The 142,471-nt window shown below is 44.7% G+C and overlaps 6 protein-coding genes across 8 annotated transcripts in view; 2 read left to right on the top strand and 4 right to left on the bottom strand.

Moving 5' to 3' along the window:
• Window positions 1–9,677, bottom strand: part of LOC309589790 (C-C chemokine receptor type 2-like) — a 9,779-nt gene extending 102 nt beyond the window's left edge. The window contains exons 1-3 of the mRNA XM_082310318.1: window positions 9,624–9,677; window positions 3,389–3,548; window positions 1–3,062 (exon numbers count right to left, since the gene is read on the bottom strand). The exon at window positions 1–3,062 is cut by the window's left edge and continues 102 nt beyond it. Coding sequence (XP_082166444.1) covers window positions 1,981–3,051 — 1,071 coding nt within the window. The 5' untranslated portion in view covers window positions 3,052–3,062; window positions 3,389–3,548; window positions 9,624–9,677 and the 3' untranslated portion in view covers window positions 1–1,980. The remainder of the gene's footprint in view (window positions 3,063–3,388; window positions 3,549–9,623) is intronic.
• Window positions 9,678–24,693: 15,016 nt separating this feature from the next.
• LOC309592242 (C-C chemokine receptor type 8-like) lies at window positions 24,694–29,111 on the bottom strand. The gene is made up of 3 exons (XM_082315449.1): window positions 29,077–29,111; window positions 28,842–28,998; window positions 24,694–26,433 (listed from the first exon to the last, which is right to left on the bottom strand). The coding sequence occupies exon 3, from the start codon at window positions 26,422–26,424 to the stop codon at window positions 25,369–25,371; it is 1,056 nt and encodes a 351-aa protein (XP_082171575.1). The 5' UTR covers window positions 26,425–26,433; window positions 28,842–28,998; window positions 29,077–29,111; the 3' UTR covers window positions 24,694–25,368.
• A 31,109-nt stretch (window positions 29,112–60,220) lies between these two features.
• On the top strand, window positions 60,221–61,237 carry XCR1 (X-C motif chemokine receptor 1; the record flags this gene model as incomplete). Its single annotated transcript, XM_082311453.1, has 1 exon — window positions 60,221–61,237. The coding sequence occupies one exon, from the start codon at window positions 60,221–60,223 to the stop codon at window positions 61,235–61,237; it is 1,017 nt and encodes a 338-aa protein (XP_082167579.1).
• A 10,538-nt stretch (window positions 61,238–71,775) lies between these two features.
• Window positions 71,776–125,000, top strand: FYCO1 (FYVE and coiled-coil domain autophagy adaptor 1). 3 transcript variants are annotated; one of them, XM_082318911.1, is made up of 18 exons: window positions 71,776–71,867; window positions 81,361–81,542; window positions 83,067–83,173; window positions 84,297–84,422; window positions 88,123–88,229; window positions 89,112–89,255; window positions 90,038–90,131; window positions 90,537–91,430; window positions 94,231–94,323; window positions 95,364–95,482; window positions 96,888–97,055; window positions 97,487–97,636; window positions 99,060–99,265; window positions 99,610–99,754; window positions 117,042–117,137; window positions 119,058–119,268; window positions 120,571–120,680; window positions 121,120–125,000. In XM_082318911.1, the coding sequence occupies exons 2-18, from the start codon at window positions 81,488–81,490 to the stop codon at window positions 121,193–121,195; spliced, it is 2,901 nt and encodes a 966-aa protein (XP_082175037.1). In that variant the 5' UTR covers window positions 71,776–71,867; window positions 81,361–81,487; the 3' UTR covers window positions 121,196–125,000. The 3 variants fall into 3 exon arrangements, with proteins under 3 accessions (XP_082175037.1, XP_082175035.1, XP_082175036.1); XM_082318909.1 differs by having other exon boundaries at window positions 90,537–93,167; XM_082318910.1 differs by lacking the exon at window positions 117,042–117,137 and having other exon boundaries at window positions 90,537–93,167.
• Window positions 104,879–106,120, bottom strand: CXCR6 (C-X-C motif chemokine receptor 6). The gene has a single exon (XM_082318930.1). It carries the CDS (start codon window positions 106,104–106,106, stop codon window positions 105,069–105,071), a length of 1,038 nt encoding a protein of 345 aa, XP_082175056.1. The 5' UTR covers window positions 106,107–106,120; the 3' UTR covers window positions 104,879–105,068.
• Window positions 125,001–129,749: 4,749 nt separating the features above from the next.
• Window positions 129,750–131,437, bottom strand: CCR9 (C-C motif chemokine receptor 9; the record flags this gene model as incomplete). The annotated part of the gene is made up of 2 exons (XM_082333846.1): window positions 131,411–131,437; window positions 129,750–130,913 (listed from the first exon to the last, which is right to left on the bottom strand). The coding sequence occupies exons 1-2, from the start codon at window positions 131,426–131,428 to the stop codon at window positions 129,750–129,752; spliced, it is 1,182 nt and encodes a 393-aa protein (XP_082189972.1). The 5' UTR covers window positions 131,429–131,437.
• Window positions 131,438–142,471: the final 11,034 nt, after the last annotated feature.

The raw sequence follows: 142,471 nt of genomic DNA, 5'->3' as shown, positions 1-142,471 counted from the left end.
AAAGCTAACAGCTAATAGAAGCAGTGCCTTGATGTTATAAGGCTAGAGAGGGAAGAGTATTTGCACCACCTAGATTAAGGCATCACATACCTAAATTAAGAGGCTAGCATTTCCAGGCTCCTTCTGTAGTTGGACAGGTAATCTTCCCCAGAGGCCATTTAAATCATATGTCTGCTTCTGACTCAGGCATCCCTTTTCCTGTGCTGCCCACTGTGGGACCTTGAAGAGATTTGCTGTTAATTTAGGCATGTGAGTCACATGCCTAATGTTAAATAGCATGGAATCCTCTCTTGTGTCCTTATGTTTCCTGGAGGCTAGTTGAACCTGCCCCTCCAGATTTCCATGAGGAAGGCTTTACATGCATGGGTGGTGTCCATTGAAGTAAATGGGAAAAAAAGCAGAAGGACAGTTCACTTGCATAAGGAGTGCTCACCTGCACTTCTTTACAGTTTGAAGCAAGAAGTTCTCCACTGTTCCCCTCCCTCCTCTTCATTGCTAACATCATGTCCCTAGAATACCACTTTCTTTTACAGGGAAACTCCTAATAATGGCATAAATGTATGGCCATGGGACACCAGTAGACTAATGGTCTCGAGTCTTCAATTAGCATGCAGTTCTAACTGAGACACCCATTGGCGATGGGCACTCTTCTCCTGGGAAGGCAAAGTGGGTATGTCTCCTCTGCAGTTGGCTGCTTTTGCAGTTCCAAGGCTACTGTCTGCCTAGAAGTGTATCCCAAACATCAGCCTTACTGTATATTTGAAGAGCATGTTTTTCTCATGCAGGAGCCTAGCCTGACACACTTACTGCATCTGCATGTAAAGTCTTCCTCTACACAGATGATTTACCTGTCCAGAACTAGGGAGGCCTCCACTCAATACTGTGCTCACAGTCTCCAAAATCCTTCAGAGGGTCCTATCATTTTTTTCATACAGAATCTGGCATACCAAATACCAAGGTAATTTTCATTCTGGCCTTGCAGATCGTTTTGCTGATATGCTTTTATTGGTTAAGTGTTGTTTTCCTTGGAAGGATATGATTTGTCAGAAGCAAGCTCATGTTTTTGGGGGTGCAACGTTGTCTTGTTGTGCACTCAGTAGACCTGGTGTGCACAGTTACTTGCAAAAGTACACCCACAAAAATCACAATGATGTTGCCCATTAAAATCCCACTTTAGAAAATGTTAGCAACCGAACAGTGATATGGCAGGCATAAAATTAAAGAACTAAAATCAAAATACTGTAACTTGGCCTATAGTCAAAAGGATTTTGTTTAAAAATGACTACTCTATTAGCTAACAGATAAATCCTTGGGTTAAATGGCTCCAGTAAGATACAGGTCAGTCAACTCTTCCATCAGAGGAGAGAGAATATCTTGATATATTCATCCTCAAATTCCTTTTTATGGAAACATCTTCTGTTCATGTAGGGAAAATAAGGGGTAGGGGGGAGAAATTAAGAAAACTAAAAGCCTCTCCCTGTCAAATACCTGACCATGTTACAGAAAGAATACAATCACTTCCAAAAAGTGTTCCATTAATGTTGAATACTAAACAGATACATCAATCCTCAAAGCTTCCTCCCAGCATTTATCTTAAAATGTTTACATAACAGTAAATGGCTCTTGCAAGAAGACATATTACTCCTTAGTCTCTTCAATATTGTATTCACGCCAGGTAAATCTCAATAGCATTTGTTCATTGGATAGAATTTGGTTAAGAAACAGAATCGTACTATTCTGGGCCGCATTCAAATCTTGATGTGATCCAGCTATGGTGTTAGCATTTCCTGGAGAACTCACTGATTCTCTTAGTTTAAGAATGGAAAATGCTGTAACCCCAGGGAACCGTTAATCACAAGAAGTGAGGCTCATACAGTTTTCAGTAGTGGCTGACATATAGATCTTAAATAATGATGTCAGGCAGTCTTTAAGGCAAAGCGAGCTATGCAACACTTACTAGATAATGTTTTGATGTATTTTTTACAGTCCAGTAGAGATGTCATGCTCTGCAGTGGATGGTGTGAATGTGGAACTAACTCTTTCTAATTTTTCACGATAAAGATTTGGACATCTTTTGCAGACGTGGGCTGCAACATGCTTTCGGAAAAAGGCATAAAGATATTTCCTAAATTTTTCTCCAACAAATGCATAGATCACAGGATTGATACAACAGTGGATCATTGAGATTGTTTCTGTCACTTGGACTGCTTTCTCCAGTTGACCTTTGATTTCACAATTTGGGTTGAAAAGTGAACCTTGAAATGTATGCAAAAAAGAAGAAATATGGAACGGTGTCCAGAAGATGAAGTAAAAAATCATGATCACAAAAATAAGTCTGACTGCCTTCTGTTTTTTCTCATTCTTGCATTTCAATAATGTTTTTAGAATTTGTGAGTAACTGAAAATCATAATGAGCATTGGAACAATAAGTCCCAGAATGTTCATCTTTAAAGTATAGGAGTACTTCCAATTTATTGTGGCATCAGTTGGATAATGAGCACTGCAAGTATAACGTGAATTTTCCTTCTGAGCTTTGTGAAATACCATCCCAGGAACAGAAGCCAAAATAGCAACAGCCCAAGTGAAAGCGCTGGTGAGGATGCCGTAGGTAACTGTCCTAGCTTTTAAAGCAAACACTGCATGCACTATGGCCAGATACCTGTCTAGGGTCAACAGGATTATGAAAAAGATCCCACTGTAGAAGCCAAGGAGGTAGACACCTGAGAGAATTCTACACAGTGCCTCCCCAAAAATCCAGTCATGAACAGCGTAATAAGCCCAAAAAGGGAGAGAAAATACAAACAGCAAATCAGAAATTGCCAAATTGAGCAGGTAGATGTCGGTCATACTCCTCAATCTCTTGTATTTTACCAGGATAAGGACAACGAGCATGTTGCCTGTGAGGCCAAATATCACCACCAAAGAATAAAGTGGTGGCAAAAGTTTTGCTGCAAAGTGCTTTTCCTCCGTTCCCATGCATGGCGCTGAATCGCCGTAGTCGAATTCTGTTGTCAGTGCCAAGTCGGCCAAGTCCATGGTGTAGTTTTCCATGGCGTGTTGGTCTGGAAAGGAAGAAAAGGATGTTAAACTAGAGGAAAGTCGAAGCTCAGCAGTGAGGGGAATGAAACACGCTGATGTCCCCATCTGGAGTGCTTTTTGCTGTTGAGCACACAGGCGTTGCTGCGGCAAGGTGCGGCAGAGAATGATGTTGCAGAGCTCCCAGGAGACCCATCCATATACCTGTGAAGTCACCTGCAAAAGCGCTGTCACACAGGTAAAACAAACTGACTGCTGCTTGTTCAGGTTGTTCGTGACTTCCTGGGAGCCTGTGGGAGTCAGGGCGCTGGAGGTGTGGAAATCACCTTTGCACAGTACTAAACATACTCACCTGGTGGTCCTGCTGTCCTGGGTGTTGCAGAGCAGCCAGTCGGCAGCGTTGGTTTGAGTTAAAATGGCAAACGTTGTGTCCTTTACAGAGTCTGAGTCAGGCGTAGGCCATGGAAGCGTGCTGGTTTTAGGTGGCTCTGGAGTGAAAACGGTGCACAGTCCTGTAGAAACAACAGATAGGCAAACGTCTTGGCAAAATGGCATAAAAGGTGACAGTTGCTATCAGTGTGGCCTGTAACACCTGTATCTCTTGTGGCATTTTCCTGTCAGTTGAAAGACATCCCCGGTGCTCAGGGATGAAAGAAAGAAGTTTTGATGCCTTGTTTCAGTAGCTGTTTAGCAGCCGTGATTCAGGAGCTCCAAAGTTTAGATTGGCTAAGTGTCTTGGAGGGGGCACAAAGGCGAAAGGCAGATATGGCCATTGCTATGAGTGTGCACTAACAGTTCTTCATGTGTAGCGATTGTTCGATATCGTCCTCCATCCTTTGTTAGTCAGTGTTCCCAGTGAGGTGACATAGTAATTGAGGAAGTGCAAGGGTTGCCCAAACTCTCTGTCCCTCCAGTTTTGGTTTGGGGACTGTTGGGGGACTGGGCTTCACTTGCAAGAAGGAGTCAGGGCCTGGGAGGTAAGTGTGCAGCAGAGCTGTGGAAGCCCTCAGGCAAGTTCTGTTACAGTGGCAGCAGGGAAAGGCTTGCAACTTTGCTGTCAGCCCTTCATGTCACCAAACCCTCCCCCCTTCCCAAGTCCCTGGTAGGACTGCGAGCCAGATGCAGAAGCACAGCTTTGTGTAATTTGGTCTCTGAAAAGCTGAGGAGCTGTCTTCTCACAGAGCCCCGGAGAAAATGGAAGAATTCCTGTGTGTCCTGTGAGAAGCCGGAAAGCGGAGTTTGTGAAGACGGGTGTCAGAGGGAAAAAATGTCCTTCCTGGTCACTTAGTGGGGAAGTGAAATCAATGTGTTTGGTACCACTCAAATAGAGCTATTTGCTGTCTGGTAAAAGGGCTGCTCCTTCTTCCTGTGTCACCATGACTGCTTTTATTAGGTACTTTGTGGCAGATTGGTGGCTGTTCATAGGAAGTTGATGGTTTAGAAATCTGCATTTTCCTGGCAATTTGATGCTTGTTCTCTTGACAAAGGCAACAGCCTGCTCCCAACGCAGAAGACTTCAGGTAGTGCATCTGCCCCAACTTGCTCTGTGAACCCTGACCACTCATGTAGTGCAGCGATATTTGCTCCTTTCCTGCTTACAGCCCTGCCATGCACTTTTTTCAGTGGTGAGGTCTACCCTGTGTGATTGTAGATCTCTTCTGCACAGCCGACATTCTCAAAACTACCACTTCATTCTCTCTGCACTTGAGTTCTGCAAGACTGAATTTAACTGAAAAAACTCAGCCCATGGCTGGAGTGACACAGGGGCAGGCTCCTGGTCTGCTTTTTGGTAGAAGCTCAATTTAATTACATAGTGGGCCATCCCAAGCTGTAGCATGTGAAATTTCTCAAGTGTCTTAAGCTCATGTCGGCCTACTCAGCTGCTTGAGAAAGGGATTATACAGACTATATAATTACAGACTATTTAGGATCCAGAGGACCTAGTTTTAATCTGTGTCTTTATCTCAGTGGATATATATAAAATACAAATAATCTTCATGAACGTTTTATTGATTACACAGTGTTAAAATAATTTTCTGTGTGTATATATGACAAGTATATATACATATATATATACACACATATATACACTCATACATATATAGAATTGTAGAATCGTGGAATCATAGAATTGTTTAGGTTGGAAAAGACCCTTAAGATCATCGAGTCCAACCGTTAACATAGCACTGCCAAGCCCACCACTAAACCATGTCCCTAAGCACCACATCTACACGTGTTTTAAATACCTGCAGGGATCATGACTCAACCACTTCCCTGGGTAGCCTGTTCCAGTGCTTGAAAACCCTTTCAGTGAAGAACTTTTTCCTAATATCCAACCTAAACCTCCCCTGGTGCACTTAGGCTTCGTGAATCTTTGTATATATACAAAGAAAGTAATAATTTTTTAATCTAGTTTGGAACTTATTTTGAGATTTAAAAACAACAGAAAAGAACTGTGGGAGTAACAGAACTAAAGGTAATTGATTCCCTACAGATTTGTCTCCTTTGCTGCCTAAGTCTCATCTCCTGTGATGGGCTGACCCCAGCCAGCAGCTAAGCCCCCGTCTAGTCACTCACTCAGTCCCTCCACAGCAGGAAGGGAGAGAGAATCAGAAGGGAAGAAGCGAGAAAAACTTGTGGGTTGAGATAAAGACAGTCGAATAAGCGAAGGAAACAGAAAAAAAACACGAGATGATACAAGGACCTGCGAAGCAGACGAACAGCCAGCCAGTCTCTGAGCAACGCCTACTTTGGAAAAACTTCCCCCCTCCCCCTCCCCAGCTTTATTGCTGAGCATGATGTTATATGGCACAGAAAACCTTTTTGGTCAGTTTGGGTCACCTGTCCCAGCTGTGGTCACAAATCTAAAAGACAGCACCATGAGGGCTGCTGTGAAGAAAATTAAGTCCACCCCAGCCAGACCCAGTATGCCTTCCCACTACCAAATTGAGCTCCTGCCCTGTACAATTCACATTGATGCTGCCTAGAAAGACGCATGCACTGTGGTTATTTTGTTTACTGTCTATGACCTGATGGGAAATCTCTGAGCATTTGCATGGGATAGAAGTCAGATCCTCCTCCTCACAACAAGCACAAAATATTAAAAATATTTTCTGAAATGCTTTGTAAAAAATTCCTGATCCTTTGCACACAAGCAATGTTAATCACAAAGAGCTGTAGAAAACTGATCTGTCTAACAAATTCTGTTGGAAACTACTGTTTGCATTTTATATTTTTTTTTCATTTATCTTTAACCATTTTTCCAATTTTCATTTTCATGCAGAAAGGAACATCTTCTGCAGAAGCTGTAGCCCTTGACAAGAATTCTGGTTTTGGCTCTAAAATGATCTAGGCATGAACCTTCAGAATGGGTGTGTTAGCAAAGGAATCTCCAAGTTTTTTTCTGCTCTTGTGCTGTAAGTATAAACGGGCTCTTCTGAGAGATTCTGATTTGGGAACTTGTGATTATTTGGCTTATTTCCCTCTTATTTTCTTTCCAAAATTAAAAATGAATATTCAGGAAGTCTTAATGATTTTCATTTGTGAGGCTTTCTCATTTACTTTATGGACTGCATGCGGCCATCAGTGCCCACTGTCCTGACCACACACCCACAATTTCTGCATGCACAGGGTAGTTTTGGTTGCTAACAGAAATTCTGGACAATTTCTGCAAAAGCGGGCAACTGAGTCAAACCTAAGGTAGAAATATAAGAGAAGGAGAATTTTCTCTTTGGTGCCCTCCTTCCCTTCTATTTTATCCTGTGTGCTTATTATGCAAAAGCATCTAAATATATGAGCAGTCCAATAAGAGGCTACTCTCGTTTCCCCTCAGAGGACTGGTTATGTTCTGAGTCTCCAAGAAGCTGGGTACAGTAAAGTGTGACCAAGCCCCGGGCCAAATACCTGCACCCTGGAAAAGAGTTCTTGCAGAGAAAATGGGGTTACAGCTCGGATGGGAGAAAATTTTATTTTCTTAATAATTGTAATGTTGTGAGCCAAAATAAATGTAATTTCATGTCTTTAAGTTTTAACAAAGCTGCACTAGGTGCAACATCAGAGATTCTTGTAATGAGGATGTAGCTCTGAATCATGTCTTCTCAGATTTCTGTATTTCAGCTGCTTTGAGAGAAGCCTTGCTAGCTCTTGAGTATTAGCTGTTATCTATAGTGTGTCACCTTTAGCTATAGAAGTGTCTAGGTGCTGGTATGACTATCAGACATTTCCATGTTAGAGTAATTCAAGCAGAAAGGCTCCTGAGTTGCTACACTGACTTATTTAGGGATGGCAGTTGTCACAGCTCAATGAGTCTGCTGTGTCCTAAAGGGGATTTGGATAAAGTTTCCTCACAGAAATCAGAATATTTGATAACTACAAGTTAGAAGAGCATCCATGCATTAATGGAGCCACTTATCTCAAAACTGAATGACCCCCCAAAGTTCCCTTTCCCTTTTTACAGTCTAAGACAAGGTTTTTCTTTTGAAATTTATGAATGGGTATCAGCGCTACTCCCCCTGCCCTCACTCTCCTCCTTTTCACAAATGGCAGTGTTTGTCATACCAAAAAAGAAATTGCTTGATGACTTGTAGTCAGCTTAAAAGTATGTGCCAGCAGCATCTAGGGCACTTTACGAAGAGGGAGAAGTTCAATGTAGCACAGAATAAAACTGAAACTTAAATGAATAAAAATAATACCCCGTATCCTGATAGCAGGTGTTGCAAGAGAGGTGCCCAATGTTTCCTGCTAAGAGCTCTGTCTCTTTAACTTTGCCTTTGACTTTGCAGAAGGATTCTGTGGACAGACAATACTACAGAGAAGACTGCATACAGACACCAAAGACATCTTGGGGAGCAAGCATAAAAGTACGTACTTTTCTTGAGTTACAAAGAAAGCTGAAGGAAAAGATGGAAGTGTAATCTAAATCCTGTATGTAAGACTCTGAGCTGATAGTTTCCCTCAAACACATCTTTTCATGTGGTAGTGACCACAGGATTTCTTTCCAGGATACGACTGGGGAAAGACAGTCCTTTCCAAAATTAAATCTCGCTTTGGAAACCTTTTCCTCTGTTATAACAGCTGAGCATTAGAAACATCTCTTCAGAATGGCTTGCCTCCTACCTGATGAGTTTTTTTCATCCCTGCAGAACTTTCAAGGAAAAATATGTTCTGGGCTGGAAAAAACAGGCTTAATTCTCTGCAAACCCTCAGGATCCAATTGTTTCCATTCCCCACCAAAACCAGAAAGACAGTCTTGCAAAAATTCCGAGCTTTTCTGCAGTTAAATAGAGTCAGTCTATGCGGTTGCAAGATAAAAGAAATAGGAGGTGTTCTTACCTAAACAAATGTACAGTAAAAGAGTACCATAAGCACTGAAAATAAGCACTCTGAGAAAGAGAAACTTGAGACAGCTACTAAATGTCTTCCTCCAAATCATGACTATATGTGTAGGAGGGCTCTTTTGTGTAGGCAAAGTCCTGTGCTAGTATCTCTGTTCAGGGGTTTTCTTCAGTGTCTCTGCTTAAACTGGTTCAGATAAAACATTGAATTCAGAGTAATTCAAACAACAGTTGTAGTCACAACCATTCTGGGGATGAGCCTGAGTATAAAAAAGAAGAATAATAGTCCTTCTATAGGACTTCTATAGGAGATTGCCAACATATGTCATAGGATCGTGCCCCTGTCTTGTTATTGCTATAAGGGTCTCCACACAGGGAAGTTCAAGCCCACTGCTCTGGCGCTGTCAAGTGTTCCTGGCAAATGACAGTGCAATTCTTCCATGAAAGCAAATGCTCCTATAGCTGCATATTTGATAAACTACTGAAAAAAATATATATTCTATATAGGCTATTGTAGCTTTTTGGCTAATGCCCAAATGGCAAGTCTCATTTATCCAAGCAGAGGAGCTCACCTCTCCTTGTGTGTGAGAAAGGTACAATTCCAGTGTAGTAGTGATGAATTTTATTCATGTAAAATCTCATTAACAAAAATTGCAAGCGAGATCATGATTGATATATATGAGATGTGGAGTACAGGCTTTCTAATGCGATGGCTCAGAGACATTGCATTAAAAAGAGGAAGCAATCCCAAAGAACATATACCTTCATAACATGTTAATGGAACACCACCCTTAACAGATTAAATGCTTGAATAATACAAAAAAAATGTGATAGGATAGTGATGAAGAACATCTGCTATCTGTGTCTGATAGAGCAAGATGTGGCTTAGATTTGGAGAAATCAGATTAAGTGTGAAGGATTTCATGTCTGATCAGTTTATATCCTTAGCAGAATACATTTTCAAGCTACTGACATTCTGGAACAGCTTCGAAACCAAGACCCAGTAATTTTCTAGTACAAAAAAGATTATAATTTTCTACACCATTTGTCCAGTTCAATTCTCTACACTCACATTTCGCCTTATCCTGAGTTGTAAGCTAGTTCCAAGACCTAATTGTTCTTAAAGATAGCGTCTCTGCCTGAATGGTAGCTCTACTGCCACTCCCATTAGGCACATATACTTTCCCACTGAGTGAATCTGTATCTATATATACACATTTAGATGTAAAAAAAGGAAAAAAGATAACTACTTACTGATTTATCAGGCTTCTTTTGTCTGACCGTGTCGTTGTCTTCTTTGTGAACAAACATATAGTTAAACCCTATATCTGAAAATAGGAAACAGCACTTCCTGTGTGATCTATTGCAAAATATTACTACAAGAATCAAGGCTATGGTTCTTCTTTTCTGCAAATGCTCAGTTTCCAGGCTGAGTTCAGAACTGAGGGATGAAGACTTTACTTCACATACAGAATGTGTGCTGTTAAAATTAAATTCAGGTCTCCAAAATGACTGTTGAAACAACCCCACCAAGGTATTCTTCATAGAATCATAGACTCATTAAGGTTGGAAAAGACCTCTGAGATCATCAAGTCCAACCGTTAACCTAGCACTGCCAAGTCCACCACTAAACCATGTCCCTAAGCACCACATCCACACGTTTTTTGAACACTTCCAGGGACTGTGATTGCACTACTTCCCTGGGCAGTCTGTTCCAATGCCTAACCCCTCTCTCCGTGAAGAAATTTTTCCTAATATCTAATCTAAATCTCCCCTGGCACAACTTGAGGCCATTTCCTTTTGTTCTGTTGCTTGCTCTCTGGGAGAAGAGACCAACCCCCACCTCGCTACAACCTCCTTTCAGGTAGCTGTAGAGAGCAATAACGTCTCCCCTCAGCCTCTTCTCCAAACTAAACAATCTCAGCTCCCTCAGCTGATCCTCATAAGACTTCATCCCTAGACCCTTCACCAGCTTTGTTGCCCTTCTCTGGACACGCTCCAGCACCTCAGTGTCTTTCTTGCAGTGAGGCGCCCAAAGCTGGACACAGTATTTGAGGTGCGGCCTCACCAGTGCTGAGTACAGGGGCGCTATCACCTCCCTGGTCCTGCTGGCCACACTATTTCTGATACAAGCCAGGATGCCATTGGCCCCCTTGGCCACCTGGGCACACTGCTGGCTCCTGTTCAGGCGGTTATCAACCAGCACCCCCAGGTCCTTTTCTGCCAGGCAGCTCTCCAGCCACTCTTCCCCAGCCTGTAGCGTTGCATGGGGTTGTTGTGACCCAAGTGCAGGACCCAGCACTGAGCCTTGTTGAATCTCATACAATTGGCCTTGGCCCGTCGATCCAGCCTGTCCAGATCCCTCTGTAAGGCCTTCCTACCTTCAGGCAGATCAAGACTTCCACCCAACTTGGCATTGTCTGCAAACTTACTGAGGGTGCACTCAATCCCCTCATCAAGATTATTGATAAAGATATTAAACAGAACCGGCCCCAGTACTGAGCGCTGGGGAACACCACTTGTGACTGGTCACCAACTGGATTTGACTCCATTCACCACCACTCTCTGGGCTCGGCCATTCAGGTAGTTTTTTACCCAGCAAAGGGTGCAATTGTCCAAGCCATGAGCAGTCAGTTTCTCCAGGAGAATGCTGTGGCAGACAGTGTCAAAGGCCTTATTAAAGTCCAGGCAGACAACATCCACAGCCTTTCCCTCATCCACCAAGCAGGTCACCTTGTCATAGAAGGAGATCAGGTTGGTCAAGCAGGACCTGCCCTTCATGAACCCATGCTGGCTGCCCTGATTGTCCTGCACGTGCTGTGTGATGGCACACTCAAGATGATCTGCTCCATGACCTTCTGCGGCACCGAGGTCAGGCTGACAGGCCTGTATGTTCATTGTCACTGACTGACTTCTATGTAATTTCTACATGGTTCTCCCTTTCATCATCACTAGTGAAAAAGAATCTGTAAGCAAAATTAGGATATGTTTATACTATGCAAAGCAGTGTCATGTTAGACAGCATCACACTTGCCTTAGGTGAGCATTGTGAAGAGAGACAAGTCAAGGTCCAGACATTTCAGAGCTAATTAGGTCAGGCGGAGCACTGTGATGGTACAGCTACCTCCCTTCCAGTTATGTGACTAGTTCATGCAGTCTACACCATACTGCGCTGTGCGGTGTAGACCCCCTCCTTGAACATCTGTTGTAATTTTTGCAAAGCTATTTGTAATGATCTTGCATTTCTAAGAGGCTGTTTTATGAGGCAAGCTGGAACCTGCAGCTCATTCCCTTTTTGATGTGGTGGCATTGCAAGATTGAAAGCAATAGGAAGAAAGATTAGAACAACAGAAAGTGGTTAAAATATATTTTTGCTTCCAAGGCAGGAAGTATAGTTGAGTGTACTGGCTGGTATCATGCATTTATTTTTTTAAAACATTCACTTCACCAATGCCCTTGGCACTGCATCTGCAACAGCCTCCAGCTGTCGGAGTGATAACTGATGCCTATGTAAGTGATCATTATAAACCAGGACTGATGAATAATATGGCCACTTATCTGCTCCCTGAGGAGTCTTTTTACATTTTTATAGCAAGTTACAGCAAGGCTACATTTTTCAAATTGGCAGTTTTTTGGCAGCAGCTGTTGACCATTTTCTCTAAGACTGCCGGATGGTTTCTTGCAGTATTCCTGAAAAGCTGTAAGACTGGCTTGTGCTACAATTATAGCTGGATTTTGTAATTTCCTAGAAAATCTGTGTGGCGTTTTAATAAAACCAGTGATGCATAACCTGACCACGTGTGTTCCAGAGAGTATAAAAGAGACTCACAGAGCTTTTTCAGAAGGAGCGCCTAAGCAAGGCATTAGGAAGAGGGGTCTCTGTGATGGCTGAAAGAACATAAACATTTCCTGTTGATCTGGAAGGGGCTGTATAAATTGTGCTGTAAATACAGACTGCAAACCACTGAAAACCTTCAAGCCGGAGCAGAAAGGGCCTTCCTTACAGGGACACAGTGGGTACTAGGGAGACACAACCCACATTTTCTTTCTATACCGTCTCCCTCTGAGTTGCTGTCTGAATTTGAAAAGTTTTTTAGCACTCAGGACATCCCTTCCTACTCAATGTACAGGCTGCTAGTTCAGCAGTTTTGTTTGCAAGTTTCATCTTTTGTGAACTACTATGCCTGGTAAAGAAATGCTTGTCTTTCAGGGTCAAAAATACTGCCTAAGGCACTTCGTTTTCGCTGCCCCATGAGAAAGAGGGGCAGTCATGTGGAGAAGGGGCTTATCTGGGCTCTGGAGAGTAGGACTCCTTTGGAGTCCATTGCCTGGGGCTACGGGTGGGTGTAATTGTCTGGGGGTACCAGAAGTAATCCTTGCCCCATTCTTTCCCTGTCTTCTGACACTGGGGCTTCCTTCTGCCTTTTTCAGGGACTTCCTGGAGTCACCAAGCTCCTTCTTTTTGCATGCTCTATCAGTTTGCCCAAGCAAAAAGCAGTTACAGCTGAAACTAGCAGAGGCAACCTGTAAGTGATGGCAAAAGTTTTGGAAACATAGCAAATACAGCACTTTGGGATTGAATCCCTCTCATGCAGGAGAGGAAAAAATATATACAAACCTGCAAGCATCCATATATTGATAGAACTGCTAAAATTTGAAGTCTCAGGAATGGACAAATTCTTGTTTTAATTTTCTCTCTTACACAGACCAGTCCTAGGAAAGATCACAGAAGTCATCATCCTTGGAAGACCTACATGCTAGTTTCATAATCTGGGAGGTAAGCAGCGGTCTTGAGTTTGGTGTAATGGGTTTGATGGATCTTTGTGATGAGGAATGAGTGACTCATGACTCACTTCTAATTTGAGAAAGAAAGCACGGTTTTGCACACATCGTTTTGAAAAAGTTTTAATTCTTTGTGTCTCCAGTCTGGGTGCTTAGATTGAAGACAAGTGGACAGTGTTTTCAGGCTGCATGAGCTCTAATTGCTCTGACCTTTGAAAATCAGGGATGGTTTCTTTCTGAAATGGTAATGCAAATAATTGGAAGCTACTTCAGAAAGTTCGATTGAGATTAAAATGCAGGAAAAAAGAAAGATTCAAAAGAGAAGAAATGTCTCATATTGGACATTAATTTTAGGCACCTTGGACTACATTTTGAATTGTAGCTAAATTATTATTATATTATAGAGGATAGGGCCTGTTAGAAAGGACAGAGTCACCTGAAAATCCCTTTTTCAGGGGTGTTGGGACTCTGAAGAAATCCAGGGGAAAGGAATGAAGTGTTCATCGGTCTTGAAAGCATGGCCTGTGAGAAATGATTGGGAAAGGACTAGATGATCTCTGGAGATCTTTCTCAGACTTACTTTCTATGATTTTACTCTTAGCATCTTTCCTGTAAGGGTTTAGTGAGCTTTATAAACATGAACTAATCCGAAGAACTGCCTAGGAGATGGAAGCAGAGGAAGCAGTGGGAGAAAAACCTCCCAAAGTCAGAGACATTGCCAGGTGAAGATTGCTTGCCTTATAAAATTAGAGAACTGCTTAGGTTCTCCATCTATAAAATGAGAAAGAGCAAGAAGGGAAGAAAAGAGTGCATAAACTTCACCATGCTAATCAATTGAAATTCTATAAACAAGGAAGTACTTCTTGGTTGTACCAAAGAGAAGAATCAAAAAAGAATGAAAAATTTCTGCAACAAAACTGTCTTACTTCAGCTGGGGCTTTCTACAAGCTGTCACCACACTACCACTGACAGAATTGAAGCAAGGGAACCAAACCATGATGTGCTTCTATTACTGCATCAACCACTGAATGTAAGAGAGAACTAGCTTTTTCTGACAATAATACTGTTGCCTTAAATTTAGAATGTTATGTGGATACTCAAGTCAAGACATGGGGATACACTCAGGGCACTGACATGATTTTCCTAATTTCTTGAAGAAATCTCTTTTCTCTTCCTGTGGAGGGAAAGACAGAGCTGGAAACAGTTCACTGTTGGCAAAAATATTGGTAAAATTACCAAGCAGATTACCTAAATAGAAATGACTGGGCCTTAGCTGTATGCCACTAAGAGCATACCAAAGATTAAGTGATGGCCTTGCAGTTCATCTCATATTCTAGGCCTCCCATGTGGAAGGAGAAATGCTGAGTTCAGTCCCTGTGTTAAAGCATGTTTAAGAATTTCAGGCAAAGCAGGACAGCACGAGGAGAGAAGGTGCATACTGACGGAGTTGCTTTCACATTCCTCTGGTGTGCTTCAGCCTGCCTTTTTATGGTGAAATTGGATGAAGTAGATGTTTTGTGTTGAAAAATGAGTTCAATAAATGTATTACTGAGTCCTGTGCAGTAGCGTCCTCATCCATAGTAGCCCTCAGCAGACATTTTGCTGACTGTCCTCAAGCTTACAGGGATGGGCATGTGGCAACTTCAGTTGAGCACAAGGAGGAGCACACAGGAGGACTTTGCAAGGTCTGTTAGTAGGTAATTCATTCCAGACTCCTTCAAACTGAATGTTGTAGGCTGTAGGAATTGTCTCTCCCACCCTTAGCTGGTAATCAGCTAGCTAGTGTAAGGGCTCCCTTTATAGTCAAAGAATAGAGGTAGGTATTTGCAGAGGCTAACTGCCTCTGTCTTAAGCTCCTCCACCTTAGGCTAGAATGAATCGCCATATAGAGAGGGCTCTCTTTCTTCAGCGATAGAAAGAGCCTAGACAATGAGTTCAGACTAGACAGCTAACCTGTACGTTGATAAAACTGAGTTATAGCCCAATCAAATGTTTCAGATAACCTGAATGAAATCTTTAGGGCTTTTGTTGATGAGAAACCATTCTTTATTTTGGAAAAAGATCAAGCCAAATATTTTTGATTTGCTGTTCTTTGGGGCTGACGTGGTTTTTTTAGCAGGTAAGTCTGATAATGCTGTCTACATCCTTTGCTGATGATGACCTATGCTGTAGATCTAAAGACCAGTCCTGCTGATGACCCACCGAGAAGCAGGAACAGATTTATTGGGGCACTATGAAGACTGTACCCTGCTTATGCCCGTGAAAACTGTATGGGCTCCCCGTCATGACACAGAAGGCTGCAAAGGCCGTCCTCCTCTTCCCCTACATCCTCATACCCATGCAGATGTTCTAAAGGGGCACTGTATTTTAGAAGAGGTAAGAAGATACATAAAAGCAAAACACAGTTTCTGTTGGTGGCGTATGAAAATTGCGTCGTCAGCTACTCAGGTGTCATAGTACTTCCTTCCATATTCTTAAGATATTCTGAGTTGCTCACAGGAAGAGCTACACAAGGAAATATCAATGCAATCTCCCCTTCATGTTAACCTCTTGAGTACACACATCGTGGTGCTTCATTCAGTTTGCAGGAGCCATCCTCCCAGCTGAGGGACTGGTTATTCAGGGTTCTTTTTATTGCACTTCACTAGCGTATGGGACCAGGCCCTATTTAATGTACACTACTGAGACCCTTCTTGAACTGCAGAATTTTGCTTTTCCCTCATGATCATGTCTCTAGTTCTGTTAGGGTAATATCTGATTGCTTCACAGATATTACAGTATTTGTCTTCTCACCACACTTACGAGATGAATCAATACTATTATCTCCGTTTTGCAGTGAGGAAGCTGAAGTGCCAAGTTTATGAATAACACTATGACGCATCAATTAATTTGGGGAACCTGGTTTGTGAACTGTTTTTCTCCAAAGCAAAGTATTATGCTGGGGCACAGTTCCCGTCTGTTGTAGTTGCTGGTTCTTGGTCTTCACATTGGCCCCTGGAACATGAGGAACACAATCTCAGAGGCCATCTATGAAAATCTAAGTTTAAGTGGAAAAGGAAGGTGCTTAATTTATGTGCTAGAAGTAGACACTTAAGGGTAGGTAGGATAAATTCAGGCCTAAGTGCCTAAGTCCCTTGGTGGAACTTGTGCCTTCCCTGTGACAAGCTTGCAGATTCCAGTAGTATTTGTGGCACGGGACTGGGCATCTCTGAAACGTAAGTCTTCCCTGATTTTGTTTCCCAGGTATCTGTGGGACTGCTCAATGAAACCGAATCCGAAAGACACAATCAGTCCCAGACAGTCTTCAGTCTTCTCAGAGACTGGCCGCACACTCCTGTGTACCTGTCTGGTGGAGCCTGCTTTATTTCTGAGAAAACTCCCCATGGAGAGTCCAGCAGCCTGAAGCCAGCTTGGTAGCCACACTACGCCAATTTATAGACACACTCAATCTGACTCTAATCATCTTCAGACAGGTTTTATTTACAGGGTGGAGACACCATTTCCTTAGTAACTTCTGTAGAGAAAATATAAGAAAACACTGGGCTTTAGGTAAGTCAGCAATAACCTCCTTTCTCACAGTCCACAGCAAACTAACCACACCACAGAGTCTGTGATACCACAGATTGTGCATGCTGTTCTCCATCCCCAACAAATGAGGATCACTGTGGTATCTTCTGTACTATAGTGCAGTAAATTTTATTGCATTCTCTCTCCCTCGGTTTTTTAAAGGCAGTACTAATTGCTGTCTCATAATGGGAATGGAAGAGCTAGCTTACAGGTTTGTCCACAAGTGAGATATTCTACACCTGCTCCGTTAGTTGAACGGTTGTGGATAGGCTGTGCCACTGTGAAAAACAGTATCAGTGTTAGCAAGTGTGATATGAAGCCAAGTCCATCTGTATTTGTGACACTCTCAGCTCACGTTGCAATACTTCTTTTATGACAGTATATTTAGCACATGCAAACTAGTTTGCCGTTCTTCTTGGAAGAGATTGTGTAAGTGTTAAGATGAAAGCAAGCCACAAATACATGATAAAAATAACTTAAACTGAAAAGCCATCTGAGCAAGAGAATTCAAATGAAAGATTGTATTTCTGCCTAAGTTGTACTAAAGCATGCTGGGGTAAAGTCCTACATAAAGTTTTAAGTGAATCTTAGCAAAAAAAAAAATGTATTTGCATTGCCTGAAGTGCACTTGGTTTCACCTGAAATCTCAAAACCAAACTATCGCTGGCATGTTTCTCCAGGGAATTAAAATCATACACTGATGCTCCATTTTACAAGACTGTCAGGTAAGTCTAAGCCCCACAAGCCTGTGTATTTTTTCCCTGAAATCAGGTCTCTCCTGGGATATAGCCTAACATTTTCTCTGCCTGAGAAAACATCCCAGAAAAGTTAGGGCCAAAAGCTCTGGACATCAGCCACAACCTGGAAAAGCTGTATCAGAAAGCTGTGACAAGTGAAAACACAAGTTATCAGCTAGCTTGAGAATCAGTGTGAAGGAGGAGAAGAACAGGATGACCCATTAGGAGGGGAGACAGACTGACCAGCTGACACTGGAGTGCACTGGGATGGATGAGAGAGGACACCTCATTATCTTCTCCAGCTCAAGAGAAGGAAAAGAACTGCTGCCAGAGAGAGAGAGAGAGAGAGAGAGAGAAGTTGGGCATGGAAGTCATCGAAGGGCCACCAGAGATTCAGCAGAACTCCGAGATTTTCAGGTTCTTAAAGAAAGTTGAAGTCAAGGCAAGCTTCAGAACTCAGTGGTATTATGAGGTCATTTCAGCAGAAAATTGTAAACCACAGAAAGTTTTTTATCTCACTTCTGGGTTAATTTATTAATGCAGTTGGGGTTTGCATTGGATAATGTATTTGGGTTACAATGTATTTCTAATTAAGAAGAGCAAAACGCACACAAGGTATCAGAAAGCCTAGGTGCTGCCTAGTTGGCCTCGTGTGTGAGGCAAATGTAATGCTCACAATTCTGTTATGGGCAAAAAGGAAACACTATACAAAAACCCAAGAATCTATTGTTAGTTGTCGTGGTTTAACCCCAGCCAGCAACTCAGCACCACGCAGCCGCTCGCTCACTCCCCACCAGTGGGATGGGGGAGAGGATCAGAAGGGTAAAAGGGAGAAAACTCGTGGGTTGAGATAAGAACAGTTTAATAATTGAAGTAAAATAAATTAGAACAGTTAAATAGGCAAAGCAAAAACCGTGCACGCAAACAAAACAAAACAAGGAATTCATTCACTACTTCCCATCGGCAGGCAGGTGTTCAGCCATCTCCAGGAAAGCAGGGCTCCATCACGCGTAATGGTTACTTGGGAGGACAAACACCATCATACCCAATGTCCCCCCCTTCCTTCTTCTTCCCCCAGTTTATATACTGAGCATGACGTCATATGGTATGGAATAGCCCTTGGGCCAGTCTGGGTCACCTGTCCTGGCTGTGCCGCCCCCCCCAGCTTCTTGTGCACCCGGCAGAGCAGGGGCAGTTGAAAAGTCCTTTACCACTGTGAGCGCCACTTAGCAACTACTTAGCAAGAACAAAACGTCAGTGTATCCTCGACATTGTTCTCATCCTAAACCCAAAACACAGCCCCATACCAGCTACCAAGAAGAAAATTAACTCTATCCCAGCTGAAACCAGGACATTAGTGTAATTGAACTTTTAGCACTCAACAATCATTATTAGTTTAGATCTAATTATCTCAGAAAAAGAAAGCAAAGAGAAAAAAATAAAAAAAGACATGAATACTTCTGGGCAGAAACATCTTAATAACAAAAATAATAGTTCAATTTGTTGTATACACACTTCCTAGTTTATACCCCTTTTCTAAGTGTAGTGTTTTTACTCTTCCACTGCTCCTCTGAGTCCTAAGGTCAATGGCTTCAGCCTGTCGGTCCCCTGTGAAAGGGTCCCTCTACACCTCATCCTCTGTCCTTACTTCTCAAGGCCTCTGCTATCATATTAGGACTGTATTTCTCTGTGTTGCAGCATCATGTTAGAGTCATGTTAGAAAGAATAACTACTTTTTTCTATTATCTGTCTAAAAACTGGTTGTGCCACACAAAGATAAGCAAAGCTAGGACAAATTAAGTATAGATGCCTGCTCAGAAGAACTGCTGTTGCAGCTAAACAAAGCAAAAATAAAGCTTCAGGCAGGTCAAGATGAGTTCAGGCAAAGCCAGGCTGGCAAGCCTCAATCCCAAGGCCTTGCACACTGAGTACAAAGCCTGTGGCCTGGCAATAGCAATACCAATACCGTATTACTGGATGAAATACTGTATTACTGGGTGACAGGGCTACAGAAGACACTTGGGAAGCACAGTCTCTCTTTACAGGGTTACAGAAGTCTTCCCTTGTTACATCCCCCTGCAACAAGAGGCAATATTCAGTGAATATTTCACAAGACAATGCTAAGAAGATATAGTCATCTATTTCAGGAAATTTTTATATTTTTGAGCTGAAGATAGCGAGGCTAGAGGAATTCAACAACATCTCCTTCACTCATCAACCTTCCACACAGGGCGGCTTTGCTCAGCCCTGGCTTTTGAGAGCCAACAACCTGGCAGGTTGATATGGAGAAGCAAAGATGTGTGCTGTGAGGAAAAGATTGGGGACAAAGGCACAGACTCACCCTCTAGTATGTTCACAGCAGAAAATAAATCAAGAGACTCCTGAAACAGCAGAAGTAGTCCTTAGGAGTGGGAAGGCTGTACTAAGGGAAGTGCCCCAGAAGAAAGAAAAAGGGGCAAGGAAACTGAAAGCTGAAGAGTATATTGCAGTGGGTTGCAATTTCTGAGTAGGAGAGTGGCAAAAACAGCTCCTGGAATTAAAAGCAGTGCCAAGTCATAACTTCACATTTCCCCCTCCCACTGAAAGATGAGATGATCTTTCACTTTACAATTTTATCTTCTACCATACAACAACTGTTGTTGACCTTTTTTTTTTTCTATATTCTTTTTCGACAGCCTGTGCTAGGTTCCCAGCAGTTGGTGGCACTATTTGGTTTTATCACAAATCTCCCATCCCAGCCACAGACTCTGAGGCTTCTTCATGTCTCCCATGCCCCTACTGTCACAGACTACTGATGTCGATGTCCCTGAACTGCTGGAGAACCTGAGAGACTCTCCAAAAGCCAGTCCTGGGGACATTTTGGTGCACAGGCTGTAATAAGTGGAGAAATGTGTTTATATTGCATGGTTACAGGTACACCTGAGCTAGGTCCAGGACCAGCCATATGAGCTGTTAGTCATAGCTCTCAGCTGCTACTTAGCCTGAGCACAGCAGAACGCTTTTTTGACCTCACAGGTTCGTGCCTCTGAAGCAGTCTCTCTATGTGTTACCGTATGTACTGTGTTGGCACATTTCTTACTTTGAAAGTGACTTTGTTAATCTCTTCGTGACCCTGACCTGCCCATTGTAGAAGTTGCACTGGAAAAAAAAAAAGTTATTTCTAGCACCTAAAGCACACTTTTCCTAGGTCTTTGTCATCTAGTAGTGTGTGTGACTTGTGAGCTAACGTTGTTATTGTGAAATAATCTGCAATGTCTTTTGAATGTCAGACAACATTTACCAAATAGCCTAACCACTTGAGAGTGTGTGGTCCCAGGGCTGGAAAGCTGCTTGGGGCTGCCAGTGACAGGGGCCTGCCTGGAGACCACTGCCCTCAGCATCTAATGGGCAGCAAAGAACAACTGGTAGGAGCTCGAATAAATTTTTCAGCTCTTTGGAGGCTCATGGTTTCCCAAACTCACTGAGAAGATTAGCTTAAGTAATTTTGTATTATAAGATGAAGTTTAATGTGATTTTTTTTCCAAAGGGACCAGGGGTGGAGATTGTAATGGAAATACCTTTAAATTGTTGTAACACGGGATTTGAGTTGTGTGTTATGGTAATTACTATAGCAGGAACCACCCGAACCAATGGAGGAGAAGCCTTAGAAGAAGCAGTGCAAGTGCAGCAGTGACCCAACCTGAGCTGGCTTTGGTGCCCAGTAACCCCACGCAACACACCACCTCTCCTGTCCTGAGTGACCACCATCACAGATGGAGCCCAAAGTCATGGACTACATTAATTCAGTGGACATTTTGTGGACATTTCTGGACATTTTAAAGACATTTTACAGGCATGGTCCATAGACCAAGGAAACGATACCTGTGTATTGTACCAAAGGATGGGAAGAGGGGTGGTGGTTAATGAGGTTGTATTGGATAGTGTGGGACCTGAGCATGACGTAAACAGTATGGAATAAGGGGTGGGGAATGTGCTGCTTTTGGCTGGGATAGAGGGAATTTTTTCCATAGTACCCTGTATGGGGCTATGTTTTGGATTTGTGCTGAAAACAGTGTTGATAACACAGGGATGTTTTCATTACTGCTGAGCAGTGCTTACACAGAGTCAAGGCCTTTTCTGTTTCTCACCCCACCCCACCAGCGAGGAGGCTGGGGGTGCACAAGAAGCTGGGAGGGGACACAGCTGGGACAGCTGACCCAGACTGGCCCAAGGGCTATTCCATACCATATGATGTCATGCTCAGTGTATAAAGCTGGGGGAAGAAGAAGGAAGGGGGGGCACATTTGGAGTGATGGCGTTTGTCTTCCCAAGTAGCCCTTATGCGTGATGGAGCCCTGCTTTCCTGGAGATGGCTGAACACCTGCCTGCCGATGGGAAGTAGGGAATGAATTCCTTGTTTTGCTTTGCTTGCGCATGCAGCTTTTGCCTTACCTATTAAACTGCCTTTATCTCAACCCATGAGTTTTCTCACTTTTACTCTTCTGATTCTCTTCCCCATCCCACCGGGGGGGAGTGAGCGAGCGGCTGCGTGGTGCTTAGTTGCCGGCTGGGGTTAAACCACGACAGAGCTGGACAAAAAAATAATAGAAACCAAAGAGTTTGGCCCTTGTCTTGTAACCCAGAGAGAATCCTAGTCTACTGCTGAAAACACTGCTGCATTAATGATGCAAGAGTCTCCTTGGGACATTTTAGGTTCGCACTTGTGGAATTTCATGATGGCATTTGAAAGAATTGTGCATGTCTGGGGCATATCTGGTGCGTATCACTTTAAGTGACATAGCAACCTGAAAAGGGGCATGCTCTTTGAAAAATTACAGTGTTTCTGACCATCTTGTCTTTTTGAATTTTGAAATTCAGCAAGGCAAATAAACAATTACTGAAAAATAAGAATTTAGGGACCTTATCCCTTATTCCTTATTATTTCATCTGACTAACAAGATTGCAGATATGATCCAAATCTGCGTTTTAAAACTAGAGTCCTTGAATACCATCCTTACCTAAAAGCAGTCTTTGCTTGGTTTTGGTCTTCTTTACACAACTGTTGACAAAACAAAGTGACCAGGCAAGTTGTTTGCTGTTTCACACGTGCCCAATTTCAATCAGAAAAAAAGCTGCCAAAAAAAGCTGCCAGGTATGAAATGATCATTCCCTGAAATCGAGAGGCCTAAAAAAGTGCAGGGAACTCTCCACAGGTACTGTATGTGCTTGAAGGCAGCTCCTTGGTGCTGTAAGCCCCATGCAGTCTGGGCTGGACCATGGCCCCCTGTTTGATCAGTCAGTTGTGTCTCTGCCATGCAGCCAGGAGACTTGGCTCCTGACTGCCAAGTTTTGTGCTGTCCAAGCTGCAGGGATGCAGCTCATTGGGATGGTGTCGGTGTGTGAGGGCTGGCCAGGAAGCATTTCCATCTTCCCTTCTTCTCAAATTACCAATTAAAATATATATATATATATATGTATATATAGCTTCTGTTTCTTCTCCCTTCCATTTTCATCTGTAACATCAACAGGTAAGATGATGGTAAATGTCACTGAACATTTTAAACAGAAATAGCGTTATCCAAACTCCAAAATTCTGGCTACAGGGAGAAGATACCTGCCCTGAGATGTTGGCCCATGTTTCTTTTCAATCATCAAAGTGCCTGCACAGTACAAAAAAACAACAGAAATACATGACCAGAGGGCTTTGTTTCTAAATACCTAGAAGTCTTCTGAGAAGTAGAGAAGTGATATGATACTTCAGCTGCAGTGCATTTCTTATCCATTGAGGAATAAAACCTAGAAATGTTAATTACACTATCATAAAGGAAAGAAGTGTTTTCTATACTATGTAGCTAATGGCAAGAATATTTTGGCACTGAGGTTAGAAATGTATTTATTTGAAATATTTAGGAAACATAAAAAAATACAATTATATTTTCCAAAGGAAAGGTAGAACTAAGAAAACATATAATATTTTTTATTACCCTAGAAAATACAATCTTTGACAATATCCAGGCTGTGTTTTTCCTGGTTTCAGGTGCTCTCCTGTTTAACTTTTAAAATTTTGTTTACAATAATATTACCTCAACAAAAATGTTGTTTTTTCACTGTGAATTTTTATTGGGATTTTGAGAACAAATCTTTCTCAGCAGGAAAGTGGAAACAAGACTTATTTTGCTGAAGAGCTCCAGGGTGCCTCTCAATTCCATCAGATGTATTTTATGTGATACTGGCTTAAAAATCAGTAAAAACATCCTTCCCTTATCCTAATCTAGGCATGCGGGTCATTAGAAAGACTTTCAGGAGCCAAGACATAAAGAGATGCAGTTAATATGTTTATTCGAAGAAAACATTTCTAAAATGGCAGAAAATAATGATATATGGAAAAAGAGATGGAGCCTAAGCACTGCACACTATTTTGTGGTGTTTACATTTAGGAGCGAGCGCTGGGGGCACAGAGTTGGAGGGCCCACACCTCCAGCGGTGACACAGGCTACCAGACTGCTTTGACAACGACCTATTCAAGTCTATGGGCCTCTATGGGTGGCCAGTATAGGGGGCACCTGGAGGCCCTCTGGGATGTAGGGATTCAGGTAAGGAACAGCTTCTGCTCCAAGGCAGAGCGTATTTGGGGGTGAGGCAGAAGCAGTGCTTTCATCAGAGGAGAAAATAAGTACTAGAGGAAGCACCCTGCTTGCTGAAATGTATTAGAAGAGCTCTAAAACATAATTAAAAATCATTCTGTGCAAGCTTGTAGGCTTACCATCTTACAAATATACCAATGCTCTTAGGAAACTAACATTGCCACTTATTGTGTTGTAGTTTACAGCATACAGTTCCAGTTCCACAGCATACAGTTCCAGCTCTGTTTAGCATCTTTATCAACGATCTGGACGAGGGGATCTGGACGAGTGCACCCTCAGTAAGTTTGCAGATGACACCAAGTTGGCTGGGAGTGTTGATCTGCTGGAGGGTAGGAAGGCCCTACAGAGGGACCTGGACAGGCTGGATCGATGGGCAGAGGCCAACTGCATGAGGTTCAACAAGGCTCAGTGCTGGGTCCTGCACTTGGGTCACAACAACCCCATGCAACACTACAGCCTTGGGGAGGAGTGGCTGGAGAGCTGCCTGGCGGAAAAGGACCTGGGGGTGTTCGTCGACAGCCGGCTGAATATGAGCCAGCAGTGTGCCCAGGTGGCCAAGAAGGCCAGTGGCATCCTGGCTTGTATCAGAAATAGTGTGGCCAGCAGGACCAGGGAAGTGATCGTCCCCCTGTACTCGGCACTGGTGAGGCTGCACCTTGAATACTGTGTCCAGCTTTGGGCGCCTCACTGCAAGAAAGACACTGAGGTGCTGGAGCGTGTCCAAAGAAGGGCAACAAAGCTGGTGAAGGGTCTAGAGCACAAGTCTTATGAGGGGCAGCTGAGGGAGCTGGGGTTGTTTACCCTGGAGAAGAGGAGGCTGAGGGGAGACCTTATTGCTCTCTACAGCTACCTGAAAGGAGGTTGGAGCGAGGTGGGTGTCGGTCTCCCACGTAACAAGCAATAGGATGAGAGGAAATGGCCTCAAGTTGTGCCGGGGAGGTTTAGATTGGCTATTAGGAAACATTTCTTCACCGAAAGGGTTGTCAGGCACTGGAACAGGCTGCCCAGGGAAGTGGTTGAGTCCCCATCCCTGGAGGTATTTAAAAGACGTGTGGATGTGGTGCTTAGGGACATGGTTTAGTGGTAGACTTGGCAGTGCTGGGTTAACGGTTGGACTTGATGATCTTGAAGGTCTTTTCCAACCTAAACGATTCTATGATTCTATATCCCAAAAGGAGGCATAGATATACTGGTCCTCCCAAGAGGATGCCGCACACATGGTACAACCTCCAGGGCCATGTCAGAGCTTAGGCCAACTTCTCGCACCAGAAGAAGGCAGCTCAGGTGGGTTCACAGGAACCCTGCGTTGTCAGAGGAACCGGAGATCTGGGTGGGCACTGAAGATGACTGACCAGCCCCCACACCTCCGACAGGGTTGGAGAGGACACACGCACAGGACTGAAGTAGTCCTTTAAGATGGGCCTTGAACGTTACTCCGGCAAAGGCGTAGATCACAGGGTTCAGGCAGCAGTGGATGAAGGAGATGGTTTCTGTCAGCTGCAGGGCCAGGGCTATCTGGTAGCTCACCTTGCAGTCATTGATGATGTGCAGGCTCTGCAAGGAGTCTAGGAACAGTGCAATGTTGAAGGGAGTCCAGAAGAGGAAGAAAACAATGACGATGATGAAAATCATCTTGATTGCCTTGATCTTGTTCCGATTTTTGCATTTTTGCAGGTTTTTCAGTATCTGGGCGTAGCAGCAAATGAGGATGCTAAGGGGAATCAAGAGGCCTAAGATATTGGCTGCAAACTGAGAAGCAACCTTCCAGGTATTGTCGCCTGGGGGGTATGTGGAGACACACTGCACAGATTGCTCGATTTCCAGTTGCTGGTTGAACATGATGTTGGGTACAGAAGCCAAGCCAGCCACCAGCCACAGGATTAAGCTGATAATTATGCCACAAGATGCTGTCCGTATCTTCATGGCATAGACAACATGGACAATTGCTATATACCTGTCTATGCTCATGAGGGTTATAAAGAAAATACTGCTATAAAAACCTGTGTAATAAATGCCAGCCATTATCTTGCACATAGTGTTGCCAAAAACCCACTGGTCTGAAGCGTAGTGGGCTTGGAAAGGGAGAGGCACAACGAAGAGGAGATCAGAGGCTGCGAGGTTCAGCAGGCAGATGTCAGTCATCGTCGTCAGCCTTTTCCTGGTCAGGAGAACCCAAAGGACCAAGGAATTTCCCAGAAGGCAGAAGACAAACACAAGGCAGTAAAGGATCGGCAGAAAGAGGGATTTGAACCTGCGAAAGCTGTTTCCTTCATTGCACGGAGCAGTGTTTTCATCATATCCATAGTCATATTCTGTTGTGCCAAGGAACTGGCTTGTGGGATTCATCTCGGATACCTGTGCAGGAAAGAGCAAGGGATAAATGGCTGGCTGTCCTGGCACAGGACTCCCAGGGTGGCTTCTGCCTCTCTCTCTGCTGCATCGAGCCCGTGGGTCAGCCTCCAGGCAGAGAGGGACTGCAAAATGCAGTCTTGGTCTCACTGGCTGGACGAAGGCAGCTGTACCACCCAAAAGGCTGCACCTGCAGCCTGCCAGTCCTTCCTATACATGCATAAGTGTGAGAACTGCGATGCTCTCCGTTTCCCCGAAACTGCCTCAGTGCCAGTGAGTTAGCCCCCCATCGTTATAGTGACAGGGAAAAATCCATGCTCTGAAGTCGTAATGGTGCAAAATGGTACAAAACCTGCATCTGATCTACGAATCTGGATTTTCTTGTGCTCCCTGGGTTGGGGAAGCTTTTTGCCTGTAGCATAAAGACCCTTATAAAAGTGTCTCGACTGAAGAAGCCACAGCATAGCCACATTTTTAGCTGAGCTGATCAGGGCTAGAGACTGGCACAGAGTGCAGAGAAAGCTAGTTTTCTAGTAAGCTAGTTTTCTAGTAAACTAGTAAGGTAGTTTTCCATGGGTGGATACAAAAAACCTCTGCAGCAGCAAGGATTTTACAGGGCTACGCAGCAGCGCTTGCAGTGCCAAGCTCTGGGCTGCTGCAGCGAGGCTGCCGCTCACCTCTGGGTTAGCTGGTGGGCACCTGGGCTGTGCCTATTGCTAAAACACAGCAGTTTATTGCTCCTGCCTGTTCTGCCCAAGTGCAGTTTTCTAGTTTAGAGAAAACAAAAACTATCTGGGGGGGTGTTTCCTCTCTGTCATTTCTGAAGTCTTACAATGAAGACAGCTTTAAAATAGTCTGACCTGCCTTCCAAAAGTGAGTCAGTGCATTAGCCACCTTGGTTTTTTTTCCAGATGTCACCTAATGACCCCTATTAAAGGAGATCTGGTTTGCAGTTAAATATTCACATTTTAATAAGTAATGGTTCTTTCAAACGACACTATTTCAAAGGAGTTTGCCTTGTCACTGCTAAGACATTTGCACGTTTATTGTGCACTGCACCTATGTTATGCTTGCATACAGGTCGATCACATCTTGAAAGAGCTTCAAAGACACAGAGTTTCCAGGAGGGAAGAATCATTTGCAATAATCATTGCTATTAAGCTGGAGCAATAATATGAATGACAGTGATTAATTCATTAAAAGTAAAGGATATGCTCTCCCGAGTTAAAAATTGCTGCTTGGGTATACAAAAAGAGAGAGAACGGTGAAAATTTTTGTATTGACAAGGAAGGAATCAGAATTCACCCCTTCTTGCCCGGCTGTACCACCTCGTGCAGGGAAACGGGGATCCGTATGCACAGCACAGAAGAGTGTGGAGTCAGCGGTCGTCATCTGCTCTAGGTATGGACGCTGCTCATACCTCACTGACCTGCCTCAGCTTTTCTTGGGGCACCAGGACTGTTTCCACCAAAGTCAACTGGCAGGTGCAAAGCAGAGAAACCTGTTACAAATACAGCACTCAACCCTACAAAGTTCATTGTTAAGAAATAACGAGTGATGAGAGAAAAGCAGTGCTGCAATCTGCGTTGATAGTGTAATTCTTTCCTATATTTAGTTTTCAGTGGTACGTAGGACATCTGCGTTATTCATTTCAACTTTGTTTTCATAACCCCCTAAATATCAGGATGTTGAGTCACTAGATAATGGATGTTCACGCAGCAACAGATATGGGTAGAAAATATTTCCCGCTAATGGTTTTGATGTGTGACCCCGACACACTGTGACTGTAAGCATTGCAGCAATGGCTTGCTTTTAATTGCCTGCCAGGGGACTCCTTAAAAGCAGTCCATAGATTCAACAAGAAAAAGTAAAAAATTTTAAAAAAATAATGAGTGTTGGGTTACAGATATATAGATATATAAATACATAGATATATAAATATATATCTGTGTTTAGATAAATAAATATCTATATAGATATATAAATTATTTATTTACATATATAGATATATATTTATTCTATTTAGATATATAAATACATATAGAGATATATAAATACCTATATAGATACATCTGTATCTATATACAGATACATAGATATAGATTTATAGCTATGATGCATCTGATTTTGGCTAAATTCAAAAGTGTTTTTCCTGGGCTGAACAGAGACTGGAGACGCTCCACTTCAGACTTTCAGATCGCCTTTACACCGTCAATGTCTTTCTTTGACAGCTTCCGACCACGGCACAGCATTTTCCATTTTCTCCCTTCTCCACATCACTTTGCAAAACAATCAAAAAAGCAGTTTTCCAGAGGGTACCAAGAGAGAGATAACTGCTGCAGGTTCCTTTCCCTGGTTGCCAAAGTTAGCCCATTACTTTTAAGAGTAACACATTAAATGCAGATGGACTTTACCTTTGACGGCGAGAAGCCTCTACTCTCTCAGTTGGCTCCAGTTGCCTTCTCCTACCGTGTCCTTGTCCTCTCTCAGGCTTGGGAGTTTCCAAGAGGTTTACTCCATAGCTTGCGGAGATGGCTGAGATTTGGTGATATGTGGGTGTCAAACGGGCAGCTGCTAGTTACAGAATAGGTTTTGAGACAAATAGGTTTTGTAGCTGCGGTAAACAGGAAAAGAGGTGAGAGGGCTTACAAACACATTCTGCGAACATCAAATACGGCTCTTTTTGAAGACAGTAAAGGTAGCACATGAACAGGTGTTGTCTTTTTAATGTGTCTGCTAAACCCCCCTTCCTCACAGCCACCCCTGATTTAAGCGAAAAATTTAAAAGTTCAGATGTCTCCATAACAAAACACACCCTAATAAATTTACAACTTTTTACAGAAGCTGATATATAATTTCTGAGATGATACATTATTTTAGTTTTTCATTTCCTTCAGCTAATATTAATCTGGATACTGCAGTCTGGTTGTGTCCCTCCCCATTAATAATGTATTAACTTTCTGAGCAAAATAAGAACTCGCAACTACTGATACCTCTTTGCAATAATTTTTTAAGCAGCTTTTATTCAAGTGGAGATATTTCAGAGTTTCTTTGCTGCCTTGGGGTTTTTTAAAGTATATTTTAGTGCATTTAGGATACATGGTCAAGGACAAAATATTGAAACAAGAACAGGCTTCAAATTTTTTATTTTATTCAATAACTTTAAATTATTTTTGTTTTGTGTAATACTGTAAACTGTGGTGCTTTGTAAGTAAGTAAGTCAGCCAAATGATATGCTTTTCATCTGTTAATCTCAACAAGCACCATTTTCCTGATATATAGGGGCACAGAGAATGCAAGAGATTTGCACCAGAGCCCCAAGCAAGTATGTGGCAGATCCAAAGCATGGCTGTTATTACAGTTATTAACCTGTTCTTTGGTAGCAGCTCTCATCCAAAGTAGCTTTCCAGCTTGCTGGCTGTTGCATAAACGAATAGTGAAAGACAGTCCCAAAGAAGAGAAGACCTAAATACTGCGGGCAGACAAAAAAAAAGTGAGAAAATCGGTTGGGGAAAAAAAGAAGTAACGTAATGAAGGACCTGGCACTAGTCAGTAGCACAGTCAGAAAGAAAAGACCTGTCCCTTGAGGTACTCAAAATGCTACTGATGACTCCAGCATCACCCGGCCTCCAAGTACCCAGTTGGTCTTATTACATAAGAGAGACCAGCTCCTCTTTTTCTTTTCTTTTAATTAACTTTTGAACATTGTTGTAATAGAACTTTATTCTATTCTCTATATATTAATTATATGATTAATAATATGTCAATCGTATGTCCTACTGTTACAGATGTACAGTACAACATAATGTAACTCCATTCTATTTACTTTTTTGTTTAGAAATCAATAAGGTCAGCTTTCATTATTTCTTCTTATGATCAAAACATCAATCAGTTAAAGATGCCCCCTTTTCCATTGGATGCTTTTTGCATTAGTTCGGCTGAGAAGCTATTAACACATAAAAAAATTAAACAATACTTTGACATGAAACCAATAAAAGAATGAAAGCCTCCATTCAAAATATATCTGCATTTTAAAACACTTATACCTATTCTAAAACAAGAAAAAACATATTTTGTCTTGAGTTATTTTCTGTTGCATGTACTATGATTTTGCAAAAAGATTTCAGTTCATTCAAAATTTATATTTTTTTAATTGGGAAATCTTCTGGCCGTGTATTTTCAGCAGCCCCAATTCTGCACAGCCAGGCAAAGCAAGGCATGAAGCTGGAAGAGTGCAGCAGGGAAACGTCAGAGGAAACGCCGTGTGCGTTGGAGAAAGATGGAGCAAGCAAGAAGACGCCCAGGACCTTAAAGGCAAGGAAAAGAGCTTGAATTCAAGTCAAAAAAAAGATACAAATGAGCAGGCCTGGCAACTGCCATGGCTGGAGGATGGCTGGCCGCTGTACTTTGGGCAGACCAGAGAGGACTGTGCTGGGCATACAGGTAACAGCTTGGCAAGAAGGAGGGGGAGGAAAAATTGTGATGGTGCCGGTGTTTTGGAGGGAAGCAGCAGAACTGCAGAGGCTGATGTAACATTTCCAAGAGCAGCTTTGCTGTGTTTTGAGAATTGATATACACGATCGAGTCCCTGGCCCTGCCTGGCTTTCAGAAAGGTTTATGTGCCTGTGCCACTTCTGGGGTGGTCGGCGTTCCTGACACACAGCCGTCCCCCAAGCTTTTCTCAACAGAGGAAGAAAATTAGTTAAAGGCAATGGAGGATGTGACTTGTCAAAGGCAGTGAAAGGAAGGGAGTGGAGACAGGTTTAGGAGATGACGAGTATGGCTTTGGAAAGGTGCTGTCCCCGACAGGCAGGTATGAGGGTGGATGGAAGGGGAGGCCCACAGCACAGGGCTGGACTTGGGAGCTGTTGGCTGACAGGGTGATAATTATGATGATGAAAACTGATGGGCGATGCCTGGGTTGGGGGACAGGGAAGAAGCGGAGGCAGATTTTATTCTTCTCCCCATGCTGAGCCCTACTCGCTCTCCTACAGGTAATTCAGGGGGAGCATGGGCAGACAGAGCACTGCTGGGCTGGAGGGCCGGAGAGATAAACAACCACCGGTGTGTTCACCGCTGTGGGGTGCTGAAAGCTGTAGGATGCTAAACTTCCCTTGAAAGCCCAGAGGAGGATATCTGACAGGAGGAGGATGGGAGGCATGCATTTCTGATTTTCTCCGCCATCAGCTGTGATCCAGGCTGTAATGACCTGCATCCCTCCCAACACCTTTTCAGTCTGTGAGTAGCAATTACCACATCCTGAGTTACACAAGGGCCATGCAGGCAAACAGGGATTTTGTAGCGAGCCAACAAACAGCCCTTTGAAGTTCGTCTGAGGGAGATAACAAAGCAGAAAATGTGGTAAACCAGCAAGAGGCGGTAAAAAATGAACAGAGAGGTTAAAGGTCACCTCACTCCAAAGTGCTGAACTCAAGCGGAAAGAGGTGCAGGGAGGCTGCAAGGTGGCAGGAGGAGCAGCACAAGAGAGCTGGGCTCAGACGGGTAAAGCAAAGTTGTGGAAGGGATACATTTGCTATGCACAGACAACCCAGCGACAAAATGGCTGGGGAAAAGGAGGGTTGTCTCACCTTACAGAAAGCACAGGCATATGAAAGCAATATTTACAGGTTGTCCCTTGGGCTGAAGGGAGTTTGCTAGAGGGGTGCTGGGGCCGTGGAGCAGCCTTTCTGCAGGAGGAGAGCAAGCCAGCTGGTGTAAGATGGTCCTTTGTTAAGTGTGTGAAGGGGACGACTGACCTGGGGGCTCTCATAGCAGGCACTGGGCAGACCCTCCCAGGGCCTCAGGGGTGCTCCCAAGGTGCTGGGTGGGAGCCAGAGGACAGGGAGGCCTCAAATCTGTTTGCTAAGAACCCATCCGAAATCCACCCTAAAGCTCCCTTCTCCAGCAACCCTGGCTGCTGCCTTGCAGCATCCCTCCAGTTGAGTTTTAGCTGGACACTAATACCAGTGCAACGTCTCTCCATACCCTTGCAGGCTTTCCTGTGAGAAACACACACCTTACAGCAAAACAGAGACACCTGATTGTTGGTATCTCTGGTGCTTCAGCCTATAGCCAGTTTGGGTGTGGGTGCAAGAGCCATGCCATGGTCCATGCACCCAGCCAGGACTGTGAGCTGCAGGAGCCAAGAGCCGTGTCGCATCACCACCTTGGTGAAACTGCTGGAGCACAGGCATCTCAGTCACCACTCAGGTTAAAAAAATACAGGGAAAATGTTGCTGTAGGAGGAGCCTTCTCGTTTGTCTTCTTATGTTATGATGGTGGTTGTCAGGGTCAGCCTGCAGCAGCCGCAGCAGCCCCAGGCAGCTGGCGGGTGCTGGGGAGTCTCACATCACAAGACTGTGCAGCACGCCGTTCATGCTTCCCCTTCAGCTGCGCCTGCTGCCATCGCCACTGCAACGGTTCTTGTATTTACACCCTGAAGTTACCATTTCTGCTGTTCTATCTTCTGTCAGAATAGTGGCTTCAGTGGGGAAAAAACCCATGTAATACTTTGTATAGCTGAAGACACTGTCAGCCTAAAAGTGACCAGCACGTCAGAGTAACGCAGACTTCCACTCTCCCAAACTACTCGGAGCCCAAAGGTCAGGAAAGTGATGCTCCACTGAAGCCCCATGTTAAATGTAAAGGCTGCAACAAATGCCACGATCAAAATGAATCTTGCTGTGAGGCAAACGGCCTGGCCATGTCTGCAGCTCCTACAGCCAGACACATTCACTGGCACTGGGCGACCGCCTGTGCACACTAGCTCAGCCTCTGACATTAGTCCCATAGGGTTTTCTTATCCCGTGCCACCGCTGCAGCTCCTCAGCCTGGGGGTAACGGCCAGCTTAGCTGCTGCAAAACTGCTATACCTGCTATTGTAGAAGCCCCTCCTTCCTCCTACAGACAGTCTAGATGAATTGAGTTTGAACACAGAAAGGAAACTGTGGTTGCAACAGAAGACACTACCAGCAAGAACTTGCTTTGGCCTCAGGAGCGCCAGCCATGAGCCCTGGTATGGCTCTCGCTGTTTGGTAAGGTGGATGGGAGGCACCCTTCTGACACCACGGCACAGGCTCCGCTGTTGGTGTAGCAGCCGTTAGGAAAAGATGGGAATAAAAGCAGAGTGAGATACCCTACCTGGTAGGATATTTCAGAAGAAAAGAATAAGTATTTCCTGGATCCGCTCGCCATCATAGCACCCCGCTGGAAAGTGGAGGACAAGCTTGCCTCGACGCGATGCTCTGCTTCCACCCATCTCAAAGCAGTGGTAACCAGCTGAGTCAGGTGCTCTTATCTGAGAAGAGCACTTTCCTCTGCCTTTGCTTGACAGCAAAATAAAAGGAGCTTCTTAGTCAAAAAGAGGCCTTTCCCTTTCAAATCAGCTCTCACTTTACATCTCAGAGGGCTTACTCTGGCTCCTCTGAAGAGGCGGGAAGAGGTGACTTCGTTCAGCAGAGGAAACAAAACCAGGACTAACTGCAACAGGGGGTATGTGATGTTCGGAGACGCTGGGTTGCTAAAATGGCTTGTAAAATACCAGCAATCATCACTGTTGATGGGAAGAACAACGATGACAGCTCGGCTTTGCAGAAGGTAGAGGCGAGGGGTTAGGGCGAGCATGTCTTCCACAGCATGAGAGCAGCGTGGCAGGTAGCACCTTGATGAACCTCCCCCCCCCGAATTCCTCCTCCTGGCCATCTCTCTGCCCCAACAACCCTCTCCCAAGTGTCTCTGCTGCCTGCATGGACCAGCAAGCGCCCTTCCCCAGCCATAGCACTCTCGGTGAAACCCTTGCACCCCTCTCTCACTTGCACCCCTCTCCCACATGGCAGCGGGGATGGGCAAGGGGGACACCAAGCCCCGGGTGCCCAGGGCTGGCAGTCGCCTGGGAGGTACAGGAGAAAACCTCACATAGGAGCTGTCTTTTGAGGAATCCTTGCCTGTTTCAGTTATTGCCACAATGTTTGGGTCTACCAGCATCAGCTCTCAACACACCATCTTAGTAGGTCTGCATCATCTTAACCAAAATTGTTTAATCTGACCAATGCCAGTGCAGAGGTACAAATATGCCTTATAGCAGAATGGTTCATTTCCCTTTCTTAATGGGGATAACATATTTGTATGCCTGTCTACAAAGAGGTGGGTGAGATTTTGAGACCGGGTGAGATTTTGAGTGATTGGGGTTTTTGTCATCAAAAAAGTATATTTAGGTTGACTAAAATATCTCTGAAAGTGCCAAGTTGTTTTGGGGGGATTCCCCTCATTCAAATTAGAGAAAAAAAAAAGAAGAAGAGTCACAATACTTTATTCTGACAAGTTCCAGACAAAACATTGCCATTTTTCATTTTTAAATGTGTCCTTTTCAAATATAGCATTTTCTTAATAAATAACCTCTTCTTCTAACCCTTCTTCCTCAAAAACAGGCAGACTTCAAAGCCTCAAAAAATTTCCAGTAGAACTAATATGTGTCTGTTTTGCTGGTAGCAGACAGAAATTTCTATTTTTCTTTTCGGCTTGGTCAGCAAAAATATTGACACGCTCCACCAAGGCGGCATTGTATTACTGTAACAAAGTGCTTGTGTACAAATGTGCGTATGAAAATCCTATTTGGCATTGCTCTGGCTCACTCTCCTGCAGCAGATGCTCAGTGCAGAAAAAAAGGCTGTGAGCCAGAGAGCCCTCCAAAAACTGTTGCTGAGTTTGTACAGGAGAAGCAGCTGGAGGTGCTTGGTGAGGTCTGGATCAGCTCACTCTGCTGCATGCTCGTCTTTTCACTGCCAGCACTAAAGCCACACAGATTATGGCTTTGACAGCTGTGGCCTTGCACAATTGTTTAGTTTCACCAGAGCAGAAATCAGCGCATTGCAAAACTCCCAGCACAGTAACTCATTCATAACAACGTGAGCAGTGAGTGGCATCTTCTCACGCATGTTTTACTACAGGGTAATTGTGGGACAGAAAGAAGTAAACAAATACATCTCTTGCATACGGAGTCTTTGAGAACAAGACTCTTCTCCATCCGTCTGATGCTTATTTGATGCTTTTTTTCTCACCCTAAAGCTCTTAGGTTTTTAAGCCTTTGCCGTCCCACACCTTTGGTACACCAGTGCATCTCTGGTGCACCATTAGCATCTGACACTGCTTTGCCTAAGGGTGGAGAACAGAGAAGGATGCAAGCAAGAATGAGTTAGAACAGAGAAATCACAGAAAACAGGGCTGGACGGGATGCTGGGAGATCATGTAGTCCACCTCCTGACTGCAAGGCAGGGGCAGTGTCCCACTGTTATTCTTGCCGTGTGGTTGTTCAGCTTGCTCCTACTGCCCCTGCTTTCCCCCCAGCTTCTCCTTACAAACCATCCCAGTGCTTCTTTAGACTCACTCCTAGTAAATTTGCCTTAATATTTAATCTAAAACTCTGCCGGTATGATTTGAGTCAGTTATTTATCTCATCCAGGGAGGAACAATTTCTACTTTCTTCTAGCTGCTTTAAAATATTCTAAGATCACATTTCCCTCCAATCTTAATAGCTCATATTCCATCATCTTTTTCCTTTTAGGTCATACTTTCTAAATTGTTAATTGTAGCCACTGTTCTCCTTTGGCAGCTGTCCAGTTTTCCTTAATCTTTTTTGCATCGGAGTGCTCAAAGCTAGACATAGAGCCCCAGCTGTGGCCTTACCCCTGGCAAAGCAGACTGGAAGAGTCACCCGTCTGGGGTAGCTGTCTTCCTTTGCAATCACATAGCACCGGTGACTCACGCTTCTTCATGCTGGATGCTGGTCCCCAGATCTTTTTCTCCAGAAGTGCTGCCTTCCCCATCCTGTGTTTGTGGTCTTGGCTGACCCTGCCCATGTGCAGAAGTGGGTGCTTGTTCTTAATGAACCGTGGCCCATCGCTCCCAGGATTTTTAATCTGTCAAGGTCAATTTGAGCAGCCATCCTGACCCCCCAGTACATTTGCACCCCCTCCCAAGGTGGTGGCATGTGTAAAAATAGTAAAAACATGCACCAGCCCTTCATCCAGAGCGGTAAGGGGCACGCTGGCTTGCGCCGGGGCAGAGCACAGCCCTGGCTGCAGGACCCTTCGGGGCAGCTCTCCTGTCCAGCAGCGACCGCTCAGGAGTTTGACTGCCTGGCCACTTGTGCACCCACGTAAAGGCTGTTTGATATGCTCAGAAAGCTTGCTAGCTCCGAGGTACAGGATACCACTACCTTGCCCAGCTGGCATGAGGCTGTAACCGAGGCTGATTCGACATAGCCGCTTCTTGACAAATCTGTATCAGCTCTTACTCTTTTTATTTTTTTCCAGGCCGCTTATTCCTTCTAGCGCTTTCCAGCAACTGTAATTACACTGACTGGCACATAATTCCCTCTCTGGCATAATGTTTCCCCACCAGATTATCAAGGCTACTTGTGCCGGCTGGCGGCCCAGTGCTCACCACCAGAGCTTGGCACTGGCCATACTGGCTTGGAGCAAAGGGCCCCAGCAGTGCCCAGTGCCAGATGCCCCAATCTGCAACGGGGCAACCTCACTGCCCAGCCAGAGCACAGCTCGGCTCCCCGCGCCCGACCAGGCAGCGCCAGTCAGAGACCAAAGAAAACCACGACACACCTTCCTGCCCACACTCAGGGCTTTCTTCTCAGGGCTCATTGACCCTTCAGGCGTGAAGTCTGTGAGCTCCAGCACAGAAACTGGGTGGGGTTCCTCCCACCACAGCAATGCCGCCTAACCCTGCGCAACACTTTTTGGCTCTTGTGGAATCCAGATAAACCACATGGGGCTGGGGCATGGGCGAGGGCACTCAATTAGCTACTCAGTTAAATGGCAAGACTGGTGCCTGGCAGGGTTTGGGCTCGGCCCCGTTCGCACTCTCTGCCCTCTGGGAGCAGTGGTGCACGGTGCAGACCACCAGACTTGCTCCTGGGTGCAAGCCCAGTGCCTGCCCATGGCTGGGTGCCAGCGGTAACCCTGCGAGGGTGCACCACTGCGCTGCGGCGGCTGCACCACTTCTGCCTCCTGGCTGGCCTCGGGCCGCACCAGCCCGGAGGCTGCGAGGAATCGGGGTCTGCAGGGTGGGAAATGCCCTGTGCGGCCACCGGCGCCTGCATCCGCCTCTCGAGCATGTCTCCGCTCTTGCCGCAGCAGCCTCCCGCGGAAGAAGCTCTGGATGCTTATCAGATCGTAAAAGAAAAAAAGGGTTTCAACATATGAAACCATGCTCTTAAAACAGGGAAGCCTGTGTGATTTAAGACCAGGACGGTGACTTAGGGACCCTGGATTCAAACCTGCACCCTGCCACTGGCAGCGGGCCCTCTCAGAGGGGTTGCATGCCGTTAGCGATGCCTCCCCAGTGCAGGCTGCTCTCAGCACAAGGGCATCGTGCAGCGAAATCTGGGCAACGGTCCCATCCCGCTGACGCTCTCCACCTAGACCACAGTGGCTACAGTCTCAAAGCAGGCGTCTGCACAGCGTTGTCCTGTCTTTCACGTTCTCCCTCAGGCCTCTGCTCTTGCCGGGGGTGCGAAGAGAGGCTTTGCTAGGGTGTCACACACCTCCTACGCTGCTGTGGTCCAAGAAGAGGTGTGAGGAGAGCTCAGCAATGTCGCTGATAAATCTGTATCTGAGCCGCTGGTAAACAGGAAGCTGCTGAAGATCTTTATTCTTTTTCTTGGTTTTTTAGGTTCTTTTGGTCTGGTTTTTGTAGCTATTCTTTTTCGCTTACTTCATCTCAGGAAACACATTTTTCTGCCACCTCTTGCAGGAAATGTGCAAGATACAAAAAGTGTTGAAAACCTCATGGTTAACCCGCTCTAGGAGAGGTGGTGAGTCAAAGGGCCTGGCAACAAGGGCATGGCAACAAGGGCGTGGCAAGTGCACTGGCATACGCTGGAAGCCCACAGGTCAAGCTCACAATGGCTAAAAAGCAAGGTTAAAAGGATTTGTCCATGCAGAATACAGACACTTACACACTTTTGCACTATGATTAGATGTTGCAGCTCGGGGGCTTTTCACCGGTATTAGAAAGAGCTTTCAAACCTTTCTGGTCAAGAGAGCCAGGGACATGGCTCTCTTTCCAGAGCTGCAGCACAAGGCTCTTGGCAACTCATTTTCAACATCAAAGACCCACCAGGGAGCCTGCTGTCCACCCCAGCCACGTCCACCATCCACGCCACTGCAAACGAGTGCAGCCACGCTGAGCCCGTGCACCAGAGCATACTGGGGGAGAGGGAAGGCCACTCGGGCCCAGCGCGTTAGCGTGGACCCAGCAAGACACCTGGACACATCAGCAGCAAGCAGGACAGACTGTGCTACTGCTTAGCGGATACCCTAGGCTTGGCCTAGGCTGTAGGCAGTGGTACAGGTACAAAACATGCAGGGATCAATGCTCACCGTGTTTAAACTCACTCCTGATCTTGCGTGGTGCTGCTTGAGAAAACGAGCGAATAATCGAGCCCAAAGGCCCGCTGCTTACAGGGAGACATGCCAGGGTTTGCCGGCAGTAATGCTGGCAGGCCAGGGTGAAGCCATGGGGAGCAGGGGGAGCAGGCGTTCCTCCCGCCACAGCCCAGGGCTCTGGGGCTGCAAGCGTGGCTTCGGCTGCAGCACAGCCGACCATGCACTGGCAGGAAGGAGTTCGCTTTATGCATCAACCCTTCTTACCCCCTCTTTGCCTTAGCAGCAAGGAGGATCCCTTAGGCTAGCCAGGGTAAAGCAGAGCTCGCACTCGCACCACCTATGCCGTCCTCCTCTCCTATGGGCTGGGGATGGACACACACAGCTCCATGAAGATAAGAGACACAGCCCAAAATGTTCAGAAAAACATCAGATCCAGCAAGCAGTTGGGTTGAAGAGGAGGACGAGTGTCTTTCCAGTATGCAGATGCATGGGGTAGGTTTTCTTCTCATTACAAAACTGCAGTTTCATGTCTTTCTGGCGTACTGAAAGCACAAGAGGGGCTCCTGTTCGTTTCAAATGGTTGGGACAAAACAGATGAACTTTTGCCACTGCATAGGTAAAATCTCTATTTCCTTTCAAAAACCCCAGAATTTCTTTTGCTGACTCCTTTCTGATACACTCCAATAATTCCAAGAACCATCAAGATTTCATACCTCCCCTCTTATAAGTTTGTAGGCAGAAGAGTAAAAAGTCAAAAGTTTCATTAACCTTTTGAAATCACTAGGTGTGAATGTGTCTTTCTGACCAGGACCAAACACAAGACCAGCTTTTATAGCCAAGATTAATAGTAAAGTGTGGGTATTTCTTGGGCATAGCAAAGGACATCTGAGAAATCCTGAAGTCAAGAGTTGAGCCACAATGCTTTAGGCAATCTTTGAAGAAAAAGAAAGCTCTTGAATTAGTCTCAAATAGTATTGAAAATCCAATAACAAAAAATAGTGGTTTGGGTGCTTCTTTTACCCAAAATGCCACTCTGCTTGCTTCATCTTTATTCTATCAAATATGTGCAAAGCCAGCGATTCCAAACTCAGAAAACCCTTCCCAGTGTGAGTTTTCCTTAAGGAAGAGCCCAGGCATAGGTGGGGGCAGTCGGCACTGGGAAATCTTTGCACCTCACTTTGCCAACAACAATTGTCGTAAACTGGAACAAAGAAGGCTTGCCTTTTTGATTATGCAGGACTTTTATCAGTAAAAGAGGTCCGAAGATGGAACAGGACAACCCTCATTTATTCCTGCTATGTCTCGTTTTGGTTTTGGAACATTAAAAACAGAAAGTTAAAACAGAAATTCTCTACTGTAACGTAGTAAAACAGATCCACAGTCCAAGGAAGCAAAGTGAAATCAATAAAAAAAAGATGCACAATGTTTGGGGGTTTTCTTTGCCTTTTGAAATGTGAATAGGTATTCTGATAAGACATTAGACAGCAGCTGACCACATATACTACAGGAGGTTAACATTTAATGTACTTCCCAGTAAGGGACTCTATTCAACAATATGAGTGTGCTCCCAACATGATTTCATTTATGCTCTCAGCAGCATCAAGCTTGGTATAAAACACACCTTTTTACTCCCCCGTTGTACAAGAGGGGGAAGTGACTGCATAGAGAAATTACACGTTTGTCTCCAGGATCTCTAGAAACCTGTGACCAAAAAAGGGTCATTAAATCACTCGCTGTGTTAAAAATTCAGCCCTGGGAATCATCTACAAGCCTGACATCCAGACATGCTTTTAATTAATACAAAGTTGTTTTTTAGTATATCCTGGGTCTAGGATACTAAACTATGGTCTGAGGGTGCTGGTGGCCAACAAGATCACGCAGATGGCCTTCAGGTGGTACAGAATCATGTCATAAGTAGCATTCACCACCCTCCATCAAAATGCTGATCCCAAGGGTGCTTGGTCATCCTCCAAGAAACTCTTCAGGAAATAAATTCACGTTGGCTTTTGGGTACACATGCAACCAATAAAAAACACTAACTGAGGAACCTGGAAAGGACTCAGAGAGGTTGGTCTAGCAAAACATAGACTAGCAAAACATAACTACAGTTAGCACAACTCCCATTTCAGCACAGCCATGCTGTCCAGAAACATGCATTACCAGGGGCACAGCAGAGAGGTCTGCCTGCTCTGGCTGAGAATCAACCTTATGCAAAAGAAAAGGTACCCAGTCTCCCAGTAAACAAAAAGTTTTGGGCAGTGTCAGCGAAGTGGCCGGCTCACTGTGCAGCGGCAGGGCAGCGCGGTGCAGGGCTGAGCCGCCGGCGGCGGGGAGGAGAGGCGGCTGGGCAGGCTGCTGGGCAGGCTGGGCAAGCAGCCACTGCCTGCCGCTGCCCCGACATCCCGCTCCTGCTCCGTGGCCGCAGCGCAGCGCATGGGGTGCTGAAAGGAGGGGGCTTACCTGCGGCACAAGAGCACCGGGGAGGGAATTGCCACGTATGGAGAGAAAATCATGCTCTCGTAAAAGGCAGCCAACTCTGCTGGCAGCCAGGGATAGCAGGGGTTATACAGAGGTCTCGCGTTTCATTTGAAGTTTTCAGATAACTAGCCAGGTGAGAAAGAATCAGCCCTTTGGCCATCACCAAAGTGTGAACCCGCAGCACCTGAACTGAAAACATCTTCTATGCTGTTCCCTCCATAGCGTGCCTGTGTTTCAAATCCTTTCCCATCTCCGGCACAGGCGCTAGGGATGGGATTACCAAAGGTGAGAAGCGCCACAGAGCTGACAGATGTGCCAGGGTCACTGTCACCCAGAGCCATGGGTGCAAAAATACAGGGATCAGATGAGGGAAAGGAGCAACCAACTTTAGACACAGCCGCTTCCAAGACAGTGCAAATGCAGCTGTGGGAGGAGGAGTCGTGCAGCAGCAATTAGGCTTCACGGAGTCCAAAAAACAACAGGCAAGCACGAGAAGGAAAATGACAGGCTGTCCTAAAGATAAAATACTGCCACCGGTCGGTCCCCTTGTAGTAAAGTGCCAGGGTTTGGGCAAGTTTTCCTCAATGCTGGGTAGGTAAAACAAATTCCCACACCTGTGAGCACTACCTACCTCCCAGCTTGGCTCTGCTTCAGCCTCTTCCTCCTCCTCGGCCGGCAGCACGCACTTTGGCAGGATCCGTGCAGGAGCCCGGGAGGGAGCAGCTTTCAGTGCTGCGGCGTGGGGCAGCAGCTGCTGGCTCCTGGGGCCGCAGGGATGCACAGATGGCGGGAGCTGGAGGCTGGCATGGGGACAGCACTGGTCGCCTTTGGGCACTGAGGCTCCCCCCCTCACTGAATAGTCAGATATACTTACGGTCCAGTTTTCTGGAAAGAGGGCCTCTGTATGTTTCAATATATGAGGGCTGTTGTCTCCCTGAGCGCTGCAGCTGTCAGCCAGCTTCTCTGCCTCTAATTGTGAGATGGGATCCTAGAGCGCCCACGGATTTCACATTACACCATTAAAATGGGTTAAATGCTCTATGTTGGAGCAACGCTGGAGCAGGAAGCACAGTGTGGGTTCCCCAGTCCAGACAACTACTTGTTAGGTGCTTCTTCCCCTTGCACAGCCTCTTGCCCTGTGCCCCATCTACCCCCCTGGGGAGCCCTTTCATCTCCACTCGAGGTGTCCCCCACCAGACTCTGCCCTAATGGCCAACGCACCCCCCCAGCTGTGGGAGATGCACATCTAAGTCCTGGGCTGACCCAGGCCTCAGACCTTGGTCCTCCTCTCCCTGGAAGCCAGCACCAACTCCCAGCTTGCCAAAATGCCTGGAGGCAGGGGCCACCATTGGGATATCAGTGGCAGCCACGAGCAGAGCATGGCAAGGGCCATCCAAGAAGAGGAGCAGGAGGAGAGATACAGACAGTGTGTGCTGATGGCATCCATCCTGGGGTTCAGGATGCAGCCCAGAGGTGCCTCTGCTGCCCACGGCCCTCCAGCAAGGGACATCTCCACAGCACGGGGTGACAGTCCAGCGAACGCAGCCATTCCCCTGCCGTCTCAGCGCTGCTAGGAAGAGGGGGCTTCGCATGCATACAGCTGCTTGGCTGTCTTCATTAACATGGGTACAACAGAGGAGTCAAAGGGATCTTAGCTTCTGTTTTCTGTCATCCAGTGTAGCATGTCAGCCACAAACTGCAGACAACAGGCAAAGAGCTGAGATGAGCAATGAACTTGGGTAAAGAAAGTGAAGCAGCAGGACCACAAGTTCAGGGCATGGTGAGCGGAAATCCATGGAGGCCACGGGCAGTCAGGACAGGGCGGGATGGGCAGCACAGGACTGAGAAGGAAACAGAAAGCAAGTGATGGGGGCCAATGTCTTGCACGGTCCTTAGCCTTGGCTACGCTTGAGCTGATCTTTCTTTTTTTTGCCACGAGGTGCTCCACCACCTCCTCCTCATCTGCTACACCGCGCCGACCCAAGGAACCAAGCTCTGCTGCCAGTGTCACCACCTGGGTATGGAGCTGGTCTTCTGCAACTAGCTAACGCTTAACTTTACCTGCCGTAAACCGAGAGCAGGATCTGGCCCCAGAGCATCCGGTTCCCCTTTGTGCAAAGCCTATTTGACTACGTGCCCCGGCTTCCACTTTTGGCATCGCAGCTGCGTAGCTGTCTGGCTCTGCAGAGCTGGTGGCAGAACTCCTGCACACCTTCTGCTCTGCTACCAGCTCTTGTCAGCTCCTCCTCGCACGCCCTGAAATTGCTACTCCGCGTCCCTCCAGGCAAGAGGAGAAATGTTCCAAAACGTGCATGCTTTCTCCCATTGCCCTGTAGCTCTCCAAAGCTACGTAGACAAAGTACTGTGAAGATCAGACCTGCCCATGAGTGATGCCCAGCAGAGGACAAGGGACCTCAGCTGGGTTGTGGTAACCAAGGGTGTAATCAATCCTGGGAGCAAGCCAAACTCCTGCTGTATGCCCTGGCCCGGGGTCTTTGTCTCCCAGCCTTGCACCTCACTCTCAGCTGCTCATTCTGCAGTGGTATTTTTGTGGCACCCTTAAGACATCTCCAAGATGTCTCCAAGTTTCTCCAAGAAAACATTAAAAAATAAGCTGATGTATCTCAGGAAGAGATGAATTAAGGATGTATTTGCAGGAGCTTTGCCTTCTGGGGACAGTTTCAGCTCACGCCCCTATCCAAGATCCAGCCACAGCCCCAAAGAACAACAGGACACAGGGGGCTCCAGCTCTGATCCCACTTCCAGTGGCCCAGATTAATTGAGGAGGAAGATATGGGACAGCCTGGGGCAACTACAGCAAGGCTGTGCTGTAGCATTGCTCTTGTTTTGGAGATTCTTCCAGAGAGCCAACAAAACTGGTTTTCTGAGGTAGTGCAAATTAGCTGGATTGGGAGCCAGCATCTGGCCTGAGATCCTGACTCCAAAAACCACCTTATTTAAATGCCCTGAATGTTCACCATCACGCATTAGACACCAATTGTCGTCATGGGGCTGTTTGTGTTGCGGCACACAGTGCAACAAGGAGTAGAAGTTACAAAATAGCTTGTCGGAAAGAGAAGGCCAGAGCTAAGCTTGGAAGGGAAGCACTGGGAAGAGGAAGATGCATTAAGGTCCAGATTGTCCCCACCCAGGTTGTCCCTGCCTGGTTTTATTTTTGTAAAAGTAAAATTAAGAATATATATTTTTGATCATCATGATGGCTCCAATTCCACAGCAGGACCCCAGTTCACTCCCATGTATATCTCCTCCCTTTTCATTTTGTCCCTCGCAGCTCAGCAGGGGAGAGACCCACAGGGTCAAATTTGGCCACGTGGGTGCAGCTCCACTGCCCACAGCCGGGTTGGTGCACAAAGCACTGGGTGAAATGCTCCAGTGATCTTTCTTTCTGCCCTTATTTCGTCTTCCCATCCCTGCTGCAGATCATTTACACTGACTCAGTTTGATGCGAGCAGAGGGCTCTTGGAGTGACTATATTCCTGAGACAAAGCTGCAGAGTGGAAACACAGTGAATTTGGGAGCCAGCATGCAGATGTGCTGCATTTACCCCAAAGGAGAGGAACTGGCAGCCTCACACACAGAACTGATTACAACCCCAAGGGTTCTAAAGTGCAAGAGATTCATACCTGAAGTTTCTACTTTGAGGTTCTCATTGGGAAACAGTGATTTGCTGAGGACAGCTTTTATTTTCCAATCCTCAACTCCTGCCAACAAAGATTAAGGTGTCCCTTGTGTCCTGTGCTCCCCAGCCCCACAGTTTTGGACTGGCGTGAGACCCTCCATAGGGTCAGATTTCTCAGTGGTGCATGAGCACCTTCTGCAGTCCTTCTCTGAGAGGTCTGGGCAAACTCCCAGACACCGCCCAGAGCCTCAGTGGGACCAGCCAGGCTTCCACAACCCCACCTCCCCCAAAATACCACCCCATAGGCAGCCACCCTAAAGGAGAGGGGCTGGTCGCATGTGCGAGCTCTGGATGCAGCTGGCCCTGTCCTCCATCACCAGCCCCACATGCACAGCCTCACACATCCCAGGAGGGGCAAGAGAAGAGACCCCACTGTGGACACCGTGCATATTTCAGCCAAGCCGAGTACCCCCCTCTGCTGTGGGACAGCCTGCCCCATCACCTGGGCAGTCACCAAAGGCCAGAGGGAAGAAACCACAGCCAAAAACTCAGGAAAAAAGATGAAAACAGTGCTCCTGAATCTGATTACATCCTCACTTTATTTAACTGCCCAGGCAGAAAAGGAGAGCAAAAAGGCATAAGTGAAATATGGTTTTGACAACAACCCATTGCTACAATTACAGCCACACTTTGTCAGGTCCTCATGGTGTCCCCTAAACAGGGCACAAGTCCACTCTGCCATCTTCAGCACCTGGAGAAAATGGATGGCGGGGCACAAATAGGGAAACGGTAATATTTTAGCTAAGTCTGATGCTTGGTTTCATGATGACTTCAGTAAAAGTGCAGGAAGCAAACAAAAATGTACCAGTCCCCGCTCCAGGAACCTGTGGTGATGCTTTGACTCAATTTCTAGAAAAGATGAGTAGGGCATTTTCTCTTCAAGCCAGCTTAAAAGCAGGTTTTAAAACCTGTATACAAATGGCTATACCAAATCCTATCTAAATGTGGCTTATATTAATTTAGCTTGCCTTGATGGCAGGAAGGCATGAAGCTGATTGATACAGAAATATATAAATCGATGTAACCAGACTTAAATCAAACTGAGATTTCGCTTGCATGGTTTTGTGGTGTTTTAACTAGATCAGCTCGTAACCACCCGTTTTGTGTATGGTCAAAGCATCGTAACTTTTTTTTTGCAGCAGTTCAAATTCCTGCCTCTGATCCCCTGTGCTAAAGCAACAAAGTGGGGTGCTCAGTGATGGCTGGCAAAGCTAGGCACTAATTTTAAACCCACTTTCCTCACCAGTTTAAGCTCTGCCACCTGACCTTTGCACAGCCGTATCGGAGACGTGAGCACACATTTCATCCCACCAGGGTATGAAAAACCTGCCCAAGGGTCGGCCATGACCAGCCTGGCACGTACAGTGCTCCATCCGTTGTCCTCTGACGGGGCGTGAAAGCCCCCAAGAGCCCAACCAGCCAACACCCCACCCAGAGACTTTGAACGAGAGCTGCAGAGGCTTCTTGTGGTGGTGTTTTCTTCAAGGTGTGGCTTTATTTTTGGCTGGCTCTCTGTAGCAGGAGAAGTAAACCTGTTGCCATTTTAGGAGATTTTCAGGCTTGCTCAGTCTCTGCCTCAGCTATACTGCAATTGCAAAGTCTGGTTTTACTAGGAGAGGTCCCTGCTTCCCCAGGCTCAAAGCTTTCTCAGCCCCGAAGTGGAAACTTTAACAAACATGTTTTCTCCAAAGCGTTCCTTTGCCATTCGAGGTAGAAAGATATTAACAAAATCAACCTACACATAGGAAAACCACTTCCCATCTCGATTAGTCATATTCATTTGCCAGGAAGCAGAAGATCTTTGCGCTCAGCTGCAGAGCACTTCAGGAAAAACAGAAGAGTCAAACCTGCCATGTGCTGTGGACGCAGGCAGAACTTTCCCCTTTTTGCCTGTATTTAAATTTCTGAACTTTCTTTATATATCATAAAGATGTATATACAAGTCAGAGTGCAAACTTCATCATGTTTCCTCTGCTGTCATTAAAAACAAATAGACATCACTCTTGCAGCATAAAACAGCAAAACTATACCCTGTTACTCAGATACCTACAAGGACAGTCTCATAAAGTCCTAGATGAAGAATTGAAACAAAAATACCTAACTTTCAAATAGTGCTTTTTCTGCATTATGAATTGAGACCCGAGACTCAGTTTTGTAACCAGAGGATCACAGAAAAGACTTCATCAGTTCATCTAAGCTCTCCTCCACTTGAATTCCAGTTGACTATAGCAGGGCTATTTACTTGTTACCTTAGAAATATTGCTGCAGCCAAGGGACTGTCCTTACGTGGTAGATAAAGCCTTAACAACTGCAGATCTGAGAAAATCCTTTCATCCCTTTTTGCTGGTTTCTGCATGCTTTCATCACCTGCCTCACGGGGATATTTAAGAACTACTGTTATTAGTGTTAATGAACAACATGGATGCACCCGAGTGGAAGCCGAGATAGGGCAAAGTATCGAGATGTCTTTGAGAAAGGGAACATTGAAACCTAAGTATCATGTTATCACATTAGGTGGTTTTTACCAGATTAAAGTGTGAAAGCAGCTGTTGGTGTGATGAAAGAACATGCGATCTTCTTATTTAAAATTCAAACTAAAACATAATCTTGTGTCCATCAGACTTGGCCAGATGGCGCCTCTTGTTTGAGACTCCTTCTCTTTGGAAACACTGTGAGCAAGATGCTTTGGGAGGAGCTGCAGGCAGCGATTTGGCATTCCTCCTGCCCAGGGAAAAGCTCGGGACCAGGGCAGTGAGGCACGAGGGTGCACAGCCTGGACGATGGAGCAAGGGCACCTTGCATCTCCCATGAGGCCAAGGCAGTCTTTGCCTGCTCGAAGAAGGGGGCTCTGCTCCGGAGGGGTGCCAGGGTCTGGCCTGAGCAGGCGGAGGTGACGGGGCAGCGCCCAGCCTGAGTTAGCGGCATCTGCCACTGCCCAGCCACAGCCCTGCCCTGATCTGCCCTGTGCAGGCCTGAGTCATTTCCAACAGCCTTTGGGAAGTCGGTGGCCGGGCGAGGGGTGTTTAGCAAATAGCTTCAGCTGGAAAATAGGCAGACAAAAAAAAGAAGGGGAAATGTTACGAAAAGCCGACATGCAAGATTGCAGCTTCTAAATGCAAGGCTTGCCTTTCTTTGTGTTCTGCCCTTGTGGTTTTGCTCTAAAATGACGTTTGTACTTCGAAAAAATGAAAAACACACCAGGTAATTAGAGTGCCCTTCTGCCTTCCCCCATGAAACATTTTGGCCCCAAACAGATGGGTGTTTTTCTTACTTTTTCACTAAGAACAAACCCCAAGTGTTTTCATTTCAAGTGTACCTGAAAATACCCTGTTGCTGAGATTTTAGTCTAGCTTCATAAAATGAACCATCAGTTACCCACACAGATGCAGCCAGCACTTCGAGCCTCTCAGGCACTTTCCAGGAGAGACTCGGCTGCCTGAGGAAGACCGCGGGTCCCAGCAACATCCCGGCCAGGCCATGCAGCAGGAAGATGGCCGGTCCCAGGCTGCTGTGATGGACCTTCAGACTGGATGGGAGGTCAAGTCCTGCAGGGGCCCATCGAGAGCGACTGAGGGGAGTAGGGGAGCGGAGATGGAGACAAAAGAAAGATCTTGCCCTAACAGCACTGATGAACAACGGACCACCAGCACCCCAGCGGCCAGCAAACAGCACAAGTGGCCTGGACTTGCCTACAGCCACAGGCAAGACCGGATCAAATCTGACTTCCCAGCAGTTCTGCATATCTGCAGCTGGTGTAGATGTGGATGTATCTGCCTGCTGAAAAGCAGATGCTCAGCTAAGCCTCCCTTGGGAAAAGAGCTACGGCTATCTATCCCTTGGAAGGGATTTCTCCAGCTGCTCAGGGAAGGCAGGGGTTAGCCCTATTCAAGCGTGCCACCTATTGCTAACCCGCACCACTGCACCCAGCCCGCACCCTTCCCTCTGCACAGCCAGCGCAGGCAAGATGTGCGAGGAGCTCTTGTCAAATCAGCTGGTCCTCTTCCCAAAAATAGACAAATCTCTGGGCTCACGAGCCTTTTTATTCGCTCCAGCTCTATTTATAACTCTAAAAAAGTCAATACAATCTATAAATATGCAGAAAAAACTTCCTTAAACAGGCGCACGCCTCAGATCCTTAAGCTGGACAGTGCTGCTGCTGAAGGGCATGGGCAGGGTGGGTTGTCACCGATCAGGATGGCTATAAAAACAGGCATCCCAAAAACCTTTCTGGATCTTAGGATGTCTCCTACAACGCGCATGTAGTCTAAGGAATGGCATTATATCTAAAGTCCAGGCAAACATGGTGCCACTGGCTCTCACACTTCGTATTTTTACAGATTGATAAATATTTCTAATTCTATGGGCACTGCTTTTATCTTTTTATGCTTTTTTTTTTCTTCATTCATTTTGACAGAATTACTTTTGACTTGTATCTGATTTAACTCTCTCAGCTCCCTGATTTTTTTCCCAGCAGAAAGACAGCAGAATATGAACGTGATAAAAAAGGACAGTTTGCCAGCTGCTAGGAATCAGAACGGCTCGATTAAAGTCCTAAAAAATGCTACCAATATACTTCAGCTGAGAAGCCGCTGGTAGCTGTCTCTTAATGGAGGGGCTGCCCCGAGGTTCCTCCAAAAGCTGCAGTTAGTTACTGCCATGATCATCCCTACTAATTTATTCCCTATAGTCAAGGCTCAGTTTTGTACTCTGGCCAATGTCTTCTACAGGCTGAGAAAAACCTTTATTAGCCAGACTTTACCTGAAGGAATAGGTAGCATCTTTTGCTAGAACAAAAGACATTGGTGGGAAAAGAGACAACATGGTGGATGGAAAGCTGAGCTGTTTGATATCTCAGTCATAGAAGACAGCTTGAAAGTGAAGGACTTGCTGAGGCTCATCTACAAGCAGACAAGCTCTCCAATCATGGTTTTTCATTCTATGTCAGCTGGTCTTTAAAACCTCCTTCTGCAAACCTCACCTTGCTCACATCAACCACCTAGTGCTACTGCCAGTTTTATACACCACGGGCAGCAGCAGCCTGCAGTAGGGCTCAGCAGAAGTCGGGCTTTTCAGTGCTGTGGAAAATTCTGAAGTAAGGGAGAATTGCATTCTGTTTCAGGAAAAGAAGTGGTATTTTGTGACAAAAAAGAAGAAAACAGAAATTCCTCTGAAATACTGCAGGTTTCAGTTCTGGCTGAGACGGCGTGCGCTTCCAGCGATCTCTGGCATCCAGAGCTGAACAGGGGGCTTGGCGGTGCAGGGTCCTGACCCCTGTTAGGGCAGAGTTACACAAGAACTGAAACGAAGCTCAGGAGCAGTTCATAAAGTCTACTTGCTTCATTTCACATGGCTGTGACAGCACGGTGGTTTGGCTACATCTTCTGAGAAAAAGAAGCCACCAAAGAGCCCCAGGCCCAAGTGCTTTGCATTGCACGCGTCCTTCATGCTCGGCTGCCTCCTGCCCAGCGAAGGAGCAGCCTCTGCAGGCACACTGTGTGGTTTTGCAAATGCATGCTCGGTCCCATGGGCACCATGCAGCCTCCAAAGTGCCCACTGGAAGCTGGAGGTGAAGGTTTGCTTTTGCACTGGAGTCAGCTCGGCTTCTGGAGAAGAGGTGCAGACAAGTACGGAGGTACCGCTGGTCGCTTGGGGTGGTGGCTAAGCTACGTAGCAAAATCCAAGAGCTTCACCTCTGAGTCTTAACATCTTTGCAGGGGAACCTGAAAGCCTTGTGCTCCCTGGGGCTGGGACACCGTGGGGCTGCTCCTTTGCACAGGCAGGGGGTAGGTGGGATCAGACTTCCCAGCTCACAAACCTGATTTACCTTGAGAGATGCAACAGTGGCTGTTCAACACGGTTTGAGCATAATATCACTAAAGAAGAAGAATATGCCTCTGCCAAGTGAACTGAACAGGACAGATGGCCTGAGTGACTGGAGCTACCTTGGAGTTGACGTAGTGCAACCTAGGAGCTAGGGAGCAGTTTCGGGGAAGACCATGCCAACCCTTGTGGCATGAAGTATTGTCTGCCCCCGCTGTACTTACCGCAAGATCTCGTCAAAGGACAGATGGCCGGAGATGTTATGAAATGTCTCAGGAACTGGAATATTAAGATTTTTGTCTTGGTTCACCCATGCTTCATACACAGAGCTCCCGATGTTGCGTCCTGCTGTGGAATGTGGGTTGCATCTGACTTTTTGCTAAAGAACAGCTTATCTGGGTGGATTTGCTGCTGCTGGCCACCTGCTTGCTCATACTTTGGCACTGAAATATGTGCAGGCAAACTGCATGGCATGGCAGATGGAAATGTGCAGATGTCTTCTGCAAAGCGCTGTGGCTGCACCAGGGTAAAGAACTTTGAGCTGCATCTTATAATGGCAGTGAATCTTCAATATAAGGAAGAGAGCAAAATGCTGGAGAAAAAGATCTGGGAGTGTGAAAGCAAGCCAGGTCTAACAGGATCTTAAGAACTGCTGGGCTCAGACTGAGCGTTTCAGCCAGCTGTATTTCAGCCCAAAACTTTGAAAGGAACAGCTGTGCTCACAGGGGCAGCCAAGGGTAAGGATTTCTTCTCTGAAAAGCCTATTAAGAGGAAAGCATGCACTGACTCTCTCTGCCGGGAGGTGAGTCACACTGGGCTGCACGGACCAAGCACAGCCCAGTGCCACCTGAACTGCAGTCGCCACAGGATCAGCTCGAGAAGCCATCGCTTCCACAGTCATTCTTAAGAACTGGGGAAAAATATTTTGGGAGATGGGTTCCCCTCTTCAGATGAAGCTTTTGCAAATGCACCTTGCTCGGGCTGTGCCTGTGGCCTGCAAGCAGACATGCCACACCAGGAGGAAGTGCTCTGGTTTGTGGAAGTAGCGGCTAAAACAGCACAAGAGTGTTTTTGGTTGCAGTTGATTTTTTCTGGTGCAAGTTATTAATTGCCTCGTTGCTAACATGAACAGTGCTCAGAATGTAAATGTGGGTGGGGTTTTTTCATTAAATGTGATTTATTTTGCTTTAGCTCATCAGCGTATCCAATAGAGAGTTGGGAAACAGCGTCTGTGCTCTGGAAACATCCTTGCACAAGGAAATTTCTCCAGCTCCGTCTTTCTTCTGTAGAAAACTTTATTTTGACTATGGAAAGCTTTACTTTCCCAAGTTTTGTTTTTCCAGGGTCTGATTGAGCCTTGGGCTCTTCCCCACCATCATTTGAGATGCCTTCAGATTATCAACCCAACTAAGCCTCAGGCCATTCCTCTCTCCCATTCTCCCTTGCAATCAGGTTGTTTTAAAAGCTGTTATGCACCTGACCACCCAGCATTTCTCTCTTTTCTTTGACTCCAAATTTAACCCGGAGAACATCTTCAGCTTTCGATACTCTCCAGAAAAGGTCGGCCACTGGGAGCAACGAGAATTTTTTGCTGCATACGATCTGCAAGACTCAAAGGAAATGAACGGTCAGTGGTGGGCAGAGTGGTTTCTCTTCTTCCTTCTTTTATTGTTTCATCTGTTTTTCTAGCATCACCCTCTTCACCAGCTGGACCACGGAGTGGTGATTTTGTGGGCCCAGTAACTCGGTAAGGGGTGGCAGCAGAGAGGGAAGGAGAGCTGCAGCGAGACGCACTCAGATACCCTATACCATGGCAGTGGTAGCACTTCAGGTCTGCAGCCTCAAGAGGTCTGTGCTGAAGGTTGCCTCATTCAAGCCACTGTCAGACCGCAGAGCAGATGCCGCCCTGAGAAAAATCAGGGACAACACAGCAGTCAACAAAGTTAACCTGGTGACAAGCAAACGTGGTGCCGTGACTTGCCTGACGGTGAGCCACCTTCTCCCTCTGGGCACAGGAGGCTGTCTTAGTCTTCACAAGAGCTGCAGTGTGTCCGCTCAAGAGAGCAGCTAGCAATTCCGGCTGGCAGAAGCGGGGCTGTCGTATAGCTAGTGGAGAGGGGGATACAGTGATGCTTCATTCATTGACCTGGCTGTAGCCCTTCATTCTTCAGTCTTGCTTCTTCTTCTGCAAGAAAAGGCTCCCCATTGCTCCCTGGGGTGGGTGCTGCACTGGGGAGAACGTGCAGCAAGGGCTCCCAGCCTGGTCGGGGCCATCCATTGGGAGCAGCGGAGGCACACCGCAGCCACCCACTGGGGTCTGGGCCTCAGGGAGCCACCCGGGGTTGGGGTACATGGTAGCCAAGGCCAGCAGGTACCAGTGGGGTGAATAACGCAAACTCACATCCTGTGCGGTGTTAGAAAGCATAAGGGATGTGATGAAGGGAAAGCAAAACAAAGCTGGTTAGAAAGTGCTAAGGAGACAGCAGCGACAAACAGTTATGTTGTTTGCTTCCTTACGCTATGCCCAGCCTTTCATTTTGTGCGAACGTGGTACAGTGGGCATGTTTTTCTCTCTTTCTCTTCTTACTCCCTTTGGCTAAAGCCTTGCAAGTCTTCTGGACTTCAGCATCAGAATGACTTCACCAGTGAAAACAGCCCAATACGAGTGAGCCTGTTTCACAGTCATTAAAAACAGAGATCGGCTGCACTGCCAGGGACAAGGACAGCCTCCACAACAAAGCCACGCTCCTTGCAGTGAAGTTGCTCAGCCCTCTCTCCAGAAAAGGCTCCTTCCACTGCTGAGGCTGCCCCTCACCCTCCCTCCCCAAGCCACGTCCCCGGGCTGCAGGTGGGTGCGTTGCTCTGAGCCCAGCCTTGGGATAGGGCATACCTCGTACCTGATGGTCACACCAGTGGCTGCCAGTGTAGTTTCCCTCTGTTTCAGCATCATTCCTGCAGCAACGGGCCCAGCAGCAACACTGGTAATCACACCCAAGGTGTGGTACACAAATTCTTTAGCCATATGGCTTATAATCTTGAAAGAAAAATTTAAGTTGCATTTGTATAGCTTAAATACACCTGTAGCAATGGAATTCTATAGAAGAATACAATCCTGTTCTTCAAGCTGTCCCTGAGCCATAAAAATGACTTCATGAACTTTATGCAGAGTCATGAGTTTTGCTAAGCTTTAGAGGGAAGACATGCAATTATTTCTCCCAAAAGTGCAATGTGCTCCTTTGCCTTGATCATCATCTTTATTTTGTGACTGTAAGAATGTGTGAGAGAATAGAGTCAGCTTCTTTGCACACATTTTACTTAACAGACTTCCTACACAGCATCAAGCTTGCTAATTAAATATATGATGTAGCGTCTGGCGAGTGCTCTTAAGGACAGCCCCATCTTGCAGCATATCGCCGGGAGGATACGTGTACATCTACACATAGAGAGACAAGTCATGTGTGTGTGTGTGTGTGGCAACATTTTGTTGGCAGCAGAAACCTGCAGATATGCTCTGCTTTAGTAATAAAAATAAGAAGTGGATTTGCTTAGTTTCAACTGCCAACAAACCCAGCTACTAAGAACCAAAGTGATGCTCTTTTCATGGCCAAATAACGGAGCATTTATATTCTCTGTGGAGCAGATGGGAAAGTGATACGTCATGTCACCGCTGTCTGGCCTGCGAGAAATGCACTAGCTGTTTGGTGCCTGGTAGGAGTGTTGCTATTAAGACAAATCAGAATTACACGTCAGACACAGAGATCGATGCAATCTCTTTGTTTGTAAAAAATACACTTAAAGTCTTGCTTGTCTACATTGTAGAAACAAACTGACAATTCCCCCACTGAGAAAACCCCAGAAAGCTCCAGTTTGCTGCTTCCCCCCAGACAGTTATTACCAGAAGGACTATTTCTTCTCACCCCCAGAGCGCTCACTTGCTCATCCTGTCCTTGCATGAACTACCAGGAAAACCATGGCCAAACTCTGCCCGGCTGCAAGCATGGAGCGATGCCCTCCTTTGCACCATCCAGCTAAATTAAGGGGCTGGATTGCTCTTTCCCCTTGCCCTTGGGGAGCATAGGAATACCCAGAGCTGCAACCACACTGGCTCAAAGCCTGTTGCGGGCAACCACAGGCTGAATGCCAACCACCTCTGCTTCCATGCAAGCCTCTTTGGCCAAGGTTGCTCCTGCTTGAGCGCTCTGCTGGACAGCTGCTGCCCAGCCGCTGGCACCGCATGCTTTCCAACCAGCCTTAGCGCCAATAAAACTTACCGATGAAATAGGCATGAGGTCATGGTTTCATCATCATGCACCATGGTCCTGCAGACCATATGCCTTCACCCCAGTGCCCCGGCAGGGTGGCGGGAGAGGGGCTGCTGCAGTGCCCCAGGAGGCACCTGCTGAATGCCAGCACGTCCTGTTGATAGCATGTAACCTGCAGCGACATTTTCGTTCCCCGCTGTCCCTTCTGTCCAGAGGTGTGGTTTGGGATGGAAGTAAAGGTAGCAGCCAGTTCAAAAGCAGAGTGTAAATGCCAGATTTTTTTCCCAAAAAAACCTCTGGAACAGAGGAAGCTACAGTGAAACTGATAAAGGGCCCAGAGGGTGTGTTTGCAGCTCTTAGGAAAGGAGAAGCTGGAGAGGGAGAGAAGAGAACATCCTAACCTCTTCCTCATTGTAAAAACAGACTTGGCTGCTAATTTTACCCCCATGGTGACTCTGGATGAGGGGGAAGGCTGCTGCTTCAGCAGTGCTGTGGCAGCACTTCTGAAAAATATCATTCTTTGCATGGCCAAGCACAAGCATTAATTCTGTGTGTCTACATAGATACCATAAGCTGATCCTGCCTTGACTGTAGTGGTACTTAGTATGTAAACTTGAACTCATGTATGTTTCAGGCATGGGGTCCAGACTCTTAATGTGAGATGTTTCTTCCCCCCTAGACTGGGGTTATCACAGGGCTGTTGGCCAGGGCTGGGAGGCAGAGCTCAGGGGGAACAGGGGACCACCAAGGAGCTGGGCTGACCGCATGTGTTGTACCTGCCTTGTGAAACCTATGGGGCATGGGTGGAACCACTGGTCTCAGAAAATGACCCCAACTCAAGAGCAGGTTTTGTTTTAAAAATAGGGTAAGAGGTTTCATGAGGAGCTGGGCTTCTTGGGGTTCTCTAAAACTCAATTGGGCAAAGGAAGTCCTACTGATTTTTCACCTTACCCACATCCTGAAATAGTTTGTTACCATGTGCAAAACTCCTCCAAATGTAGACAAATTTTGTTTCACTCACCAATGCAGACCAATTGTCCAGAGTGCATTTGCGCTTTGGGCCAAGTCTACATCCCAGTCATGACTTCCAGGACTTTGCTGTCCACCTCCTACGGGTGACTTCAAGAGTGTGCTCTGAGACTGATACCAGTCATAGTTAGGGTAGGGGAAATATTATTTAATGTATTTTAACTTCCTTTAAATATGAAAGGGTGCTCCATAAACCTGATTGATTGAAAAAATAAGATCCCTTCCTGCCATAAAAGTCCCATCTGGGATTTTTTTTCCTATCCCAAATTGGAACAAAAGGTTGGTTAAGGAAGCAGCTACCATATAAATTCCAGTTTAGGAGTAGAGAAATTGATTTTCTGATTAGACCTTTGCTGCCTGGGTAGCTAAAGAGTAAGCTGTCCTGCAAAGCCAGCTGATTATTTTTATTCATTTTTCCTCAGCTGGAAAACAAGCTGTGAAGCCCAGTGGCTCCAGCAGGAGTTTGAATAAAGTGAGTCAAAAATGCTCCCAAGGTAGCTCCCATCAGTGGTAGGGGGCTTCTTTGAGAGCCTCTCTACTAAATTCCCCTTACGTAATGAGACTGGACCTTTCCAATTCAGACGAGCTTAACCTCAGTTTGTCTGTGTAAATGCCAGGAATCTTCTTAAAGGGAGCTGTCTCAGCTGCCTCTGCCTGGGGAGGAGGCTGGTGTAACACTTGGTGAGGGGCGATGTGGGTCCTCTGACCAGGAGTGAAATAAATGTTGAATGCCTTGCTGAGTGCTTCTCACAAGGGCAAGGATTACTTTAAACTGTAGAATGTGTTCTTCCTCTGTTCCTGTTTGTCTTGACAACAGAAATTAAGGTAATTTCCATCTTTCAGCCAACTTCTGCTCTCACTTGAACCATTATGTGTATATACTGAAAACTGTAGCATGATTTCTATTTCACGTGTGATGCTAACATGTTCTTAGTCTGTTGATTCAATCATCACATCCATTTTTTGTCTCCTTTGCCCATGTCTTAACTGAAAATCCATGCACAGCGTTTCTTATTTATAGAGTAGAAAGAGGGAAGATAAAATACAACGGAGAAAAAATACAGGTGTTGATCCCAGGAGTTTTATACCGAATCTCAAGCAAGAAGGAAAAGATCCAAGAGCTTCAGGTTCCCACAAGGTGCTCCTTACTATCACTGACCTGACGGAGGACTTCCCAGCTGGTACAAACATAATATCAAAGCACATACTTAGTCCTGAGCAGCCATCCAGGAGGTCTGATGCTTTGCAGGCTGGAGCCTCCATCTCTATATGCAGCCTGCACCAGGCGACATGGCACAGCATGCTGCATCGTATAGATCGGTTATAATCAAGCATGCAGTGCAAAGCTACGTTTACCCTGAGAATGATGAGCCGCCTCTGAGGGCATGGCAGTAGCGAGGTCCTCCATTGAGGTCTCACCTGCACTGGGAGCACAGCGTGGAGGTACCATGCACCAGGCAGCCTGCAGTCAGTGTGAACAACGATGGTGCAACACCTGCAGCGCCTGACCCCGCAGCAAACAGGAGAGGAGGAGCCAGATCGCATGATTTCAGATTCTGCAGCGGACAGGAGGCAAGGAGGAAAGCTGAGGACACCATTCTGGGAAAGGTGCAATAGCTGGGGAGACGATGTGACCTGATGACGACAAGGCACCTGGGAGTTGGTGGGTGCTTGGAAACGGAGGAGTTGAATGTGGTGGTGGATGCTGCAGTGCGCCTTGGCCTCCCCTGGGCTCCCTGAATGCCGAGGTGTATCTCCTGGTGGGTGGGTAGTCCTGCCCTGGGGCTGGCTGGCACTGGGCTGCCAGCCCTGGAGGAGAGCATAAGTGGTGAAGACAGTGGTCAGCACTGTCATCTCATCCATGGAGAAACTTCACTCTTTGCAAAGAGGCTCCTCTTCTCCCTTAGGACAGCTGCTAGGGAGGAGTCATACCTCCAACCTGAGCTGAAACGGGACGCGATGATGGCCAAGACCTCCATCTAACCCATGTATTGCTGAAGTGTCATCTGTGCTGTCAAGCAAAACCAGAGAGGATGACAGCCTCGGCAGGGACTTACCTTGCATGCCTGAAGATGGCAGCGTGGTACAGACTGAGGGCCACAAGCACAACTTCCAGTTAGGACTGTGCCTCTGGTGATGAACGTGCCAGGGCCACTTGCTGTCCTAGTACTGAATCCCACACATTCCTTGCCTCCAAAACTGGGTGACCACATCCCAGTGGATAGATGGTCCCTGGCCTGTGCTGCCTGTGCCAAGCCCTGGCTGACCTGAGCCACCTACGAGCGGGGATGGCATTAAATGCTGGCAGCCAGCAGCGCTCCCTGGCATGCTTTCCTGGTGTAGACATAATCCGCCTGTCCTCCAAAAGCAGCATGTCTTTCCCTGGCTATAGCAGGCAGATTCTGCTTTTGCTGATCCAAAAAGGAAAACGTCACCAGCACAATTTTGGCCTGAGTCGTGGCGTTTCCTTCTTGTGACTGGACTTCCAAGGAGATCAGTGACAGGTCTCTCACTGGCATCAGTCAAATCAGGATCCAAACACAGTGCTGCAGGTAAGCCTTCATCTGGGATAATGTTAATTTAGATTTTGAACTGTTGGTTGGAGCCATTACTGATTTTTCTATACCTATTTTTTAGCTTAATTTCATAAAGACATGAGGCTACGGTGACCATGCTAGCCTTGTATGTTCACCTGATGATTGTATGTCATCTTCCAAGTCCCAGTAATTTTTGACACTGTTTGGCCAATTTCAACCATCCAGTTGGGGTTAAAATCCTACCTGCAGACAAGCAGACAGGCAGAGGGCAGCAGCCCCCAGAAAAGGGTGTGATGTGAGCTCTGTTCCTGTCGCACCCCTGAGAATCAGCAGGCCACAGCGATGCACAGAATGCCCAACATGCGGATGCTTCCATCACAGCTTGGAGATTTGTAGATGTCAACCAACTGTCGTGGTTTAACCCCAGCCAGCAACTAAGCACCACGTAGCCGCTCGGTCACTCCCCCCCGGTGGGATGGGGGAGAGAATCGGAAGAGTAAGAGTGAGAAAACTCATGGGTTGAGATAAAGACAGTTTAATGGGTACAGCAAAAGCCACACGCACAAGCAAAGCAAAGCAAGGAATTCATTCCCTACTTCCCATGGGCAGGCAGGTGTTCAGCCATCCTCAGGAAAGCAGGGCTCCATCACGCGTTAACGGTTACTTGGGAAGACAAACGCCGTCACGCCCAATGTCCCCCCCTTCCTTCTTCTTCCCCCAGCTTATATACTGAGCATGATGCCATACGGTATGGCATAGCCCTTGGGCCAGTCTGGGTCAGCTGTCCTGGCTGTGCCCCCTCCCAGCTTCTTATGCACCTGGCAGAGCACGAGAAGCTGAAAAGTCCTTGACCAGTGTAAACTCTGCTCAACAAGAACCAAAACATCAGTGTGTTATCAACATTATTCTCATCCTAAATCCAAAACACAGCGCTCTACCAGCTACTAAGAAGAAAACTAACTCTATCCCAGCTGAAACCAGGACACCAATCTCCAGACAAAAATCTGTAAGAAAAACAGCTTCTTCTATTCTTAGTGCTTACACCTGTTGATACTGGTACTGCTCAGCTTTTTAAGTTTCTGCAGTGCTGAACCTCGGTGACAAAGAATCAAATATACGGTGAAGTGTTTAGGAATTTGACACCACTCCAGAAAACTTAAAAAATAGTAGCAGATTTGAAAGTCTTGGCACCTGGGATACTTACGTTAAAAAACAATGCACCCTCAACCTTCACGTAGTAGAAGCTTAATAATTAGCAGTTGTCACCGACCATATTGGTTTAGAAACATCTTAGTTTCTGACTTCTTACATATTTAAGATCTTGATGTTGCTTTCAGGGTAAATCTTTAGTATCTACCTGTTCATGTTCTAGTCATAAGAGGAAATGACTCCTTTCTCTCCCCAAAACAGGATAAATAAGGTAGTTTCACTGCTGCTTTTTGTCTCTTAAAACAGAAGCCTCCACAGTGGGAATTTAGTTATTGGGCTGATTTTCACCAAAATTTTGGTTTGACTGTTGTGGTTCTTCAAAGTAGCTGCTGGAGAACAGAGCGAGGTTTGCGCAGACAAATGGATGAAGATTATTATCTACCTGATTCAGATTATAATTACTCATACGGATACTTTTCTAATGAAAGCAATGTCTGTGAAATGGGCGACTATTTTATATTTTACACCCATCTCACTACTGTCCTCTACACTCTGACATTTTTGCTCAGTCTGCTAGGAAACGCTCTAGTGTTATGGATCCTATTCAAATACGAAAACCTTACATCTCTAACGAACGTCTTCATCATGAATCTCTGTGTCTCTGATTTAGTCTTCTCCTGCATGCTGCCTTTCTGGGCAGTGGACCAGACCTTTGGGTGGATTTTTGGTGAGTTCCTTTGCAAAGCGGTGAATGCTTTTTTCTCCATAGGCTACTACAGCGGTGTTTTCTTTTTGACTCTCATGACTATACTGCGGTACTTGTCCGTAGTGAACCCCCTTTCAACTTTGAGATCCCAGACACAGTGCTGTGGTTTTCTGGTGAGCTTGGCTGTTTGGACTGGTAGTATATTAATTGTGGTACCTGAGGTGATTCACACCACAGTGCAAGAAAACTTGGAAGGGGGCAAGACCTGCGATTATGATGACTGGAAATGGAAAAAGGTGGACATTTATCTGAGAAATGTACTCTTCCTGCTTTCCTTTGCGGTTATCGTATTCTGTTACTTCAAGATACTGATAATCCTGCTCGGAGCTAGATCTCGCAGAAAGCACAGAACTGTGAAACTCATCCTTATTATTGTGGTGGCTTTTTTCCTCAGCTGGGCACCTTATAACATCCTCAGCTTTCTGATTACTTTTCCATCACCCACCTGTCAGTATGAAAAAGACTCCAACCTTGCCTTTCACATCAGCCGTAAAATTGCTTTCTCCCACTGCTGCCTCAACCCCGTGCTCTATGTATTTGTTGGAGTCAAGTTCAAGAGGCATTTGTTACGTTTATGCAGTCAGTATTTATCCTGTGGCAATGGTCAAGTCTCGAGTCCCAGGACCTGCTCTCAAGACAAATTCCACTATGAAGATGCGTCCATCTACTGAAGCGAGACCTAACTATTAGCACTAATCCTGGATGAACTTTCAGATTTTAAAAGCCATGGATAATCTCTAATTCTTAGAGGCACTTCCCTGAGAAAGACACACAAATTTACTCTTTGCAAACATGCTGTGTATGGAAAGTAATTAATAAAAAAATGTATTTGCAGTGGGATGGAGAGCTGAGAATGCTGAGAAATTACTTCATTGGCCTGTAAGTCTTATCTTCATGATTTTTTGTGCAGTGAGATGGATTTTCTTTCATTTATAGTTTATTTTAAAAGCAAAAAAAAAAAAATTTGCTTTTTCCTTTGGGAGCTAAAACATCAGGTTTTAACATAAATGGTGTTGCATGTTGCTTTCTTGCCTGACTTAGAATACTTGGATTATGTATAGCAATGGACACATACATATTTCTGTAGCTTTTAACACTTTACAGTGTTTATCAGTGCTGAACTCATTGGTTCTCTCTTTTGGGGGCTCTCAGGATTAACTGGCCTGACAATTGCCACAAGACCTCAGAGACTCTGAAGTTCTTAGTGCATATGTTCTTTTATCTGTTGGTAGATAAATATATATAAAACCAGCTTAGTGTAAAAGTAGTCTTTTGAGTCTGAAATGGGAAGTTTGAGAGAACCCTAGAAGGAACACAAGCTGTTAAGCAGATACTGCACTAGGATATTAGTTTTCCTCTTGTTACTGCTCCTGCCACAGGCACCTACCAATCTCTGAATATCCCTTCAGGCGGTTGCAGTGGATTGGCAGCCCATCTCCCGAGCAGCACGGGAGCATATTTGCCTCTAAATGCTCTCTCCCTCCTTTTCTCCCTTTGCCACAGTGCTGAGAAGAATTAAACTTTTGAAAAAGGTTATAGAGCAAGAACAAATGGCTTTTTTAATAACAGGATAGAAATAGCTTGCTTTATTTGTAAAATTAATGTTTGGCCCTTTTTTTTTTTTTTTAAGGAAGCCAGAGCAGCAGGTTTTAGCCTATATACTTGGATGCTTGCTGCTTCACAACTTTTTAAAAACTGCTTCACAGACATGTCTAAATCTCTCTTAAAACCTGATCATCAAACCAGCCATGTGTTTGTTTTTGATGTACTTCATGTCTGTCTAAATACCAGATATGCTCGTATCTCTGAGGTGTGCGAGCATCTGGTCTAACCAGCTGCCTGGCCACAAGCAAATCTTTCGTTTCATGCATGCATCTCATCTCCATGGGCAGGTGGGAACTAAAGTGCAAATATTTGCATGACCCTAGCTTTGGAAATGTTGATAAGAGGGCTAATTGTGTTATGTGCAGGAGTGTTTTTACATGACCACTAAAACATGATTTCCCAACTAAAAGCAAGTTGAGGGAATTCAGTTCAACAGCACACATTTTTGCAACAAAACCATTCACATTCTGATGACACCAATCAAATCTTGTGGCGCTTTTTCTCACGGAAACCAATATTCTTCTTCATGATAGCTCGGTGGGTTTTTTCCCTCAGGCAGTGTAACATGTAGTGCATGCTCCAGAGTAGCTGAATGACAAAGCCTCTGGAAACCAGAATGTTTCATTTCCTAGCATTTGTATAGAAAGCCAAGGTAGCTTTGCAGTGGCACCAAGCAATGCTTTGGCAATGGTTCTAAGCAACAATTTGGCTTTTTGGGCAGCCATCTTAAAATGTCTCTGTGTTGTTTCTGCATGATTTCATCTGATCTCTAAAGATCATCTGGAGCAGATACCAGATTCTTCTCAGCTGCTGTATAGTTTATAAAGAGCAGAAATTCAGACACACCCATAGTACAATATGCTATTTCTGATTGTATCCAGAAGCAAGAATACCTGGGGAAAAGCATAAGAATGGGGCAAACATATATGACACATATCCAAATAGTCTTCCTAGGGCTTGCCCATAGTTTCTAGTTTGTGCTTCAGTTTAGCTGCCAGAACAAAGTGATCATACCTTGTCCCTTATCATCAGATGCGCCTTTCTGAACAAGTCAGTCCTGGTATCCCATTACTACAGTTATTGCCTAAAAATTAAAAAATTAAAAAGGTTACTCATTAATCCCACAGGGGAACTCACTTGTGTTCAGACAAGCCACAGAAAGGTAGAAGTTGTCATTTGTCTGGTTGTGGTGGAGACCAGCCTTTGGCTCTTGTCTCCTGATAAGAGATGTTTGAAATGGATGTGGTTGTTTCTATGCACTTCAAGAGACTTCGAACTGGGGACTCAATACCATCAATTATGAAGAGACAACCTACTGAAGGACAAATGAGTCCAAATTCTTCTTCTTCTGTTCTGGTAAGCCAGGGCCACTTCACAGGCACCACCAAAGCTCTACAAGAGGAAAACGCTGTGACAATGAGTAAAAGAAGGTCTCATGCACCTACATCATTTCAACAAACTGTCATTCAACTCATTGTCCGAGAGCTACACTACCCTGAAATCTTTACTGTCAATGCATTTTACATTTATCTAAAAAAAGTCAAGAAGTATAACAGAAGCATGAGAGATTGAAATGATCCTGCTCTCCTCAGTTTTTAACAAGTTATTTAAATCTGGTTTTAGCTTGAGCATATTTTGTTACAGTATATCTGAGCATGTAAAGGGAATGCTTAATATTATCCAATTGTACTGCTGCCTACCATAACCAAAGTAACTCAGCATGTGGATATTTCCCCTCCTGACACAATGAAGTGGTACTAATAAACATTCAGAAATTCAGTGGAATACTACACTGTGGTTATTGTTCTCCGCCTTTGATAAACACCTATTAAAGTTAAGGTATTTTCAATTGATGAAGTAATTGTGAATTTTCATAGATTAATTTAGCTTGGAAGAGACTTCTGGAGGTCATCCACTCCTCCACCCTGCTCACAGCAGTTCTGTCTTCCCAGTTAGACAAGGTTGCTCGGACCTTGTCTGGTCAAGCTTTGAAAATCCCCAAGAACAGGGACTGTATAACTCCTCTGGGCCCCTGTTCCAATCCTTAACAACTCTCATAGTGGATTTTTTTCCTTCTACATGAAAAAAATTTCTTTTGCTGCAACCTGGTGATGTTGCCTCTTCCTTGCCTTCTCTATGTCCTCACATTACATAATGGAAAAGAGGTGTCAGATCTCCCTTAAGCCTTGTTTTTTCCTGGGGCTAAACAAGCCCCAGCCAGTCTAGTCTCCTCATGTATCATGTTCTCCAACTCCCTAAGCATCTTGGTGGTCCTCCACTGGGCGCACTTCAGTGAGTCAATCTCTCTCTCGTATTGGGGGTCCCAAAACTGGATATGCTACTGCAGATGTGACCACGTGAACATCAGGTAGAGGGGAATAAAGGTTTCCCTCAATCTGAGGGCAACGCAGGCCCATACACAGTTAGTCTTCACTGCTGCAAGGGCACATGACTGAGTTGCGTTCAACTTGTTGTCCACTTGAACCTCCAGATCTTTTCCAGCAAAGCTGACCTCTAGCCAGGTGGCCCCAAGCCCATGCTCTTGCAGAGGTTTAGACCATCCCAGGTGCAGGACTTAGCATTTGCCATTGCTGAACTTCCAGGGCTCCTGTCAGCTCGTTCTTGAAGCTTGCTGACATCTCCTTGCATGGCAGCCCTACAACTCAGTGTGTATCAGCTGCTCCCTCTTATTTGGTTTCATCCATGAACTGGCTGAAGGTGCACCCTGTCCCATCATCCAGGTTGTTAATGAAGACGTGAAAGAGTATCAGCCTCAGTACTGACCCCCAAAGCATGCCGCTCATAACCAGCCACTGATTAAGACTTCAAACCATTGACCACTACCCTTTGAGCCTGATGGTCCAGCCAGTTTTTCATCCACTTTGTAGTCCACTCATTCAGACTGTATCTCCCCAGTCTGGCTACGAGGACGCTGTGGGGGACTTTGTCAAAAGCCTTGCAGAAGTCAAGGTAAATGACATGCACAGCTTCCCCTTATCCCCAGAGCCAGCCATTTCATTGTAGAAGACAGATAAGTTAGTCAGGCACTATTTTTTCTTGGTAAATCTGTGCTGGCTGTTCCCAAACATTTTTGTCCTGCCTCTGTCTGGTAATGGCTTCCACCATCTTCCAGGGCACAAGGGTGAGACTGACCAGCCTATAGTTCCCTGGATGGTCCTTCTTGCCTTTTTTGAAAATGGGCATGATCTTTTTCAAATCATCAGGGACCTCCCCTGATCACCATGGCCTTTAGGGGCAATAGATAGCACCTCACAATGATATTGGGCAATGCCCTCAGCACCATCACATGCACCCTGCCCAGTCCCGCAGGCAACTATATGTCCAGTCTACTTAAGTAGTCCCAAAGCAATTCTCCTCTACCATGGGTAGTATCCCTCTCTCCAAACTCTGCTACTAGGCACAGAAACCCGTGTGGCACTTGGAGCTATATCCATTATCAAGAGGAAATATGTTGGTGTAGCTTCCATCTTTGTTTTTACACATATGTTATGAAATATCTATATTGCTAAAGCCACAGTGCAGGTCTGGGGATGGGCAGCCTGTGCATCTCTTTCCTTATGGGAGTTCCAGATGCTTGGAACATACAGACTGCTCTGGGTAAAATATAATGCTCAGGGGCCGCTGAATCTTTAATTTCACTCAATCAATCAACTATTATGTGGTCTGAGCAAATGCAGAACTGAGAGGAAGAAGTTTGTGAAGTGAAAAAGGAGAAATTAATTGCTTTTGGAAACCACAGTCTATTTGGGGGAGGGGAGCAGTGTCAGGTTGAGTGGTCTCAATATTACAACTGTTGTACAGTGCCAGAGGGATGTTTATGCAGGATGTCACCTCTAACCCTAATTGCAAGTTACAGTTAAACGGACATGCTCTTGCTGCTCTGATTAAGTCTGTATTAAGTTCCACCCAGTGGGAATGGGAGAACAACGGCTTCTCCCACAAGCAACTTAGCTGGATTGGGCCCTTCTCCCTACCTGTCTTTTCAGCAGGTCAACACAAAACTGAGCATCACTGCCACAGCCTGTCAGAGCTCCCACCTTCTGTTCAGCCATGGGAGCCTGCATCAGTCACTGATCTGCCAGTAGGGAAATTCCTCACTGGTAAGGGGTAAGGCAGGTAAGCAAATTAAACCTTTCCACCACTAACGCAAACTGTCTAAAATAAAATAAGCAAACTTAAAATCCACACATTTAAGAAAGCATCCCATTCCTATTAAAATCAATGATAATTTTGCTTCTGATCATAATCAGAGCAAGAATAAGACTCATAAATGGGTGCAATGCATTGGGCAAAGCACAACATGCACTGCTTATTGCCAGAAGTATTTTAATTGGGATTCAGGATACCTCCAGCTATAACTCAATATTTTGAAAATACCACCAGTGTTATTAAAATCATAAGTAAAATTCTATTTTATCTTCTCCTTATGGTTACTCAGCAGTTTAAAATGCTCTTGCTCATCCAGTGTTTAATTAGGAAGGTCCCGTGTTAAATGGAGAGAAGTTTGACTGATATTTGCTGTACTTATTAGATGCCTACATGTTCTTCAGGAAGCAATACTAAAGCAAGCACAAAAATTAGAATAGAAAATAATGCGTTAGGTGTCAGCCAAAATGAGAACAGACCAGTAAAAAGCACCAGTAAAGATGACCTGTGAAGACCAGCTGTTTATCATCATAAAGGAGGGACAAACACAACAGTGCTTCACTTACCAGCACAGAGCTGTTCTTGAGATGAACTGACTTGCTCCTAAGCACACCGAATGTTGAAAGTGAGCCTCAAGCCCATTTATTCACATAAGGAACCCTATCCACATTTAAAATATGAAGAACACCGAAGCCATCTCACAGCAATCACCCATGGGACGGGACTGCCACTAGCAGTCTTTCTCTGCATCTCACCTTCTTCATGTAAGAGTGTTACAGCGGTGAAAGATTAGAGAACCCAGTAAGGCTGGCCTCACAGAAAACAATTTGTGGTTTGCAAATATGACGATTATTCATTTTTTGCTTTATTTGCAAAGCCTTGTGTCTGGAATGGAATAACTATACATGTTGGGGAGCGTAGCTGCCTGGGAAGGAGCTCTGCAGAAAAGGATCTGGGAGTCTTTGAACATAAGCCAGCAAGCGCACTCACAGCAAAGGAGGCCAAGCAGATCCTGGGCTGTATTAGCGAGCGTGTAGCATGCAGGTCCAGAGAAGTGATGCTTCCCCGCTATTTGGCACTTGCAAGGCTGCATCTGGAGTAGGTGTCTAGTTTTGAGCCCCGTAGTACAGGGAAGTCATGGACATACTGGAGGGAGTCCAACAGAGGCCTTCAAGCCAGTCAGGGGCTGGAGAACATGATGGATGGGGAGAGGCTGAGGGAGCTGGGTTCATGTGGCCTTAGGAAGAGAAGGCTCAGGGGAGAGCAGACTGCATCTGCAACTACGTGACTGGAGGATACAGAGAAGATGGAGACAGACTCTTCTCGGAGGTGGACAGCAATGGACACAAGCTGGAACATGGGATATTTCAACTGGGCATAAGCATTTGGTTTTTACAAGGGTAGTCAAATACTAGAACAGGGACTCAGAGAGGTGGTTCAAGAGTCGACTGAACCTTGAGCAACCTCATCTGATCAGACCTGCTTTGAGCAGGGGTTTGGAGTAGAGACCCTCAGAGGTGCCTTCAAATCTAAACTACTCTATGATTTTTATGATTTGTTGCCGGAGCAACATTAAACCAAGTAAATGTTGCCAAAAGATTGTTTTAGTGCAGAATTCAGCCTGAAAAACACAGTCCTCTAAAAGAACTGAACACAAAATTCAAAACGGAAAAGTTAGGTTTTGATGTCCAATGCCTTCAGGGACCTGTGCAATGAACATGTCATGGAAGTGATTCCTAGTTGAGATTATGCCTGTTAAAAACATAGTGTTATTTAAAAAGCTCTCATTTTGCTTTTGTATGTAAGTATAGAAATGGCAAGGAATACAGTTCCTGGAAAGATTCATTCATGGAGATGTAAACCAGAAATTCCTGCCACATAGGGAACCAGCACGTTTTGTTGCAAAGGTTCAATAGGTACCATACACAAGGAAGAGATTTGAAAGGAAGCCAGCCCTTTCTGACAGATTGTGGGCATTTTCAGACAGAAGTTTTAGGCTCTGTAAACATTCAATATATATGTATCTTCAGTTTTGAATCAGAAAAGAAGTGTAAGACAGAAGATCCTGGCTGGAGTGAAGCAAAGAACTGAGAATAACAAAGAAAATTGCAGGGAGTGGAATACCCTCTCCATATTCAGGAACTGCTGAGATAGCAAATCCAAAATATTTTTGAGTTTGTTTGATTCCTCCAAACAATGCTGCTTTCTGAGGTCAAGTTCTGTTTCTTGACAGCGATACCCTTCCAGCCATCTTACCCAGCTCTTAATCTCCATGTGCCACGCACCTTTATGTATACAAAAGACTCTGGTTCATTTAAACTGCACAGTCCAAAGCCTCTGTCCTGGTTCTGCCATATCATTGCTGCTTCAGTTGAACCAGCACTGAACCAGCTCAAAATCTCGGTACCTACTTTGTCCACACAGGAGTGAAATGCAGCCAGTTCCGCACAGCGATAGCTCCTAACCCCGATGTGCTCAGGTGGAAGTCAGTCTCAGAAGCTGACCTGATATTAGCAGAATATTCTTCCCAGCCCCTCAGCCACCTTGTCCAAAATGCCAAATTTGCTTCTAGAGGCTTTCCAGAGCTTTGCTGGTTCTTTTTATGTTGCCTGCTTCCAGCTTTATACCTACTGACAGTTATTTGTCCACCCATTCAAAACAGAATGCAAACAAATGCAAAAAGTGCTTCCAAAGCTTTCTCGCCGCAGCCACAGAAAGTCTCTGATGATGAACAGCAGCCTGTTGTTCAGTCTAGCTACAATGGTATGTTAATCCACTGAGGGTGACCAGGGAAACTGGGAGCTTGCTACTCTCATAAAATACCTCAGGTGCCTAGGGGAAGCAAAACCCTCCCCGGTTATTATATAACATCAATTAACTCTTTAAAAAACTAAAAGAAAATACATACTAGATGTAACAATAACGTCAGACAGATGAAAGAACACGTCCTATGGACACATACTCAGAGACCGCTATGAAATATTCCCAGAATCCAATAGCCACAGGAGATATTTTTTCTGTTTTTTGACAGAGCCCAGTTAGTCAAGAGGGTTTAGTAAAGACCAGCTCTAGTCAATGAGGCACCAAAGTGTTGTCAGCAGGACATGACTGATAACAGTGTATAATTTTACTTTATAACGAGCTAGACAGTGTGAATGTAAATTGGCTTGTCTGAATGGAGGAAGCTCTTTCCACGCAAAAAAAAGAGCACGTTTATGCATCACCATTAAAACTAAAGGATTCTGTATTTATTTGCAAACTTTGTACAGAAATGGCTTCTAGTGCCACCAAAACGCAAAAAACCCCCAACCCCAAACCAAGCCACATTCAAATTGTATTTTCAGAATCACTCTAAAAGAAAGAACTGCAGCTAGCATTAGATGTATCTTCTGATGTCAGAAGTTGATTTCAGCCCTTAAATATTTATCTTGACCTACATTTTAGCTGTATGGAACAGAACCTAAAGAATACAGCATCATCCCTTAATGATCCTTAATGCATATTAAGTAGCAATTTAGTAGTTTTAGTTGATTGCGTTGGGTACCTCTATGGAATATATTTATGATCTCAAGGGTAACATTCCATCAACTAATGAAAAGACTTTTCCCAACAAAGGCTTTCCTTTTGCTGAGATGGCTGACATTGCCTTTCCCGGGCTAGTAAAATTGACAATAATTCCCATCCAGCTTATCATAGTTTATGAAGAAGTTAAACAATAAATTTTATCAGACTAAAAATAAAGCAACACAAATGGAACAGATAATGCAATTTTTTTTTTCTAGGGCAGCTTTCAGAAAGCAAAAATCTTGAACCTCTTTTGTTGCTAAGAAATAAAAAATATAGAAAATTCTAAGGAAGTGTTGGTCATCAACAGACCTAGTTGGAAACAGCATGTTTTTCTCTGAAGAAACTGATGTCTGTATAATTCAATAATTAATGTCAATAATTAAATATTTCTGAAAGTAGCTTGTCATTACATAATTAAAAGGAGGAACAATCCATTCTACTTGATTATTTTTGAGTGAGAAGTAAAACTGCACAAAGACTTTTTGACAAGATATAAAAACCCCTCCATCGCAGTGAAATTATCTGAGATGCGATTTATCGTTGTTTGCAACCGATGACCATGAGGTTACTTTTGGAAGGCACCCAGTTGCCTACAGACCAATGGAAAACAAACATTTGTTTCCAGCAGATGCTCCTGGCCCTGTGCTGCATGATGCAGCAGAGCGTGCCAAGAGAAGTCAGCCTGAAGGCTGCTTCCAAACTATGTAAGACATCCCATATTGTGTTTCAGGAGTCACATGCCCACGACGTGCTTAGCCCTATAACCTGCACTTCTGAGGACATTAAGATGCTTTTGAGCTGTTTAAAACCATACATTAGGTGAAGATTATTCACCAAAACTTTAAGGTCACTTAGTCATCCGTAAGTTGAGGATGAAAAAATGAGGATGATGGAGACTTGTCAGTGACTACGTACCACATGTATTTCCTCAGAGTCTTGAAAATATGATGCTTTGATCTTATGGCTGCCTCAGCTGAAGTTTATGACGCTAACATAGTCACAAGCATTGTGGCATGAATTGATCACACACCATTTGGTCACAAGTTTTATTTAAAATCATTTATTTACCAAGGCAATGTGGAATAAACCAAAGGAACTTAGTTTTTGAAGTACACTTCAAATACAAAACCAGTGTTGCCTATTTCAGACGCTGTGAAAGAAATGTCCTTTCGGAGTATCATATGCCTTATGGAAGGGTTAAAATTTGAAGAGTGGGAATAGCTTGGTTGTAGAAGGAGCCTGGTTCCAGCTGGGAGATGGTGTGGGAGTATTAATAAACCCTGCCTTAGGAAGCAACATCTTGTTCCAGTTTCACACCCGCTTTCTCCCAGTCTCTTACCGTACGTGGCCTTTATTAATCCCTACCTACGTCTTTCTTTTTGGGAAGAGGGTTTTCCTTTCGTCAGCTGACACGGACAGAAAGGGGAAATCTGCTGTGTACTGGATTTATTGAGCCTGACTTTCATATTCACTTCAGTTGTTCGTGCAAAGAGCTCGATGAGCTGATGCATAAGAACAAAAACAAACAAAAAACCTCCCATAGTGAACTGTCCTACAAACGACAGTCGGTCCTATATTAGGAAGTTACATTTCTTGACAGGCGACCTTGCTTGAGGGTACCAGAAACACACCCCCCTGAGAGGAAACCGCCCCAAGCCTGCAGCTGTAGGGGAAAGCGGCGATTTTTCCCTCAAATCCATTTTTAAACTCTGTTTTCACCATGGTGCTTTCCCCCAGCCTCCCCACACGGCCTCGCCGCTCACCCAGGCGCTCGGCTAGGCCCTCCGCCGCCGGGCCGGGCCGGGCCGGGCCGGGAGCCCATAGCGGCGCACCCAGCCACCGCCCCGGGGGTGGGGAGGCACCTCCAGCGGCCTCACGGGAGTTGTAGTCGGCGGGGAGCGGCGAACGGCGCCGGAGCCTCACCCCGGGCCGCCTCTCCGTGACATGGCGGCGGCGGCGCAGGTAACACCCAACGCCCCCCTCACACCCCCCTGCGGGAGCGCGGAGGGCGGCGGGGAAGAGGCGGCGGCTGCCGGGAGAGAGGGAGAGGGGGAAGTAACTTCAGCGGCTTCCACTTGTTGCCTCTCGGAGCTGGGCTCCGAGGGGAGGAGCCCCGGCGGGGACGGGGAGGGAGAGAGATCTGCGCCGCGGCCCCTCAGCGCTTGGGCGGCTTTGTGGGGGGGGAGCCTGGCTCGGCCCCGTGGCGGGGCGAGCGCGGGCCCGGCAGGGCCACCTCAGCCCGGGGTGGGGTGACCGGCTCCGTGCACACAGGCCCTGGGTGGCCTGGATGGTGGCCGGCGCCTAGGCGTACGGCAGTGGGCATCCAGGCCCAGTCGCCATAGGTGTCACCGTTTCCACCTGGTGAGCGATGATTTTAGGCCGACATAAACACTGCCGTCTCTTTTCTCCCCTGTCATCCGCCCCTGAACCGACCCTCCGAGTCCTCCCCACCGGTCACGGCCGTCGCCGGAGGAGCAGAGTCACCCGGGGCCCTGCTAGAAGCTAAATACCCGCTAATGTCCGTGCCCTCACCCGTTATAAAGTGCTGATAGGCAAATATTTGCCACGGCCCTAATCCCGCTTGCCCTTGTGTCGGCAAATCTCCGGCGGATGGACAGGGAGAGTTCTGCTGGCGCGCGGGGCGGCTGGGTCTGTCTCCAGAGCAGATGCTGGGTGTGCAGCCGGCCCTCCTCCGGCTTACGTTGATCCCGGTAATCCAGAGGCAGCAAGGAAACACACAAACAAACAACAAAAAAAAAGCGAGGCTTTAGTGAAATGGTCATCCAACGCCTTTGGGCTCTGGATTCTCCTCGGGCAGAGGTCCTGCGGTGGTGAGTTGTGCTGCGGAGGGGCTGTGCCGTGTTTTGGAGGCTGGTGAATGCGTTGCTGCTGCCGCTGCCTGTTGAGGAGCTCAGGGCCCTGGTGTTTTCTGCCCGGGACGTTGCACCCAGCCTCCTGCTGATTTCTGCCTGCGCAAAGGTTTGCTTGGCATATGGAGTTGTTCGGCTGTAGGTGTCATGCTTCTGCGTCAGCCTCTCACTTGAAACTGAGCTACGTTTCAAGTGTAAACAAAGAGGGAGGAATACCAGGCCTTCCCTTCTTTATGCTGAAGAGTGGAAGTGGGTGCTTGATTTTATCCAGCTCTGACTTCACGCACCCATGGAGGCAGGCCGAGATTAAACTTTCAGGGTACAACATGAACTCTGCCTTGTCAGCAACATGGTGACATGTTCTCTGTTGGTGTTTTTCTTGTTTTCAGTTCTGATATGATGTTGCAGGATGTGCAGCAGAGGAGATAAACTGCCTTGCAGTAGTGGGTTTGATGTTTTCCAGATATTACTGTGTACAAGGCAGTTTCCTGAAGTCTTCCAACGATCCTCATGGGAGTGCTGGAATTTAAAACGTGTTCCCGATGTTCCAAACAGTGTTTCCAAACATTCACATTTAGAAGACTGCACTGCAGTTAAAAAGTTGTATCTAAGATACTATGGTGGAAAACAAGTGATAGTCGATTTTGCTCTTCTTGTTGTAGTATATATATTTGGCAGCGTTTGTTGTGAACATGGTTTCACTACTTTTTCTGAAGAGCCAGTTAGTTACGGAGCCTGATTTTCATGTATAAAGGAGCCTCTTACGTACACCATCTGATAACAGTGGAAGGGTGTATTGTATTTGCAGTCCCTCTCGCCACTGCTAGAGGGTTACATAAAAGGAACAGGAATTCGTACTAACATCCTGGAGGCCAGGGTCCTCTGAGACCTGGTCAGTGGCGGATCAAAACCTAAAGGAACAACACTGGAGAGAAAACTATTCAAAATGTAAGGAAAAGTATGTGTAAAATTGCAGAAATGATCTGGTGACTCAAGGAAAAGTAGTGCTGAAAATTATTTTTAACTCAGGTTGTTATTTGTTTTTCTTAGTTGATCACATTTAAAAATTAACAATTGCCTATTTGTCAAATAAACACTGAAGCCTTCTCGTATTCTTTAGATGTCGTTGAGATTATTAAACTGAAGGGAACTGTAAAAGCCCTAGGTGTTTTTATTGTTACCCATTATTGGTTTTATTTATTTATATTACTATGTTTTTATTTCTGTTTGGTTTTGCCAATGCAAGGAAACTTTTTGGAAGCTTGTATCTATCTAGTTCATATTTCCGTGTAGTAATTCCAGTTTGTCCAGGGAGTGGTGGCTGTTTGCGTCCAAAAATTCTATAATAGTAGTAATTTTAAATACTTTGCCCAAATGTATTCAGAAGAAGGCTTTACAGTTTGTAACACTGGTAGAAGGAGCAGAAACTTTTACGTAGAGCGTCTCAATCGCGGTGCTTGGAATAGCGCTGGGAAACTGTTGCTGCACAGGGCCTTGACTCGTACACCCTTCCCTTTGGTTTAATATTTTTGTCCGTCACAGTATTCTGTGGTTGCTGATGGTATAGTGATCTCAGCAAAGATATTTGTAAACAGTTAACCCCTGAGTGTGTCCACGATGACGTTTAATTTACTGCTGGGAAGGAAGATGAGCACAGTAAAGGTCTTGCTACTGCTGCAAGCCAACTTAGGTTTTGAAAATGAACAGGTTGCATCAGGGTATCCCCAAATAACTGGGCTCACGCCAAGTCTGCGTCTGTGAGCCTGTCTGTTCCCAACCAGCTCAGCAGTGGCAGTCTCATACAGGCCTCTCTTCCAAAGGCTTTTAAATCTTTGGGGTTTGTAACTCTGAAATTTCCCCTTTCCCCCAAAATGGTGACCTTCACTGGAAAGCCCATGAGAAAAGAGGGAGAGAGGAAATATTCCGTACTTCCTGCTAGAGGAAAGAAAACAAGAATTTTTGCTGTTGGCTGTGGGATAGCATGATTCATTCAGTGGCCTGTCAGTCTGGGTTGTCTAAGCGTGGTTTTTGCTTAATGTGCTTGCCTTGCCGCCTATTTGATCTATGTGTGCATGGCCAAAACCTGTAATTTTCAGTGTGGCTTGTTGCTAGTTCACTGGGAACTACATATAGGCCAGGAGTTGCCCTGGGGAGCTACCGCTGCAGTTGGCTGGATGGAGGACAGATGGAGTGCTACAGATATGCAAGTCTCAACACCCGCCCGCCAAACTTCCCAAAACCATTAGTTGGAGGCAGCCTTTTCAAGTACTTCTGAAACCTCGGCTTGGAGGGACAGTGTGGAACGGTAGATACAGAGGTAAAAAATCCTGCGAAGGAAAGCCCCTGTTCAGAGTTAGGATGTAATGGTTGTTGCTTTTAACTATCCCAAAGTCTCAGAGGTGTCTGAGATGCTTTAGTCAGGCCAAGCTTGCTGAGGAAGTTAACAAGGCTCAGAGACCAACTTTGGAGACCGGAAAAACATGAGATTTTTTTGAGGACTCCAAGCTTGTACAATGAGCGAGTTGAGTGTCATGAATCACCAATGCTCCTTTGCAGCTGGAAGTCCCCTAGTGTTTCTTTTTCTGTAGGTATCTATATGGTGCTCCTCAGAGGAGCATCCGAGCGTCAGGTGCCTGGCTTGAAGAATGTGTAAGGGATTTAAATAGTTGGGTGAGTTATGGAGAGGAAGAGCAGGTTTTGTGGCAGGGAGGATGCATAGGGACATGGGGAGAATGGTTTGGAAGAATGAGAGTGCAAAGGGGGAAAAAACCTTTTCAGTTTTGAATGAAACCTATCTTTTCAACTCACCGTACAGGCATTGAGGCAGCAGGGGTACCTTTCCCCGGGGGGAGTGAAATAGGATGGGGGCAGCTGAAGAGAAGCAAGTCTCTAGGAGAGTTATGGTTAGGTTAATTAGTAGATGTTAGTAAACACAGTGTAGCATTCCTGACATGGGGTGCCGTCTGGCGTGTCCTAAGGAAAAAGGGCAGATGAGTTTGTTGAAAGCGATACTAGTGCAATTCCTGTTATCAGAAGAGCACTCTTCTCCTTGTGAACTGACTGCTTCCTCAAACAGGCAACTTCTCTCGTCATGAAACAGGGCTGAGACAGGCTTGTCTTTGTGAGACACGTACAAGCTCATCCCTGTGTCGTTGTTTGCGGAAAGTGGGTCATTTGAGTTCATGTTGTTCAACAGCTATTGATGTGAGGAATATCACAGACAAAGCACTGTATTCTCCAAACCAGGAAACTTGTCCCTGGTCTAACGCATCTGTCCTGTTTGGCAAAGTTCATTGTAACGTCTTAAAGGGATTTAAGTCAGGTCTTAGAGTGGAGGTCTAATTCGGTAGGTGCAACATTAAAAAAAGTTGTTAGGGTTGCCAGCTTTCCTCACTCAGGGTTAAAAATTAACTCTATCTCATGGAGTTCTTATTGTGCCACTTGTATACTCGTATCTGTTGCTTAGTTTTGATCTTTTTCTAAGAACAGTTTGCAAATACAATGGGGGGGGGGGAGGGCAATGCAGGCCAGTTGTCCATAGAATAGGGGGATTTGCACAAAGATTATAAAAAACTTCACTGATTCTTTTGTGTCAGTCTCTCCTGTCAGGTTAGGGGTGCAAGCAGTATTTTGTGAATGTCATTAATTTGTGTTCTTATGCTGTAAAATGCAAATATCCCTACAGTGCAAGGGCCTCCCCACAAAAGGGCTTTACTGTAAGGAGTCCCTAACTATAAACACGCAACTTTTCTGCCAGGCATTTGCAAAATATGTGAATGTTTTTATGCTCTTCGTCTAGTTACTCTCTTCTGCTATGCTATGATACTCTGTGAATTTGTTTTTCTGGTCACATATTTTCTGCAAGATGTGTTTTATTACTAAACGTTTATACGCCCGAACACTTCAAAACAAGGTATGCTTGTATGAGTGTGTGGGCAATCCAGCATAGGTTTGCAGCATGGTCTCCTGTTTGAAGTACTAAAACAAATAAAAAATACTCCTCCAAAACCGTATTTTTGTACTTGAAATGTAAAGGTTTGTTAGTGTAGAAAATGAAGGGGGAAGATTAATTTAGCAAGAAAATTTCACTTCTCGGAATGGAACCAAGCTTCAAAACTCCGAATGGCAACCTTAGCTGACATTCAGGCTGTGCCTGCCTTTTGGTTTTAATCATCCTCTTTAATGTAGTCCAGTGTGCGTTTTTATCAGTCACATATCTTTATATGCAGTGTTAAAGCACAAAGGGCTGAGTTGCCCAGTAAAAGCATGTGTGTGTGCATGACAGAAGAGTCATGCTGTCTTTTTTGCAGTTCACCTCAGACCCTTATTTCCAGCACACAGTTCTTTAGCTTTATGGATGTGCAGCTTTATGTACCTGCATGGTACAAAATAGAAAAGCTAGGAGCACAGCTGCAGTAAATTCCACTGGGACTCTATGTTTCGTGCAGCAACAAAGTACAAAGTACTTTTTCCGGACAATTACTGGAATGAAATTATTCAGCTAAATCACTGGTGTTATGGTCCTGAGAGGCAGAGGCTTCCTTTTCCCAGTTCTTCCTTCATCTTTGCTGTGAGGTTTGCGTTCAGTGTTCTTTTGTCAACGTGTCTTGTACAGCCAGGTAGGTTGTTTTTTCCACACACTTTCCAAAAGCGTGCCTTGCAGTTATCAGTCACTATCTGCTTTTATGGCACAAATCATGTTCACATTACACGTCCCTAGAACAGGTATAGAATTGCAGGCGCCAAATAATTAAAGGTCTTGTGATACCAGTGGGGGCCATGCGATGAAGTGCCCTTGTTTGGAATGGCTAGGCCAGAGTAGTTATGTTAATGTGAAATATTTGCGTAAGCAGTAGAAAGTAGTGGACGTTGGTTTCCAATGAATTTGTCTTCCAGATCTGATTTACTTTTTAACTGAATTACACCAAGTCTGCAGTGTGAGCTCTGCTCTTGGTGTACACTGAAAATGCACTTGGGTGGGGAGCGGATTCCCTGATGTCAGGCTGTCGCGGAGGTCTCAGTGCAGCCTTTTTATCAATGAAGAGAAACTCTGCTCATGGACTTCCTCGAAGCTTCCTGTTCTGATGGCACATGGAGGAGTGTAATATTTTGAAGACCTCTACCTTCTGTCAAGGTTGGCCAAAATTGATCAATGAATTAAAAAAGATGTAGCTGCTGGAGATGCAGACATGCCTACAGTAACACAAAGAGAAATGTTATGAAATCCGATTAAAAGTAGGTCATTGTAGCTACCCTACTAACCAATTTAATTACAGTCATTAAATCTTGTTTGCTGTTTTGTATAGGTCTCACTCCCCTTCAGGTAAATCTTTTCCTGTAAGCGGGCTGTTTCCTTGCTGCTTCTTTCTTTAATCTCCAGGATATCCTCCTCTGTAAAGGAGATTGTCACCCCCTCACTAGTACTTATGCCAGCAGGAAAGGGAGCAGCCGCCTTCAGACATCAGCAGGCAGGGCCCAAGAGTGCGAGGAGGGACTGACGGCATGCCCTGCCTTGCCTCCTCGGCCGTACTCTGTGCCAGGTCCTTAGCGTAACTGCACTGATGTCATTGCAGCTCTGCAGTTTTGTGCAAGTTAATGCCGTCAGCCTTAGTCAAATGCTATTATGTGAGAGGTAACGATGCGTCACCTAAAAAGCTTTTGACCCACAGCAGGTCACTCGTGCCTGACACGTGTATCATGCTGTTTTCTCATAGCAAATATTTACAGGCGTACATAATCAGATAGGAAATGCTGGAGGAACAGGGTTGTGTTCTAAAGAATTCTGCGCAAAATGTTCTGTGATCAGGAAGGACTAAATCGGGTCCTTACAGAAGCTCTTCCTATTTTGAAACCTTGGGAAACCGGTTAAGGTACATTGTCAGCTTTCTTTGCTATAGGAAGTGAGAGCTCTGCACCTTTCTGTGGGATGGACTGTGTTTTCTAAGAACACCTCTGGAAGGACCATGGAGGGGAGAAGTACCTTTCTCCCCGTTTTGCAGAGGAGAAGGCAGGTAGAAAAAGTTTCAGCACATTCTCCTTGTGCAATAGCCCAGGTCGAAAGATCCCCTTCACCTCTGGGAAACGAAGGGAGTAAATGCATGTCTCATGGGTGCAAGCTGATGCTAGGAAGGGGGAAACTGTGAGACCTTGCTCCCTGTGCTGAGGAAAGGGGTGACTGGGACGAGACGAAGAAGAGGAGCAGGCTGTGCAGCTACATGCCTCCAGCTGAATTGTGGTCTCTGTTCAGGGCTCCTGCATTCTGCCTAGGAGATCCTGGCAGGGATAAAGATGCCTGTCTTGGGCTGCTTTGGCACAACAGGATCAACGCATTGGGAACACGCTGCCTTCCCTTGTGCTGTGCCGCTGAACTGTTGTGCACACAGTAGTCGTTTATGTGTGACTTCTGGGCAAACACACTAACTTACATAGCGCTAGTGGGGCTGGGGCAACTCTAAACCTCCTTAATCCTCCCCCAGTAAATCTCTGCTTGGGCAGTCTGCGGGGAACTAGCACTTGATGATGTCCCGTGCTGTGCCCGTCTGCCATAGGGTGCCCCATGTCCTGCTCCCCACTGGCTGTTGTAAAATAAGGGCTCAACTCCCACCTGCCATCTCTTCCAGGCTCTCTGTACAAGCCTGCAGCTGGCCTGGTCACTGTTTCCCGGGCATGCCTCTCGCACAGTCTTTGTGTCTCTGGAGCCTTGAATGGGAGCTTGTTCTGGCCTTTGGGAAGGATGGGCAGGATCCCCTTGTTGGTCCTTCCTCTCTTCCCCCATTGTGTGAGGAAGAGCCTTTGGTTTGGCCGCACATTTTGGCTTGCCGTTGCCCACATTGCACAGTCTTCTCACTTATGCTCATTTCTGTAACAGTTGCCAACCTGAACAGATACAGCATATATTACTGTGCGTGCTTAGTAAAAGGAAATGTTGACTCACTGGGTTTGTTATTCTTGCTTTTTTTCGTACCCAAACTCAGCAAGTTGCCAGGATGTGTGGTACTTTATATGATCACTCAGTAGAATCAAGATGGGAATCTTGGGTATGTAATATTGTTGATCTAGGGTAAAAAATGATGTTTGGCACCACAGAAGGTCAGCTGGTCTATGCTGTGCTGGCCTACTCTCCTTGAAGCAGCACAGTTGTGGTGGGGATTTTGCAGGTCAAGGCCCTTCCCCAGGCAGCACATGGTCTACGCGACAGTTTTGTCATAACATAATGACCACCATCAAAATACGGAAATGGAAACTAGCAGGTAACAAAACACAGGTATTAAGAGAAACACACTATTAAGCCTAGTTTCAGCTTTTTTCTTCATATTTGCCACGTTTCTGTCTCTCACTTTGTTAAGGTCTGCTTTGTTTCAAAAAGGAAAGAATACGGGATCACATCAGGACCATTTCCAAACAATACCTCGATACATAGGGTAGAAGGATAGTCCATTCGATTCGTTCAGACACCTAACCTACTTCAGCCATGCCAATTCAGTTATTTTGGGAGTGAAAGAAAAAAAAGAGAAAGGAGATACAATCATTTGACCTAATCACATTTGTATTTCAAAAGTTTGTAAGATTTTAATTACAACTTAATTTCATTGTAGTTCAGCTTGAATGATAACAAAAGCACAGAAATGTAACAGCAAATTTTCTAAAGATTCAGTACTTTGGGTGTTATGCTTGCTTGAAAATTTGGCTGTACTATTGCAGGCAGAATTCTGAACAACCTTTGAACAGGATGCTTAGTAAGTTCCCTATACGGTTTCTATGGGGCTTCCTTTAAACGGTTGTTCCCAGGGTAGTGTTTGAAAGTTTGGGTCCCCAGGCATTGTTGTTTTAGTAAAGTGTTTGAGGCTTTTAATTAATTTTAATTCATTAATTTTAATTAAGGAAATATTTTCTACGCGTGCTAGGTATAACTCACTTGTCATTGTTCTAAGCAAGGGACGTGCTGCAAGGTATATTTATCCAGCCAGGGATGCTGTAACAGAGCTTAAAATAAAGTGGTGTCCTCTTACATGTGTTGGGAACAGTGGGTTCTGAGGAGGGAATGAGAGATGTTTCTCGTACTAAAACCAGTCTCCACTACTAAATCTTTTAGTAGCTCTTAGAAGTTAAAAATATGCTCCAATGCCAGAGAATGAAACATGCATCAGTTTTTGACTCCTTGGCCCTTGCCTAGTCTGTGTCTTGAAAGTCTCCCTGAGATGGAAAAGTCGTCGTGTCTTTTTACTCTGCAGCCTGCAGGGAAGATCTGGCAGAGGGGTTTGGGAGGGAAAGTCCCGTGTCATCAGAACCTCCCTCAGGGTCACAAGATGAGTTGCATGAAATGCCAGCCTGAGCTGGGCTGCAAGACTAACTGTGTTGTAACTCCAGCAACAGAAAATTGCTCTCTGAGGTTTGCTCAGTAGTTTTGAAAGATAAAACTGAAGAAATAACTGAAATGGAAAGTGAAATCTAGAAGGGAATATAAAGGAGGTTCCTGGAAAAGAGCTGGCCTTATGGGAATTCTTTACTAAACAGGATCTAAAATGCTAAAGAACCTCTCTTCTGCTCGTTTGAGATGATAAAGACTTTATTTTTTACTTTTACAGAATTGCGGGTGTCACAGAGAAGAATAATCTTCATCAGCCCAATGGTCATCAAGGATATGAACTCTGCTATTTTTATCTAGATGGACAAAAAGGTTGACAGCCCAGGACAGATCCTTTGGTTTTCAAGATGGCAGCAACTAGTGGCGAAAGCCAGCTGCAGCGGATTATCAGAGACTTGCAAGGTACAGTGCTATGCTGACAGATTCATTCTGTAGGCTGGACTGCATCCTCCATGTTTTAGATAACAGAGAGTAGGAGTTGTGTTTTTAGTTGTGTAACACTTTTGTGCGGCAATTGTAGCAACATAGTTCAAGATGTCTGATGTGCTCATTAGAGATGTGACTGATTTTTTTGTGAGAATGTGCTGTACTTCTGCAGGATCCTGAATTCTTAAATCCTGCAAATTTAAACATACAAGATGAGAAATAAGTTTTACAATTAAAAAAAAAAAACGTGTCTGTAGGGTATGTGGTGTGAGCTAGGACTTTGTTGGCATTAATAGAGCTATGCTGTTACAAGACTTCACATGAGATACGGAGAAGGCCTGAATTTTAGATCCTCCCTTGATGGGAAGCTGGTGTGGAGTTGCTGCTAATGTAGGAAGGGAAAAAAACAGAAGGCCAAACCAAACCGGGAATGGAGACCCAGAGGAAGAGTGCTGGAAAATTGAATCTGCTGTTCTTGCTGCAGTGGAACATACTTTCTGTGTACCTGACTTGTCCTTCACTAGCAGTAGCCAACCTCATTTTCCACAGCTCTGTTGCAGGCAAAATTGGCAGCAGATTCATAACCGTTTTACTGCTCTGTCTCTGTCCTAATCAGCTGCCTATACCAAGATCCAGATATTTTTCCTTTTAATTTTTATTAAATATAAGGTATGATATGCACCAAAGCTGGGAATCTAGATCTTCCTGTAACACAAAAAGGAGATCTATGTGCCTGCTAACAAGAATAGATTTTAATTTGCAAAGGGGATCAAGTGGGACTGGGAGCTAAGGCTCACTTAGGCACTTGAAAGAAGTAAAAAAACAAGTGGAAAGGAAGCTCAAAATCAGTAATTTCTGATGCTGAGTAGTACACCCTTTTGGGGCCAGAGTGTCCAGGGAGAGAGCAGAGTTTGCTTTGACTTGAGATTTCTTCACCCACTATGGGTATAGGTTTTAGGGAGGAGGAGTTGCTGTATGCTTATTTTTATGTAAATTATTTTTCCCACTTGTGTTTTGTAACCAGCACAAGCTGAACCTTCCTGAATAAAGCATGGAGAAGATAAATGTGCTGACTGAATGACTGTTCTCGTGTTACTGATCCCCTTTAGCAGATTACATGCTTTGTCCTTTCTAATCAGAATTCTGTTTGTCCTGTGGCAATACCTTAATGTGCACATGAGACAGCAAAAAGTTATTTCTCTTTCCTCTGCTGAAGAACCAGTTAGCAATTGTCTGTTAACAGTTTTTGCTAAGTGTCAGAAGGAAGTATTGCTCTTTTTAAGAAGAAGAAATAGGCGGTATACATAACTTGAGCTCTATTTTTTTTATAGGTGGTGTTAAATTGCAAGCATATCAGTAAGCTTTTAAGACAGCTGGACTGAAAGAAACTGAATACACGTGCATAATGTCCAGGCAGAAAACCCATTTATTTAGTTGTTTATGGATTCAGTGCTATATCTCTCTTGCATTAGTTAACCATTTTGATGTCTTGTTTTAAAGATGCTGTGACTGAATTAAGTAAAGAATTTAAAGAAGGAGGGGAACCAATCACAGATGACAGTGTCAATTTGCAAAAATTCTCCTACAAGCTTGAGTACCTTCTACAGGTAAAAAGTGATGTGTGTCATTTGTAATCCACCATGAAAGCTAGGCCTTGTTTTCCGTTATTGCCTCTTCAGTATGTGGGGTTTAACTCAAATAATCATAAATATCCCGTTGAGTCTTTTTTTTTTTCAGTAAGTGGACTGAAATGTGTGCTGCTTATTGCACTTATTTCAAGTGAAAGTAAATAAATGTAATCAAAAGGCAGTGCTGGCAGTTTGATTGAAGAATGTAAGGCATTTTTCTATTGATATGAAAGATTTGAGCTTGATTTTAAAGATATATCCTGCTAAATTATCTTGGAAAAACTGTGGTAATGAAATCTTGACAACATTTTAATGCAAAATAGATACTAATAAGCTGTTCACAGTGCAAATATAGTGATGTGAGTAATTTACAGAATTTTTAGCAATTTCACTTTGGAAATTCATTTTTATTGTATGGAAAGCTTAGCGCAAGAGGCTAATTTTTAATCCGGAATGCTGCTTTTTGGCCATCCTCAAAAGTTTAGTAAAAGGGGACACTGCTGGGCAAACTGAAATTCAGTTTGCATAGTCTCGTGTCTACACATACTGTAATCATGTCACTGATTGCAACAAAGACATGCTAATCTGGCCTTAATCTAGGCAAGGGAGTTTTAATTGGGTTGCAGAGGCTTCAGCAGAACCTGAAGAATCCTTTGGGATTTGAGTGGTCCAAGATGCAGTCCACACCCTCACTGCATTGCTGCTCTGAATGTGATTTAGCTAGAGCAGGTTTTTCTGGTATGTACATGTGTGCTATTGCCACACTTGATTGCAGGTCTCTCAGCAGCTGCTTGTTAGTTCCTTGCTCTTGAACAGCTGCTGAATCCTCTGCAAGTCTTTGTTTCAGCAGGTTTGAAGAGATGTCTGTGTTTTAACTAGACCCAGAACATTATTATCTGTTACTGTCTGTAAAGTAGCTTTTGTAACTGCTGGATTGCATCAGTGCAGTACAATGTCTCTTTCCTTTGTGAATACACTGGCTAAAACTAAGGGGAGTCATGAAAGCACATATTGCTGGGAGAGGAACAGAATTCCAAGTAGCTGTATATAAGTATATTTATATTTAAGTTTTGCTCATTGCTTTTTGTTTTCCATGTTTAAGTTTGACCAGAAAGAAAAAAACACGTTGCTGGGGAACAGAAAAGACTACTGGGATTATTTCTGCGACTGTCTAGCAAAAGTCAAAGGAGCTAATGATGGAATCCGCTTCGTGAAGTCTATTACGGAAGTAAGTATATCAGATAAGCATCATAATATGTGGTTTATGTTTTGGTATGTCTTTTCAGAGAGCAGCAGAAACCAGAAGAAAATACACTGCTTTTAACATATGGCAAAAAAAAAGTTGGGAATTTTTATTTTTAATTCTTATGTAAAGTATAAAAATGCAAGATTACTCTTTTTTACTAGGGCAGTAAATTCTATAGGATTAGATAGCCTGACTCTTACTTATTTTGAAGACCACTTACACAAGTGAATGGTCCTTTTGGTCTCTGGTTGTGCCCTGCCTTTTCATAAACTTAGTGCCATTTTCTCTAAAAAGGAATGAAAAACTAAGTCAAGGGTAGAGCCTGCCCTCTTTAGCACAGCTTAAGGCAGGACTTGCTCTAAGAATAAGAGGAAAGATTCACCATGTTTGACATTTCTTAAGACTTTTTCAACTGGTCAGTAGAGTTGAGGAAGGCTGACTGAGAGCAGCATTTCATCTTCTGTCTCAACTTTGTTCCACCATGTCAAATAGCATGATGTAATGACTCAGGATGGTTGTCATTATTCCCTCGGGTAAGCTGTCATGATCAGGACAAAAAGCTTTATTTTTATTACATATAGTAATAAAAGCTTAATCTTGCAACAGCTATGTTATGTCTTCAGCTCAATGAGTGGGTGAAGTAAGTGCAGTGAGAAGCTTTCTGTGCTGATCCTGTCCGAGTCTTTAGAACCATTTGAAGAAGAACTTCCCTAGTGGGTAAAAGAGGCGTTGGTGTGGTGGTGCCAGCCAGCGTTGTCCTGATGTTCAGTTCTGGTATCTGTGAGCAGTGCTAACTTGTATTAGCAAGTCACTATTTACAGCAGATTTCCCTGTTGTCTTAGCAATTCCTCCACAGCAGCTCTTAATAATGTTGTCTTGAGCCATCTGAAAGAGAGCCATGATACTGTAACAGAGGCAGGCTCTGTGTTCCATACCTCACTTTCTTCTCTCAGCAATTCAGGCAATATTGAATTTTGCTGTTCCAAGGCGAACAAGCCAAGGAAGGGCTCCAGTTTGTTTCACCACTGGGAAGGGAAGCAGGGGAGAGCCATGGAAATTGGGTTTGACTTTCCCACTACTTCCAGGAAGACTGGGGAAGGACAGTGACTGCTGCTGCAGGAAAGATCCTCTGACAGTAGCTACTGGCCCCTAAATTCTCAGCAGCAGTAGCCAATCCAATTTCTCTGCAAAGGTGACTGTGTTGTAGCCTTCGACAGTCTGTTGGCTGTGGTATCACCTGCATATTACCACATGTAAAGGCTGCTCTGCTTTTTCCTCCTCCGTCAGTACCTATGGCTGTTTAATGGTTAGCATGATATCAGAAATTACTGTTTGGAAGAAGGACATTTTCTATGTCAATTTCTGTGCAGCCATAGTAATTACCTTGTGGAAGACTTCTTTTAACTTTATTAGCTTGTGGTTTAGGAATATGAACTCTAAAAAACATCAGTCAACCATTTCAGATAACTGAGCTGGCAGACTCGGGTCCAGAAATGAAATGACAGATGACAGAAAAAAAGCGTTGGTTATTCCCCTTCATTACAGGTGGAAATCAGCAGCCAATGTTTGAGCCTGGCTGGATAGAACATAAAGGTTTCCAGATGTCATTTATTTTCTCACTGAACAGTACTTGTTGACTTTCAAAGATGGAAGTGAACAAGGAGGAAAGGGTAACAGCAGTTACGTTTTAAGAATGGTCAAACATTTAACAGCATAATGCCTCCTCTTCTGCTTTGCCTGCAACACTTCTAATATTAGGGTGCATGATATGCTAGAGAGGTGGAGCAAGGAAGCAAATAGGAATACCCTGGAAACTGCCCAGCCGTTAATTAAACAGAGAGCCTTGTCCTTGATGGCATTAGGTGAGCAGTGAGTTCTGGTTGTTTCCCTTTCAAAAGGTGATTAGACTGAATACAGATCTTTCCAAGTCTTTAAAGCCACACATTGCACACCATACAGCGCTACAGCCATACATTGCACCTCAGCTACAGTGTTTGCAGTCAACATTGAAACACTGAGAATATCAGACATGGCTTGCCTCCCTGAATTCTGATAGGGCTCTAGCAGGAGGTGGCATGGTTTTGCTTCCCAGGCAAATAGTCTTTGGCTACATGTAGCTGCATATATGTAAATATTTTCCTCTACTTCTCGTCACATACATCCATTCTAGGATCTCCATGCTTAAAAAAGGCATTGCGGTGTAAATTGATAAACCAATGGGAATAAGGATAGGGCTAGTTCAGTGGCTTCCAGTGTTTTTTTTCTGACTGTTCTTAAGATATTCGCTAGATATGCCTAGTTAGGAAAAACACTTCTAAGCTTCTGTGCACAGGGCAGGGATGGCATCTCCCTGAAGAAATATTCAGACATCTACAGGGTGAATGAGGGTGAAAAACAGTTGACAAATTAAATTTGCTGTTTCTGGGGTACTTAGCCTTTTGGGACCATGTTATTTCACACTTTCTGTCCTATAGAATTCAAAACAAAAAGCAGTAAAAGGTGTTGCTTCCTTTGCTCCATATTTCATTGTTCCATTTATAAGGAACATTTTTTTATATAGTGGATCGCTGAGATAAACAAGGAACCTGTGTCTTACTTGAGCGCAGAAGCCCAGTAACAACAAAACCAAGGAAACTTGAGAGTTAAGGCATTGCTCTCACGTCACCACGGTGGAATACTGATCAGGAGAGAAAGCTTGTGTGGCCTTTGAGCCTTCTTTCACACTAACTTTTCAAGCAAAATTTACAGTAACCTACTAACTTGAGCCTCAGCCCCCCCTAATATTTTCCTTGGCCTCCATTTTTAAATCATTAATTGGTTTGTTAGTTGGATGAGCAGTTTGGTTAGAAGCATGGCTGACTGGCAAGAAATTCTTTTAATCACTTTCATTTCCATTCCTAAATTGATTACTGATTTTGGTGGAAAGGAGAAATGAAACACTACTGTTTAGTGTTTTGTTTTTTTGTAGGACAACAAATAGCTCAGATGTAAAAGACAAAACAAAACATCAATTCCCCAAGTCAGTAGCTATAAAAAAATTAGTGGTGAGTTTTGTGATCCCCCTTATGTTGATTTAACAGCTGTCTTCATAAAAAGATCCATTCATTTCAGTCATGCAGCTGCTCTTGGTCTGAAGTAAGAATTAGATTTTTATCAACTTAACGGCTAAGTATTAAGAAAGGCTTTTTGCATTGTCTGGGGTTACTGTGTCTGTGGGGATGTATATTTGTATATGTGTACATCTTTGTTCTATGACTAGATCTGCCCTAAAGCTCTTCCAGCTGTGGCCAGACACATCTTAACCAACCTAAGCAGTCACTTCTGGCTTTGCTGGGCACGTTGAGATTTTGCCTTATATTGGGAATTGCCCTTAGCATAGTCTGTGCTCATGTACTCAGTACAGGAGACGATTCACTGGTCCTGCGATGCCTTTTATATTATTATAAAGTGAACAACAGAACAACAGCTAGCTGTGGATACAGATTTGTCATTCAAAAAAGATTCCACCCAATGACAGTGTTGGAAGAAGGTGTCTCTCAGTGGCAGTTCTTAACTGCTTCCTTTACAACTAGTGGCTTATTGTGGGGTTTTTTGTGTCGGTATGTAGGCTGTTCTGGCTATGTCTCTACATGATTACAAATGATATTTAGAATTTTCTTTTCTTGTGGTTTCTCCCTTCCAGCTACGAACATCTCTTGGAAAAGGAAGAGCATTTCTTCGTTACTCCCTCGTTCACCAAAGGCTAGCAGACACCTTGCAGCAATGTTTTATGAACACCAAGGTGACCAGGTGAATAACAAAGTACCTTGTTAACTAATGGGTGTTTGCTTAGTGTGATCAAGCAACATCACCTAGTAGCTATTGAAAGAAATTGAAACCCTTCCAAATGGTCAGCTTAGAGAGCTGGTAATAGGATAGGAAGGATAATAGACCTTTTGGCCTGGGTCACTGGTTCATACCTATCTAAGGCTGATAATGGTTGAAAGTTGTTACAGCTAAATGTGTATGGAGTGGGTGGTGCTGATGCTTCTAATGTCAGTTTCAAAGGTGACATTTTTATAAGCATTGAGGATCCTGGGTTTGATCTTCTGTGCTGTACATCATAAGGGAGGATTAATTTGGATATGTTGCGCAAAGCCCCACAAAGCATTTGCATATATCTGTGGATTGTCACACAGAACAGCTTGCCCCTGGCCAAGGAACACAGAAGATAGTTTGTAGCTGTTTGGAGGGACACTGGTAGGGCTTTTAGAAAAAGCCAGCTGTTTGCACAATGTATTTAACGCTGGTTGCTGCTTTCTGTCCCTCATTTTTGATGTATTAAGTGTGTGCTTCAGGTATTTACTGTGTGATTATCTAGTGTATAGCAAATATTTTGTCTTGTCAGTGTTTTGCCCAAGCACTAGAGCAAAAAATATTTTGTGTAGGGGCTCCTTTAAAGATATTTCCGTGGAATTCATTGAGCTGTTTGATTTCATTCACGTCAAAGGGATGGGATGTTGGTTGGTGGGTCTGGTTGTTTTCAGTTTGCGTTTAGAATAGCATATCATAATTTTTCTGGGGTGGAGTAAATAATGATGTGGTGGGAGGTTTTTGCAAGGGAAACTGCTACTGGTGTTTTTTTTTTTACTTATGAATGAGTATTACTTAATTTTTTTTGTTGTTTTCAAGTGACTGGTACTATGCAAGAAGTCCATTTCTGAATTCCAAAATGAGTTCTGACATTGTCGGTCAACTCTATGAGCTTACTGATGTTCAGTTTGACTTGGCATCAAGAGGCTATGATTTAGATGCTGCTTGGCCAGCATTTGCCAGGTAAGATAGAAACACTTTGTCATTTTGTATTAACAGGGCCATAAAATACCTGCCTGCTACAGAATCTGTAAAAGCTTCTGCTTTTGAAGGTAGGAACGCTTGTGTCAGAGCAGGCATACACTTTCTCAGTGTAATTAGAGTCTTTGACCAAATCGGCCTTTTTTTCTTTCAATAAACTGTATACAAGAGATCAGAGTTGATGCTCTCTGATGGAGTACTTCCCGTTAACTACAGTTTAGCCCAAATCCCAAGCTATTCTCATCTTCACAGGCACAAGAAGAAATGTTCTTAGCTCCTTCTGTTTTAAGAGCTGGGACGTGTAGTGACTGAACAGCTAAGCAGTGCACTTCATTTGCAGCAATGGTAGAGATGACAATATGCAGTCACCACAGCCTGATCCCACCTCAAAGGGGGAAATAACAAAAACTACTAGGTCTTATCCAGAGCCGTTTGTATCAGTGGGAGTTTTCTAGGGCTGCATGCTGCCACCATCTGATTGAGCTGCCACCACACAGCAATACAATTTCTTAGAGTAAAGCTGCGTTGGTTCTTGTGGATGTGGGAAGTCATGGCTACCAACCCCATAATCTTTTATAGGTGCCTTCAATATCCCTATTTTGTTTTCCATCAACTTCAGTGGTTGTTGGCCCAGACACCAGGTGCAGTTATATCTTTTTCTATGTGGTAGTTACAGCTGGATAAATCTTATATGTAAGAGTAGAAAGAGATGTATGTGTGTGCTTAGACTTCTCTTGTATGTTGTTTCTCTCTGTGATCAACAGGAGGACACTGTCCTCGCTTGGATCTTCAGCATATTTATGGAAGCCCCCAAGTCGCAGTTCCAGCATGAGCAGTTTAGTGAGCAATTATTTGCAGGTAAGCAAATTACAAATAAATGTTTATGTGGCATGGTAGATTAATGACGTAGTTCCGGAGAGCTTGGTAGTTTTATGGTGATTATGACTCTTATGATGGTAAACTACAAAAAGAGTTCTTAATTAAAAGTAAAGGGAATTCTCCAGTAGCTGATTCAACTAAACATGCAAATCTTGTAGAGGAAAAAAAAATATTCAGAAGACTGCCTGCAGATAGGTATGTTTTCATTTATCTTTTGTGAAAACAAGACCCATTTCCTGTAAGTTGATATCTTGTAGTGCTGTGAACGCAACATACAACGTCACCGTGCATTAAGAAGCTGAACTTGCTCTCATTTGAGTACACCATTTAGATGCATGTTTAGTACTTCTTAAACTTTCTGTTTTTCCCCTTCTGTTCATTTAGGCCCAAGAGTTCCCCTCCAGCCCGGATGCAAATAGCTCGCTAAATGTTGAACACCTTGAGGGCTTTGAAGAGATGCGTGTAGAACTTGACCAGGCTGAGCTGAGGCAGAGGGAACTTCAAGATCGTATTCACCAGCTAGAAACGGAAAACCAGGAGCTCCAGGCAACTGTCAGCCTTCAGAAAGAACAGGTGCAGGTAGAAAAGGAGAAGAGCAATAACTACAGTGAGGAGAACTCCCGTCTGACAAAGATGATCACGGAGTTACAGAAGCAGTGTGAGATCTCACACTCTACTCAGAGCACTGTTCTTGACCTGCAGAAGTGCCTGCAGTCACTGGAACTGAATGCAGTGGAACAGCAAAAGGAATATTCAACAAAGTTGGAGCAGCTGGTGACCAACAAGGAAGACTGTGCCTCAAAACTGCAGATGTTGAATCAGGAGCTGGAGGCCTCTAGGGCTTTGGTTGCTATGAAGGATCTTTGCATCAATGAGCTCAAAGACAAGCTGAGTTCCACAGAACAGAAGAACCTCGACCTCCTTTCAAAAGTTGATGCTGCCTTGGAGGAAAAGGGACAGCAAGCCACAGCCCACTGTGACTCTGCCCTACAGGTACAGGCACTGTTAGAGAAGCTTCAGGAGACAGAGAAGGAAAAGGCAGATATGCAAAGGCTCAGTGACGAACATGCGTCTCAACTGAAAGCAGCAAGGGAAGAGCTGCAGCTGAAAGAAGAGGCACAGAAGGAACTGGAATCCAGATATTATCGCCTCACTGCTGACTCCAAAGAAGAGAGTGAAAAGCTGCTTGGGAGCCTGGAAACCATGGCAAAGGAAATGGATGCACTTCAGAAGGCCCTGACCCTGAAAGAAAAGGAGATGGCTGAGCTCCAGACCCAGGTAATGGGGTCACTGGCTCAGGTGGGGTCACTGGAAAAAAATCTTGAGGGAGCAAGGAAAGAAAAAGAGAAACTTAAGGAGGAGTATGGTCAGAGGGAAGGAGCACTGAAGCAGGAAGCCCAATCGCAAGCAGAGCAACTTGAACTACAGGAGGGTCGCTTAACAAAGGTGAGTCAGACTGTGCGTAGCCTTGAGGAGCAAAACCGGAAACTCTTGTCTGAGAAAGAGCATCTCAGCCAGAAAGTCAAGGAGCTGGAGGAGCAGATGGAGCAGCAAAACTCTGCAGTGAGCGAAATGGGTGAGGAGAGCAGGAAGCTGAAAGCAGAGAATGCAAATTTGCAGCAGTCCAAGAAGAAGATGGAAGAGAAGCTGAAAAATTTGGAAGCTTCTAAAGCTTCCCTGGAAGCTGAGGTAGCCAGTCTGAGAGCCTCTGAGAAACAGCTTCAGAGCGAGATAGATGATGCCCTGGTGTCAGTTGATGAAAAAGAGAAGAAGCTCCGGGGCCAGAACAAACAGCTGGATGAAGACTTGCAGAATGCCAGAAGGCAAAGCCAAATTCTGGAGGAGAGATTAGAGGCTCTGCACTCAGACTATGAAGAACTAAAGCAAAGAGAAGAGACCACCAAAGAGTCTTATGCCTCACTTGAAGGACAGCTGAAGAGTGCCAAACAGCATAGTTTGCAAATGGAAAAAAGCTTGGGCACCTTGAAGGAAAGCAAAGAGAGTCTCCAGTCACAGCTCACAGAGAAGGAAGTGGAACTGCAAGGCATGGAGAGCCAGTGTGAGCAGCTAAGAGCAGAAGCTGAAAGATATAGGAAGAAAGCAGAGACTCTTGAGGTCGAAAAGCTCAGTGTTGAAAAGACATGCCTTCATCAGACAAAGCTTATTGAATCCCTCACATCAGAAAAGGAATCAGTGGAAAAACACCAACTACAGCAGGCGGCTTCTCTGGAGAAGGAGGCAAAAGAGCTGGCCTCCAGACTGACCATGAGTGACGAGCAGTTGGAGGTCAGCCGAGGTGAAGTGTCTAGGCTGCAAGCAGAAGTCCTCGACCTGCGAGTCAAGCTTCAGCAGACCACTGATGAGAGAGAGCAGATGAGAGGTGAGCTGGCAGTCATACAGACTGCCTTGGGTGAGCAGAAGGCGCTTGTCCAGCAGCTGAAAGAGCAAAGTGAGTCACTCAACAGAAACCATGTGCAAGAACTGGTGCAATGGAAAGAAAGAGAAGAAGCGCTGAAAAAAGAGCAGGAGACAGCAGCCCATCAAAAAGCTGAGCTGGAAAATAATTTGCTGAACATGAATGAAGAGCTATCCAAGGTCAAGCAGTACCTGGAAGTTGCTAGAATGGAAAATGAAGAAAACAAAGATCTCCTCCACAGGACCAACACAGATATGGCTGAACTTGGTATTCAGATTTGTGCGTTGACCTCTGAAAAGGTGGATGCAGAAGAGCAGTTAGCCCAGGCCACAGAAAGGTTCAAAGAACTTGAAGAGCAGGCAGCAGAGCAACAGGAGAAGCTGAAGCTTGACATCTCTGATCTCAGACAGGAGAACAAGAGCCTGCAAGAGAAATTAGAGGAGGCTCAAATATGTGCCGCAGCTGTCCCAAGTCTGCAATTGCAGCTGGAGACAGTAAAGAAACAGGCACAGAGTTTCCAAGAGACCAGCCAAGAAGAGCTGTCTGCAATAAAATTTCAAATGAGCACAGAAATTCTAAATTATCAGACAAAATTCAAGGTAAATTAACGTGATTATTATAGCTGAGGGAGCTGTGCAGGATTTCCTCTGCTTTACTGTCTGCTGCAGCAATTACTGCATGAAATCCTAAGGTTTGTGTTGGTCAGGCTCTGAGACTAGCACGCAACTAGCCTTAGTTGGGGAATCTGAAAATATCTCTACACTCATGACCTAGGCCTATTTGAGGTAAAATAAGTCTTCAGAGTGTTTTTGGAGATGTGTAGTGTGACTATCTGAGCACAGTGGAGAGGCCATGTGATATGGAAAAGGCAGCCAGTAATGAAGAGGGTGATGATTTCTTGTGTTGGCACTGAAGGTGGTGTCTTCTGTAACTATTCCCTCTGGTCACAGCTGTGATTTTTTTCTTTTTTGGTAGGAACATTGCAAGACCTGTTCCCCACACCTGTAACACTACTTCTCCTTAAAACTGATTTTGATGAAAGCAAACTTAGACTGACACCAGATACTTTTGCGGTTAATTCCCTCATGTATTTTTGCTTTCAACTGCTCAAGGTAGCAGCCGAGAAGATCAAAGTTTTGCTTCCAGAGAACATGAGTCAGCCCTGTACATGTGAAACAGCACACCTAAAGGCTGAAGATTTTATTGTGTTTGTGCTGCCATTCTGAGGTAATGTTTAAGATGACTGGCAGCTGATCAGAGGCTCATGCCACTGGTGGTATCCAGAAATCCCATGAGTTTGAGAAAATAGCGTATGTTCATTTATGTTTCATTTTCATAAAGGCTTCTTAAATCTTGGTATGGTTTGGGCTATCTCACTCTTCTGAGCCAAAGCAGGTTCGCAAGCTGGGCCTTCTTTTTGTTGAGAACTGTATAGCCCATAGCGAGGAACAGTAAAACACAGCTGGTCTGCCACCACAGAGGGGAGTTTCCTTGAATCTATGAGTTGGGTGTCTCTTTAGCTGTCTTTCATGAGCCTGACAGTGGTGCTGCATTTATCCCATACACGGCAGTAAGAGCACTCGTGATTCACAACTGGGAATTTCGTAGATGAAGGGGTGGCCACTAGAGGAATGCTAACTCCTGGCTCAATCTCTCTGCTAGGCTGTCAGTGAAGAGTGTGGAAAAGTAAGAGAGCAGCTTGAGGAGCAGAAGCGACAACAGCATGCTGCAGAGGAAGAGATTGCAGAGTTACAAGTAGGTGCTCGATCTGATTAAAAGACAGAGGTGTTTGTGTCAGCAGGCATTAGTGTTACAACTGAGAAGGCAGGCAGCATTTCTGATGACTGGCTGTGAGTCTGAGAATGCCCTTGAGTCAATACAGGTGCTGCAGACAAAATACTCAGCAGCCAGAAGTTAGATACTGAAACAGGGATTACGAAAAGCATGATGGCACTTAGGATTTGTCCTGCTTTGAAAGCTAGTCAGGTTTTATCTAAGACCTGGTTGTGTGTACACTTCTTAAATGGGGGTACAGGTTTAAAAGGTGTCTGTCTTAGGCCCTGCATGCCCACTGCACACAGCCACAAGTGTGGATCCAACTGTTTGCAGGCTGTAAGGGGCACTGAATCAGAGAATTAATCTGGCTGAGAAATAACCCAGCTGGAAAAAAATAGGATTTTTGCAATGTGTTTATCAAACAGTTGAGTTATGAGGGTCATATTGAGATGTAAGGAGTCCAGAAAGAAGAAAGTTAAGGTTCCTGAACGTGGCCTTGCCTGCTAGCAGAAATACGTACACCTTTAGATGCAGTTAGGTATCTTCCCTGAGGACTCCGAGTTTGGCAGACTTCTCTGGAGAGGCTAGCTGTGAAAGAAGTTTTTTTTACCATTGTCCTTCATGTTCCATATAGCTTTAATAAACAACATTTTCCTCATTTTTATTTTTTTTTCTTTTGAAGCTTTTAGGTGGTGAAAAAACTTTTAGGGTGTATTCTTTTGCCATTATCTTTGAGAAATTTCCCTTGATAAGGAGGCAAAAGCTCCACTGACATGGACTAATAAGAATTACAGGCTTAATACTGTCTTACTTTAGAGTCTATCCCTTATTCAGTGTGACAGAAGTAATCAGTCACTAGTACACAACTAATTAGTGTCTACTTATACAATAATAACTTAATTGGTGGTTTGGCTTTAACTGATTCTTCTAAAGCATTGTTTAGGTGTCTTGGTAATTGTCCAATGCTTGGTAAGGTGTTGTTTTTACATGTAAGGAAATACAGTAATTTATTTCACTAGGCTGCAAACACGAGTTTGTCTAGAAAGCTGGATGAAGCAAGAGAGCAGCTGTCTGCATCAGAATCTGCTCGGCTGCAGAAGGAAGAGGAAGTGACGTCTCTGAGAGAACTCTTGGAAAGGTGGGAGTTTGGGTTCTTTACACAAGCTGTTAATTGTAAGCCAAGCAAGGGGCTAATAACCAAAGCATATTGAAAATTGCTGTGGTTTGTGAAGTAGCATATGCCACGGGGTTTATATAGGGCAAATAGAACATGGGCACTGATGGGGAATGTCAGACTGACACTTCAGATGAGAAATAACGTAAATTACACAGCACACATGAATGCAAGGTTTAGGTTTTATTGTATTGTTAATTTAGCTGGTGATGTAAATTCATTGTATGTCTTCCTTTATGAAACTGCTTGACATTTTATGACCTCCTTTTACCTTATAGGTTAGTCACAAAATTAAAACACCAATAATGGCTCTTTTTTTTGATAATGGAAAATTTGCACTTTTTGACAGTTTGTTTTTTCTCCCCTCTCCATGAAGTTTCAGGGAATCAGTAAGAATTATTTGAATGGGACCACATCCAGCATGTCTTTGTCAGGTTTCTTATCAGTTTTAAGTATCTAATGCAGGCTATGTTTCCAAGGTCTGTAATGTCAGCCTGTGTGGTGTGGATTATTTGGCAGTCTGAATTAGGTCTTCATGAGGCATGGGCTCATACAGAGTCTAATGGGTTAACCAAAGCCTGTGTGTTTTTACATTTTTGTGGTGATATCATCTGTCTTTGTGGGAAGACTGATGATTCTTGATCTATGCTGAAGGTTGTCAGTACAAAATCTAACTCATCCAGATGTTTGAATTCAGCTGAATTGGCTGACTGAGTTCAGACCAGCTCAGCCCTTCGTGTTGTGTTGCTGTAGCATTTTTGATCCGTTGCTAGGACTCACAGTACTGAAATTGCCATATCGTCAAGCCAAGACTTACATTCTTGGAAGCTTCCTGGGGACTCTTCTTTCCACTGACTGTGCAGTGAACTGAGTTGTCCTAAACTTTAGTTTTTGAATTGCATCTGCGTTAGAAGAATATAGTGAGAAACTGGTTTGCTTCCCTTTTGTGAACATGAAGGCTATGGAGGAGTATGTGTTAAACGGCCCTTTTGTGTGCAACCTGTAAATGCTGGGCAACCTGCAGCTATGGGACTTTCCCTGTTTAGCTCAGTTTGCAGCTGCTGATGATCTTAGCTTCCAAAGACACTAATTTTATTCCCAGTGTGGTACCCATCGTAAGCTTCATTATCAGCAGGGCATCCAAGAAATTGCTGATTGCTGACTGTGTTCACCAGACAAAGGATCTGTGTGCACTTCCAGCGATGCAGAAAACTGGAGAGATTCTGGCTAGCTACAAAAAATATGCACACTGAGAACAATGTCACTGAAACTACCTGTTTATCAGGGTGGAGGACCCCTTTCTTCCATGGGGAACACTTGAATGCACATGAGCTAAAAATGATTCTTAATTGCCTTTGTATTTGATCAGGATCGAAAAGGAAGCTGATGAAGCAAAAGAGAAGGTCCTGGATTACAGTGAGAAGCTCAGCAAGGTGGCAGCAGACAAAGACAGCAGCGACCAGAAATTATTTGCTGAACTGGATGACCTGACGAGAACAAAACAGTTCCTTGAAGAACGTTTGATAGAACTTATCAGGTTGGCATTAAAATAAACAGCAAGCAGAAATTAAAATCCTAGCTTAGGATGTTAAGGGGTAGTGCCTAGGTGGTTCAGTCTTGTATTCCTGAATTGAAGATACAGGTAGTGGCCAAGTTCATCAGCAGTTGAAATTTTGCATTTCCATAATTCGGTCAAAAATATAACACCCAGTAGTATCTCCTCCTTAATTTGCTGTCTGTTTTGCAAAAATATGTAGTTCTCTGCATGGCATGTATTTTTCTCCCCCCCTTCCCAAGAGCTTTGGTAGGTTTCTTCATCTGTCTTTATTTCTGAAAGCTCCTCAAAAGTTACAGCAAAGCAATTTTGACTGTGAAGCTTTCACCAGCATTCAGATTGAGGTTGGTTAACAGTAAACCGGCACTGATAATTTCTATGTGTTTTTCTTTCTTTTAACTGTGTCTCTGCAGAGATAAGGATGCTTTGTGGCAAAAATCAGATGCTCTGGAGTTCCAGCAGAAGCTTAGTGCAGAGCAAAGGTGGCAGGGGGACACAGAGGTTAATCATTGTCTGGACTGCCAGAGGGAGTTCTCATGGATGGTGCGCCGACATCACTGCAGGTCAGTTCGTTGAACTTTATTACGCTGTTCAAAAGCAAAATTCAGTGTGATCGTTACATGGATGAAATACTTCTTAATGTTCGCAGTTCATTGGTCAAAATCAGTTGATACAGGACACTGTGGAGGCTGAAAGAACACATGAGCTCACAAGGGGATAAGAGACATTAATGGAGAGGTCCCTTGACATGTAAGGGCAAGATCTGGATGCAACTCTGACTTGGAGAGTCTGTCAGTTTCTTATTTCTGGAAATAAAGATAATCACACCCCACATAGTGTGTTTCTTCGAAGGACTGTGTTTTTAATATATTTATTTAGCACTGCTCTGTGCATGTGGTAAATAATATTCACTAAGATGGTTTTGCTATTGTGATAGAAGTATTCCAGAACAAATCCAACATGCTGTGCAATTATGAATTTGGTTACATACACTAGGTATATTCAGAGATAATTACCAATTGCTGAGCAATCTTTTTTAAAAAAGTTAATATTAAATCATTTCCTATACAGTTAGCCTGCTTGGAGTTACTAGTTACCCGATCTAGATTTATTCAAATATATTTAAGTGGATACATTTCAGGGTATTAGTGATATGCTTGTTTTGGCTCTTTACTGTTCTTTATCCTCACGACCTGATTCATCATGTAAGGTATGTAGTACTGGGACTGTTTCAGTTGCATATGAATGTAGGGAACATTCGATGGGGATTAATGAATAGTGAAGTCATTTCCGGTAACAACTTCCAAATTACTCATTTCTACTAGAATCTGTGAAACTTGCTTGTGTTTTCACCTACTAATGATTTACATTATTATGAAAATCTTAACATGTTCATTAAAAAGTAGTTGACAGGTTTAATACTGAGAGACAGCAGAGCGGAGAGGGCAGGAGGGATGAATGTACATGTATGTGTCCAATATTATTTCTTCTTCCCTGTCTGAAGGGGAGAGGGGTGATTACTAAGTAGAGACATGTAGACGTGTTCTTACAGTCCTTACAATCAAATACAGTTTTGCTCTAATTGGGTATGAGATTTGGCCTGTGTGATATTATTAAGTACATTTCCTTTGTGTGTACTTAATATATATATTATTTATTTGTATTGCATATTTGTGGGTATTTAATTGTTTTATGTCTTTATATTTAAAAGTATATATTTTTTTAGTATTTTTATGTTTTTTTCTGTTTTCCCTATTTATTAAGGCAGCAAAGTATGAATGTGAATTTCTGTCCTGTGTTTGTCAAGAAAACTTGCTTCACCTCAGAAATCAGCACAGTCTGTATTATGAGTTCTGCCATGGATGTACGTTCGGGCTCTTGCAGAGAACAAGACCGTTATGACAAAGCCCCAGACTCTTGTCACGTAGATATGTTCCACCTGTATGTGGTACTGTTGTAACACCTTTGGTTTCAAATCATTTCTAGAATGTGTGGTCGCATTTTCTGCTACTACTGCTGCAACAACTACATGGTGACAAAGCCTGGTGGAAAAAAGGAGCGTTGCTGCAGAGCTTGCTTTAATAAGCCTAGCGTCATTGTGGACAGTACAGATGACTCTGGATCCAGTGCCAACCAGGAAGGGTCACCAGCTTCACTGGAATCGCCTGTGTCACCATCTGAGAGGGCTTTTGGTTAGTGTATTGTTTGCATGTTGTGCAGAAATAAGTAGGGTTCATAGACATTCTCCATGAAACCACACGGTCACCTGCTACTCCAAGGACCTGCAAGTTCATGGAGTGTTTTCAGGGTGGGACTGGTCCCGTCTTTGAATTTGGTTGGTATTGACAGAAATTTGCGTGTATATTAAATGAGTGTCAGTCAGCCTGAGATTTTCAGTTGGTTCTAGTAGTTACCTGATGTTTCTGTAAAGGTAGAAGAATGGCCCAGTCTTCCTCCTTAAGGGTTTTGCTTGTTTGTTTTCCAGAGAACCAGCTAATATTGTTTATGTTTCTTTTTGTGTCCTTTTATGGCACAGTTGCAAGTGAAGCATCTAAACCACCAGATGATGCAACATTTGATATAATCACTGATGAAGAGCTGTGCCAAGTACAGGAATCAGACTCTCTCCACAACGAAAGTCAGATGGAGGGAGACTCTCTGGATCAAAGCGTGACAGATCTGTGAGTAAACACTGCTTCATGGAAAGGGGACTCTTCTGGATTTTGTTTGGAATGTTGTTGTTTTTTCCATTCAGTGGGGATAGCCAACCTGTGCATAAAGAGAAGACACTTCTGTTCCCAGCCACATGTTCAGTAGACCAACACAAAATAATTTTGGCCTATTTGCACAATCAGCATCAAATCTAGTAAATCCAAACAGCTCCATCCTCTCCCTCCACCTGCTGCACCACAGCACAGAGGAGTAGTCCCAGTCTGTGCTGTCACCAGGCCAGCTGTCACCATTAAAATCATCTTGCAGGCCACACTGGGTCACTGGTCATTCACACTTAACTTATAATAGGAGCTAAGCAATACTCTCTGTCAGACTCACCGTTACTTAATATCAAGAGAACAAGGGGGTGGAGAAAAGATAAGGAAAGATTCGTTCTTTTTATGACAGGCTTCATTGAACTGAACGTGAAACAACTGGTCTGTGTCTGTAGGATTCCTTACTATTTTAAAGATAACAGCTGACAGAAAAGAAAAAGAACAGGAATTGTGTAGCTAAATCTGGCACAAGTTTGTTCTTTTTTTAAGAAAATGAGAACGAATGCAGGTTTCAGTCATTTTTTTGCATCTATTTCTACATAAATTCGCAATGAAGAGGATCTAAGGCCATCTGAATATCTAAGTACTTTGTTTGCAAACTATGTTGTAGTATTATAGTTTCATCTATATCCATGTTTATACAAAATATTGTTTTACTATTGTTCAAATATTTTCAAATGTTTTCCAAAAATTCCATTCCGTAAAATATATTATCTTTCAAAAACTTTTATATACTTGAGAAGAAAAAGAAAGAGCAATTTCACCTAAATTCTGTATTTGTTTTGCTTCTGAGCAGAAAAATAAACGTGATAAATCTAAATGCTAAACTGAAAATAGCCACAGAGTAACCGTCCTGCTGCTGAGAAAGCAGACCTAGACTCCTTTGCCTTCAGCGGACCCGTTTCCGGCATAAACCACAGTGGCTTGCAATTTGGGTAGAAGGCAGACTGTACAGACTTGTTTATATGGAAAAGAAACTTTTCAAAATTCTACATTTTTGTTTCTTGGTAAATAAGTTCTATGTATTCTTCCTATTTTGTATACTGTTGACACTGACGGTATATTCATGTTTATCATGTGTTGGGTAGACATGAACAAACGGAGCTTCACAAGGCTCTTGTGAAGTTAGTATTGCCTTTGTTTTGCAAAGGGACAATTTGCAGTGGGGGATTTTTGTTTGTTTTTAGAAGAAAAAAAGTGTAATGTACTACTACTTTGAATTCAAGCTGTCTGCAGAGGGGATATCACAGGTGAGTTAGTTCTGGAGAATACAACCAGGAGAAAGAAAGAAGTGTGTGTCACCATTTTTTTCAAGTTGGGATGGGGCTAGATTCCTCTTGTCCCACAAAGTATTCAGGCAAAGTATTCAGGCAATTCAGGCAATTCAGGCAGGATTGCCACTAATGCTGGAATACTGTTCTTGAAGGGCGCCCATGCAACATCCTACTTGCACCATGTAAACTTTTAAAGGCTGTCCATCTCCCATTGTTCACAGATTATAGGCAGGAAAGTCAGGAAATAGTGTTTTATCCTCTGTTGCTCTTGGTTCATTAGTGTTACAAGCCAGGCGGAGAGTCCTACTGTGGTCATACTTGGAGCTTGAGACATACTTTGGAGAGAAGGCAGACCACACCTGCCCTTCGCCATACCACTTACAATGTTTGAAAGGTCTCACTAGCCTGAACACTGGAGGAGAATGCAGGAGAATGACCTTCTTACGCTGTGGGTGACTTGAGCATCTTGTGTTGATTGTGCAGTTTTATGTTACGGGAGAGATGCAGAAACTGATACGTGTGTCAGGTGGTGGTGTGGCAACTGTGGTATGTGTTGAAGAAAAAAGGCAGAGCGCAGTATTGATTCTGGCAGCACAGAAGTTTTCTCACTTGTTTCTGCGGTGAGGAGTATATGTGTACGCAAAGCCCCAGTCTAGCTTTGCGCATAAGCAAATAATGCAGCATTTGATAGCATAGGTGTTTGAGGGTAATGTGCCAGAACCACTATACTGAATGTGAGCAAAGGTTTTGCTAACCCTCTGTCCTGTCTTTGACAGCAGCCAGTAGCAGATGTACTGATAATTTCCCATTGTGTTTTCCCCCACCTTCCAAGGATCTGCAGTTTAGGGACTTTCTGAGCTACTGGTTTCACTGCTGCAGATTTCTTGGCCATACTCAACTGGTGGACCACCTTAACTTCATATAGACCTTCAATCTTTTTTTTTTTAAAGTGCCCGGCTAAACGTGGCTTGATTTCTATGTGGATACTTCAGGTAGCCTTGAAGTACAAATAATAATCCACTGGCATCCCAATAATGTTCTCTTTGCATGAAATTGAATATATGGGGTAGAATTTGCTTTGATATTGTGCCTGGGGAAGACACAAAGGATCCGATATGGTGCTTGCTAGATGCATGCCTGAGGAGCGCATACAAATAAGTAAGTTTTCAGGCCAAACTTCTTTATTGGGATTCTGCTGAAAGTAGTCCAAGCTATTCGGTTTTTGCCAGAGATTTGAACTAATTGGTGCAGATCTAAAAGGGAGGGAGACAAGCAGCCAAGAGAGGGAAGAGAAGGGAGGCTGGGTGGTCCAAACTGACAGAGAGAAAACCTGCTATAGACATGTTCTGTTGACATAGTTCCTTAACTCTGGCTGACATTTTCACACTGACCTTAGCTTATTTCAGGTGCGAGTCCTTGCTGGACTGGAAATGCGTGTTGGTGCTCAAAGCAGTGAATTATCTTAAAGACTGTTTTATTTCCTATTTGTCCCCCTTTTGGTGTCTACTGTACTGCTACTCTATTTTTCACTTGTTCTCTTCACTTAACCCTGCCCCTGTAGTTCTTTCCTTGAAGTGACATGAAATGATTACAATGGCATTACTTCAAAACAGCAAATTTTGAGGGACTGCCTTTATTGGTACAGGTCAGTTGAGAACAAAATAAAACTCCTCTTCGTCATGAGCTGCACAGGTGTGTGGCAAGGTAAGACAGATGCTGTACCAGCATAACTCTGGCTGGCCTTGAAGCAGCTCTTTCCTGAAGGTTAGGATCAAGCAGCAGTTGCTTCATGCTTTCGGGTCTGTTACATGAGTTTGGAGCAACCTGATTGAAATCTTAATGTGAGCTGAGATAAGTCGTGCAATTGCAGTAGTACATCCTGCTACTTCAAGGCTCATGGGTTGTCTTTTGAAGTGTTGTATTTTTAAACTCTTCTATTTCTAAAGCATTCACATTTGCAGATGGTGTTCTAAAACAAAGGTCAGAATGTTGTATAGCACTGGGTCGAAGTCCCCAGGGTAAACCAGTGCACTGTGTTGCCATTTTAACACACTGTAGAAATTACATACCTGCAATAAATGTTGCAGCAGCAGAATCAAGATCATGGATGGCAGAAGTGCTAAAAAAAAAAAAAATTGCCACTACCCTGGTACGGAAACAGAGTTTATTCACACCTTGGTACTGCTTTTGGTAGAAAGGGCATCTCAGCCTGTCTGCACTGTGGTCGCTTTGGTTTGAATTCTTTTTTTCTTAATGACTCATAACACTCTTTCCTGACCTAATTACAAATCACACGGCCGGGCAGGGTGCCAGCATAGCCAAAAGGGGGAACTGCATGTGGTCTGAAGCATTCACTGCCCTGCACAGAACCAGCCGGGGAGAGGAGTGGGGACAGGAGCACCGCTCACCACCCTCTGCTGGCAAAGCCTGCCCTGCAGCTGTGTGTTGGGATAGCAGCTTTACTTGCTGCACAGACGTGAAAGCACAGCACATTCCTTCCTAGTTTTGTTTTTAAGGATATTGCACCATTTCACTATGGGAGAAACGAGAGATTGTGTAGTAAAGAAAGGATTGCCTAAGCAGCTGTTTTCTAAGGGGAAAAAGATGACATGGACACAATGGTGCCAATAAGGGTCGGGTACCACTGAGCTGCAGTGATCTGGTAGGAGGGACTGAGTGTTAATGGGGAGAAAAGCAACATCCAGAGTGAGCGTGGTTATTGCAAGAATGGTTTGAAACAGGTTAAAACTGATATTTCAAAGCTGTAATGCAAAGGACTTTCAGCCTTTGGGCCAGACCCAACCCTGCCTTCATCATAGGCAGCCCCCAGCTGCATAAAGCCCTCCCTCTGCTCCTCTGCAACATCTCTACTTTCTTTTCCCTATTCCAGTCTCCACCCCTGTTCTGATACTCCCTGCAAGAGCTTTTGCATACTTTCTGCCCAGTCTGCACTGGCCCCTGCGCACCTTTTTGCCTCCCACTGGGAAGTGAAAAGGCCAGAGGTGGAAAGGAGGGACTGCAGGAACAAGGAAGGAGAACAACTAAGGAATGCAGTTTCATGGCAAGGGAACCAGGGTGCCAAGGAGATGCTAGGAAAAACAGACTGGAAAGATGTCAAGGTGCAAAGAATGTGTGGGAATTAGGGTGGGAGAGTTTGCATCTAAGGAAACGCTGCTCAGTGTTAGAGCCCGCGTGTGTTATGATATCCCTTGTGTTGAGGGGGGATCTAGTCATCTGGCACATGAGCTCTGTTATCAGAAATAAGATACAAACATGTGTACTGGAGATTCAGACCATGAACCTGATATTAGATGGAAGGCAGATGAAAGTGCTGCTTTATTACAGGAATTTTAGATGAACACTAAAGGAGTGTTTGGAGACCTTCTCCCAAATGGAAAAATACAAAAAAAAACACAAAAAAACCAACCACACATGAAACCCAGCACGAAGATTGAAATGTGTATGGTTTTAATCCAAGAATTCTCATTAAATGAATGATCTGGACTAAAATCTGTAATATCTTTGAAACAAAACTCATAAATGCTTTTGTTAACAAACACCTTTCATGGAAAACCTGCAGGGCAGAAGTTTGGCGAATGTCTCCAGCCCATCTGGAGTCACAAAGTCCAAGTTAGTTTTATGTCATGAAGAATGGAGTTTTATCTCATTGTTTCTTGTACCTTTTGAAGATCTTCTGCACAGTTAACTCAGTTACCAGCTTCGTCTTAGGATCAACTCTGACCAGGAAAAGCAGGAAATGCTGAAGTATCATGATTAAGATAGGTTGGCCTAAAGCCGATAACAGTGTCTTTACTAAAGGGATTGTATTTCCTCTTTCATGCAGGCTACCTATCAGTATTTACAAAAAAACAAAAACAAAAACAAACAAACAAACCAAAACCAACAAAACACCAAACCAAGCTGTAAATAGTTGCCAGATTTTCTAGGCAGTTTTATAGTGGGTACATGCTTGTTACATCTCCGTTATTTGAGGCAGTAAAAGTTTTAGAGCCTTCCTCTTCAGTGGTTTGCCACTGTTTAGCTGTACCTTGCCGTTTGACGCACCATGAGTTTTTAATAATTTTCTGTACATTCCTCCTGAATTTCACCCCCATGAAGAAATACAGAACAGGGTTAAGACAGCCATGGAAATAAGCAAGAGCTTCTGTTACAATGATTGCATATTCAAAGTTGCTGTTCAAGTTAAAGCTCCAGTCTATGATCTTTATCAGTCTCAAGAAAGTATAGGGTGACTGAGTAAGAATAAATATGGCAACTACAGAAAATATTCTTTTTAGAGATTTGTTCTTTTGAAAACTCTTGGCATGCAGCAAGGTTCTAATAATTAGAGAGTAGCAGATGATCATGGCTAGCATGGGAATAAAGTAGCCAAGGGTCACTTGGATCACTTCAAGAACCAGTTCTGTGTGATGATTTGGGTATTCTTCCTGACATACTGCCTTATCAATACTAAACACCTCGCTAAAAATAAACTGTGGTGCGGCAAATGCTAGTGAGATCACCCAGATCAAGACACAGATTGATTTGCCCCATGTCATTCGTTTGGTTTGACACATATGTGCTTTGGTGGCAAAAGTAATAGCAATAAGCCGGTCAAAGGTGATAGATGTTAGAGTTAACATTGAAGTGTACAAGTTCAGAGTATACAAGCCCCGTATAATACGACATGCCACGGTGCCAAAAGTCCACTCACGAGCAGCAGAATATGCCCAGAATGGCAGCGTCCAAAGGAAGACCCAGTCAGCTATAGCCAAGTTTAGCAAAAATATATCTGTCAGTGTCTTCCGTTTCTCATAGACTACTAGTATGACAAAGACCAGCGCGTTTCCTGCTAGCCCAAGGATGAAAACAAGCGAGTACATACAAGGCAGGAAGATTCTTGTAAAGATGTGAAAATTCCCGCTTCCATTTTCGTTGGGATCAATGATGGAGAAGTTATAATAAAAGTTACCAGCATCTGTACTTGCCATGTTGCCTTCTTTTTAAAGGCAGCCTGTAAGGAGACACATTGAGATTTTTTTACTCAGCAAATAATTAAATCCTAATGCATCCAGGAGACAGACAAAACCCTAAGTGCTAACAGATAAGAGCTGTAGTAAAACATCTATGACGGACAAAAGCAAGTATATTTATTTGCTGAAGAGCGTTGTCTTGACAGTCAAGACCCAAACACAACAGCTGGTGGATTTAAACACGTCATCTGTTACCAGATTTATACTGACGGCCACTCAAAAGATAAACAAGACAATTACAGAGGCTTCCGAAAACAGAATATGGATTAAGCTTTCAAATACATCAGTGGTTTAGTGTTTGGATCAAGAGATTCTGGAGGAACCCATGAGAGAAACAGAATTTGTTTGCCAAATTCAGCCTTTAGGCTCAGGTTGCAGGCTCTAAGCATCAGAGTCATTTGGCTTGGGTTGGACCCGTCTCAAAAAGTATGGTTTCAGTCTCAGTGAGCAAGTGCTTTAGAGCTTGTGGTTCAGCCTTAGCTCGTTGTTTAAATGTTAGTCACATCATCAGATGGCAGCACTTCTTCCTTTCCCCTTCTCAAGTGACTTACTGGAGACATGGAGGATTTTCATTAATGTCTCTTCCCCGCTTGACTTTAGTTGGTCAGGTTCAAACGTTTGTATTGGTGTCGGAGGAGTGACCACTTCTCTGTCAGCCCCCTCCATCGCGCCCGCTCTCCAGAGCTGATGCAGTGTCACCGTGTCAGCTCTCCAAGGCAAGGGGCTGTTTTCTGTCAGGGCTGTCACCAGCACGTAAGAGTAACAGCAACAACCAGATTTGCAAGCTGTTTACCTTGTAAATAAAGTCTTTTGTGAGACAGATCTATGGGGTTTTCAAAGGTTTAGCCAAAGGTTAAATGTCCTCTCTCTGGAGTTACAAAGAGCATGTTTCTATGGGACTAATCCGACTACAAGATATTACTCAGCATAAGATTAGCAGAATTTACCTCTGAATCATTTAGATTGGCAGACAGGCCTCGCCTGTGTGAGTTATAACAGGCACTAGATCGAACGTTACCCAAAAAAGTAATTTCTGTGGGGCCAGGAAGCAGAGCCAGTGCTTAGTCTGCTAGTCACCGGAGAAGTACTATAAAACTGCATGCCCCTTTGAAAAGTTACTGGCTCTTTATAAAATACTTTACTTTTCAATTCAGACAGAGGCCGAGCACATGATGAAGATAACCTGCAAAAGTAACTTAGGCTCAACAACATCAAGGCAATGTATACTGAAACAAACGGAAGCACTGTGTTTTATTTTACCTACTCTTTGCAACAGCAGTCAGCAGGTGTTTCTTGCCTCTTTCTTGTAAAGGAAACGTGTTTTTCTCTAGGCTGAAACAAAGTAATTACCAGGCACTCAGTTTTGTGGTTTGACAACGTAACATTCCATTAGTAGCCTTACTAAAGCAGTACAGATCTTTCTGGTGTCCAAGCTTACTGGAAATTAGCTTTTAGGAGAGTCTTATTGACTCTTTTAAAAGAAGAATTTTTAATACCCTCTTTTAATCCATAATATTTTTTTCCATAGTAAGATACAGCATTCACTCTCTGGACAGATGAAAATATTTAAAATTTTAACTAACTTTTTTCCTATTACATTAATGTTCTTCACAGGAATTTTCAAATTCAGGCAGTAATTTGGTTTTGGTGAAAGCAGATGGGAGTTTTACTATGGATTTCTTATGGAAGCCAGGCTAGGATAATTTTTGAACTCCAGCTGTGAAGAATTTTCTTATATACAAATAGAAGGCACTGGCTTCTGATGTTCTTGTCTCCCCGACATGTTGATATGAGCAGATCTGCATATGGATAGAGAACAGAATGTTGCAGAAGAGGTATCTCTAAGTTAAAAATGTTTTTTAACGTGTCGAACGCTTTACATTTCTCAGTTAGCTGGGCTTCTAAACTCAGAATTTATGAATCATGTTTTAGGAAAGAGGCGAGGTGAGTGACACCATCAAACAGATAGCAAAGGATTACTGGGAGTCCTTGAATATGACCTTTCAACTGATGCTCTAGAAATTTATTTTCATGTTACGTTCTTGGGATCTTAAAGTCCTTAAGTTTTTTTTCTTTTCCTTCTTTCTCCTCTCTGAATATAACCATTTAAGTTCCTTCTTGATTTGACAGCAGGAGAAATGAGTCTCAAATGACTGACTGATTACCAAGTCCTCTGGAAAGAAAAAAAAAAGAAAGAAAGAAAAAAGTCCTACATGCATAAAAATAGGTTAACCTTGCAGAACTGTACACTCATTTTTGAGGCAAAGTCAGGTGTGGAAATTTCTAGCCCAAACCTTTTTCTTTTCTCTCTCTCTCTCTCTTTTTTTTTTTTTTTTTTTTTTTTTTAATGCTGGAGAGCAATAAAGAGCTGAGAAAGAGCTGCTAAAGCCGAAAACTTTTTTATCTCAACTGTTGCGTTCCAGACAAGCTGAAGTTACAGCTCAGAGTTGTTCAAGGAGGCTCTCTTAAAGGCTGATCCCGTATTATGAGGCTGAACAGTTTCTGGATCAGCTGAGCACCTTTGCCAAGTGTTTTCAATCTTTGCTACTGAAAATGTGCTGCAAGTGTGCATCAAGTGGTATGGAAGTTAAAAACATAGGGGGAGATCCTTACCTTCTGCAGACCAGCCTCTCCACTCCACTGAAACACAGACCAGTAAGCTTTTTTCTCCGCACAACCTCTCCCCGCTACCCCCCACCCTCCCCAGTGGATGGTAACTTTTAAGAGAAAGAAAGTGCAGCAATTTCCTTTTAAAAGGTTTTGATTTCTTCATGATGCATTGTTATTATGTTACCTGATATTTTTCTAGCCAGAATCTCTTAAAGCATCCTGCTTGTTACTCACACACCTAAGTTAGAATCCACATTGTATGCTGTCTCCAACTTCAGAGTTGTTACACCTTGTCAGAGTAGTCATTCATAGAGTTACTCCAGCTTTCCTCAAAGGAAAGAACAGTAGTAATCTTTCTACCTGAAGTGAGATATTGGGAGAGCATTGTGTTGGGTAGATAGGGAGGGAGGAGGAAGAAAATTCCCTGGTCAGGAGAATAGCAAGCAGGATGAGTTTATTTGCAGGGAAATGTTACAGCCTGTATGGACTGAGTCTAGGTTCTAAAAAGATTTAGAAGTTTAATAGAAGCTTAAATTGGATAGGAACAACATCACAGGTAGAAAAGTGAGCTAAAGAGAGCCATGCAGTGTCCAGTGTGTTAATACAGGATTTGCTTTGAGGTCTGGTTCCCTTAAAATTAACTCTCGAATTAATGAAATGGAAATGCAAGCAAGTAATGGAGAGTCAGAACAAGCTATTCTGGTTTGCCCCAGCATAGATAGTTCTCCTCCTGTCAGCAGAAGGCGGCTGCTTATCATTTCCACCACTCTGGGAACTGTGTATCACAGGAGCTGGCTGTCTCAGTATTACAGGGGTTTTCCCCCATTTGGTCTCCATGGTCTTAATTTCTGTTGTGCTGATCAGCTATTCTGCTTTAGTAGCTGCACCTGAAAAGCAGGGTGTAAAAAGCAGAAATAATGATCTTGCCAGTTGTTGATTTCTGTTGGCTCAGGGCTCCAAACAGGAAATCTATTATAGATCACGCTTTTTTAAAATAAATCTAAATAAAAAGTAATTTTAGCGTATAATAATAAACAGCATAATTTGCCATGACAATAAATAGAGGCTATAAACAGTAAAAGGTAAATAATGCTCATCAGCATCATGTGATGTGCCTGCCTTAGAAATGAACCAATTTCATTACAAAAGGGTTTTGAGACTGTAATCAGAAAAGGTGAAATTATCTCACATAGATATTTGTTGGAAGAGATGAGAGGTTTTCAAGCACATACCAGTTGGAAAAACAAATTCTAGAGCATGAATGGAAAGGAGATAATTAACATACGCCCTCTGAGTTCCAGATATCAAAAAAAAAATTTGTCTAAAGACCTTTTTCAAAAACTAGCAAGTGTAAACCAAAGAGCTACTGCAATAACAAGGTATTGGAAAAGATTTAATAATAAAACTAGAATGCAAAATCAGTATCTTCAACAGTCTGAATAAAACCCCACCCTTTCTCTTAAATTTTGCATATCAGGATGGAGGATATGTGTGATACTAACAAAATCTTTCAAGTTTGAATATTTCTAAATGTTAAATGTTCTTTGTTGTTGTTGTTGTTTTCTAAACTGTCTACCTATTCACCTGAAGTTAACAAAATAGTCACTTACTAGACGATGTCACGTCTTCGGGGAACGCAGTCGTCTTGTCTTTCAAAGGAAATGTGAAAGCAGCAGTTTCTTTTATTTGTCAGTGGTGAAGCCTGTGCTGCTGCCTCACAGCTTTCGTAGTTGTTGTTGACCGAAGCAACACGATGTGAAGTTACTCCTTTGTTTTGGTTCTTGGGTGATACTACTACAGATATGATAGTACAAACAAGCTGTGCTCTCAAGATCCAGTTCAAATTCACTTACCTGTGGCCATTCGTCCGAAATGTCCAGAAGCAAATGGATTTTTCAAAAATTATTTGCAGAATTAAAACTTAATCTGTATTTACCACTTACCTTTTTTAACCACTCATGCATATTTTGTGACAATACTGGATCTTCCAATTCCTTCTAGCTTTTCTTTTTTTTCTGGGGCAAAAATATTCTAGTGACAATTTTCTCTCAGAGTTTTTGCCCATCTGAGATGAGAGATGGCTCGAAAGATACTGTGTTGGTGACCATCCCCAAGTGAGTTTTTTACCTTTAAGGCAATCTCAGCCCTAGTTAAAGTTAGTACATGTGCTAAATTTTCTTTTAGAGTCAATGAAAGAAGCTGCGAGGGCCTCCATACATTTACAAGGGAGCCAGAGGGGGCCTACCCTATGCAGGGGTGACTGTTGTCACTTGCAGCAAAGGCAGGGGTGGGAATTGACTTACAGCCTATGGGTACAAGATCTGGGAGAGAAACAGTTGTGAGGAGGCTCTTAAGAGGGTGCAGGGAAGCGGAGGTGCCTGGGCGATGCTGCTCGATGAGTGATACTCTGCTGTCGTTTGCTCCTACTGTAATTAGGGACGACATCTGTGCACTCCTTGTAGCTAAACTACATGCCTGGCCATCACAGCAACTCAGCGTGAGCTGTAGCTTTCATTTAACCTTTCCTGTGGTATACCTTCATAGGGGGAGCCCAGTACCTGCACATGCCATAAAGGAATGTGCTGCATGGAGTGTACATTTCAGGTGGTTTCCTAGCTGTGTGTCCTAGCTGTGTTTATCAGCTGTGCTCACTTCTCTGGTGAGCCTCGCTGCTCTTGATAGCCTTTGGAGACTCATCTTCAGGAGCAGTGATTGGTGTAGAAAAGTAGTAGCCTTACTCATGGAGGAGTTACTCATTACTTACTGCCTGAGAGGAAGGCAGTATTCAGAGAAACTAGCCCATGTAGTGAGATCTTTGCAGCAGCCTGTGGCACAGTAGCTGGAGTGCTTCTGGGACTCTGTCCTGTAAAGCAGTGTGCTTGTACCTCTGAATACTTTAATTTGGTACCTGCAAATGTGTATTTAAAAAAAAACCACCAAATTTGACTTAATCCTACAGCATCATTTACTGAATGCAGACTACTTGCACAAGAAATGCAAGGCCCCATAATGCTCTTTAAAATTGAGTTCTCCCTTCTGCTTCATTGCATGTGGTAGCAATTCCTCTGTCTCCAAGAAACAAACCTGCAGCAAGGTGCTAAATATTCACAAACTATTACTGTCGAACAGGGAGCAATAGGTTGCAACAGCCACCTGCTTTTAGCAGTTATTTTCAGATGCAGAGTAGGGTATGAGGATGATAAAGCTGTGGCTAAGCTATGTGGTAGCGTATGTACCCTAAACTGGTGTGAACGTCTGCCTTGAGAAAAGATACAGTTCCCACCGTGTTTCAGAGGGCTAGCAACCGGCCCTTTCTGCCAACGAGGCCCATTTAAATTCCTTAAAACCAGAAAGTGTTCAGAGTTGCTGTTGAAATGTATTAATCGGGCATTTAAGGAGAGCTCCTCTGAGCTACTCTGTCAGCCTAGTTCACAGTGACCTCATTGCAACTGCTGCTTCCTCAGTCTCCAGAGATGCTCCTTTCTCAGACTGTACGGGCAGTGATGGCCTTCCCATGGAGACTAGTACCCTCCCAACATCCATTTGCCCTTATCCATACACAAGGAACCCTGGGGTCACCTCTGTGTAGCTTCTAATAAACTCTTTACTAAAGAAGACTGCAGTATCGGCAGTATTCAACCCTTTATCATGCAGTTGGGAACAAAAGAAACTGAGATACTTTATTTCAGCTTGCTAGCCTAACTGTAATTTGGCCTGTTTCCTCCTTTGTTTCATAAACTGTGTTTCCATAAAATATTTTTGATGGCCTGCTTGAAGAAGCCCTCTCCGGCATAGGAGTGGTGAGGGCTGCTGCTGTGTGTGTCTGCATGCATGTAGCTCTGTAAGACTGGATGGCCTTCCTTGGTTTGCCTGCAGGAGAATCACTATGGCATGACTGAATTATCACTGTAACCTAGGAATTACGGTAAAAATAGAGGTGAGCTGTGTGAGTTTATCTCAGGGAGAGGGCTGAGAGACTAGCTGTTACTCCTGAACGGGTCAGTCTGAAGAACATTTAGTTGTATCGTTGTGAAGCCCCCTGTGTGCGGAAACTGCACGGGCTGCAGGGAACCTGCAGGCTCTGGGATGGAGCAGCCTCTGCAGGGGTACAGGCTGGGTGCTGAGGGCTGGGCAGCAGCTCTGCTGGAAGGGCCTGGGGCTCCTGGCAGATCGTGGTGTAAACCCAAGCCAGAAGCTGCCTCTGCTATACCTCTCCTATAATTCTGCCTCAGTTTCCCTGTAATAGCCTCCGAAGAACTGTGCAAGGGGAAAATTCAAAGGTATCTAAGAAAAAACCAGCTCGTTTTTGGGACCAAATACCTCACAACTGAAAAAAGCTAGGGTTACCCATAGAGGTGGCTGTAACCTTGGTGACCTACAGACTGTGCAGTGTTTAGGATCTTTGGGGCAGCAGCTTGCCAGTATTTCTGGTGTTGATTCCGATAGTCATCTGTTTGCTGCCTCCTGCTGGGGAGGGGACTTGAAAGCACCCTGGTAATCCCAAATTACTTATTTTGAAACCTGTTATCTGAACATCTTGCAAATGCAGCATTTGACTGTCAACTGAAAGCTATCTTTATCTCAGAGCCTCTGCCAAACCTCTTCCGTATCACAATACTAAAAAAAATCTCAAAAGATTTTGCATGTTGTCCCCTGGAGCACAGAAATATCCCTTTGTCATGATTGTTTCCCTAGCTTGCTTCTCTGTATGCACCAGTTGCCTCTGGTCTTACAGATAGAGTGTAACCAATTTTAAGGCAGGGGAGTCCTTTTGGGTTTTGTTGTTCTTTTTTCATACAAGGTGTAGCATAGTTAAATTGTACTTTTTTTTTCAGAAATGGCTGGCATTTCCTATCTGCCAATATGCAGGTCACCCACAGCACATAGTGGTGGATCTTCATGTGCATCCATTTTTTTTTTTCATCAGCTGTCTGTGTGATGCTTTCCCATCCCTACATATGTCGAGGTTTGCCCGTGACCCTTCCATCTCCTTCCCACCCATACACATTCCTTCATGCAAGATACTGTCTTGCACCCTGTTAAAAACTCAGTGAGCTCTGTATCCCCCATGCTCCATCCCAAATCATGCCTCTCATCTTGCCCATGCCAAGGGCTGTCTGTGCATCCTTTCTTCTGATCCTTCGCCATCCTCTTTCTTTTTTTATTTCTCTTTGTTGGGCTGGAGAGGAAGGCTGATAACTAAGTTAGGGTGCCTGGGATGGGTCTCACCTGCTAGGTAACAGCAGGCCCAGGGAATCATTGGTGCTCTTCAGCATAACGCCTTCGATTGTTTCTTGGCATTTGAGTCATTTGCAGGGGTGCTTGCTGGGCTAAGCAGCTGTGAGGGGCTCCATACAGTCTCCACTCTCCATTTCAGGTTTCTGGCTTTCACACAATTGGGTAAGGTTCTGGCCCTGGACGACTGAAGTTCTCTCCAGAAATCATTGCACTGCTGACAGGCAGATGGCTTGTGGGATTTCACTGCTCAGCCACATGAAGCCGACACCTCAGACACGTAGCTACAGCTGCCAGAGCTCAGGTGTTTATGAAAACAGAAAATTGTTGAAGGCAGAGTTGAACAAACTTTCTTCAGGTTTTAATTCTGAAAGGGACTTCTTATTTCTGACTCCCAAAGCCATTCATGATGTTGGTCACAGTATTTTTAGTATCATTTGTAAGAGATGCTTTCCATATATAAGAACAGGCACACTGGACCAGACCATCCGGCTGAGGGATGGTGCCCAACAGCAGGTGCCTGAGGAAGAGCATAAGAACAGGACAAGCATGAAGTAATACTTCTTCAAAATGCTCCACCAGCCTCCGACAATCTGTGTCTCAAGGACTTGCTGAACCAGAGCTGTTCTCTTCCTGCTGTAGTGTCTTTTCCATGCTTCAGTTCTTCCTGCTTTTCAGCCCCACTTCATTTCACTTTTAAAAGAAAAAGAAGAGAAACAGTCTGGGTTTTAATAGATACACCAGAGGGTGCATATACATAAGCTGGGGACCTCGTAAGCTGCAGGAACATCCTTAATGCTGCCACCTAGTGTGAACAGGTCATGCAAGAACAAATTCTCATGTCAAAGGGACAAGAGGTCCAGTTAAATCATGAGACTGTTTCTTGTATTTTCCACATAGGCTAGCAGACCTCAGTTTAGACCGTTGGACTCAATGGGATATCATAAAGAGAAGGAGGATTTGCTTTGTGATTGTAATGCGCTTGAGTTTAAGAGGCAAAGTAGGAGACTTAGCATTCGCTTGAACTATAGTGAGTATGTGAAGTGAATGTATTGGTTAGAGCAGCCAAGTGGCAAGTTAATGCTAGGTTGCAGCAGCAGCCATAAAGAAAATGACGTGTTAGAGGAGAACATGGAAAATGTATTGGTCCTGGGATTTAATTTACATCTCATGGTCCTAAAAGAAAGGTGAAATTAATGGATTAAATAAGGAACTCTAATGGTATTGCATAATAAATCATGGAGTTTGACACTTCTGGGAAGCCTGTAGTCCTGTATTTTTCTTGGTCTGTATGAATTCAAGGCTGTGAAATTAAAGCTGTGTATCTGTCATTGTGGGAAGGGAGAGTTCTGTGGATCACAGCATGAAGTCTATTGCTGTTTCCACTGTGCAAGCAAACTATGTGTAGGTTTGTGTAGGTTTACAAGCTATACTTTAGTTTTCTAGGGTTTTCTTCAGAATCAGTTTTCTTATCTACTTGTATAAAGATAGTTAACAATGAAATTATTTGTATCACTTGCTAAATATTTGCATAGATGTTCTATTAACCTTTATGGACCAACACATACTATGTCATTCCTACATTTCAGTCAGCACGTAGTGTTTTGTTATAGCTCAGGTTTTGGCACTTAGTCACAGGTTTGAGTCTTACCTGCAAGTCACAGTTGTCTCCTGAGGGTATTAACAGTAGTGGTATGACTCTGAAGAAGTCAAAAGTTACCCAAGAGGCTACAGGAATAAGAGAACATGAATTCCTCAGGTAACAGTGCTTTATGTGTTCAGGAAATGTGTAGACCGTGGGTGCGTTTAATTTGCAGTCATAACCATAAATTCTTCCTGTTTCCAACCAACAGTGTCACCCCACTAAACTCACCTGTGGTTGCATGTGCTGTCACAGTATATTCAGATGCTGCTAATGACCAGCTGAAGGTGCTGTTACCTGGAGATGTTTTCTCCTGCTCATCTACTCAGCAGTGCTGCTTGTAGAGCAAGGTCTCATAGGATTTAAGAGAAAATGCCAAACAGTGCATTCATTTGAGAATTGGTCTACAGAATGTGTGGAGATTATGCTCTTGCTACACTTGATGGTTCAGAAGCACATATAAGCGATATTACATTTTATTAGATTCCACTGCTTTTTGGAAGGAACCAACCAGTTGGTTCCCTGTATATAAGAATCCTTGGCATTTTTCTGGAATGCCAGCCTAATTGTCTCAGTTATCAACCTGCTGAGATGCAGAGAAGCAAAGTACATATGAGTTAGAGAAGCTCTAACGTACTTGGAAACTATCAGCACTTGTTTACTGACTCTGAAACTCATTCTTCTCTCTGTGTCCCAGCCCTGTAATTCATAGCTGGTGCTACTCCAGGGTTCACCCTTTTTGTGCTAAGGAGTGGATGGCAGGTTCTCCCATCTGCTTCCTCTGCTCTTCTGGTCATATCATGGTGGGGAGGGGGCATCCTGCTTTGTCACCCTGTAACAGCTTCTTTGGTCTATTTGTCTATGAATCATCCAATATTTCTTATATGAAAAGAAGATACATGGTAGTGATTCTACAGCAATAAAATAGGTTTTGTGTACCATTGTCAGAGTAAGGAACGGGATAATATGTTTGTAAAACACCTCACAGATTAAATCCAGGGCAAATGTCATATCCCTGTGCAAGCTTTGTTTAAAGGACAAGTCCAGACTGTTTTCCTTGTGTCTTCCCTCCATCAAGATTTCCACCTGCCAGGGAATCTTTAAAACCTGGCAGCGTCTCAATAGGGAATTTATCTTAAGAGTGTTGAAGAGGTGTTCTGGATGTATGTATTCCTCTTAGCTCATGAAACCAGGATAGGAACAGTTTTACATTTGTGCACAGTGGTTAGCAGAACGGGGCTGCAGTTTTGCCCAGTTTTGTCACTGGAATGCACAAAATAAGAATTGTGCAATTTGGCATCATGACTATCAAAATGTTTCTATTTTAGGAGGGCATCAGCATGCAGATGGTATTTGACCACATACTACTCAGAGAATCATGGCTTTCCTTTTTTTCCTTGTCCTAGAAACAGCATGTGTAATTCTTCAACCTTTGATGAATCAGAAGACTGGCAAGTTGCTCAAGATGCTGAGATATGCTTGTTGAAGTCAGGAGAAATCATGTAAGCAGAACAGTTTCATTACTACCAGGCTGAAAGAATAAAGGCTGAGCTCAGCTATGGGCTATGTGAGCACAAGTCTTGCAGACTCCTGGAAGAACTGATTGCTTGTGTCCCACAGTAGAATTTGGTCTGAGGAAGAGCAGAGGGTATACCTCAACTACACAGAGCAGCAGCAATGAGCCAGGTCCTCTCTCTTCAGTCCTGCAAAACTTTAGTGCAGGTGGGGAATAAGGAGGAAAGATTTGGGTCCACATCACATCAGAAAACCTTCTTTCCTATTCTTATTGCAGGAGGTGCTGTGAACAGGAAGGGGGCTTAGAGAAAAGGCTGTGTAGTTTTAGTAGTCTCTGGAAGAAACAGCAAGGGAAAGTCAGGGAGTGCTGTGCTAGTCAGACCTTTGTCACAGGGAGGGAATTCATGACCTTTTGGAGCATGCATATATTATTTATTGGTGGCCTCTCAGAAACTGTCTTGCCTGCACTGGTTGATATATGCCATAGCATAAAATGTTCAGCTAAGCCTCTGCTCAGCCTCTGTGAACTGTGTGCGCACAATTCTCTGCATGTATCCTGCTCCGAAATTAATAGTTATGTGCAGTAGCGATACAGCATGTCACTTGCACAGCCAAGAAGGGAATCTAACACATGAAAATACCTGTGACTTGGAGAAATTCCCGTTTGCTCACTCTCCACCTAAGCCTAGCTTTGAAATTTTGGCTTAGTTATGGGGAAAGTTTTAAACTTTTGACTGCAGAGTGATAAATTATTCCTTGTTTCAACCTTGTTGCTGCTGTTCAGAGAACCAGGTAAATGAAGCAGTAACTAAAATCATAGCTGGGCTGTAGGGCAAAACCAAGAGTGATTGTTAGTTTATTAAAATCAAACATCACCTGAGACACCCCAGCAGTTACTTCAGCTAAGAGGAAAAAGTAAGAAGGTAAGCAAAACTTAATATAAAACTTCCTCTCTGGCCAGAGTACAATAGTTACCATAATAAATCAGCTGCGATCCCTAACCACTGTGTAGTCATGGTTGGAAACTGAACTCCTCCTTACTCTAGAACAGCAAATCATGGTGACTGTGGGATATCTTCTGTGTTGATTTTTGATAGCTGCTGACAAACGAATCACAGTACTGTGATTTGCTGTGAGCTCATTGATTTGGAAACAATTTATTTGGCCTAAAGAGTGATATGTTAAATTCGTTTTAGTTAGGGTAATGTAGGTGCAATCCACAGCTCTTAGAAATTACAGCTTTTCCCTGAAGAAAGCAAGCAGCGTTCTCCTGTTTAAGGGCCTCACTGCTTGCAGTCTGAAATAGGTATCAGAATGAGGTATGTTAATATAATGCTTCAGGACTCAGGATCATCTAGGTGCTAAGAACTTCCTTTTTCTTTGGAAGTACTTCGAGTCAGCTTTTATGCAGCTTGCTTGGGTAAAACAGACCAAGCTGTAGCATTAGGTGCTTCAGAGGATCTAGACAGAGCAGCTGTCACGTTCCATCCATCTGTCCCCTCTGTACTCCTGATCCCTATTTCCTGTACAAATGATGTCTAGAAAGGTGAATAAATTAGGTGACTATTTTTTGTTTAAAAAGAACAGTAGAGGGCAGCAGAATCTTCTTTTTAATCGTAGTAACTCTAGAAAGCTTTATTCAAGCACTAGATTTTTCTAGTCAAAAAGAAATAAATAAGTGAATAATATCCACATTTGCCAGAGCAGTGAAAGTGCTTGATATCAGTCATCTTTTCTGTAGTTCTTGCATTCGTCCAAGGCAGAATTTTCCTGCATCTTGTGGACCTGTGCCAAAGTTGCTGTGGCGTCTGCCTCAAATAGATGGAAAATAAAAAGCAATGATTGTTGTTTCTGTCTGAGTGATTAGATTGGATCTCTTCAACTGATTTTATTTTTCTCCCTCACAGGATCAAATTACCCCTTACAGTGGAAGAGATCTTAAATTTTGGGGAAAGCAACAGAGAGCTGTTCATTAAATCCAGCACCTACAGTATCATTCCCATCACCATCACAGAGATGGGGCTAACAATCAGCTGGATCTTTTCGTCAGACCCTAAAAGCATATCCTTCAGCGTTGTCTACCAAGAATCAGAAGACACACCACTGGATCAGTGCAAAGTAAGGCCTTTGTTTCCTTACTGCCTTAGAGGCTGTAGTACACTACAATCAGCTGCCTAGAGGAATCAGCAAGTACAGCTAGGAGGTCTCCACAAGAGCGCCAGTTGCTATTGCATTAAGGACTTGTTTCTCCAGTTACGCTACACTTCTGCTGAAGGCAGAGCTACATCTTTAATTATTTACTGTTGCCTGCAGAAGTTGAGTTGAAAAGCACTGTAGCTTCTATTGGTCACATCTGAAATTCACCCACTATTTTTAAGCAAAAATAGAAGTCCAAGCCTGCAAAATTCTTCTTTTTTCCCTCCTCAATATTACTTAATTTGTAAGCTGCTTAGGGCTGATCTTGCCAGGCTCTTAAGCAGAGGCCACAAGGAGACAGATAAATTGATTGGGTTACCTGCATTTCTTAGAGTGAAGCATGTATTTAAGTGCCTTGATGGTGTGCAAAATTGCTTTGCCAGTGCCAAAGTACCAGTTTTTATATGCGCTGTCCATATTTCATGAGGATTATGGATTGAGTGAATCTGTGTTACTCAGCTAATTGCAAAGTTTTAATAAAGACAAGGCAGCTGTTGGTTTAACCTACCGTGGTAGCAGGAACTCTAAGGCTGTAATTTCACTGGGGGAATAAGACATTTATATAGCATGCGTTAATTCACTCCATGGTTACTAACGCCATGTAAAATCTCTTTTTTTCTTAATCTGAGAGCCGAATGAAGAGCAAATGTTGCTTCCATCTTGATACATCTATTTGATGTAACTTCGGGTTTTATGGGGTCATCCTTGATCTGCGTCAGCTGCTGTTCTGACAACTGTCTCTGCTAGGGTTTTACAGCAAGACAGATGGTTACACACACTTTTGCTGTAAGCTTAGATAAGCAATTAAGATTTGCTGAGAAAGCTTATTTGATAATACAGGGAGTATAAAAGCATATATTGAAAGACATATTTAGCTAAATCCTGCTCTTAGATATATTTGTATAGATTTAATGTAGCACTGCTGATGTTAGTAAACTTGCTTAGATTAACACTAAAAAGATCAGGATTTGATTCTATCTCTAAAGCAGAGATTTATAGCCATGTCTTAGTGCTGTAAAGAGGTTATGAAAGGAAAGTAGATGTCTCACTGTGAGATTTTAGTTTGGGTGAAGTTTTAATGCTAATCAGTGAAAATAAATAGTTTTGCAGGCACATATGCACTTTGGGAGTTTCAGGATGGCTCAAATCTAAATATTTTTCTGAAGGCAAATGTCAATTTATAAGCAAATAGCAAGTTTCATTTTGATTTGTATTGAATTCCAGGTTCTTATTCCTATGACCCGCTGCAACTCTCATAAGGAAACTATCAGAGGACAGGTGAAAGTCAGAAACTCTGGAATCTACACGCTGATATTTGACAACACTTTCTCTAGGTAGGTCCTAGCTGGATGTAAAAGATGAAGTAAGCTTGGTTTTACAGACTGTGGAACTGATGGGATGTACCATTATTCTGCCATTCAGAAGTAAGTATGAGAAATTGGTCCCAGCTTGCCAAAGGATCTTCAGCCTGAGTTTTGGTCCTTGTTCTTGTTTGGATTTTTTTCTCACCCCATAGCAGAATTCCACTTTTCTGTCTCAACCTCTGGGAAGGTAAACCAGAAGCAAGAGAGTCATTTGTGACTCTCCCAGACAGTTTAGTCAGGATTGTCGTCTAACAACAGACCTGACAGCCCTTGCGCAGGCATACTTCTTTTTAACAACAGTCAGTTTTTTGCCTGAATATAAACTGAAAGACTGAATACACTTTTAAGGCTTCTTGTCTAGTTGACTTCAGCTAACGTGATCATCTTGCTCTCTTTTTTTCCTTGACAGGTTTATCTCAAAAAGAGTGTTTTATCACTTGGCTGTCGAGCGACCTGTCATCTATGATGGAAGTGATTTTCCATAGCCTTGAATCCACTGTGTTATTTTTAATTAAATTTTTAAGAAATGCTATTATTTATGTACATGTAAGCATTATGATTACCACTGTGTTTGAAGACTTTGAAACTATGCAATAGTTATAATGCACTTAGAGAACATGTATACACTAAAAACCAGAAGCCTTTTTAGGAACACTAATGGTTCTGTACTGTGTACAGATTGCTGAAAAGCCATGTTGTTTGATTTAACAGGTCAATAAGAACCAAATTTTTTTCAGTGGGGAGAAAAATAAGTGTGGGAGTGTCTAAATGCAACTGAAATTCTCGACTGAAAATTGAACTACTTTTCTTCCAAAAATATCCTTCAAAAGGAAATTTAAAGGAAAATGTGTATTTTTGTTGACCTCTTCACTGAGGAGTAAACATAACCATTTCTGTTCTGCTCTACTGCTCTTACAGTCAGAACAACTATGCAATACTTCAGTCTTCACAGGCATATACTGTAATCCATCTAGAATTTTTTATCTTTTCCAAGTTTTATAAACAGGAAACATAGGGGTTTTTTACATTTTGGGCTAAGATTTGGCAAGTCTGGCTTTTACAAATGCTTTGGTAGCGAATACCAGTTACAAAACAATACAACACAAAGCAGCAACTCCTTTCACTTTTGCTCACCGTACGCTGTAAATTGGTCCATTGAAATCAGCTCTTATGGTGAGTACCAGTGGCAGAATCAGGAGTATCATGTGTAGAATAAAGTACTGCTCACTGTGTGATATTAGGAAGAGGAGCAATCCTTTTTCCTGCTTTAGCACCTTACTCATCCGCATCCACAGGAAAGCACAGTTTCTGAGGAGGTCAGCAGCCTCTCTCTCTCTCTAGACCACGTGAAAGGTAGCAATAATGTTTGAATCAGTCTCAAAAAGTCCAAAACCGAATCCAAAACCGAATGCATATCCAGCCCTGATGAGCTCTCCACCCAGTGTTAGTGTATTCTGCCCCTTTCCTAACCCTTGCAGCTGCCCTCGCCAACTGCTAACTTTCCATCTCGGATTTGGGGACAGAGCTGGCTGTAAATGCTGCCTTTTAAGGGAAGACTGGGTTCTCATTTATACAGAATTTCCATGCAAACTGTCTGCTTTTAATACAGAATTTCAACTTTTTGTCAAAATATCTGAAAGCAGATTTTTCTGTTTAAAAATCCTGTCTTCTGATACAAAGGCAAAACATTTGGCAGGAGAAGGAGAAAAGCTCTTTCTCCCAACCAGCCCTCATCATCATTTTAGATGTGTCTGATTTCTCATGTTACTGTTCTCCCAAGGAAACCTCAGACCTGGAAGGTTTTAGTGCAGCAGTTGGTAGATGGCCAGCTCAGCCTGCCAGGAACCCTGTAGACTTTTGGTGGCAGCTGTAGCTGGTATACAGGATTCGTGGCGGGAGACAGAAGTAAAACGTGAGGGGAAAGAAGAAAAAAGGGCAAGCACAAGCTGAAGCAAATGATTTAGGGGAGGGGAAAGAAAGCACAGGGGCAAACTTGTAAATGTAAAAAAAACGGCAGGGAATTCGAGGGATCAGGTTGACTAGGGAGGGAAGTCGGGAGAGTCCAGCTGGTGTTTTTGTGTTCCTGGTCCAATCCATTACCCATAAGGGATCTCCTTCTACAGCAAAAGGCTGGTTGTTTAAAAGATGGAGATCACAAGACAAGTGTTGGACGTTTACGTAGTAGCGTCTGAGGTAGAGGGAAATTCCCGATTATAGGAAAGAAAAGAATCCTGCAGATAAAGCTAAAGGTTGCTAATCGTTCATTCCAGTCGTTAACACTGTATAAATACAGTCATCTTGAAAAAGATTGTGAAAGAATGACTACCTTTCATGGAGCACCTAGATTTTAGGTGTCTGGCTCATCGATAGCTCGCCCTTCCCGTTAGACGCCTCTTCCCGTATTGGCGGTGTGCTCCCCAGGCTCTGCCAGGCAGAGGGGTCAGGGGAAGGTGCGAGGCGGTTTACTCCTCCTCCTGAGGGAACAGGCTGCAATGCAGTTAAACCCTTACCTGGCTGTGTACATGAAAAGGAGATGGACAAGAGACTGAAGCTGGCAATAAACAGGTAATAAATGGTGCATGGATCAGTTAATGAATTATGGCATCTTTCAGTGTTGAAGCTATGTTTTATATTTAATTAGGCAAGAAGAGATTATTTATTGCTTAAAAATGGAGTACTGTGTACTATGTGCTATGCAGTTTCACTGAGCTGTTACTGAAGTCTGCTGCGGTTTTCCTATAAACTTTTAGGTGTGGTTTTTAAAAGCATTTTGCTGTTGTTTTAGTTAGAATACTAATCTTACTAGGATATCTTTCTTAAAATGCCAAATGCAAGGTAAAGGAGCACTGTCAAGTATCTTAGGGCAAAATATGACATCTCTTCTCAGAAGTATTTGAAATATCTCCATTCAGAATTGTTGGACAGACTTGCGTCTGGATTTTCTCTCTGCATCCCAGTTCCTAACATTTTTTCGTCCTGTAGCAAATAGTTTTAAGCCACTGTTTATGTTACTCTTAAAGCAATTGGCTCCATATAGTAAGCCAGATGGTTCCCTGCCAGTCTTTCCTGTAGACAGTCCTGAGCCTGGCTGAAGCGTATGTTTGGGAGGAGGGGAATAAAAACACTGGATTGTTTTTATTTAGCATTTGAGTCTTTATGGTACCTTTTTATTCAGATTTTCCTGCCTTATGAGAGTAGTTTTATGGCTTTTTTACTCTCTGAAAGAGGACTAAGAGTGGGAGCCAGAACCTGTAGGAAAGAAGAGGATTGCTTCTAACCAAGGAGAGTATTTAAGAAGGAGAAAAAGTTTCCAAAGAGGTAATACTCAAACTGGCAAGGTACAACAAGTGGACAGGAGTGGAACAGTACAAGTCAACTGTTCAAGAACAGGTATCCCATCATGTCACCTAGAAGAAGGAGTCTTTTACACCTCAGAGGCTGTGCAGAGAAGACAGTAAAGAACCTGTCATTAGTACCAACCTTTTGTTTGAATGTCTCAGATGGTTTATTACTGGAGCCACGGAAACCCAATAAAGGACTTAGCGCAAGTGTAGGTTTGTGCAAGAGATTATTTCGTTCAAGCACCTTATACCTCCATTCATAAAGTACATGAGCTGTACCAAGGATGCTGATAAATCTGTTTATTTACAGGTGCTCAGGTGATTTGTTGAATTGGGCCTTTTATTATCCGCAGGAATGCAATTAAGAGAAAACAAATTTTTAAAACTGATCATGAAATTAATTTAAGGGGATGTCACACTCATGGGGCAAAGAGAGTATACGCTGTGGTCAGTATAAGCAATTCGGTGTCTTTTCCTGGGTGCTGGAACAACAGAGGGTAATATTTTTTGTTATGCAGAGGTTTATGCGAAGGAAAGAACGTAGCTGCTTTAAGAAAATGACAGTGTTCCTTTACTTAACGTTACTCAATGTTGCTTTATGAAAAATCACTGAGATGTATTGCACGAGAGTGTACCACGTTACAAAATAGCAAAGCTACAAAAGCCTGACTTTGCTTCTTTTTTAAAGTTGAAATTGCACTATAGTTTTAATTACGCTCAGTCACTGAGATTGTAACTTGTTCAGAAGCATCTTTTGGTCTTAACTGCCAAAGAATTGCAAACCCTGTTCACATCAAACTTCACGCTCCAGATACGGGAAGAAGAGATTTATGTATAGCAGCGTCTGTACAGTTACAGAGATGTAGACGGTTGTGTACTGGAATGTTTCTTGATGCTTTTTTTTTCTTTTTTTAACCTCAGGAATTAAAAAAATAAAATTCTATATCATTGAGAACGTCTGTCCCTTTTCTGCCTTGTAGAGATAGCTTTGTCGGGAAGATAAATCGGATGATTGCATGATCTACTTCTAAGCAGGAAAAAATATTAGAAAATAAAGAAAACAGAGAATAGTTTGTCATGCTGGTGGACAAAGGCCATATCTGTACAGTACAAGAGAGCAACAGCGGAGATCTTTAAATAAGTACTAAGTGAGCTGGCCCCCAAGCCAGAGAAAATACCACCGTGTCCTCGGAGCAGCCGGGCCTCCCCCAGCAAGGGCACAGCCCCGTGGCTGAGAAACATTTTCATCTGCCTTTCCTTCCCCTCAGAGGTAAAAACGAAGCCACCCCAAGGACAGCAATTGCACTCACTATCGTCCACGACACCGCGCAGCGCCGTCCTTCAGCTTAGGGCTGCCATCTGGTTTGGCCGGGTCCTGGCCGGGTCCGTACGCCCGGGTTACGCTGCGTGGCTGCGGGAGGGCAAGAAGCGCTGTGCGAGTCGCAGGCCCTCTCCACGTGCCACCTCTCTGTTTGCATCTGTAGTCCCAGCCCCGGGGCTCGTGGTAAACGCGTAGGCTCACCTGAGCTGCCGGGGCCATCGGAATGGGGTGAGGAGGACAGCGGGCCCCCTCACGACCAGCCATCGCTTCTTTGACCTGTTATTTCCCTTTCCTCGCAGGAGTTTCCTGCTGGGGTGGAGGCTGCGACGCTTCCTGTCCCCGCGCCCCAGCAGCAGCACCGGCCCCCGCTCCGCGCTCGGGGGCTGCTGCTTGCTGGGGCTGAGGCTCCAGCGAAGCCTCACCTGGAGCGCAAGGGACCTGCAAAGGCTGAGTTTCACATATACCCAACACACGTGTAAGTGGCCGTACCTTGCCGTACAACGGCTCTGCAGGGGAGGCTGTAGCTGTTGAAAGCCTTTGTGTACACCTCCGATAATCCATGTTTAGCCATACTGGACAATACCTCCTCTCTTCCTTGGTGCTGGGAGCAAGGCTCTCCCAACCCTAGTGCTGCCTTACGTAGGGCCTTAACCCACCTGTTTCTTGGCCTGTGCCCCAAATATTGGCCTTGGCACACCCAGTATGACATTCTGCTGTGGGGGCCCTGCGAGGCTGCCAGGAGACAGCGGCATCCTCTCCGTTAGCCCTTGAAATGTCACAGGGACACTCTGAAGTCTAAATATAAGGTTTCGAAACACATATGGCCCAGGAGGCTTGGAAAAAACAGGCAGCACTTGGGGCCACTGGGACTATGGTGTCTGGTTAGTTAAATGATGGGTAATTGATCCAGATCATACCTGGAAATGGTGTGTTTGCACATACCAAACTCAGAATGACCCTTCTGGTTTTGGAACGACTACACCGGGGCTACTTTATCTACCGTCACTTCACTTCAGAGACGCTTGCAGCGCTAGTGGCCATTCTCTCACACTTTTCCATCGCTTTTCTGCTCTCTGGGAGAGGCGCTCCTATAAAGCACGTCTCTGTTTCAGGCAGGAGCGGGCACGGGTTAGGCGGGTTTGCCTGCAGAGAGTGAAAGTTTCTCATCGGCGCTCTCAGCTTCCTCCCCTCGTACCGCAAGCCGGCTGGCGCCGTGCTACGTGACTGCCTGCACTGCGGTCGCGGCTGCCTCCCAGCCCTTCACCGTAGCGCATCAACGACAACCTGAAGCTACTGCCGCGGCTGTCCCCACTACCGTTTGCGTGCGTTAGGCCAGCGGGCAGGTCTGGCCTGGTTCCCACCTGGGTGAAATCCGGGGTCCTGGCACACTTCTGGCTCTCAGAAGTCTGAGGTGGGGACCAGGAGTCAACATGAAGGGTCTCAGGGTGACGATGCAACGCTTAGGGCAGAGACAAGCCGAGCTGCTCCTTCAAAGAAAAGGGACAGCAGAGGAGACTGCAACCCAAAACTGGGAACATCTGGGAAAAAATGGCCTTAAAGAGAGGGGAGGGGAGCCGTGGAAGATCTCAGGCCTCTCCCAGGACTTCCAGCAACTGCTCAGTGACCGTCCTACTGCAGCTGTGGGTAAGGCACAGGCAGTGTCCCACGGGAGGCATGAGGGGCCGTGGGGCAGGGGAGGCAATACCCCTCGCCTTCGGAGAAACCCCCCCTCCCGGGAGAGCGCGTCAGCTGAAGGCTGGAGACCCTAGGGAGGCACAAGAGGGATTTCAGGGGGATAAATCCAGCTAAAACCTCAGGGCAGAGGGACAGAGGAGCCCCTGGAGGGCTTGGCCACAAGGACCTGTGCTGCTGGCAGACAGAGGCCCTTGGAAAGACAGAAGGGGGGGTAATGGCAGCAAACACCTCCGTGACTGAGTGGTGGCCAGCAACAAGGGACGCCACGAGGCTGGAGCTGGAGGGTCCTCAGGGAGGCAGCTTCCCCATGAGCTCGGGCGGGAGGCAGGACAGACCTCCTTCAGGCGGCCCTGGCAGGACAGACCCCGCGAGGGAAAACCCTGCTTCCCCCAGCAAAGCGGCGGGGAGCAGCCTGACTCAGAGCAGGACGTGCGTGACCCAGGGACGACCCTGCCGCCCCAAACTGCTGAAAGTTCATCGCCGTTTCACCACCCTCAACAGTTTCACCCGCCGACCAAGCATGAAAATTTACCACCACATTTTGCGGAGCAAAGAAGCTTTTACCTTCATTGAGAAGGCCCCAGAATTCAAGTTCCCGGGGCCGGCAGGACGCCATGCAGGGAAGAGGAGCTCGAGGCTTGCAGGCAGGACTGCTGGTTGGTGGCAGCTAAGGTTTGCATGCTAGTTTGTTTGTTTGCATGATTTGAGGGCTCTTTTGGGGCTGGGAGGACCCCCTGGGTAGGAGCACCCTCACCCCCATCCCTGGGAAGGGGCGGTGGGGCTCAGCTGCCGCGGGGAAGCGTCTGCCCCTGGGCGTGCTCCCTCCTCCCCTGCCCTCAGAAACCTGCCTTGCCTCCCAAAACTGCACCCCACCCATCGCTTCGGGGGCCGAAACCTGCTCCGATGCCTGCGGGGTCCTCATCTGTGGCTTCCACACCCCAAGGCTTAGGCATGCATAGTAAACCCTGTTAGCAAGGTTTTCCTCTGTCCTTTTTTTGGGAGAGGTAAATCCTGACCTTGGAAACAGGTGATGCGTACGGATCCAAACCTGAGAAGGACGTGTGGGCGAGAAACACCCAGTTCATCCCCTCGGTGTATGTGGCAGTGCCTTTATTTAACAGAATTTCGGCTTCCGTTCTCATTGAGCTCGACACAAATCACAAAAATCCCCCAAACCTTTCTTACACATATAGTAAAAAACACATACATCTTTCACCATTTTTTTCCCTAAGGAAAAGGTAAAAAGATTAAAAAAATCCTAATGAACGTATATTAAACTAGAACCTCATCTGCTCAGATACACCCTATTAGCTAAAAAAGCAGCGCCAAACCTTGCAGAAAGCTCGCGCTTATCGACATGCTTTAACGATTAATGCACACCACCACCACTTTGTTCCTGCAAGAAATAATTACCAGGAGGCAAACCAGGTTAAACTTGGTTCTTTAAAACAAAGCCTCCTGAGCACTACGACTTGCAATTGAAGACTGGGAGGTGCAGGCTGCGGTCGGGCAGGACAGGCGATGCCATGTCCCCGGGAGGGGACGAGCGAGGGGGAACGGCCACGCGGTGCCCTGCGGCCTCGGGCACCGCTACGGCACCAACGCCGGCACGCTGAAAGCCCTATAGAAGTTGCGAGGCGCACACTGCTTTTAGGAACCGCCGCCTCCACCAACCTGAAGTCTCAATCCGAATTTCATTAATGTTAGGTTTAACACTTAATTACTCTCTGTCTTACTGGCTGCAGGCTAAATATATTTTCTCACCATTAGCAAAGATATCAGCGCATAACCAGTGGTCTGTTGAACCATGCATTTGGTTTTTGCGTTCTGGTTTGCTATGGCTTTGCACCGTATGGCAAATATCTCCAGGACAGACAACTCGGCGTCTCTGATGCCCTCGAATTTTTATTGCGAAGTGCAATTTGTCAATTGAGGGAACCGCACAAAATGCCAGTATCAAAACAGGAGCCGTAGCAAATCAATTGTACCCAATTTCATCTTAAACCACACAGCTAAAATATAGGAGAAAGACAGATCTAATTCTGTAATGACCACTTTATGAACATAAATGATTGGCTTTCCTTTGCAAGAAGAACCACGCGTGCAGCAAAACAGACTTATGTCTGCACAGGCACAGAGAGCAGCATTTGCCTGCTGCAATAAACCAGTGTAGGAGCTAAGGCCTGTTCTCCTTTACAGCAGAGGGGACCTGGTGTAGGTGCAGGCAGGGCTCCCGAGTCCGGCCGCCTCCGCAGGAGACCCCGGCTGGAAAGCAAACGAAGGCTGAACCCCCTCCCGCTGCTTCCTGTGGATGGGATGGGTGGCTCATCCCGCTTCATCTGCCTCTGTTGCTGCAGTAGCTGGGCTTGTCACCTCCCTGCAAGGCTTGTTTTTTCAGGCTGTGGTCTGAGCCGCAGATGGGCTGGGTATTTACAGCTGTCACAAAGCTAGCTTTTATCCTCTATCAGTTCTGCTTACAAGAAGTATGGCTCCATTTTGCTGCCCTGTGCCGAAGGTTTCTCTTCCTTTCAGCCAGCAAGACCAGGCTGGGTCTCACACAGCGAGGATGGGGTGCGCGAGGAGCCCCCAGCCCTCCCCGCTCCTCTGAGACAGTCTTTGGGGTATATGGGCGGTTTTCAAAGAGTTGGGTGCTCCTCTGGAGGAGAGAAAGGGGGAACTAACTTACAAGAGGACTTGGCAAGGTGGGGACATAATGGAGGAGGCCAAGTGGGTGCTGAGGGTCAGGGAGTTTCTCACCCGCCGCTTGCCCAGCATGGCAAAGGACCAGTTTGAGCTGTGCTCCTGGCTGTCACAGGCAGAGGAGCACTGCTCTTGGCTCCTGCTCCGGCAGCAGCCGCTGCCCTGCATCATCCTGCCCAGCGCTGTCCTGAACCGCTCCCCAGCAAAGACGTAGAGGAAGGGGTTGAGGCAGCTGTGGAGGAAAGCGATGCTCTGGGTGACCTGCAGCCCAATGTCCAGCCGGTCAGCAGCCTGACAGCTGTACGCCACCCTGGCATAGGTGTTGATGGCTTTGACCAGCAAAACAATATTGTACGGGAACTGAGAGAGGAGGAAAGCGGTGATGATCATGGTGATGATCTTCAGTGACTTCTGCTTTTGGGATCTTTTGGCTTGCAGGAGGGTGTTGATGATAAGGGCGTAACAGATAACCATGACAAGGAGCGGGAGGAAGAATCCGATTGTGACTTTCAAGGCCAGGACAGTAACTCTGAAGATCATGCTGACGTTTGGCGGGTACGTAATTTTGCATACTGTTATGTTACCTACCCGCATGCTTTGGCTGTACATGATTTCTGGGATGCACAGGCTCACGGACATCAGCCAGACAGCCAAGCACATGAGTTTGCTGCGCAGGAGCCACCTTCGCTTAGAAGTTTTAGCTTTCGTCGCCTGGACAATAGTGATGTACCTGTCAAAGCTGATGCAGGTTAGAAACAAGCTGCAGCCGTAGAAGTTTATCTTATACATACTGTTGACGACTTTGCACATGAAGTTCTTGAAGATCCAGCCGTCGGAGGCAGCCTTGGCCCAGAAGGGGAGGGTGAAGAGGAGGAGCAGGTCCGCAATGGCCAGGTGCAGCAGGTACAGATCCATCATGCTCCTCCTGAAGCGGTATTTGCAATAGACGAGCACGACCAAGGCATTTCCCACTGTGCCCACAGAGAAGATGACCCAGAAGAACACCGGCAGGAAGGCTCGAGCGAACTGCCTGACCTGCCTCTTGTCACACGTGAAGTCTGTGTCGTTCACCAGGTTTCCATACAGGGACAGCACCACGCTGTCATTCCTGTAGTAATCCAGGCTGGTCTTGCCAGGGTGGGCGACCTGCAATGGGACATCAGGTAAATTGGTGTTGAGAAGTGGCCCAATAAAGCATAAATTTGCCCCTCTCCACCAGATGCAGTTGAAGATCCCCAATATATTCCATTTTAGATGGGAAAGCACAAAGGCTGCCAGTGAAACACAGAGCGTTTCATCTGCCTGAAGTGTGTGGCACAGCAAAAATTTATAAAAATGACCCATTGAGTAACAAACTCTTTACAACAGAGCAGTTCACCACCTCCAGCCAACTCCAGTTATTAAAATGGCAGGTGGGGAGAGCATTATCTCTGTCAGATCCTTCAAAACACCGTTGGCTTGGCAGCTTCAAATACTTAACAAAATGCAAAATCCCCAACTTGGAAAGAGGTGGGGAAGAAGGCTTTGTGTTACTGCTGCCGTGGGATGGCACCATTGGCTTGAGAGAGGCAGAAAACTGATGGGGGCAAAGAGGTAGGGGAAAGAAAAACTGAGATTACGCGGCACTGTAGCTGTATACTCACTGTGCTTGCAACTGCCATCTTCAGCCAGACCTTTACTCAGTCTTGAAGGAGGCTCCGTAACCTGGAGAGAAAAGATGGGGGCAAAACAACTGATTTGAAACAGCTTTGAAGTAGAACTGTGACTCTTTTCTTTCTTCTTCTTTTAATAAAAACCTCAACCCTTTGAAACAAGTCTGGCCAGAAGATGAACAAACCACACAGAAACTGATGTCACTGGTTTGAATTATTTAGCTGTTTCCATGTTACAAATTTACATTTAGCCTACATTAGGTCCTCAGCTTCTCTATGGCACTGTGCAGATTAAGTCCTTTGCTGAATTAGAATCACTGCGATCTCGTTTTTAATAAGATGTAGAGTCCCTAGTGCACGCATTAAAAAAGAAAGTAATCTGAAAGCACCATATCTTCCAAAAGATTCGTGAGAGTAAATGAAATGTGGCTCTTGTCTAGCAACTAACAAGGAAAAGTACCTGCCTTTAGTAGTAGTTTGCAGTGTTAAAATATTTGCATCCTCTGCAGCGACTGATAATCTCTGCCTGCAACATCTTTCTTATCTGCGAGTTCAAGTGCGATGCTCATTGCTGTTGGCCTGCAAAGCAGATCATTGTGCCCTGGTAAACAAGAAAATATTGTTTTTTTCCTGCTGTAGATTGCTTTTCAAGTCAGTCTACCATCACAAAATGTAGCTGAGCCTGGCGGGCTCGACGCGAGTCACACACTCCTAAGTATTCAACGTGTTCTGCACGAGCCCGCCTGTGCTAGCGCCTGGGGATGAAGCCCGGGGACAACGCGAGGTGGGTCCTGTTGGCGCTACCAGGGACCTTCAGCTAGCACAGACCTTTCCTCCAGACATCAGTGCCTTCAAAAGCAGGTCACACAACCAAGAGGTCGCCTCACAGAGACAAACCTCTCACCGCAGCAGCAGCTGGATGGAGCCGAACCTTCTCCACGGGGAAACGGCCCACATTCACGCTCTGGCTTCCCTCTGGTTGCTCGTTGCGTGCTGACTAAAAGCACCTTCCCTGGTATTATTTGGGGCACGAACTGATGCAGCATGCAGTTCGCCTCCCCAGCCTGCGTTAGGGTTAGCTGAGTTAGCAAGTTTGTCAGCAAAGCCAGTTTACTGTAAGCGGCTGCGTTTAGGGATGGCGAGTGCGTTTGCAGCCACGTCTCTGTGTTTGTGGCACCCTCTTGCCGAACTGCTTTTGATCCCTTTGCCCACTCTCGGTGCCAAAGCGAACACTTGCAACAAATATTTGCAGGGTTTCGGAATCTGGTCAAAAAAAAAAATGAATGCAGTTGTTTGCATCTATTTGGAAATGATTGTGCTCAGAAAGGACAGGTTAGGGGTTAATCCTTCCATTTTTTATCTTCATGAAGCAACTTTAATAAATATGAATTATTTAGGAGCAAGGTTGGCAGCATGAGATCTTTGCAATAAAAGAACATGACCCTAGGCACAGGGTGTTTGCTTAAAAATAGATTGAAGAAATAAACCCAGTCATAAATATGTGCCCTTAGTTTTTAAATTTTCTATCAAGATACAGAACTACACGCAGAATTATGCTGCTGCCTGGAGTTTCAAGTACAGATATAAATATAGTACCTGGCTTTTAATGATGCCACCTGTACCCTGTGCATAGCAGTTGAATTTTGATGCACAAAACTCACTCAAAATATATTTTTATTTGACTTCTTGTCAAAGCAGACAACCAAGGAAAGTAAATGGCCAAGCATACTAATGCTACAGCGTGGCACAGAATTTACGCCTGTAAAAATATGCAAGCAGACGGAAAGAAAACACCTGTACAATACCTATAAATCGGATATGCCACATGTAAATACTAAGATGTAGAAATTAAGACCAGTCATAGCCATGCACATACAAATGCTGTTGGACAAGTCTGCTGAAACAAGTGCAAAATGCTTTTCTCCCAGCCGCGGTTCAAAACAGCAAAATCTCTGGCAGCAACAGTGGCAACAGCCCCACATGGGGTTTTCCCTGTCCCTGTCCCCATCCCCATCCCTGTCTGGCTCCAGCCCAGGCAGCAGTGCGGGCACAGCTGGGGGCCGGAGGGGCGACCGACCCCGCCGGGCGCAGGCAGCGAGGGTGCACCCACCCCGGCCCCCTCGTCACAGGTCGGCTCACACACATTGGGGTAAATACGGGGATATCCGAAAGCTGAGCCGGATTCCTGCCATCCGAGGAGCAAAGGGTCACGACCTCACCTGCAGCGCAGAGGAGGCAGCGTGCTAACCACAACGGCCGCCTCGTGATGGGGTTTTGCTTTATCGTTACTGCTGCGCTTGTTATGCGTTATATTAACAATAACAATAATGTAGGGTTAGATACAATGAGCTTTCAGATGTTCTAGTCAGCACCTGGTTTTTTTCTGCAGTGAACCTCACAGCACACTAAGAGTTGATAAGCAACAGAATGTCCCTTGAGATGAGGAGAGGCTGCGTATTAATCAAAATTAATTTGATCCCTTTTTACTTATTTTGGAGAGAAAAATGGAGTTTCAGGAATCGCTGCGCTAAGCGTGTGACTCATCCTTCCCAGCTACGTGGCAGTGTCAGACCTGCCGCGCTCCACCTGCTGCGACTCCTCGCTTCAGAAATTCCTCAGTGAGTTAAAATCTCAAACCAGCAGAGCCTCGTTCCTGTCACAACAGCGCAAAATTTGGCTATCGAGGCTGGGATCTGCCATGTATGACCCAGAGGTGGCTGTGGCCAGCCGCAGGCAGCCAGCAAGCTACTGATTTCTCCCTGGTACCCATTTCCCAAGCATCATTGCAGCGTCTGCCGAAGGGTACAGAGCTGTGCATCCCCAGGGGGCTTTTTTATGTTATTTTCTTTCAGTTGTCAGACCTACCTTAAATTGCAATGGAAAAGATCATTGTAATTGTGAGAGTTCAATAGCAAAAGAGCTTTTTTTTAAAAAAAAAAAAAAAGGCAATTTGTAATTTGGTTTCCTTTCCATGGAGGCTGCACATGGGAAAGACAGATATGAACAGCAGAGGAGGGGACTCACCGGGACAGCCGCTGCAGGGGGGGTCAGCCCGGCCGTCGCACCCACCAGTTGCACCGCCACACACAGTGTTTGCTCTTTGCACCCGCAATTAAGCTTTGGGCTTTTTGTAGGCTGAGGTGGGTGTGTGCTCCCCAGACCCCAGCCTAACGAGACCTGTCACAGGCTGTTTGTGGTTTGCATGGTTTAGGTGGCTCAAACACAGATGGCAACCTTCTCTTTTTTTCTTTTTTCTTTGTTTTTTTCCTGGTAAGCTCTTTTGATAGCAAAGGGAAGACCTCTCATACCATCATTTTTCTGTTCACATGCATCATCTAGCACAGGGCAAATCACAGGCTGCTCCCAGTGCGGCTGTGTGCTGCTGGAAAACGCTTTCACTGGGGGGGGGGGAAAAAAATCCCCAAACAAGAACTGGGTCCCTCTGGGGAGCTGCCAGTGTCCCCTGGGGAGGCTGGGACAGGAGCAAGGAGCCAGGTCTAGTCTTGCCCACCCCAAGCTGGCCCACAGGCACAGCTCCCCACGGCTGCCCACCAAGGCTGCAAGTAAGCAGGGGCCAGGATCACAGGGTCTGCATGATGCCCCACAACACCAGGTGCTTTGCAAGCAACAGCAAAATGGAGCAAAATGAAAGTACACCACCTTCAAGAGGAAAGTCCAGGCTATTTCTGCCACAGAAACTGGGGAGACCCGGGGCAGGACTGCAGGCACTCACATAAAGTCCCTGCTGGTGGCCTGTCTTATGTGACAACCATCCAGAAGGAGATGGCAGGAAAGATTTTGAAGGGGAAGGCAGTGAGAAGTGGTTAATAAATATATGAACTCACACATTTTATATCTTCTTCCTGGCAAGCTAGCATGCAAATTACTGTGATTTAAATTCCCCTCTCTGCAGGAAGTCCGAGCACCATGGGGTTTTGCTTAAACGCTGGATGGTGTTCAGCTGTGACTGATGCTCATTCAACTCATACTTCAAGAAAATTTCCAAACTGCAGTTCAGGCTGAGTTCCAATTATGGAGAAAACAATGAATCAGGTTAGGTTTTGGGTTGAGCTCAGCCGTCACTTGGCTCCACACTCCAGTGTCGGCAGCGTGGCATCCCCTTCCAAGGGGAAGGAGCCCAGGGTGCTCCACACTCAACTCCAAAATCCCCACTAAGGTGTCTGCATATCTTTAACAATGAGCTATCATCCTGAAACTCTTCCTGAAACAGGCGTGGGTTTGCATGCAATGATACCTCTGTACGGCACATGGCCTTTCTCGCCTCCTGGAGCCCTGGGTAGGAACACAGGTGGAGGAGCAGCTCTCTCAGCTAAACCCCAGGGCACCTGCTAAGGAAAGCGTAGGTGTGAAAGCACAGGCGTAGCCTCTGGGCTCAGGCAGGAGTTACTCCAGGCTAGCAAATGGCTACCTGCCAGCTGAGCCATGGTAGTTACCCCTAATTCAAACTAGTTTGGCCCTCGGTGTAATGCAAGGTGATTCAGTGCTGGGAGAGCTACGTTAACTGCAGTAGGGTAAAGGCATGCCCGTGGGCAAAGTCTCTGGTGCAAAGGGTCTTCACATCCTTTGGTCACTCCATGAATCTCAGCCCTCACGGTCTGGATTTAAGTGACTTCAATTAGACTTAGCTTAATTCTCCCTAGAAGCAAAGTAATAAGTACGACTTAGCCTACCCACTTCACACAGCCAGTTCCACCGTCCTAAACGTCTCTGGGCAGATAAATCTCCAGACCAGAACATGGGCGGCTGCTCATCCTGTTTGTTGTTTTTCTGCCACGTGCCGTTTATTGAGCATTGCTGCCGACAACATTTTTGCCCACCATGGGGGGGAACAGAAGCAGAACAAATCCTCTTGCCAAATTTCTGCCAAACCGGTTCCCTATTTACATCCTCGCTCAGTGCCGTCCACAGTTAATTCATTTTGAACGAAAACAGAGATGGTGCAGTCAGTTGTTGCGATACCAGCAAGCATCGTGAGATAGCTTGTGATTTCCCTCCAGCTCGTATCATTACAAAACTAAGCATCTCTCTTTTCCTTACAAATATATGGCTTTCATGCTCGCCACCAGCATTTCTCATATGCCTTCTTTTTAACTTCAGGGTGTTTAATTTTAAGCACAATTTGGGGATGATTTTTTAAGCTCCTTATTTAGTGCATGTACTAATGGCAGAGATGTACTCAGCTTGATGTGCTGATCAGGTGCTGGAAAGATTTTGCAGAAATAGAACAAAACTTGGGGTTACACCCTCTGCTGAGGCTGACCAAGAAGTTTCCTTTTTGCACAGTGAAAACTGCACTGTGCTTGCACTAAATCCGTCTTTTAATATGTTTTCCACTCCCCAGGTAAAAGGAGGACATTGACCTGCTTTCCCTCCGAGCAGGCTGTTTTACAGGTTCAACAGCCCTTCAGCTGGTCTCTTTAGGAGAGGCTGTGGCCATGACTTTCCGTCCTCTATGAGGAGAATACTTGCACTCGGTGAGATCAATGCCTCTCGTACACAAGCAAATCATGTTATCTAGGAACTTTCTGTAGATCGAAACACTTGAGGCAAGTCCTAGGAACATAAGACTGGACATTACAAATCACCTCAGCTGTTCCTTGTTTCCCCAAAGTGAGGCAAGCCAAAGCACCTGGGCTATTCCTGACAAGCAAGGGTTGCTCTCCATTGAGTAGTCTCTTATACCTTCAAGCAAAGAAAAGATGACCCTGCGTGATATCATTCCCATCCTAGACACTCACAAACACTTTGCAAATCAAAAGCAAGGTTCTGTAGATCTTTTCAGCATTTCTTATTCCAGCAATAACACAATTTCAGAGAGATTACTTGCTTATGTAGACTACGCACAGGGTTTCCTGGGGCTTTCCATACCAAGCAAACAAAAGGGCATTCTTACTCCCATTTCCAGCAGGTGTACAGAGTCATTACAATGATCAAAAGTGTTTGTGAGTTCAATTGTAAATTTTGAGATGTATAACACCTGACTGGTTTGGTTTCTTTTTTTTTTTTTTTTCCTTTTTTTTTTTTTTTTTTTTTTTTTGAGGGTACATTGTATTCTCGTAACTTCCCCCCAACTGACCCAGTCGCAGGTGGAAGCGCAGGCAGCACTCCTGTGAATCTGATGGCAGATGTAACATGCTGGGTCTCCAGAAAACAAGGTACCTGCAACCAGAAGCCACCTGCAACGACAGAGGTCTGACTCCCTCCCGGCTGTCGCGCAAGGTCGCCACGGCAGACACAAGGTGAGATGCTCCTGCGGGGAGCCGGGCTGCCTTGGTCACAAAGTCCCACCTCTCTCTTTCTCTCTCTCTCTCTCTCTGACTTGGCATTCTGAGAAAGACATATCTAACCTTTTCAATGATGCTGAAATCTGTGAATTACTAAACTCTTAGTTTAGATGGATTACGTGGTCTTTTTGGACTAGAATGTGGTTTTCTAGATGTGATGCATTCTCATTTTCTCAAATTCTCAAAGAAGTGTTTAGCCATGAGTTTTTCAAAATTAATCTTGCACAGTTATTCCAGGCCTTCATTCACTCGAAAGAATGTATGTAGGCTTCACCATTTTAAACTGCATCACACCATCCTAGTTAAACATATGTTTTAATAACTTTATTTATTGAAATGGTTTACAGGGCCAAACCTGATTTGTAGTAAGGAGGATTAATGGGTTTCATTCAGTGAACGATGTCAGCATGCACAATATTATCAGTGCTTTTGCAAAAGAGATTGGTGACGTGGTAATGGTAAATCACACTTGTGACAGCAGAAACTGTGATTTCACAGGGGTAGCCGGCAGCATCCAGCAACTCAGCTGAGTCACTTTAAAGGATCACAGACATGTTGTTTGTCGGATGTTCTCTAATTCAACTGTATCTGCTAAAAATCTGTTCTTACTTTGAAATCCCTAGTGATAATACTAAAAGAAAATGTGTATATGATCTCTCTGCCTCACTGTGTTAAACTGAAGTCAGGAGTGAGGAGAAAGTGTATCACAAATATACTAATATGGATTCTTATCTCAGAAATTTTTTTTTATATTTCCCTCTTAGATGTTTTGACATTTCAGTAGGTTTCTAAGTTTTGACATTTCACCTGCCTAGTGGATGAAGGGAAGGTGGTGGATGTAGTTTTTCTGGCTTTTAGTAAAGCTGTTGATACCGTCCCTCGCAGCATTCTTCTGGACAAGCTGCCCAACTCTGAGATGAGCAGACAGGCAGTGTGCTGGGTGAAGGACTGGCTGAAGGGCTGGGCTCAGAGGGTTGCAGTGAATGGGGCTACATCTGGCTGGAGACAAGCCACCAGCAGTGTTCCTCAGGGCTCAGTCCTAGGGCCCGCTCTGTCCTATGTTTTTATCAGCGATCTGGATGCAGGAGTCGAATGCACCATCAGCAAGTTTGCTGATGGTACCAAACTGGGAGGTGCTTGACTCTCTTGAGGGACAAGATGCCTTGCAGAGGGATTTACCTAGAGTGGAACATTGGGCAATCATTAATAGCATGAAATTTAACAAGTCAAAATGCCAGATTCTGCACCTAGGGTGGAGTAACGCTGGGCACAAGTATAAATGGGGAGAGGATTGGCTGGAGAGCAGCCCTGCAGAAAGGGACCCGGGGGTGCTGGTCAGCAGCAGGCTCAATGTGAGCCAGCAGTGTGCCCTGGCAGCCAAGAGGGCAAACCGCATCCCGGGTGCATCAAACACAGCATGACCACCCAGTCAAAAGAGGTGACTGTCCCGCTGTATTCAGCGTTGGTGCGGCCTTGCCTCGAGTACTCCATGTGGTTCTGGGCCCCACAATTCAGAAAGGGTGTTAAGGTACTTGAATGCATCCAGAGGGCAACAAAGCTGGTGAAAGGGGTGGAAGAAATGTCCTATGAGGAGCGGCTGAGGATTTTGGGCTTGTCTAGTTTGGAGAGAAGGAGGCTGAGGGGTGACCTCATTGCTCTCTACAGCTTCCCGAGGAGGGGAAGTGGAGAGGGAGGTGCTGAGCTTCTCCCTGGTATCCAGTGATAGGACGTGTGGGAATGGTTCAGAGCTGCGCCAGGGGAGGTTTAGACCAGACATTAGGAAGCATTTCTTTACCGAGGGGGTGGTCAAACATTGGAACGGGCTACCTGCAAAGGTGGTCAATGCCCCAAGCCTGTCAGTGTTCAAGAGGCATTTGAACAATGCCCTTAATAACATGCTTTAACTTTTGGTCAGCCCTGAATTGGTCAGGCACTTGGACTAGATGATTGTTGTAGGTCCCTTCCAGTTAAACTATTCCCTTCCACTTCCCTTGCCTTCCCTCCCCTCCCAATGAGTCGAATAACGTTGAGGCTGCTATTTGCCTGAAAGGCCAGGGGATTTCCAGCTCCAAAACCACTTTCAAGGACACATCTCACAAAGGTTACAAGTGTGAACAGCATTTTCTTGTTTTTTATTGGTTTATTGCTGTCCCTGCCCTTGCTGGCCATGCACGGGGCACAGCTGAAACCACCTGGGAACGGTGGTGGGATGAAATTACTGATGAGGTTATTCAGACGCAAAGGAACTTCTTGTCTTTTCTTTTCCATTACTAAAAGAAACAACGACAAACAATCCTGTAGCACATGCTTGGTAATTCATCGGTCTGCAAAACTGGTGCAATGAGTGCAGAAAGCTGCCAGACTATGTCTCCTCAGTTAAAGAATATCAACATTTCGGTGCCAGCTCCCTGTGAAGAGACGGGCCCTCGCACGTGTCCAGACAGGGCTCTGATGGCTCAGCAGGCAGAGTGAGGCTGGAGACGAATTCCCTTGCAAGGAGCATCCCCTGTCCAGAGGGCTGTTAGGAAAAAGACAGTCTGTCAGGAGCAAGGGCTTCAAACCATATCCAATTTATCAGCTGAAACCTGTGTGTTGAGTCATGCTTAAGAACGAACAGGTAGCCAGTGCATTTGAAGACCGTGCTTTCCTCTTTGCAAAGGGCCCTGCAAGGCAAAGGGATGCTGAAATAGCGCATCCTGAAATAATTAGCTCTAGCTGTACTAATTGCATTCCCATATAGTGCTGTATCTAGCAACGGTCCAGGCTGGAAGTATCAAATTCCTTGATAATTGCACTGACTGCCACATCAAAAAAGACATGTTGTGTCTTTTAGCCAATGCAGATGGATATTTTTTTCGAAGTGCAGGTGTAACATGGCTGTTTTCTTGTTTTAACAATCCCTTTTTCTTGTCTTTTTTCTCTTCCCTTTCCTTTCCCCTATTCCTTTGTCCTCTTTCCTTTTCCCTTTTCCCTATTTCTTTCCCTTTTTCCTGTTCCCTTTTTCCTGTTCCCTTTTCCCGTTGCTTTTCCCTTTTTCTTTTCTTTTGACTTTTTTCTTTTCCCTTTTTCTTTTCTTTTCCCTTGTCTTACTATGTCCAGATCTTGGGTTTATCTCTCACCCCAAGTGCCTTGCGGTCACACCAGACAGAAGACATCTAAAACCTCTCCTTCTCCCTCTCCTTCCCCCTCTCACCTCCCCACACCCATCACACAGCTCTGTCTTTCATGCCCCCTGCACCGCCAGGCACTTTGTGAATGCTCATTTAGCCTTTACTAACAACATACTAAGAACAGCGTTTTTCACCACTTTTCCCTGCAATTACAAAGGTGTTTCCATACTCTTTGAGGAAGGAAAGACTTTTGAAAAGAGTTACAAAAGAAAGTTGCAACAAAATCCTGTAAACTCAGCTAATAAATATGCGCTAAGCGCGCTTGCACGGGGGGGGGGGGGGGGGGGGTGTCCCACGTACAGATACTCAAAAGTGAATGGTAACAGACAACAGCATGCCCAAAGCCAATAGGTTCTGGAAATTGTAAAAACAAACACGTAAACAGTCTTAAGATTGCATTTAAGGAATCAAGAATTGTAACACAGGGTCCTTCTCTTGCTCCCAGCAGGCACTTTTATTGCTGGCAATAAAAAGGGGGTTTAGCTAACGCGTACTTCTGCTGCCATTTTTTTCCCAGTACCCGTGCACAAACTACAAGAAAAGAAAAATGCAAGGAAATCCATTTTGGTAACACCCTCATGGCTAAAATAATCTTGCCATTTCAGACCCAAACTAGAGTCTTTTACAGGAATCCCTTTGCACCACAGAAAGGAGACAAACTTCATGATTACAGCAAATCCATAATATATAAATGCCAAAAGCCCAGTCACAGCATTTTACTACTGACAAGCTGTACGATGCTTTGCACATACAAAGCACCTTTTATGCAGGCATCTCAAAGCATTTTTATAAATCCGGGGAGCTTCCCAACACCACCCCTGCACAGAGCTGGAACAGAGTTGTTGCTGGTTTACAGGGAGAAAGCTGAAGCACAGCAATTTGTTCCAGCTGACACAGTTGACAGTTGATGGATCGAAGCATCTGAGTAAAGATTCCCCACTTCATTTTGGGCATCTTTTGTGCTGACAGCATGAGAAACTCCCTGGCTATTACCTTATGTAGTCTTGGGTGAGTATTTAATCTGTCATAGAATCATAGAATCGTTAAGGTTGGAAAAGACCCTTAGGATCATTGAGTCCAACCGTTACCCTAGCACTGCCAAGCCCACCACTAAACCATGTCCCTAAGCACCACATCCACACGTCTTTTAAATACCTCCAGGGATGGGGACTCAACCACTTCCTTGGGCAGCCTGTTCCAGTGCCTCACCACCCTTTCGGTGAATAAGTTTTTCCTAATATCCAACGTAAACTTCCCCTGGCGCAGCTTGAGGCCGTCTCTTCTCGTCCCATCGCTTGTTACTAGGGAGAAGAGACCGACCCCCACCTCGCTACAACCTCCTTTCAGGTAGTTGTACAGAGCAATGAGGTCTACCCTCAGCCTCCTCTTCTCCAGGCTAAACAACCCCAGCTCCCTCAGCCGCTCTTCATAAGACTTGTGCTCCAGACCCTTCACCAGCTTCATTGCCCTCCTCTGGACACGCTCCAGCACCTCGATGTCCTTCTTGTAGTGAGGGGCCCAAAACTGAACACAGCATTTGAGGTGCGGCCTCACCAATGCCGAGTACAGGGGCACTA

The sequence above is a fragment of the Platalea leucorodia genome (genome assembly GCF_965183815.1).
Source record: "Platalea leucorodia genome assembly, chromosome: 1".
Lineage (NCBI taxonomy): Eukaryota > Metazoa > Chordata > Aves > Pelecaniformes > Threskiornithidae > Platalea > Platalea leucorodia.
Note: the sequence above shows the minus strand (reverse complement) of the source record. Positions and strands in the feature narration are given on the sequence as shown.

Coding starts and splice junctions, on each gene's coding strand:
- LOC309592242 (XM_082315449.1), bottom strand. CDS start 26,424: ATGAATCCCACAAGCCAGTTCCTTGGCACAACAGAATATGACTATGGA.
- CXCR6 (XM_082318930.1), bottom strand. CDS start 106,106: ATGGCAAGTACAGATGCTGGTAACTTTTATTATAACTTCTCCATCATT.
- FYCO1 (XM_082318909.1), top strand. CDS start 81,488: ATGGCAGCAACTAGTGGCGAAAGCCAGCTGCAGCGGATTATCAGAGAC. Junction 97,637..99,059: donor GTGCGCCGACATCACTGCAG/GTCAGTTCGTTG, acceptor AATCATTTCTAG/AATGTGTGGTCGCATTTTCT. Junction 120,681..121,119: donor TTTGACAACACTTTCTCTAG/GTAGGTCCTAGC, acceptor TTTCCTTGACAG/GTTTATCTCAAAAAGAGTGT.